At 40.4% G+C, this 144,179-nt stretch overlaps 2 protein-coding genes and 1 long non-coding RNA gene across 10 annotated transcripts; 1 reads left to right on the top strand and 2 right to left on the bottom strand.

Annotated features, from left to right (window-relative positions):
* Positions 1-7,243: 7,243 nt before the first annotated feature.
* Positions 7,244-23,490, bottom strand: LOC120722778. The gene is made up of 6 exons (XR_005693590.1): positions 22,714-23,490; positions 18,863-19,138; positions 18,101-18,726; positions 12,966-13,122; positions 10,138-10,274; positions 7,244-10,023 (listed from the first exon to the last, which is right to left on the bottom strand). It is a non-coding gene; the product is annotated as an uncharacterized LOC120722778 (long non-coding RNA).
* A 33,813-nt stretch (positions 23,491-57,303) lies between these two features.
* On the top strand, positions 57,304-102,437 carry LOC120722659 (solute carrier family 41 member 3-like). Of its 5 annotated transcripts, none has more exons than XM_040013726.1 (11): positions 57,304-57,492; positions 59,846-60,171; positions 77,486-77,593; positions 84,872-84,943; positions 85,260-85,404; positions 86,666-86,812; positions 88,672-88,816; positions 90,358-90,437; positions 94,990-95,124; positions 95,721-95,869; positions 97,873-102,437. In XM_040013726.1, the coding sequence occupies exons 2-11, from the start codon at positions 59,860-59,862 to the stop codon at positions 98,044-98,046; spliced, it is 1,467 nt and encodes a 488-aa protein (XP_039869660.1). In that variant the 5' UTR covers positions 57,304-57,492; positions 59,846-59,859; the 3' UTR covers positions 98,047-102,437. The 5 variants fall into 5 exon arrangements, with proteins under 5 accessions (XP_039869660.1, XP_039869658.1, XP_039869659.1 ...); XM_040013724.1 differs by having other exon boundaries at positions 57,306-57,492; positions 59,816-60,171; XM_040013725.1 differs by lacking the exon at positions 57,304-57,492 and adding an exon at positions 58,182-58,335.
* A 248-nt stretch (positions 102,438-102,685) lies between these two features.
* On the bottom strand, positions 102,686-120,914 carry LOC120722660 (carbohydrate sulfotransferase 11-like). 4 transcript variants are annotated; one of them, XM_040013728.1, is made up of 4 exons: positions 120,339-120,914; positions 106,207-106,286; positions 105,652-105,816; positions 102,686-105,530 (listed from the first exon to the last, which is right to left on the bottom strand). In XM_040013728.1, the coding sequence occupies exons 1-4, from the start codon at positions 120,430-120,432 to the stop codon at positions 104,850-104,852; spliced, it is 1,020 nt and encodes a 339-aa protein (XP_039869662.1). In that variant the 5' UTR covers positions 120,433-120,914; the 3' UTR covers positions 102,686-104,849. The 4 variants fall into 4 exon arrangements, with proteins under 4 accessions (XP_039869662.1, XP_039869664.1, XP_039869663.1 ...); XM_040013730.1 differs by having other exon boundaries at positions 105,652-105,813; positions 120,339-120,912; XM_040013729.1 differs by having other exon boundaries at positions 106,207-106,283; positions 120,339-120,911.
* Positions 120,915-144,179: the final 23,265 nt, after the last annotated feature.

Genomic DNA, 144,179 nt, shown 5'->3' with positions numbered 1-144,179 from the left:
TTTACAAATTAAATATCTTTGAAGACAGAGAATAACGAAGGCCTGAACTTTACTTGGTAAGTGACAAAGCAAAGCTCTCTTCTTTGATGATGAAGCCCAGAGTAAGGTAACTGCTGTTTGGTAAGGATGAGATCCAATGACTTGGCCAATCTAAGCTGAAAATTATTCATTATTTTTAATATAACATTTTTTTTCATTTATTCTTCTTTATTTTTTAAACAAGTTTACATACTTTTTTAAAAAGCAAAGTTAACTTATCACATTTTACAGTGTACTGTTTGCACTGGCTGCGTTCCTGAAAGGGAAAGATTGCCAGACCACAGATTCTACCTAGGTACATTGAGTACCATTTGCAAAATGCAATGTAAATACACCCAGTTCTATTCAGAGACTTGCTGTAGTATAAATAAGTTGGCAGAACATTTGGTATATGCACATATTAAGAAATAAAATTAAAGAATCTCAAAGCAGCTTCGGCCTAGACTAATCACTGGCTAAATCTGGCAAAATGATGAGCCGAGGGATTTCAGTGTATGTTGTTTTTATCTTGAAGCCCAAGATTCCTTTCTCTTACTAGGTGTGAACTTGTAAGCTGCACAGGCTCAACAATACCATATGGCTGCTGAAATCATTTTACTGTCATCAAGAGTGTTTCTGTGAAGCAGATAATCTGTGGATGTGAACTGAGACGTGAAGAAACCCATTCCTGCATTATCTTAAATTACATATGACTGATGAAAAATGAATGCATCTCAAAACGGAGTGTTTTATGCAATTCGGTGACTACATTAGTGTCAATATGTGTTAAAACTAGAGATGGACCGATCCGATATTACGTATCGGTATCGGTCCGATACTGACCTAAATTACTGGATCGGATATCGGAGAAAAATAAAAAATGTAATCCGATCCATTAAATATCACGAAAGCACCTCACAAAACTTGCAACACGCCGTAACTCACCTCAGAACGTTAGCACGTCGAGCAGTATGCATCACGTGATAGAGCGGCTGTGGCATGCAGGACCTGTCGGTGGTCTGGATAGCATTTGGAGCTTCGCTAGCAACCCGGCATTTCATCTCCGACAAAGTTATCCCGAGAGAAGTAAAGCAAGTGTGTAAGTCCATCTCTGAATGTTTGTAAAGCATTCCTGCGTTAAGCTTAACAAACGACTGCCTCTTCTTGCTGCTACTTCAATCCTGAAACTGCTTAACGATCAGCTGATTGGCTTTTCTGTCGCGAGTCCGTGTCTCTAGTTTGCTTTTGGCCCACTTTGCACCAGAAAGAGGAAACCAGCGGCTGAACAACAGCAGCACGTTTAAGCTTGATCAGCTGTTGTTAGAATGTATTTAATATTACTTTCTACTGGAGGATCTTTTTCTACGCAGCTGACGCTGGTAACTGTGCAGGGGCGGATCTAGCAAAGTTTAGCCAGGGGGGCCGATAGGGCATTAACAGGGAAAAGGGGGCACAAAGACATACTTTTCTTTCTTATTCTCATTTAAAATGTCTAGCTTTTAATAAATAATTATCTGACACCCAAAGTTTTAATTTGATGTAAAATGAATAGAAGTCCATTACTGTATATAGTAACTATTAAGTCTAATATACCCTAGTAAGCTATAGTACTTTTTCCTTTGGGAAGGTACTATCTGTGCAGTCTGCAATTTTGTTGAAGAAAGATGTTGAATCTATTTAATATTTCTTGAAAAATAATTGATTTCTGTGCATTTTTTTTTCACACTGCATCAAATTAAGGTTGATTACGTCGATTAAGCATCATGAGGTGGAGCGTGAGGGGTGGTTCCCTATTTTTTATTTATTTATTTTTGTTGCTGGGAGTTGGAACCCTATTAGTTAGGTTGCTTAATATTTATGCTAAGTACTCTTTAAAATACCAGAATAGGGAGGATGGTGTAGGTTTAAGTTTATTAGATTGATCAGTATTGCTGAACTATGAAATATTTTTTTTTGTATACAGGTATAACAGAATAGCTTTAGTGTAGTTGTTGTTTTAAACTTGAGTATGAACTTATACAAAATGCAGCAAGATATTTAAAAAACAGTTTTGTTGATTAAAAAACACTATATCGGATTCATATCGGTATCGGCAGATATCCAAATTTATGATATCGGTATCGGTATCGGACATAAAAAAGTGGTATCGTGCCATCTCTAGTTAAAACATGTTAACAAATTGTTTAGTTTAGCACATTCCAACAACTTCTCTAGTAAAATGTGTAGTGTTTTATAAGCAATGTGAATAATCCAACAGACTAACTGCGTGAGATTAACTTGGCAGCTGTTTTGGATGACAGTGTGGGGTGAAATCAACAAGTCACGACTCACACAGACCTACTGACCAGTCAGTAACATCTTGGAAACCTCTTGGCAACCACCTGTTGCTAGGGACATAAGGTATGTGTGATTCTCTACCAGCTGGCAAAAAATCTCCTTATGATTACTTTAGCTATTGTTGTGATTGTAGTTTGAATGACGTGTTTAGTGACATGTCTACAACAACACTGTGTAGCTATTCTCCGAACTTTAGCAAAACTGTGACAGAAACCAGAAATGGAGACCATTTGCCTTCAAAGTAAAACTTGCTGAGGTACAACGCAAACTTTAAACATGAACTGTTTCCATTTTCAGTTTGCATCGCAGTTTATCAAGTTGTACTATTGCTCGGCTAATAGTTAGTATTTGCAGACGAACATGAAAAACAACAGGCAACCATGGCAATCTGTTAACAACTAAAAGCAGTCACTCGGAAGTTTGGTGCAGCACTTTCTCTGCAACCAATTTGAACAAGCAAGAACTAGCAGCTTCCAGGAACTACTCCCAACTATTTGGGAATACATGTTTCCCTAGCAATCGGTGGTTGTATCTCTGTGGAATGTATGGTGGCTAGTTTATACATTTATGCATTTACAATATGGTGGCTACAGTATGTGTTTGTGTGAGTGTGTGTTTGTGACTGGCAGGCTCAGCTGTGTTTCCACCGGGTTAGCGACACTGTAATTCAGCCAGGAACAGAGCAGTACTCGTGCCATTCGAGGACAGATAGAGCCAATTACTGAAGAAACAAAGAACACACTTTCACATTTCCACATGATAGGCTGCCAACATACACAGTGGCCATATTAATCATATTTAATGTGCTACAGGAAATTTCCCATCACGCGAATGTGTGTGATCTTTCATCAGTTTGCACCCCACAACCCTACTTGTCCCAGCTAATTTTAACCAACCTCACTGGTTGCCCCAGAAAGTCGCTGTGAGAAGTTTGTCTTTAAAAAGCTGTCTTTTACTTTATTACTTTACTTTGCCTTTTCCCACAATGCCTTTTGCATTGGCCTGTTTTCTTTTCTTTTAGGTCACACACTGATGCAGTTGTGAAGTTGACCACTACGGTTTTGCTCCACAAGTACTTGTGGTGGATGTCTGGGATATTGCATCTCATCTGATGTGAGTTTGTTCTGTCCTACATGTGGCACCGCTTCACAGCGTTGTTTCAGAAACACAGAGTTTTATTTTGAAATCTTGGAATAATTTTCTTCCTTCCTGCAATCCTCATCTGCTTCATGGAGCTTGACGGGTTTTCCATTAAATATAGAAATAATGGTTATTTTAAGCAAGACTGAGTGGAGAGATGCTACTGGGACACTTTGTGAGTGTGATCAATAGAGGTGAATGGAGCAAACCAAATATCAATATTATTGATGCCAACACTGACAGTTTCAGATCGATACGAGCCAATAGGATCGATATTTGATTCCTCTCCTCCAAGTTCAGTATGTAGCTTAATGAATTGTGTTTAATAACTTGTTTTGTGATTGTTTTTTTGAAAACCCCACTATGAAAAATGTCTGAACCTTTTTGTTTTGACTGTTACGACTAGTTTATTTATAGCCTATAGCACTGACACAAATGTGCTTTAAAGACAAACACATTTACATTCCAGGTCTCCAAGAAACACAGTTTCAAAACACGCTCAGAAAGATGTGCTTTTGATGTATTAACTAATTATTGTGGAAGGTAAAATCACTGTGATTTATTGGTCAATAAAATTTGCAAATGAATAACAATTCATCTCATAAATCATGACACGCTGCTCTCTACATAACCCTCCCTTTATAGATTAAAAGTATCTGTATCATTAATACTGGCCCTGTATTTACTTGTTATGTGTAATGTAAATGTAATGGTTAACATTGTACTTACATGGAAATTTACATGCACACTTTAACAAATATCTAGTCAAATTACTTAAAGTCAGCATTTTGTGCATAAATACTTTTTTGAGTGTGTGGCCATCACTTTAATGTAGCCACTGGTAATCAAAACAAGTCATCCAAATCTATATGGAGTTTCTCATTTGTTCACATGAAAAGATTAGTCTATTCATCATTAAGTCGATGCATTCACAAAGAAAACTTTTGTTTGCTTCAAAGCCTTCTATCTCATTGCAAAAATGCCATCTTTAGCTCATTTTTTGGCAATTATTATATTGATCAAAGATTTAATCTACTGATCAATATATCAATCAGTGTTCAAAACAGTCAGAACGGAACAGAAGTTATTCAAATATGTGCAGAGCAAACGTTTTACTATAAATTGTAACGTAGATGTTAGCTGAGTAAATGCTCTATAACTAAACTCAAAAACAACAACAGGCGAATACCACAGCAGAATAACTACTGTGCACATACCTGCAAGTCAGTGCATTCAAGCACACACAAGTGCTTCCTTCCACTGGTCATATACTGACTCATAGCACATGATGGTAATAAAAATTAATGTGAGACATGAAAATGTAAAATTAAAGAGATAACTAAAGTAATAACATAAAATGAAGCAGATGAATGATGAATGAATTGCTTTGTGAAAAACCAAAAGCCATGCTCACTCTTTCAATCAAACTGCTCTACTGGCAAAAGACCTCCCAAAAGCTCACATACTCTACCGGATTTGGAAACATTTCCTGTGTTCAAGTTTGTGGAAACAGTTCTCCTCGGGGATAATTGAGCTATTATTGTTGGCCTCTCTGAATTTTGGATACATACAGTGGGTCCAAAGTCAGAGACCACTAATGATGATATGTCTATTTTGCATATGTTTTGAATTTCACATACATTTTTTCATTACAAATGATAATATCGGCTTAGCAATTTTGAGAAACAAGAAAAATGCAGATAAGCAGATATTTTTGGAAAGTATTTGATTGTTTCTTTTAGCTTTAATGACAGCTTGCACTCAAGCTGTGTGAACAAAACTGTACAAAACCTGAGCAAGCTTTGATGTCTAAATGATGATGGAGTGACTGAGAGAAGAATGTGCTTAGACTGCATCTTCCTGTTGTAGTCCTGCAAAGTTGAGATCTGTTTGGGCTTATTGTTTTGCTTTACCACCGAGATACAGACCACTGGGTGAAGTATATCTCTGAAGGACAGAGCCTTATCACTCTTTGGTCAAGGAGAAGAGATTACTTCAGGGTAATCAAAACACTCCTATCTTTGATCTCGTTGTCTCATTACATGATTTTCACACATGAACTTTGTGAATGTTCACATTTTTGGGAGAATCCGGATGTTGTCTTGTCTCTCACAGCAGGAAACAGGAACCACTGGAAATAATGTGGTGTTAGGTGAGGGAGCTGTCTCACTAAGAGGTCAGTGCACTGGAACATTAGCAGCACTCCTTTCTGGCATCTGTTTGCATCAGAGCTCTTCTAAGGCAATGACAAAAAAGGTGGTAGAAGTATAGGTTCCTGCAGAAATTGCCTAGTGGAGAACTGGGGAATATTATACACACTGCTTGGCTCCATGACCCACTCTGTAGGAACCTACATAGGAAATAAAAAGACTGAAATTATTTTTATTTTTTTAGACTGGCACCTAAGAATGTTATCTGGATCTGTGCACACTAAAAAATGTCAATTTTATAACCTAATTTGGGCAATTCTCTCTCTCTCTATGACTGGTGGTTCTATAGATGAGGTACTTTCATTACAATGATCATTAAAACTTGTTAACTTAGGTCGACCCCTGAGGTGATAATGAGACAGCTGCCAAAGAAGGACTTTGGTACAAAGCTTTAGTCTAACCATGGATTTGACACAGACAAAGTCCCTTTTGTTTACACTGACTTCTGAAAATGTATCCATATTGGGCCCAGGCATGAGTATCATTCAAATCCTGCTTCAGTGGAAGGAAATATAAGCTTTTGTACAAAGAATTAGGTTGGTTAATGCCACAAATGATTCTTAACACTGACTGCTGACATAGAATTAGTGCCAAGTGTATACTGTTTCAAAATCCTCAAACTGTGTGATTATTTCGAGGTTTACAAGAAAATATAACAGACATCGTATTTGGCCTCATAATTGTGGATACGTGCAGCCATATTTCCACTGCAGGACATCAGGGCAACCACGAAGTGGCACGAATGTTTACAGGAAGGGCTCTAATTCTGGTGAATCTGTTGAATCACCTCTCAGTGTGGATTCGGGAGACAGACACCCTTAAGATTAGGCTTAAAACTTTCCTTTTTTATTAACCATATATGGTTAATAAAAAAGGAAATCAGAGCTGGATGAGGCGACCCTGAATCCTCCCTTATTTAAACTGTAAGGGGCCTAAGCTTCTGCGAACCCCCCATGATGCACTTAGCATCTCTTCTTCACTCACCTTCTTTCACTCTGTTTGTTTATCACTCTGCTTTTAATCATTAGTTATTATTAATCCCTTCCACGGTGTGGCTTTGGTTCTGTGTTCTTCTTCTCTCCTCCAGTATCTGCCAGAGGTTTCCTCCTGTTAAAAGGGAATTTTTCCTTCCCACTGTCACTAATTGTTTGCTCATAAATAGGTCATCTGATTGATGGGGCGCTCTCTGTATTACTGAAGGGTTTTTACAATAAACTGGAGGCAACTATTGTTGTGATTTGGTGCTATATAATTAAAACTGAATTGAACAGTTCTATATTTCTATGTTCCCCTATGTTCTTATGTACTTCATTCAGTGTTTCAAATACATTTCTATTTGTCTCTAACAGAAAGATAAACATTGTTTACTGAGACAATGGGGCATGTACTATTGTGTACACAGCATGCAGCTGAGGACAATTTGGCTTAGTATGAGATCCCTTTTAAACACAGTGTAACTGTTGCAGAGCAGATTAAGATGAATGACACAGTAAACATCCAGAGACACCGAAGAACAGTTTGCACACGAAGTTTGCGGCTTTGGTTCTGTTATCAAAGATTTTATTACAGCTGGAGACTGCAGGCTTTACTGTAAAACTTTGAAGCATGCTAAACAAAATAGCGGTTAGTTTTATATACTATGTACTTTGCAGCTCACATGTGCTCAGAGTAACGCTATGCATAAACGTGCCCCAAGAAAAGGAGGAAGAAAGTGGTGGAACCATGCCAGCAAAATATTTATTGGCACCACAATTAGCTTCAGTGTGGTGTTCTTATTTGGCTGCATACTGTACTTACACACCTACACACTGTACACAACATTACTAATATTATCAAACCCAAATGCTTACAACAAACAAGCTCATTGTGTGAAAACAAAGCAGTATAGCTTGGATTTGTAGCAATATGACAATCTGTGTGTGTGTGTGTGTGTGTGTGTGTGTGTGTCTGTGCATGTGAAGGTCCAGTTCTCATTGAGTGTGTCGCCAATATCGCCGTGCCCTATAAATCCCAAACAGAATTTGCTCACTCGTCTGTTCTTCGGGTTAATAGATGACTTCGTGGGTTTACAGCACATGGCCTCCCAGGTTGATTTTCATAGACTGAATTTGATTCAGTTGGTCAAACATTTCCACCGTGCAGTTAAAAGGGCTGAAGGTGGCTGAATGATGATGGGAAGTTTATAGGTGATGTGCCAGTATTGGGAGTAATCACATTACATTTTTTCAGTAATGCAGTAATGTGTTACTGCTCTACATTCAGTACTTACAAGTACAATTATGTCATCAACTGTGTTACAAATGTTCTTTAGTTATCTGTATGCTAGACACAAAGAAAAAAAACATCAAAAAAATAAAACACTTGCGCTACAGTCAGTTGATTTTAGCTCAAATGCGGGAGAAGGAAAATGTTGGAACGGTCCGCTTTGATATAAGTTCATCATATAACCTAAGAAAATAATGTGTGGTTAATTAGATAGCTTTAACTTTGCTATGATGGTTTAATTTAATGAAGTACTTCCAAATTGGATAGCTAATTTACTAGATCATCTCCAGAAGTTTGAAAGAATTTGATGTGTTCATTGACTTGCAGCATTGGGCCTGTAAAATAGCTTGCAATATGTCTGGTTTAGCAGGAAAGCTAGTATTAGCTAAGATTAGTCAGAAGAATAAACAGCGTCATCTCATATTTCATCCACACAACCAAACAATACCTCTATGAATCAAATTCTCACCTTATGTTGAATATGAGCTTGATCATATTTTTATTTGGTCATTCTGGCTTAGTCAGTGAAAACTGGCTTTCTTTTGGCTAATTTTGGCTTACCTACTAATGCAGACAAATTCCTTGAGAACAATCTCGACATGTTTTGTCCTACAATGAAGCCCTGAGATAAGCACTTACCATCACAATGTGGTCTTTTTAAATCAGATGTAACAAGGATAAAACTTGTCAATAACAAGTCATCAATAAGCACATCCTCGATAATCCTCCTTTCTGACATTTAAAATGATCAAAACTTCCAAAATGGACTTAATGTTTTATTCAAAAATTTTAAAAAGGGACTGAGATTAAACTCATTAAGAAACTGTTTACTAATATCATTTTCCCAAAGACATCTATAGGACCACGAGTCTTTTTGCAAACACAGCTATTAAAAAGAACACAAAGAACACAACACGTCTGCCTTTTGTACTAGCTATGCTTGACTCCCAGTGTAGCAGATAGCAGATAGCTAGATAAAGTTAGCTTCCTTGCTTGTTAATGTAATCCTTAATGTTGTTCTATTTTTGGAGGGGGGTTGTAATGGATTCAAGAAGCTGTGTGAAGCCAAGTACTTAGCTGGGGTTTAAAATGCTAGCGTTAGCAAGCATTGGCTGTTGCTCATTGTTGATATTGGTAGCTAAAGACAGAAACAGGCAAGACACTCGGAAGCATCCATATTAGTGGCAACGGAAAGGGTCGGGCAAAGTTTCAGTTTTTTAGTCACATTACAATGCATTCACATATTTGCAATAAAGAAAAAAACCATAATGCATAAAAAGTGGCATTGACTGCATTTAGCTTCATCACCTCTATGAACATTCATCTCTCTAAAGCAGCCAATAAAGCAAAATTTACATCCTTAAGAACAGTTGTCAACAACTTTGTAGTTTCATTAAATGTTTTTATCATTTTGGATTTGGATCTTGAACTAAATCACTGCACGAAACAACAAACATAAAAATGTAACTTAAATCAAAGTGCTGACTGAGACTGATTAGAAAGCTATCACCTCCTTGTTCTAAACACAGTATGAGCTCAGTTGCAACAGCACAGAAACCCAGCAATTCCAGTAATTAAAAAGAAAGAAGCAGTAAATTACATCCTGAAATGCTGCCATGATGGCAACACATTTTTTTCCTCCTTTTTCATACAGAGATCCTGCCATTATTATACAATATATGTTCAGCATCTGGTTTCCATTTGCATCGTGTGGAGAAGATGGTGATTGCAGTTCTTGTCAGCGAAACTTTTTCCTGCCTTTGTTTCTCTATGGTTTCTATTCAGTCCTGTACAGCAGGATAAAGTTTGTGTGCTTGTGTGAGCCTATGAACAATACTGTACTGCCTGATTCCTCTGTTGGCATCCACCGCAGAGAAAAAGAAGCCACAGCAGAGAAGAAGGAAACTGTGGATAGTTAATTCAGCAGAGAACAAAAGATGCTTTCATCATTCGATTTCTCAGCTTTTCTGTCTCCATCTGCTGATCTGTGCTGCATCTGTCATATAAACGCACGCTTGGATGCACGTTTATTTATGCAATCGTTTTTCACAGCCTGAAGACAAATGATGGAAAACAAATTAAAAAAAAAAAAAACAGAATTAGAAAAGAAAGGGGAATCAAAGACAAACTAAATGTAGAGTAAAATACCTGTGTACAGTTATTTTACCTGGGTTCTAGACAAAGTGGGAAAAGGAGATCACAGCCCAACAGATGATCCCTTCTGCAGAGCCCTGGATTATGTGGGCAGCCGATTTCAGCAGTCACCAGTATCTGTTACAGCTTAGCAGATGTGCTTTGTGGTTACTGTATAATACAAACACACACCACATACACATAGCTTAGATGCATGAGCAAAAATGCAGAAGTGTACTACTTCAGCGCTGAAGCTACTCCTGCATTTATGGGTTATGGATTATTGTCATTTAGGAGCCATCTTTGAGCATTTATATTTATATGTGATCAGAACTGATATGGTGCCAAGAAGAACTGCAGTATTGTATAAATCAGGAGTAGCAGAGGAGCATGTTAGCATGGTGCAAGACATGTATAAAGACCAGTGTTGGTCAAGTTACTTGAAAAAAGTAATCAGTAACTAATTACTGATTACTTCCCCAAAAAAGTAATCCCGTTACTTTACTGATTACTTATTTTCAAAAGTAATTAATTACTTAGTTACTTTTTAAAAACACGATTTACAACCTGAAGAGGTGATAAAGCGATAGATCTTTCAGCCCAATTCTACTTTTTCTGCATAATCCATCATACAAAATGTAATCAAATGGAAAAGTCTCTTTTTCTAACTTGTTTTATCAGTTTTAATCTTTTAACTTTATGCATCAAGCAAAAATTTAATTACATGCAACATTCTCTGACTTGAATAAATTAGTTTAACATTTAAACCTATTTTCTGCACATTCCAGCACATAAAATAAAATATTTTTTGTGTTTACACTCAGTCTTTCTTTCAAATAGATGCAAGTAAAACACAGCAGAAAATAAATAAAGTCAAAGACTCAGCGGTCCTGTTGCTCTATTTTCACCTGTAAAGCAGGACTGCGGTAGGCGGAGGGTTACCCTGGTGCAGGTGTGCCGTGGTCAGTTGAAGAATCCGCGAGTTTCTCTGTGAATTTCCCATTACGTCGTAGCGCACTCGGTGCTTGCTCGGAAGTTTAGGGGTTTTTTTCGCTGTAAAAAGTTTTCTTCCCACGCACAACGGACGCTAATGTTTTTGTCACTTTTTATGGAATCAAACTCAAAATAAGGTCAGTACTTCCACGCTTTAAGCGCTGCACGCTCATACTCTCTCCCACAATCGATATATGATCCATTGTTGATCTGCACACAGCTGTTGTCACCAACGGCGCACTCGCTTACGTCACTGTCATGAGACATTCTCGCAAAAAAATCACGGTTTTAGTAATGCAGTAACGCAGCGTTCCTACGGGAAAGTAACGGTAATCTAATTACCGATTTTGCAATAGTAATCCCTTACTTTACTCGTTACTTGAAAAAAAGTAATCGGATTACAGTAACGCGTTACAAGTAACGCGTTACTGCCCATCTCTGATAAAGACAGCATGTATGAGGTGTGCAGTCTGAGTGACTGACTGCTTCAAGGTGGGGGTGGGATTGGATCAGAGATCTGGTCTGACCCCCTTCTTGTTTGCTGTGGTGATGGACAGGCTGACAGATGAGGTCAGGCAGTAGTCTCTGTGGACTATGATGTTCCAAGACGACATTGTAATCTATGTAGAGTAGGGAGCAGGTGGAGGTATTCTTGAAAAAGGAGGTATGGAAATCAGTAGAGGCTAGCACTTTGAATCACCTTGTTGTTGAATTGTGCTATACAAATAAACTTGCCTTGCCTTGGCTTGCCTAGACAGATTACATGTGTGTGAAAGGGAGCTGGGGCCTGAAAGCTGAAGGATCCACAAGTAGGCCAGCAGTGTCTGCGACCAAAGTACTCTATTGGGGTGATACTTTTTTTAGTTCCAGTACTGTCCCTTTTAGGGCATTGTAACAGTAATGAAGTGCAATAGTCCAGCCTAGAAGGAATAAGTACTTGAAAGAGTTTTTCAGCTACACACTAAGACGGGATTTTTCTCATTTTAGAGATATTGCAAGAAATCAGTCCTACTTATTTAATATCCATGTTGAGGGACATATTCCAATCAGAAATGACTCCAAGATTCCTCAGAGTGTTACAGGAGGCCAAGGTAATGCTATCCAGAGGAAGTTTCTAGTTAGACATTAGATTTTTACAGCCAAGTATAGTTTCCTCAGTTTTAAGAAATCAAACATCTAAAAGAAGAACATTCACATACAGTTCCCAAAATGTACCAGTGCAAAATAAGTTTTTATAGACTGAAAACTCTGATACCATTTTGTTTCTAGAGAAGCTTAGTAGGATTTCCCCTTTTTTATGCAAAACAATTGTTGCTTAGATGTCATGCACATGCAACATTCTTCTTTTAATAAATGAAGTGCCACATTTGTGAAATGAATTAGGCTGTAAAAAGCACTCAAATGTCACACCAGAGCCTAATGTTTTGGTTCATAATGAGCTTAGGACTTTTCCAGTCTTACTAATAACTCAAAGTGCTTTAAACTACCATTTTAACCACACGTGCATACAGCACCTTCTTCTAAACACTTAAAGCTCTTTATCCACCACCAGTTTAGAATGAACTGTTCTCCTAACATGTCTTTGGACTGTGGTCTGTGGGAGGAAGCCCGAGTACTCAGATGAAACCCGTGCACACAAGGAGAACATGCAAAACAAACACAGGAAAGGCCCCAGTTGGGCTTCGAACTACAAACCTTCTTGGTGTGAAGTGACAGCGCTAACCACTGTCTCTCTGTCCCACATGAGGTATAAAAAAAAGAACGTTTGTTATGTAGTAAGATTGCAATCATTTTTAATTTAACCAGAAACTATGGTCAAGTCAGCAGGCTTGAGTGAAAAGCTCTGACTATGATGCTTTCTGTCTTTACCGCTCTCATTATGTTCAGTGTTTGGAAGCTTTTACTGCTCGTATGGCAACATAGCGTGTTCTCGCCAACTCCATTAATGTTACTACACTTCATCTCTCTCTGTCAGCACCACCCCACACACAGCCAAGTTTATGTGTGAGGACTTCTTTCTTCAGCTCTGTGGAAAGACAGAAAAGAGAGAAAGAAATGAGATGTTAGTGTGGCTGTAAATAACAATATTACGACTCGCACTCAGCTGAAATGAGACGAGTGCAGAAGATGAACATGAAAACATTTTATTCCTTATTATTCATTTACATCCTGTTGTCATTATTGTGTTAAACACCATTCAGGAAATTGATTCTTCCCAGTAGGGGCTAAGCAAGCAGGGGGGGTAACCATCATTATCTGTGGTGTTTATTCTCTATATTTGATACCTGCATTCAACAAAGGAGTAGCAGTTGGAACTGGAACACCAGATTATGTGTCTGACTGGCAGACTTAAGAATCACATCTGCTGAACAGACAACATCTTTCTTTCGTGCACATTATCCACACTTACGCCACACAATCTCTCTTTTTAAGAACTAAAACTTTGTATCTAAGCTAAACTTTGTAACTCAGTAACTGAAACCAAGAGATATGTTTGTGGCACATATTCTTTGTAGCATTTAACAAAACCCAAGAAGTGAACCCATGGGTCCAACCCAACAATTTTATATGCACTGTCACCAAAGCAATCAAGGCAGCAACTATGCATCTTACAATTTTTCTCAAATGCTAAAACACATTTCACAAACGTTTCTACCATGTTCCCCAATGTCTAAACACAACACCCTTTTCTAAAACTACATAAACACAACCACACCTTCCCACTGCAAAACTCAAACTGTCACACCAAAAGAGCAGCTCGAAGCTTTCGAAAATGTAAACACTATACACATCATTACACACTACAGCAAAACAATTGAAAACACAATGCTCAATTTGTGAAAATCCTTTGTTTCATAACTGCCAATGCATATTTTTAGAAACTATACATTAACGGATCATCGTAGATCTCAGCAGAAGATTAGGCATTTAGATTTGTGAGTTTCAGATGAAGAGTATAAATCTATAGAAAATCCTGCATGTACGTACACTACTGTAACACAACTCAATGCAAAAACAGAATCTATTGGACACAACAGTACTCTTGAAAACATGATCAGGGTGTGAAGTTTTTTTATTTACGTTATTCATACCACACACTCACCAGAAGATGGCGCGGCCACGTCCAGACGCCTTCCTGACCGCTCCGCTCCGACTATCCACTTTTCTTGTTTTTTTACATATTTTTTGCTCTGGTTTACATCCCAAAATCCTCTAGTCTTATAGTATACGACAGCAGATCACTTGTAAACATCGGTGCCAAGGTTGCACATCTAATCTTGGACACTTTTAAACCTGACCCTTCCTGGCCGCCAGAGATTCTACGCGGTGCGGAGAACAACAAAGGACGGGCCGCTCATCCGAGGCGCAGAACAAAGAAGCGCCGGGGAAAACGCGCTGGTATTAGGAACAGACTGAGACAGCAGGCGCATCGCGCACCACTGCCCAGTATCCTACTGGCCAATGTACAATCCATGGAGAACAAGCTCGATGATCTAAGAGCAAGGGTCACCTTCCAACGTGACATGAGGGACTGCAACATTCTGTGCTTCACGGAGACATGGCTGACCCCCACCGTGCCGGACCAGGCCGTAACTCCGTCGGATTCATTCTTTGTGCTCCGCGCAGACAGAACGGCAGAGTCGAACAAAACCAAAGGTGGAGGAGTGTGTTTCATGGTAAACAGAAAGTGGTGTGATGCCAGGAGCATTTCTACTCTCTCCAGCGGCTGCTCGCCACATCTGGAGTTCCTGAGCATTAAGTGCCGCCCTTTCTATCTGCCCCGTGAGTTCACCTCAGTCATCGCCACGGTGGTCTACATCCCACCCCAAGCGGACACAGGTATGGCTTTGTCCGAATTACATGATGTGCTGAGCTCGCTTCAAAACAAGGACCCGGGCGCAGCCCTCATTGTAGCAGGAGAGGTTCACTTTAACAAAGCGAACCTCAGAAAAGTCATGCCAAACTTTTACCAGCATGTCTCGTGTCCAACGAGAGGGGATCGGATTTTGGATCACTGCTACACGCCATACAAGCAGGGCTACAAAGCTGTCTCACACCCGGCTTTTGGGAAGTCTGACCACAACGCCATCTTCCTCATTCCCCAGTATAAACAAAGCATACGGAGGGAAGAAGTAACCATGAGGGAGGTAAAACGGTGGACTGCCCAATCAGAAGCTACGCTACAGGACGCACTCAACGACGTAGACTGGGACATGTTCAGAGCATGCGCAGTCGACATCAACGAGTTTACGGAAGTAGCAGTATGCTTCGTCAACATGCTAGCGGAGGAGATTATCCCCACTGCGAGAGTCACCACATTCCCAAACCAGAAACCGTGGATGGACAGATCGATCCGCACTGCAGTAAACGCCAGGACCGCCTCCTACAACGCGGGTCTCGCCACTGGCGATATGAGCGCCTACAAAGCGGCCTCATACGGCGTGCGGCACGCGGTGAGAGATGCCAAACGCCGGTACTGGGAACGTGTGGAGTCCCGCTTCCACCAGGGCGACACACGGAGTATGTGGCACGGACTATGCACCATTACGGACTACAAAGCCAGGGACACTGCGCCGATCAACGCCGACTCTGCATTCACCAACGAGCTGAATCGGTTCTACGCCCGTTTCGAGGTTAGCCAGGCGGCTAATGCTATCTACCGCCTGACTACCGAGGACAGTGACGTCATCAGCGAGAGACCGGTGACCAGCATCGCGGAGCATGACGTCCGAGCGGCACTGAGGAGAGTGAACACAAGGAAAGCGGCGGGGCCAGACGGCATCACCGGCCGTCTGCTGCGCTGCTGTGCTGACCAGCTAGCAGGTGTGTTCACTTACATCTTCAACGAGTCCCTGGCGAAGTCTGTGGTCCCCACATGCTTCAAAAGATCCACCATCATCCCTGTGCCCAAGAACAGCAAACCCTCATCCCTGAACGACTACCGGCCAGTTGCACTGACCTCAGTAGTAATGAAGGTGTTTGAGAGGCTGCTGAAGAACATCATCTCCTCCTCCATCCCAGACACCACAGATCCACTGCAGTTCGCCTACAGATCCAACAGATCCACAGAGGATGCCATCGCCCACGTCCTACACACCACTCTCAGCCATGCGGACAAGAAACAGGGTAACTATGTGCGAATGCTGTTTGTTGATTACAGTTCAGCGTTTAACACAATAGTGCCCTGCAGACTGTTCACAAAGCTGAGGGAACTGGGACTTAACAGCCGTCTGTGTGCATGGGTGTTGGACTTCCTCACTGGCAGAACTCAGGTGGTGAGGGTGGGCAGGTGCTTCTCCAACAGCATCACCATCAACACAGGAGCACCTCAGGGATGTGTCCTCTCGCCACTGCTCTACTCCCTCTACACTTCAGACTGTGTGGCCACCCACGGCTCCAACACCATTGTGAAGTTTGCTGACGACACAGTGGTGTTGGGTGCCATCTCCAACAACGATGAGGCGGCCTACATGGATGAAGTGAAGAATCTGGCATCGTGGTGCCAGGACAACCACCTCCAGCTGAACGTCAGCAAGACCAAGGAGCTGGTGGTGGACTTCAGAAGGGGTCAGCACAGAGACTACAAGCCCATTATCATCAATGGAGCTCCAGTGGAGAGGGTGCAGTCCTTCAAGTATCTTGGTGTCCACATCTCCTCAGACCTGACATGGGCTGCCCACATTCAGGTCCAGACCAAAAAGGCTAGGCAGCGCCTGTATCACCTACGACAACTGAGGAAGTTCAGGGTCTCTCCAAAGATCCTCAGGATTTTCTATACAGGCGCTGTGGAGAGCATCCTCACACAGAACATGACATCGTGGTTTGGGAACAGCTGTGTGAAGGACCAAAAAGCTCTCCAGAGAGTGATCCGTACAGCAGAACGCTGCTGCAGGATTGCTCTCCCCCCGCTTCAGGACACCTACACCAGGAGATGCCGGACTAGAGCAGCGCAGATACTGAAGGACCCGTCCCATCCTGGCAACAAACTGTTCCAACTTCTGCAATCTGGTAGAAGGTTCCGCATCTTCCGGGCAAGGACAGAGAGACTCAAGAGGAGCTTCTATCCCCAAGCCATCCGTGCCCTAAACACACACACCCGCCCTCTCACATCATCTATAATTGACTGAGACAGGACTCTTCCAGACACTAAACCAAGGCACAATGTACATTTCAAATTCCTTTAATTTTAAATATGTTTATATTGTCTATCCTGTAAAATAGTCAGATGTCATATATATATATATATATATATATATATATATATATATATATATATAACCAAGTCATAACCAAGTGGCCGGCATAGTGTACAGGAACATCTGTGCCGAGTATAACCTGGAAGTCCCGAGGTCAAAATGGGAGATGCCCCCAAGGGTGGTGGAGAATGACCGAGCTAAGATCCTGTGGGACTTCCAGATACAGACAGACAAAAGGGTGGTGGCTAACCAACCGGACATAGTGGTGGTAGACAAACAGAAGAAGACGGCCGTAGTGATCGATGTAGCGGTTCCGAATGACAGCAATATCAGGAAGAAGGAACACGAGAAGCTGGAGAAATACCAAGGGCTCAGAGAAGAGCTCGAGAGGATGTGGAGGGTGAAGGTAATGGTGGTCCCCGTGGTAATCGGAGCACTAGGTGCGGTGACTCCCAAGCTAGGCGAGTGGCTCCAGCAGATCCCGGGAATAACATCGGAGATCTCTGTCCAGAAGAGCGCAGTCCTGGGAACAGCTAAGATACTGCGCAGGACCCTCAAGCTCCCAGGCCTCTGGTAGAGGACCCAAGCTTGAAGGATAAACCGCCCGCAGGGGCGTGCTGGGTGTTATATATAATGTTCTTCCTCTACACCCCCCCCCAATTTTTGCACATGTCGAGGAGCGTGTCAGGCTACATTTCACTGTGTGTTATACTTGTATAACTATGCATGTGACAAATAAAGAACCTTGAACACACACCACAATCACTGTGCGGCATCATGTCGCTGAGCTGCATCGGGCCACATCACCTCATCCACATCGCAGGTTATAATGTCTCTTGCCAGGCACCGTGGGAAAAACGCCCTGGAATGGCGGATCCATCCTTGGAAGGCCTCCGCTGGGATGTCAACACAGGCCAGCTCCATTGCCCTTAGGAGGTTCTCTCTTGTGTATGGTTGTCTGTCATAAACCTTCCATCTCCACGATGAGAAGAACTCCTCTTATAGGGTTCAGGAAAGGGGAGTAGAGTGGCAGACAGACGTTTAAAAAGTGGTCACTGTTGCTGGTGAACCACTCTCTGATTTGGTTTGTTCTGTGGAAGTGGACATTGTCCCAAATGATCACATAAATGTGATGTGCGGGCCCAGGATGGTGTTGTTGGCGGTCCAGGAGGATGTCTTTTAGCCCCTCTAGGAAGGTGAGGAGACGTTGGGTGTTGTAAAACCCAAGGACAGCATGCTGGTGGACAAGCCCCTCCGAACCCATGGCCGCACAAAGGGGTAATATTACCCCCCCATTGGCCAGGGACCTCAGTGATGGCTCTTTGGCCAATGATGTTACGGCCTCTTTGCCTTCGTTTCTGCAGGTTGAAGCCAGCCTCATCCAGGAAGAGGTACTCATGAGGTCTGATCATCGCGTCCAACTGTAATATCCTCTGTGAAAATGTGAAAGTGCACAGGTGTTCAGAACAACAGTCAATCAGGTAGCACAGTATTGTCCAGAAGTAATGTAGGCCACTGAGCAACACAGTATGTCCACTAACCGTACTGTGAACATGGATGTATACTTACTTGCACATACTCGTAACGTAGGTCTTTGTGTCGCGCAGAGTTGTGCTCAAAGGGAACCCTATAGACCTGTCTCATCCACGTCGCCAGAGAACTCTGTCTATTGTGGCCAAGCTGACATCGTCAATGCTCTCCAAGTTGACATTATCGGCAATGACTTTGTCTCTGATCTCCCGGAGTCTGATGAGGTTGTTCCCACGAACCATATCCACAATGAGGGTTTCTTTTGTCGCTGTAAATATGGCAACCCTCCCACCTCTATGTGGTGTTCATTCAACTCTAAAGAAACATATGTTGTCAATTGACATATGTTACAATACAGTCACCACTAGGGATGGGTATCGAAAACCGGTTCTTGTTGAGAACCGGTTCCCACTGTTTCAATTCCTTGGAATTGTTTGCCATTTTTGCAAACAATTCCCTTATTGATTCCAGTCGCCCCGAATGACGTCACCACGTTGCGGAGCGTCATTTACCCGGCAGGAAACACGGCGCCTAAGCGGCTCAAACGCTCAAAAGTTTGATTATACTTTACGAGAACGGATGACAACAGGGCAACTTGCAATACTTGTAAAGTAGATATTTCATTTAAGGGAGGAAACACTACGAATATGCAAAAGCATTTGCTCACAAAACACGCAATGACCTTAAATGAATGTCGTGTTTTTAATTCCGCTCCGGACTCGTGAATCTCAACCCAGCAGCAGCGGTAACGTTTGCACGTCCTCTCCCGTTAATGCGGCAGGTAAATAATCAACTAACAGTGCATATTGTGTTAGCGCGATCTGCCTTATTACAAAACCTGCCATTACTGTGCATTTAGGGGACCATGATGAGAGAGACAGCCAGAGTCTGGCTGGCTCAGATGCTGGCAGTTCTCGCTGCAGTCTACCGGTAGAGTCTCCTTTCAGGCCAGGATAGACGAATGTCACCGAGCAGTGACTAAGTTTGTGGTAAAAGGCTGCCACAGCAGATGCCCCCGATTTTCGGTAAGTGAATGTGTTTAATTGTAGGCAGGGACATTACTGGATATTCTTGTGTAATTGCCATAGAACAATTCAATTTTATTTATTTATATAGCGCCAAATCACAACATAAGTCGCCTCAAGGCGCTTCATAGATACAGAGAAAAACCCAACAATCATATGACCCCCTATGAGCAAGCACTTTGGCAACAGTGGGAAGGAAAAACTCCCTTTTAACAGGAAGAAACCTCCGGCAGAACCAGGCTCAGGGAGGGGCAGCCATCTGCTGCGACCGGTTGGGGTGAGAGAAGGAAGACAGGATAAAAGACATGCTGTGGAAGAGAGACAGAGGTTAATAACAGATATGATTCAATGCAGAGAGGTCTGTTAATACAGTGGGGCAAAAAAGTATTTAGTCAGCCACCGATTGTGCAAGTTCCCCCACTTAAAATGATGACAGAGGTCAGTAATTTGCACCAGAGGTACACTTCAACTGTGAGAGACAGAATGTGAAAAAAAAAAAAAAATCCATGAATCCACATGGTAGGATTTGTAAAGAATTTATTCGTAAATCAGGGTGGAAAATAAGTATTTGGTCAATAACAAAAATACAACTCAATACTTTGTAACATAACCTTTGTTGGCAATAACAGAGGTCAAACGTTTACTATAGGTCTTTACCAGGTTTGCACACACAGTAGCTGGTATTTTGGCCCATTCCTCCATGCAGATCTTCTCGAGAGCAGTGATGTTTTGGGGCTGTCGCCGAGCAACACGGACTTTCAACTCCCGCCACAGATTTTCTATGGGGTTGAGGTCTGGAGACTGGCTAGGCCACTCCAGGACTTTCAAATGCTTCTTACGGAGCCACTCCTTTGTTGCCCGGGCGGTGTGTTTTGGATCATTGTCATGTTGGAAGACCCAGCCTCGTTTCATCTTCAAAGTTCTCACTGATGGAAGGAGGTTTTGGCTCAAAATCTCACGATACATGGCCCCATTCATTCTGTCCTTAACACGGATCAGTCGTCCTGTCCCCTTGGCAGAAAAACAGCCCCATAGCATGATGTTTCCACCCCCATGCTTCACAGTAGTTATGGTGTTCTTGGGATGCAACTCAGTATTCTTCTTCCTCCAAACACGACGAGTTGAGTTTATACCAAAAAGTTCTACTTTGGTTTCATCTGACCACATGACATTCTCCCAATCCTCTGCTGTATCATCCATGTGCTCTCTGGCAAACTTCAGACGGGCCTGGACATGCACTGGCTTCAGCAGCGGAACACGTCTGGCACTGCGGGATTTGATTCCCTGCCGTTGTAGTGTGTTACTGATGGTGACCTTTGTTACTTTGGTCCCAGCTCTCTGCAGGTCATTCACCAGGTCCCCCTGTGTGGTTCTGGGATCTTTGCTCACCGTTCTCATGATCATTTTGACCCCACGGGATGAGATCTTGCGTGGAGCCCCAGATCGAGGGAGATTATCAGTGGTCTTGTATGTCTTCCATTTTCTGATGATTGCTCCCACAGTTGATTTTTTCACACCAAGCTGCTTGCCTATTGTAGATTCACTCTTCCCAGTCTGGTGCAGGTCTACAATACTTTTCCTGGTGTCCTTCGAAAGCTCTTTGGTCTTGTCCATGGCGGCGTTTGGAGTCTGACTGTTTGAGGCTGTGGACAGGTGTCTTTTATACAGATGATGAGTTCAAACAGGTGCCATTCATACAGGTAACGAGTGGGGGACAGAAAAGCTTCTTACAGAAGACGTTACAGGTCTGTGAGAGCCAGAGATTTTCCTTGTTTGAGGTGACCAAATACTTATTTTCCACCCTAATTTACGAATAAATTCTTTACAAATCCTACCATGTGGATTCATGGATTTTTTTTTCACATTCTGTCTCTCACAGTTGAAGTGTACCTCTGGTGCAAATTACTGACCTCTGTCATCATTTTAGGTGGGGGAACTTGCACAATCGGTGGCTGACTAAATACTTTTTTGCCCCACTGTACATAGTGAGTGAGAAAGGTGACTGGAAAGGAAAAACTCAATGTATCATGGGAATCCCCCGGCAGCCTATGTCTATTGCAGCATAACTAAGGGAGGATTCAGGGTCACCTGGTCCAGCCCTAACTATATGCTTTAGCAAAAAGGAAAGTTTTAAGCCTAATCTTAAAAGTAGTGTCTGTCTCCCGAATCCAAACTGGAAGCTGGTTCCACAGAAGAGGGGCCTGAAAACTGAAGGCTCTCCCTCCCATTCTACTTTTAAATACTCTAGGAACAACAAGTAGGCCTGCAGAGCAAGAGCGAAGTGCTCTAATAGGGTGATATGGTACTACAAGGTCATTAAGATAAGATGGGGCCTGATTATTTAAGACCTTGTATGTGAGGAGCAGGATTTTGAATTCAATTCTGGATTTAACAGGAAGCCAATGAAGGGAAGCCAAAACAGGAGAAATATGCTCTCTCTTTCTAGTCAATTTATGTTATACTTTGTTATTGCTACAGAAGAATATTTATTTTATTATTTTACATTTACAATTTTTTTTCCTGGGGACCCTGTGACACCCCATTGAAGAGCCGTAGGCTGGATCTCTTAAGATCTCACTGTTGGGTTTGTAAGGCCACGTTACTCCTAAATTTCTACCTTGTTCAAAGAGAAGATATAAAACAAAGTTCTCAGCTAATCGACCTTAGTGTTCTCCTTTTTTAAAAAAAAGAATCGATAAGAGAATCGATAAAGAATCGAATCGTTAAACAGAATCGAAAATGGAATCGGAATCATGAAAATCTTATCAATACCCATCCCTAGTCACCACTGATTTGAAACCAATAGACTGCTTTCACAGGTTTGTAAAACTGTATTGTGACAAAGAAAGCAATCGAGTACAATACCTGTTGTGTTGTCTGAATGCCCTGATAATGGTGGCCACGGTGAACCTACTCAGGTTTGGACGGACTCCTAGTCCTGCCATGGACAATGACATGGTCAATGACTGTTGTTCGCATCTCGTCCGTAATGATGGTGCGAGGTTGTCTTGCTCTCCCTCCTGGACCTTCTCCTCTCCCATGTTGGCCTCCTCCTCTTCCTCGTTGGCCTGCTCCTCTTCCTCGCTGGCCTGCTCCTCTTCCTCCTCTTATTTGGACTCCTCTTCCTCATTGGCCTGCTTCTCTTCTTCCAGGGCCAGCTCTTCGCTCTTCGCTCTTCTCCCTCCTCTGTATCGACTTCCTCTTCCCCCGACTCTGCCTTCATCCATTGTGTGTGTTTGGACTCTTCAGCATACTGTGCACTCTGAACTTGCTTTTATACATGTGGTCACAGCATTAGCAACAGGTGTCTTCAATTTTGAGTCGTTGTGTGTACTGATGATGCCAGGTGTGTTCATTGTGTTCAAATATTGCTGACTGTGGCAAGCATGTTGCATCACATGAGCTTTCATTTGAGAATATGAGCAGAGTTCTTTTGCAACTTGTGTTTTAGCAAGGAAAGATGTGATTAGATTTATGACAACGGAGGATTGTGTTCTGTGAATTGTGTCTTCATGTGACATGTGTTTATGATATTGGTAAATGATGGCTAGATTTAGTAAATGTGTTTAGACAACTGGTCATTTGGTTTAGAGGATTGGCTTTTGTGTTTTAGCATTTGAGAAAAACTGTAATCGCAGTAAATGCAACATGTCAATGTGGAAATGTGTGAAACTGGTTCTGCCTTTTGTTGCTTTTCCTCAACAAATGAGATTGTTTCTGCCATCTATTTACATAACTGAAGCCTCAATCTGTGTCCAGTTATTCATATCAACATATCAACACTTGTTTGTCGAGATACAGTCTACCCAGAATGCTCCATGTTTCAAAAAGCAGTCCGTTGGTTACTTTCCTTTTGTTTTCTCATTTTTGTGCCCACGAGAATGTGAGTTTATGTTTCACTAGCTGGGCTTTCATCAATCATTCATCAGCTCTGTGTTTTGTTACTGACAACATAACTGCAACATCATGGCAGAGAGAAGACGAGAGAACAGAGAGGCAGAGAGAAAAAGAGTATTTTTTTCCCCTTTTCTTTTTTTCCTTTGCAGCCACCATATCATTTGTACTGGAATCTGAAAATTGGACCTCTGAACATCCTCAACTCCCCTGGAGAGTCAACGGGCTTGTATTGTGGCTGGGGAGGAATGACTTGAGGAACGAGGAGGCTAAACAAACACAGAAAAAAACGGCACAGAAAAAAAACAACATCCTCAGACTGAATGCTTATAAAGAAGAGCTTTGATAAAACTGCTGATGAAAGGCTTTCATAATACTAGCTATTGCTTCTTTTTTCTTCTGTGTTTTGCTGCATCTTTCTCATTCTTCTTGTTTAAATTTCAGATGGAAACATCCTGGACAATGATTGTATCTGCAGAATGTCCTGCAGATTGCAAGGAGGAGGAATTCAATAAGAAATTAAACTGAAGATTATCAGTATTTTTCTGCAGGCTATTCAGTACAATTGCATCTATAACGCAACATAAACCATGCATAATGAAGAGTTTTTTTATATATTTTTATATTAGGACACACAATCACAAACAACAACTTAACTTCTTGAAATTAAAGGCATCATTGGTGACACCCTTACCCCCTTCTCCAAATCCAAATCCAAATCCACCCATCCTCTTCCAGTCAGATATCCTTCTCCTCAGCCACTTTCCAGCTTATCTGGGGGAAGACCAAGCCATTCCCCCAGGCCAGCCAAGAGATCTAATCTTTCCAGCAAGTCCTGATCATTTCCCTGAACCACCTCAACTGACTCCTTTTAATGTGGAGGAGCAACAGCTTTACTCTGAGCCTCTCTCAAATGACTGAACTCATGCTCTCTCTAAAAGAAGAGGCCAACCACCCTTTAAAAAAGGCTAATTTCCACTGCTTGTAGCCACAATCGCATTCATAATGTAATGGTTGTTTTAAACAAAACAGTTTTAGGTATAAACAGACTCTTACAACCTCAAGTATTGACAGCGTTTCCGCTTTCAACGCTGTCCCAATAATTCTTTTTTACTGTTAATTATTATTGCCATCATTTACAAAAGCATGTTGTAAACAATCATGTTGTATGTAAAAAGACTTAAAATTTGCTTTTGTGGGCATAAACTCATCAGGAAAGTGTTTGCTGTGGTCATACATTTCAGTGAGAGGTAGGGAGGTTGTACAGAAGCATGAAAAAAAAGTTTTCACACCATGTAACTGTTTCTAGACTAATTAAGAGGCTAAGTAGCAGCCAGATAATGCTAATCAAATGTACTTGATCAGCTAATCAGAGGGTGTCTGTACAAAAGCAGAGGTTTTGCCATTTTTCTGGTCTGGAGCATTAAGCTGTGTTTCAGAGATGGTCAGAGAATGCAAAAAAACCCTAGACTGTGTTGGCCCCAGTTAGCACGTTACATGTTAAAGCTCGTGTTAACTAAAACATTAAAACACCATCTTCATCTCAGTCCAAAGTTTTCATATTTTGCGTTCAGTTTTATTACAAAGTTGAAACTTGCCACTACTGTTGGTGTGTCAGGGAAAAATAAATAAATGATAAATAAATAAATTTTTATTTATATAGCACCTTTCAAGACAGAATCACAAAGTGCTGCACATAAGATTACAAGTCATAAAAAGATTTAAAAAGAGAAAATAAAACAGGCAGAAAATTAACCAAAAGCAGTTTTAAAAAGGTGAGTTTTGAGTTGTTTTTTAAAAACAGCTACTGAGTCCACAGTTCTTAATGCTTGGGGGAGAGAGTTCCACAGTCTAGGGGCCACAGTGGCAAAAGCTCTATCACCCTTAGTCCTCCTCTTAGTATTTTTTATAGCAAGTAAGCCCTGATCAGATGACCTCAAAGACCTGCTAGGGACATAGGGCTGTAGCAGATCAAAGTCAGGACAGCTTTCTTTTATACAGTTGATGCTCCTGCTATTAATCTACTTTTAAAAATAGTATCTAATAAATGCATGGTTTTCACACTTGTTGAAAAAAAAAAGAACACATACAGTATAATGACCAAATAAAATGAATGTTTTCAGCAAGTAACAAGCTTGGAATTGAGACCAACAGATATTGAGGGACAGGCTGACACAATGGTCAATAAAGTTAAAATCAAAATGATATTGTACATGATTCAAGGTAAATTCAGAAACATGAAGTATAATTTAAATCAGTTTTGTCACAGTGATGTATTATTGTAGGAACAGCTGTAAGCATTTTTTGTTGTTGTTTCAGGGTTTGATAGAAAGCCCTGAGGTTTGCTACTTGTTTGCTTTACTTGTTTAGTTTATTGTAAAATACAACATTTGTCAAATGCCCTGCAGTGTCTGTTTCCTCAGTTTTGCAAGAAACAGTACATAAATTGCTCACTTGTATCACTATGATATTTTGTGTCAGTGGGATGCCCTGCTGTGCATTTCAGATTTTGTTTCAGCAGAACCTTCTCTCGGGAACATTTTCAAACATATCTTATTGTACATTTCTGATTGCCTCCAATCTCTGAGGCTCGCTGTTGAAGGCACCCTGCAGGGCATGTCTGAGGGTGTCTGGGACCAAGTGGTTTACCACAGCTGAATCCTGCCAGGCCACTGTAATGTTAAAACAACCACTGCATTCCTTACCCTGCAGTACAAGCACTGAGCCAGGCTTGGAAAGTTACTAACCTGGGGCCTGTGATTTCCCAAAAGCTTCTTGGAGCTCAAATAACAGCAGTCTAGCTATGAAACAAATAGATAAAGATCATCTTTGAGTGAAGAGGACTTAGTGAACTTAAGGTTCAGAAAATGTTGCAGTATCATAACTTTGCCAGCCACAAGATTGAGATATAAAGCACAGCTCTGACAGATGAATGTGATTTTGTATTGGCTCATCATGTCATGTCAATATTTTGTCCAAAATCTTCACACATTCTACACGCACATCCAAAGGAGTCTTTTACCAGTGCTGAAAGTAAGAAGATATAGATGGCCAAGTCAAGTAATTATCACATTAGAGCCTTCTTCAACCCTATCTTTAGCCAGTCATTTATCCTAACTGTCCAAATTAGACTTTGCATCAATATTGAAACAAAATAGCAAATTAAATATTCCAATTAATTGAATATTCACAATCAGTGTCACATAGTAATAAATAATGAACAACCCCCCCCCCCCCCCCAGTAATAGCACATGTACTGATGTAAATATCAGAGCCAGATGCAAAAAATGGGTAGATTCATGATCACAACTTGTCTTTGTTGCCATATTGATAAATCTCAAGATTTCTGGATGCAAGTACAGTGGGGCAAAAAAGTATTTAGTCAGCCACCGATTGTGCAAGTTCCCCCACTTAAAATGATGACAGAGGTCAGTAATTTGCACCAGAGGTACACTTCAACTGTGAGAGACAGAATGTGAAAAAAAAATCCATGAATTCACATGGTAGGATTTGTAAAGAATTTATTCGTAAATTAGGGTGGAAAATAAGTATTTGGTCACCTCAAACAAGGAAAATCTCTGGCTCTCACAGACCTGTAACGTCTTCTGTAAGAAGCTTTTCTGTCCCCCACTCGTTACCTGTATGAATGGCACCTGTTTGAACTCATCATCTGTATAAAAGACACCTGTCCACAGCCTCAAACAGTCAGACTCCAAACGCCGCCATGGCCAAGACCAAAGAGCTTTCGAAGGACACCAGGAAAAGTATTGTAGACCTGCACCAGACTGGGAAGAGTGAATCTACAATAGGCAAGCAGCTTGGTGTGAAAAAATCAACTGTGGGAGCAATCATCAGAAAATGGAAGACATACAAGACCACTGATAATCTCCCTCGATCTGGGGCTCCACGCAAGATCTCATCCCGTGGGGTTAAAATGATCATGAGAACGGTGAGCAAAGATCCCAGAACCACACGGGGGACCTGGTGAATGACCTGCAGAGAGCTGGGACCAAAGTAACAAAGGTCACCATCAGTAACACACTACAACGGCAGGGAATCAAATCCCGCAGTGCCAGACGTGTTCCGCTGCTGAAGCCAGTGCATGTCCAGGCCCGTCTGAAGTTTGCCAGAGAGCACATGGATGATACAGCAGAGGATTGGGAGAATGTCATGTGGTCAGATGAAACCAAAGTAGAACTTTTTGGTATAAACTCAACTCGTCGTGTTTGGAGGAAGAAGAATACTGAGTTGCATCCCAAGAACACCATAACTACTATGAAGCATGGGGGTGGAAACATCATGCTATGGGGCTGTTTTTCTGCCAAGGGGACAGGACGACTGATCCGTGTTAAGGACAGAATGAATGGGGCCATGTATCGTGAGATTTTGAGCCAAAACCTCCTTCCATCAGTGAGAACTTTGAAGATGAAACGAGGCTGGGTCTTCCAACATGACAATGATCCAAAACACACCGCCCGGGCAACAAAGGAGTGGCTCCGTAAGAAGCATTTGAAAGTCCTGGAGTGGCCTAGCCAGTCTCCAGACCTCAACCCCATAGAAAATCTGTGGCGGGAGTTGAAAGTCCGTGTTGCTCGGCGACAGCCCCAAAACATCACTGCTCTCGAGAAGATCTGCATGGAGGAATGGGCCAAAATACCAGCTACTGTGTGTGCAAACCTGGTAAAGACCTATAGTAAACGTTTGACCTCTGTTATTGCCAACAAAGGTTATGTTACAAAGTATTGAGTTGTATTTTTGTTATTGACCAAATACTTATTTTCCACCCTGATTTACGAATAAATTCTTTACAAATCCTACCATGTGGATTCATGGATTTTTTTTTTTCACATTCTGTCTCTCACAGTTGAAGTGTACCTCTGGTGCAAATTACTGACCTCTGTCATCATTTTAAGTGGGGGAACTTGCACAATCGGTGGCTGACTAAATACTTTTTTGCCCCACTGTACCTGAGTCCTGGGAAAACCTGACACTGTGCCTCCTCAGCTGAACTGTTTTGACATACTCTTAAGTGAAGTGAAGTAACACAGCTTGGTAATGAAAGATTTAAACACCCACATTGTCAGTAAAACCCACATTCCAGCCTAAAGCACAGCATGACTGAGGAGGCCACTGACCCCACCAGGGCTGAGAGGCTGATGGAGTGTAACATCTATTGAGATAATTTTGGGTCATATCGACTGGTGCAAATCATGGAATGGGAAGGACCCCCTCCTAAACTCATTCATCAGCTTGCACAACTAGATTTAAAGCATGATCTCACTTGAAAATTGCAAAACAATTAGAAATGTGTTGAGGAGATTCTGCACTCACACTCGGTGGACATATGCAGACTATGCATATGTGGTTGGGATATTCATTACATTTGATTGGCTTTTGCAGTACTTTTGAATGTAAATGTAACATGTTTTTTCCTGCGTGTATTTGTGAAATTATAGTGTGTGAGTGCAGCACAACCTTATATTTTCCCTCTCTGTCCTGGTTTATTTCTTTTATGAATCAGCAGAGTGAAGCAACCAAATGTCCCTCCTGTCAAAGTTGGTTGCTCATCCAGTCCAGACTACTTATTACATTAAGCCGGTCAAAAATTGCCACTACAAATAGTCCGTTCTTACCACTTCCAAAAATAACTGATTAACCCTGGAAGGCTCTTAATGTAGTACTTTTCTCCTTACAGACATCGATTGTCCAACCAGTAAATGTGGTAAAAACAATAAAGCAGTCAGTATTCTCAATCCTGTGCTTCAAAACATACAAAGAAAGTCATCATTCTAGCTGACATGCATCAAAAACTATTTACATTTTTTCCAAAAAGGTTCCCTTTTCTCTCCAAAACATAGGTCTGTTCACTACAACCGTGGTGAACAGATGTGATTTAAATGGTAGTGTTAGACAGATTACAGAGACGTAGCTTTTGTTTTGTCTTTATGCTCCTCTTTTCCATCTTCTCTTTCCCCTTATGCCCCCCTCCAGTTTTGCCAGAGGTCTCTTCCACTGCTGCCAAATTATATTTCTATTACGAAAATACAATTTTACCTTGAAGAAAAGTTTATTTTTGCTTGTATATGCCATCAGTTACACTTAGAATGAAATGAGTATGCCATCAGTACATCTCTAACTAGCTCTACAGAATTTTAATTGGCTGCCTTGTCATAATTAAAAAACATTTCAAACAGAGAGAATGTCAAACTGTCGTATAAAGCCACAGACTATACCGAATCAGAGTTACAGATTTCTCTAACCCTTAAAAACTACAGTGTAAAGACACCTGGATTTTCAGCATAAATCATACAGTGTGGACATATGCATCAAAAACTTAGAATAATAATCATAAATGCACTTTTCACTTTCAAAATAAACTCAGGCTTTGAAATTTATTATGATTACTACACATGCAGTTGTGAGGAGATTATTTTTTTCTGCAGGATGTTTTTCAAGATGATTGGATCAGCACTGGAAAACATGTGTGACTGCTAATACTGTTTGCAATATGTGATATATAATATGCTTGCTATGCAAATTGTTTCTTTACAAAGGTGTGATGCAAAATTACTATTCAAACGAGGCCAAAATGTCCAAGCCAACAGGGAACTTTAAACGGAGCTCTTTATAAAAGCAGTATATGGCTTTCAGAGGGGCACCTATGCCGGTATGTTAAAAAAAACACAAATATAACACACTGACTGGCAAAGAAAAACATTTGGCTGGCTGAAAAACCTGTGTATGCGTGTGTGATCACCATCATACAAGTTACTCATTAACCTGAGATTTGAACCAGTGACCGCCCTGGTCAGTCACATTTCCAGCACATGTGCCAGCCCTTTCAGTTCAGCGCCCAGCTGACTAACAAACTCAAGTCGATTCATTATTAGCGCTGCTGGCAGCTGCTCTGAAACACACAGAACCTGGAAACTAAATATCTCAACCTGAAGCTGTTTTACGTATATAGGCGCATTTATAAGCCACCGGTGGAGCTTTTACTGTAGCTTTTCTATTCTGCTTTGAGTCATATGTTCTGTAGAAGGTCATTTATTTTCCTGTAGTGAAAAAGGTCTTTGTCAGGCCAGCGCTGAGTTTTTACTTAATATATTTCTGCTCATTTTTATCTTCATGCAGTGCTATACAAACACTTATAATTGCATGTATTTGATTTGCATACAGCATGATTTGCAAACACATGATCCGAACGAATTACCTTGGATTTTACATGAGGCCAGTCTTAGACTTGTAATTGGGCTTAACTTCCTGTATGTTGTCCAAATCAGATACTGCAAGTTTGGCATTACACACACAGTCAGAAACCTGGCAGACACATAGTGAAACTTTGTGTCGGCTGCAAGGCGGGCACAAATTCAGCTTCAGATGTCAGTTTAGGGCTTCTTCTCTTTCACACAAAGTATCTTTCAGGTTAAAAAAGAAGGGACCTTTTCGTATAAACCTTACACATAAACAGGGTCAGTCATCTTTTGCTTACTTTAACTCATCTTGCGTTTCCTGTCAACTGTGTATGCCCTATGTTAGCCAAGCCCTTTGGACTGAGCCCATTCAGCAGGTTAATCTTCTCTATTATGTAATTGCAGTAGCATGTGCTGCCAAGCATTTGTTTAAATTGGATGGTCTTTCAGTGATTTTACTAAAACAGATAAGCGATCTCATCACTTATCCTACTCACACACAGCCTGTCTCTTTGATAGAGAGGTCCGACTAACAACCCACTCAGACCTTACAGGCACAACAAGTCAGATAACCTGCGTCAGCCAGAGTGGTGGCCTCATAATCTACTTCTAAATGTTTGTCAAGCGTAGGTCCTCGTTAATATCTTTAAACACATCAAGCAAGAATATAAATACCTCGGGCATCGACTAATGCCATTGCAGCTAGCGTAGGTCATTTGTGCACAACATGTCCTTTGACGTCAGGGCCCTGATACACTGGGTCATGCCATTAGTCAGACAAGTGTGTCACTCCAAACTTTTTCCAGAGTTCCTGTTGTGAAGTGGCACATTTCAAACCAAACACCTGTGAACCCAGTAGTTCCAGCCATCCATGCATCCATTTTCTACTATTTATCCATGTTTAGGTCATGAGGGCGGCAGTCTGAGCAAAGAAGACCAGACTTTCCTCACCCTGGCTACCTCTTCCAGCTCGTCTGGACAGACGCCGAGTCAATCCCAAGGCAATTCCCAAAGGCCTATCCCAAGGCCTCGTCCAGATAGGACATGCCTGAAACACCTCATCTAGGATGCGTCCAGGACGATGAATGTGGAGGAGCAGTGACTTCATTCCCTCTCGTATAACTAAGCTCTTCACACTATCTTTATGGTAGAGCTCAGCCCCCTTTAAAGGAAATTACTTTCCGCAACATGTATCCACGACCTCATTACCATGATCATAGGTGAAGGTAGGGATGTAGACTGACAGGTAAATCAACGGCTCCATTTTTATATTCAGTTCTCTCTTCACCACAACTGATTCGTACAGCATCCACATCAATCATATATCACCTAAACCTAACCAATAGTTTCACCTGCATAAATCTACCCAGCTAGTGGCAGCAAAGAAAACACGAACATCCCAACAGGACATGATTCAGAGTATCCTGGCAAGGCCACCCCTCAACATCCTCCATGGACTTAAAGCTTCTTTTTGATCTAGGTCTCAGTCTTGTTAGCACCGAAAAAAGTGACCAGTTGTTGTTTTTTTGGGATATGGCTATTTAAAAGAGCAAGGAGCAACCATGCTCACTCTGCTGCCCTGCCTGCCACCATTAATACCAGTTTATTTAGGTGCTCCAAGCCACAGACAGACACTTATTTTACTTTACTGCTTGTCCATTTTTAAGAAAGGTGCACAGCAAAGGATCCAAAATTGTTTCTGAGCATGCATGAAAAATGCTTGGGCCATCACCAAAAAGCAGGCCTGGAGCACATCATGCATTCCAGGCAAGAGCAAAAAGGTTGTCAAGTGGCTGAAAGAGATGGTCACTCAGCCAGAAATCCTGGACTTAAGAGCCAGTGTCAGCAAATACCTCCTCTGCTGTCAATACATTTCATTAAATTTGTTTCAACTTTCTAACAACACATGTAGGAATTTTCTATGTTATAATGAAAGGACAACTGACACCATGAGTGCGTTCATGCATGATGGTGTGGTGCAATTGCATCACATGTGTTAGATGATGAAGATAATTACCTTGAATGATGGACCTTAAGTAAAGCAAGGTTACCATACGGATTCAGGCAAATATGAATTATTATGCTTTTTTATACCGGCGATCCGAGGTACTATTACAACCTGAAAAATATTTAGCCTCAAACTGTTAACTGCCATAATTCCCATATGATGTGGGCATGGCATTCATTAGGTAAAGTGTTTGACCTTCTTTACAGAAAATGTCAAATTCTCAGAGTAGAAACAAAAGTAATGAATGAGTTCTAGAACTCATATTGTGCACATGAGCTTAACCCTTTAAGACCTACCATAGAACCAAGTCCACCAGAGCTTACTTTATATTTTTACATGCTGTAGTACCATTTTGGGGAGCATTTCAAGTTGCTATATATCAATAAAACTATTATAGCCCAAATTTTAATAATATGCATGCATTAAGTCCATAGTGACTACATAAATTGCAAGAAAGTGCAATAAACTACAAAAAGATTTAAAATCGTTTTTGTTTTTCTAACATATATTTCTACTTAGAGAAATTCAAGAGGTTTATCCCTCAAAACTTTAAATACAAATAAGTTGCAAAAAATAGTTTACAACAACAGGAAATTTATTTTGAGTGTCTTCATAGTTTTATTTTTGAGATACACCAATTTTTATATACTGCAGAAAAAACAAAAATAAATCCTATAATGCCATTTTGCAAAGAAAACAGCATGTGCATCAAAATAAACTATTTAAAGCAGTGCAGTTTGAGTTCTAAGTATCCCAGAAACTATTCAGAAAAGCATGAAGTCAAACATGGCTTTTGAAAACACCAGTATAGGCTTATAAGGCCTATCAGTAAAAAACTACATTTTCCGCGAAAATGACGTCACTTCCAGTTTCGGGCAGGTAACGGCGGACATGCAATAGTTCGCGCTAACATCTATTTCAATGTAGGAAGTGTTATAAACAGCTGATCGGATTGGCAAAGCGTGTTTCTGGAGTATTATGTTTTTGCTGCTGCAAGTGCTTTTTATGCAATTTTTGCAAAGCTATATGTGGAAGGAAACCGTGACCTAGCACAAGCTGATGGCATAAGATGTAAGTAGAACTTCTCCGGTTTCATATGCAAAAAAAAATATTGCGCTAGCTTACGTGGTTGCAGTTCTACCGGGATTTAAAAATAGTTACGCAAAACGGAGCGTGCCTGCTCCGACCGGCTTTAAAGGCTTTTAATGTTACAAAGCAAATGCACAAAGTTTGATTCTGTTCATCTGGACGTAGCGTTTTCAGTGGGAGAAACATTTTGTCACTCATCCAAGTGACTTCCTCAGTCTTAGCTGACTGCAGGTTTCCCCAATCTATAAAAAGCAAATGCTTTAAAAGATAAGCTAGTTCTATTAAGACCAAACCTTTTTAATATTAACAGATCAAGTACCTGAATACCTCCGCCTGCCGTGCTACGACTTGTTGGTTTGGCTAACTGCACTTAGCAGCTAGCATCACACCTAGCATTGCAAATAGCACTCGTATCATTGGAACATTTAAACACTTATACCACGCTACAAGGAACACAACATAAGTAAAACAATACAACACATTTTCATAGCTCCCGATTGTTTTGGGGTTATATTTTCAAAGTTTCTGAGCTTAACTGGATAGTAAAATACATTCTCTAAACTTAACAGGAAGCTAAAGTACGTAACTCACCAGGATTTTCTAAAACAAATAACTTAACAGATGTTACTTTCTTTGTGGTCAAAGTTTGGGGCCTTATTAGTATTGATATTTAAAAGCAATTTGGTTTTATCAACTGGCTTGTAGCACTGCATACCATGATACTTTTGTCTTGCTCTGACACACACTCAACCATCATTAGCGGGAAAGATCTCACAGGAAGAGACAGACAGCACTTCCTGTGCATGGGATGTTAGGTTGTCTTTAAAAATAAGTTGCATTGTAGCTTAGCTATGTAGCTTACAAAGAAGACAAATACAAACACACACACACATGCACTGTTAGATGTACATAGAATTTTGTTGTTAAGAGTTTAGTTAAGTTTGTCTCATCTGTACATTCCTGTACACTTCTTTTTGCAACTAGAGGAGTTGCCCCCTTCTGGCTACTAAGCCACTCCCAGTTTGGTTTCACTTTTCAGATCCATAAGCACCAATACACTCAGTGTCCCTAAACAGGTAAAAGTTTCTTTTTAGAAACATTTGCTGCTGCAGATTAATTTTATATAAAGCCATTTCTAGAAGACAGAGCAGATTGCGCAATGACAATTCTGATCCTTTGAGTTTTCAGGATTACTTCAGCATTGTTGCAAAAGGCATAATTCACTATTGCTTAAAAAGATTTTCACCAAATGTTGCATGTAAGACGAGATTTAAAATCACCTCCGGACAGAGCAATCACTTGATGATGTTGGCAAACGCAGTACACGCAATAAGTGTCATATTAAAGAGGTCTGCAAAGCACTTGTTTATCATTCCAGAACATACTGAATTAAGAGTTTCAACCCTATCTACAAGCTCATTTACATGACTTTTTGGAAGCCACACAGAGGGGGTTTTATGTCTGGCTTTATATGGCTTTTTTACTGGGAGCGGCTGCTTTCAATAATGAAGCCTGGGATAGGTTCTGTTAGAAAACAGTACCTCTCCTGAGATATCTGCTTCCTCTTTTACATAACAATATACAGAAACTGCTTAAGACTTGAGGGTAGGTCATCAAAGACAAAAGAGAAAGGGAGAAACGCACACACACGCATGCACACACACACACACACACACACACATATGCCTGCACACAGAACTTTATGAGTGTGCCTAAGTTCTGTCTTCAAGACAGAGCTTTTAAACACTACCACATGCGAAAGAGACACTGTGTTTTTGTGTGTGCTTATGCAACCATATGCATCACAGTTGCCTCTGTTTTTGGCAACATGTGTGTTTTTGTATTTATGCTCACTTATCTGAGTGTGTCAGAGAGTAAGAGAAAGCGGGAGGGGACAGAGAGTTGACTGTTTTATTATTCACTCTTAATGCCTCACACCAATTATAAGAGTGATTAGACTGTACTTGGCAGAAAACCACCAGGCTCTGCCCCGCCTGTTTAAAGTCAATAAGGAGCCCAGCCAGAGGAGTTAGTGTTGATTAACTCAAGTCACTTACACATTCAGGATGACGCTTATTACAATGCACAATTGTTCTGCGGGACAATTATGTAACAAGATGCATGGCCAGTCAGAAAATGTGTTTTCCAGAAACTGTCATCATTGTCCAACATTTCCTGGTTAGCATTACAATTTCTCCTGCGGTCCGACTATTCCTTGCACTTTTGTGCGCATGTGTGCGTGCGTGCATATGTGTGTGTCCTGTAAATTTCTGTTATGTGAATGTCAGACTAGTCTTGGACATTTCCAAGAGAAACCATTCATTTAATAAACCGATCCCACATCACGCTCCAGAACCACAATGAGAAAATCACATCCAGCACATCTCGCAGGGCCGTTTTGTCCCGCAGTTTGATACAGAATCTTTTATGGGAATGAGGTTTCTATATGTTGGGGAGTGTGTGTTTGCATATTTATATGTGAGGGTTTTTTTTTTTTCTCTCAAGTGCTGAGTTTGACACTTAAACAAACTTCCATTAAAAACACGAGGGCTAATGTTGCAAGAAGGGCTCAGCATTATTGTAGAGCCAGTTTTGTGCCTGGAATGTATTTTTAAAACACTATCAATGGATAAGTGTCCAAAAGTATTACCAAGCAAAACTGACTTAGAGAAGAACCTTACACTGAATTAGTTTCTTTGCTCTGCACTTAATCACATAGGCTCGTGTTGGCATGTGATTCTAATCTGGTTATTTTTCCAACCGAGCTCATACTGTGCAGAAAACAGCTCATTCAAAATTAGCATGCATGGATTGGATTGCCCAACAAAAATAGTCCCCTGAGGAGGTATTTTTGACATCTGTCACTCGTACTTCCCAAAGAAGAGACGGATTTCCACTCTGTCAGCTGCTGCTGACTGAGACAATGGCCATAAATGGAGGTGAAAAACAGAGGGGAAGATTTGAATGCCTCTTTCCACTTCTTCTTGCAATTTCTTTAAATACTTATTCCCATTAACCCAACTCAGTTCGTGTCTAATGTGGTTACTGATAATCAGCAGTGTACAGTAATGATTTTCTTCACCCACTTCAAATTTTATCAGCCCATTTGAATAAGACTCACAACTCATTATGAGTCATTATCAAGACTGATATGTATGAATATCATCCACCCGTCCATCCATGCATTTCTTTAACTCATCCATTCAGAGTAGCAGCAAAGGCTGCAGCATATACCAGCTAGTCATGATTTAAAATCAGTTAATCTAACATCAGTTTGTTTATTTGTCATTACTTTGTATTTCTTTATTTCCTTATTCACACTGAGCTGATGCCAATCAATAAATACGAAAGATCTTATTGATCATTGAGTTTTGGGGTTTGAAGCTCAACACTCTGAGGTTTAAGTCATCACTGGTGCCTTACCCTATCATTTAGAGAAATATGAAGTTTTTGGAAAAATATGTAAATACTTTTTGATCTGTGTCAGTAAGAATGATTATTTTCTTTTCACTGTTCCCTGACAAGACTTGGAAGGACTGGACATGTTTGTGGACTCCATTGTGGACAGGGATAGCTGGAGACACTACAACCCAATTATCATTTCTGTTATGCTCTTTTGAAGTCCACCTCTTGGTGACGAAAAACAGATCAGTATGCGGACATCCACGTGGATCCTCACACTCACTATCTGATGATGAAATTTACATCACATGGGCCCAAGCGTACCTTGGTAGAGTCCCGGCCTTAGACCTCAGAGAGCTAACCCACTGCACCTCTGCCAGCATGCTACTGCACATCCAGCTAGTAGTTCTTTATTCTGACAGTTTCTAGCAGTGAAACCTCAAGGCTGTAAGCAGCTGCTAACCTTCGTAAATCTAGTTAGCTGAACTGAAAATTGAGCTTTTTAGTCCATGGTAGCAAGTGGTAAACCGACCGCAACACAAGGAGACATCCAGCTGTGGTGAAGAAGAACATATAAAAAATGTTAGCAACTGTAACTTTTAGCATGCCTTTAATGTTGGCATGGGTCCAAACCTAACCAAGCAGGCAAATTCAAAAGATGGGTCTTGAACTCATGAGTCAGAACTGAGGTGAATATGGACTGGAATATCCCACCTGACTCTACTATGTGAACTTGTTTCTGTTTCTATTCAGAGAAGAATGACCAGCATTGGATGAGGTGATGAAGTAGGTAAAGGATGCTATCTAACTGCAATAATTATAATTTTAGGCTGAAATCTAATCCGTTGTTGACCCAAAGAGACATAAATGTTCTAGGATAAAACTATGATATGATTAATTTTAATATGAATGTTCTAAGTAAAACTCCTTGGGAGCACCTCCTGCGTTTTAGCTGCAGTGGGGGCAAACGCTTTTTCACACAGGGCTTTGTAGGTTTGGGTTTTTCTAGTGGTACCCCCATCCCTTGACTCTGCACCAAGGATATTTTTCCAGAGGCAAACCTGATGACAAGTCATTTGAATAAAACTTGTTGCTCTGGTTCCCACGCCAAAAATAAGCAGTTTTAATAAAACCTTGATATGGGTGCATCTCTGATCTGAGCTACAGTTTTTTGCTAAAATTTTTAATCCACTGAACAGACCTGGTTCAGGTGAAATTGATGTTTTGGATTTATGCTGAGGAACAGCCTGAGGACCTGCTGGCTTTAGTCCCGAGAGGTTTCACTCTCACAAACACAAGAAAATGCTGCTCGAGAAACACAAGGTGGTTCAGTGGCATTCTTTTGCATCATTTTGTGTACTCACATGGAGTCAAACAAGCTGATTCCCAAACAGAAACAGCCGACATGGGCAGAAAACCCTCATCAAGGCCTGCGCTTTCACACCCAAAGCAAAGCCACGCACACACACAAAAAAGATACAGCTGTAAACACCACTTATTTCTCAGTGGTGAACCCTTTGACCCACATTATTTCCCGGTAGTCTGTGTATGTATGCATATTCGAGTACACTGGTGCAGCCCAGTGGCCGTACTCCTTAAGGACAATCAATCCTGTGCAACGAACTGGTTTTGAGTACAGTACACATTGTGCTCAGTCAACAGCTAGTAAACTGACATACTAGCTCGCTGTTTTTTCTAAGAAAGGGCATCATCACTTAAACTTGTAACCAAGATAAACATTTCTCACAGATTGCCTCAGATAAGTTTGATTTGAGTATGCGATTATGTAACATTGCATCAGCTGTTATTTTTAGAGGTCATTTAACTAAATATAAAAGACGTTTTACCCAATTTTCCAATTAGAATGATCAAATAAAGCAGCTTCTGAAAACATTTCTGCCTTAATCTTGTGTCGTGACTGGTTGGTTTCGGATGAAGATGTAGGAAGGAATCGATTTATGTCCCAGATTAGTCGTAGCCCGATGCAGGAGAGAAGAAAAACTTTATGGGCAGCTGATGTGGAAGTGATTTCAGATTGAACATGGAGAAAAGAACTACTACAAACGCATGCAGCAGTATTAGAGCACAGGAAGTATTGGTAATTAAATATGGTTATGACATTCCAGCAACAGAAAAACACTAAATGATGCGCAGGTGTTGTACTCTGTTATTTAGTTAAGCCGTGGTGACACCAGTCACGGAGGGCTGCTTGTTGTTTTTTTTGCCTCTGCCCTGTTTTACAGCCTTCCATGCTTTCTGGCCTGCTTCCCTTTGGCCTGCTTCCTTCACAGCAGGCCACTGGATCTGTTAGCAAAATCAAAGACTCTCATAACAGCACTGCTGCTTGTTATCAAGCTCTCTGACTTGTCACATGCCACTAAACCCACAACAAAAACAAGAGTAAAACTTGGATTAGATCTTCTCTAATATAACTGGTGGAATGCCAAATAGTTTTGCAATATTAAAATAATGTTTTATGAAATTTCAGTTTACTTTAATACAAAATACTGACTATTTAATAACTTTAAAAATGTCTCCAAAAATAGCAGCTAGATAGAAAAATAAAATCATGTTCACTTATTTTCCTCCCTTTGCTCAGCTGCATAGTTAGCTAAACCTCTGAAATTAGCTCTAACTTAATAAAATAAATATCAGTTTCATTAAATGAAATTACTACAAAACAAAAAAAGAGACACAACTTGGGGACACAGAGTTTGACACACACACTGACAGGTAGTGGCAGATGTTACACTGTTTTTGGATAAGTGTTTTTTGAATTGCTAACTAAACTAATGACTTGTTTCATGCTCTGACTAAAATGTATCCTTTTCAGTTTCAGTAATGTGTTTTATTCCTACAGAGAGCACCACAAAGTCACCTTAAATAGTAAAAGTATAGTATTAAAAAGAAAGCTGTATAGTAGGCTGCCAGCCATATCTTTAAATAAATTGCTCTGCCATGTTGTTCCCTTTGAACAGGTTTTGTACTTCCTAACATAATGATAATAATATATATAGTTTTTTTGGATTCCTTTATTTATCTGTATAAAGGCCAGGAATAATACCGTAGTCTTCACTTTGATTGTAGTAGTTAATCTGTGACCAGAGTCAATATTTTGACTGACGATGGAAAAGTTCAAAACAGCCCAGTGAGCAAAGTTGTGAACCCAAGATTCACTGAAGATCAGTAATGTTTAAAATACAAGGATTTACTGACACTACCTTTACTTATGTATACCTGTTTTACATGCCTGTCTCGTTAAATACGTAACACAGATAAGATATTTGCGAACAAGCAAAAGAAGCAAAACATAAACGTTTAAAATTAGAAATTGTGGAATTTGTAAAGGTGTCATTTATATTTGGCCCAAACCAAAGACATGATGTGACACTATCATATTCTGTTGTTTAACTGTTGTTTAACTGTTGTTGTTTATATTGGGTTTATCTTTTGAGTGAGGTGCCTTTTTTTTTTTTGCTTGAATGATGCAGAGGTCAATGTTAAGTGGCTTTACAAAAAAAAAAAAAAAAAACCAAAACGTTATTCTAAAAATGATCAGGACTGGAAATGAGTCAAAAGCAGCCGATGTCCAAATCATCCTTTGAAAGCCCAGCGAATGATTGCTCAACTCTGGCTTCTTGGAAGCAACACATGAAGAAATGAGCTCAAGACTTTTTGCCCAGCACTGTACTACAGTCCCAAGTGGCAGTCCTTAAGGGATGAAATATAAGCCAATGTAGAAATGTCACAAAACTGCAGTTCCTGAGATGTCCACTAGTGGCTGGCTATTACTCAGTCACAGCAGAAATTGACAAAATATGCACATAACCTGGTGCAAAAACAAAATATGACTCTGTGACTTAATCCTGCAGCTGTACTCAGAACAAATTTCGTTTTAAGCCTATGTTGTTTTGGCCTGCATTTGTATAGCACTTTACTAGTCCCTAAGGACCCCAAAGCGCTTTACACATTCAGTCATCCACACATTCACACACTGGTGATGGCAAGCTACATTGTAGCCACAGCCGCCCTGGGGCGCACTGACAGAGGCGAAGCTGCCGAACACTGGCGCCACCGGGCCCTCTGACCACCACCAGTAGGCAATGGGTGAAGTGTCTTGCCCAAGGACACAATGACCGAGACTGTCCGAGCCAGGGCTCGAACCGGCAACCTTCCGATTACAAGGCGAACTCCCAACTCTTGAGCCACGATCGCCCCACATCTCATCTCATTTAACAGAACATTGAACAATGCATGCATTATCTGTGCTTTAATGTGTCAAAAACCAACATGATGAGAATGAGGTGATGCACTTTGGAGCTTGTATGTTGCAAATCTCACGAACCTGTACCACATGAACAGTGAAGTCAGCTGTAGCCTCAAAATGTGGGTACAACTAAAAATGACTTCCAGGAATGAGACAGAATCTGGCAAATCTAGACTAAAACGCTTGTGGTTCAAACTGACGACACTTTCTCGAAAACCATAGCAAACATTAACGCCAACAGATAGAGCTGTGGGATAAGAGCAATAATGACTGCGGTAGAAGCATTGGTAATAGCTGGAGCAGGAATGATGGCGCCACAGGGTGACATGTGAGCAACATGAGCTGGTGTTTCTGCACCTGTGTCCTCATGGCACAGTTCAACAACTGGTGGAGCCACTAAGATTTAATGTGACAGCATGTGGAAATAAATCTGACACACACATCACGGCACATAATGATCTCACGAGAAACGAGGTTTGAATGCAATATGCTCTTTATTACAAGTAATGATACAATATAATTAGACAGTATTGTGAACCGACATTTAGAAAGGAGATGTAGACAGAAAAAAACTCCAATTTAATTATTTAATTCTTTTGAGACATTTTTACGCATTACTAAAATATAAAAGTCCAATGCGAGATTTATCGACCATTAATTTGTGCAAGAAGAGAAACAAGCAGCACCTCCTGCTCTCATGTTCAGAATAGGAAAGTGCTGGAAAAACTGAATAAGAGGTGTGGAAAGGTGCAGAAAGGAAGTACAGCAGAGCAGAGAGCCAGTACAAACAGACTGTGTGTACACAGTAAACTGATAATCTATGCTTTGATTATGACGCTCGGTTTATGAAACAGTGGGCCCCCAGGCACTGGCAAGAAAAAAGGCCCACCACTGTTCCATCTTTGTCGTTATTTTGCATCCTTTCTTCAGCATGTCGGGAATTCTCTGGAAACTTTTTGGTCATTTTTGCCTTGTTTTTGTATTTTCTTTCTTTCAAGTTTTTCCTTTCGAGTTTTTAGCATCAATTATTGTTTCAAGCATGCGTGTTTGTTCCTCTATCTGACAGATCTAACAGAATTGCTAAAAATGTGTTGAGTGAAATAAGAAATTCACAATCATTAAAATTTGCCTAAGATCCACCAAGGTCTTTAAGGTCAACCTAAAAATGTCAAATTTCTTCTAACCTTCAGACTCAATAGGTCAATATTGATCTGATGGTCAATGTAATAAAAAGGCTATGAAGAAGTATTTAAATTATTTAAAATGACAATGGGTTTTATAGTTGATTACTTTTATTATGACTTAATTATGGTACAGTAATGGATTATAACCATTTCAGTAAATAGGAACTAGAATACATGTACAATATTCCTGAATAAGTCTTTTTTAATAAGCATTTAAACCAATTTTACTAAACAATAAATTAAATCCTTCACATGTATTATATCTACATACATAAAATAATAATAATTCATAATTATTCTCATTATGTTGTCAAGTATATTAAAATTTGTTTTTACTGCACTACAAACTTCTCAAAATATGAAAAGAACAAAGAAAATAAAATTAATATATAAATATCTATAATACAATACTGTTCAATTAAAAGTAAATACTGCCCAAAGAATGCTTGCTGTCTGAAGCTGTTTTATGTCTCTATGAAATCTCGGTTTAGGGGGGTTTATTTATTATGACCCCCCTATGAGCAAGCACTGGTGACAGCGGGAAGGAAAAACTCCCTTTTAACAGGAAGAAACCTCCGGCAGAACCAGGCACAGGGCCATCTGCTGCGACCGGTTGGGGTGAGAGAAGGAAGGATAAAAGAGATGCTGTGGAACAGAGCCAGAGAGTAATGTCATTCTGCAGTTTACAAGTGTCTTCACAGCTGTAGCACTGAGCTTGTCTTTCTTCGCTGCCACAGCAGAAAGCCCCACTCCAGGTGGTGATGTCATCAACACCGCCATTCTGAAAAGGTCAAATATTTTGCATGGACCCTCTCACATGATCATTACACAGATTTTAAAACCACAGGAAAAAGAAATATAAAGAACCTTCTTTTGTAATTTTTCAGGTAAATTTTGGTTGAATTTGTTCCAACTTTATTTTGTTTTCCTTTTTGCAGTCAGTCATTTGACTTTGAAGCAAAGAATTACAGCAAACCCTTTGACCCCTTGGGTTTGCGCTCAGCAGGATCATATAGTAACCCTCATGCCACTTCACTACTTCCTGTCAGGCTAGACCTGTAGACTGACCCCACTCACATAACCATAGCTAACCCCAACATTTTGTGCACAAAAGTCTTTGATCCCAGTGCTTGAACCCGACAACTTCCACATACATGTAAGTTTAAACTCTTTGCTCTTGGAGGGAGTAGATTAGTAAATGAGAGTTGTCAACTGACAGTTGCAAAGGTTGGGCCATGTCTGTTTAAATAACATATAGTTGTGTGAAAAACTAGAATCACTGCATTATAAGAAACATTCTTTTATTTATTTGTTATTTCTTTACTTTAGATATAGTGGATATAGGTATCACTCAATAAAAATAATTTTTGGTATGTTTTTATTTTTTTTTTTTTTTATATTTTTTGTAGTTGTCTGACCTGTTTATGACATCATAAACATGCTGAAATTTGATCATAGCTTGTAACTATGTAACTAACAAATACCTTTTTGTTTAAAAAAAAAAAGAATTTATTGTTATTCACTGTATGAAAAAGTTCTGCAGGGAAATAAAAATTTGGTGTTGCGTAAATAGGCTGTCATTTTGCAATAAGCAATGTACACTTCAGCAGGATTATGCAAAAAGCCGCACTGTAGACACTCGACAACAACATGATGCACATGCCTACTGCACAAGCATATACATACAGAAGATACCCCTAGGCATACAGGGTGGGACTATACAGTATGTCTGCTATATCCTGCCAATGATTACCACGTGAGCCATGTGGCAACTGTATCTGAAGAAGAATGTGGAAGCAAGAATGATTCATTACAGTACCTCAGTGACAACAGTTTTATTTTCATATATATATCCAATCCACACATGAAAAGAAATTAAACTGTGCAATAATGACAAATGACAGTATTTAATAAGTAAATAGTATTGATTACATGAAGGAAGGGATGCATAAAAAGGCACAGAAAGTCATGACACCAGCTGAAATCTATCAGTAATTAGAAAACAATCCTCCAACTTAGTGCAAATTAATATCAGCTGGTTCAGTCCCAACTGATTGCCTGTAAAAAGGTGCTTCGTTACAAAGGTGTCGCCCTAGAAACATCCCATGATGGGTGAAGCAGTGAGCTCTCTCAAGACCTTCACAATCTTATTGTTGTAAACGTACTGATGGCAGTGGTTACAGAAGGATTTCGAAACTACTGAAGCACAGTGAGCACTGCTGGGGTCATAATGCAAAAGTGGAAAGAACATAATTTCACCATAAACCAACCACGACCAAGATTTCATACATAGGACGGAAAAGAATGATCAGAAGAGTTGTCCAAGAGCTACAGAAAGACCTGGAATCTGCAGGTACAATAGTTTCAAAGAAAACAACAACTAATGGACTCACTCACAATGGCCTGTTTGCACGCTCACCACTCAAGAGTCCATTGCTGAAGAAAAATCATGCTGAAGTTTGCTGATCGACATTTAGAAAAGCCTGTGAAATACTGGGAGATTATAGTCTGATCAGATGAGACCAAAACTGAACTCTTTGGATAACATAACACACACCATGTTTTGAGGTCGAAGGGACGTGCATATCAGTCCAAAAGCATCATACCAACAGTGAAGTCTGGAGGTGGGTACATCATGGTGTGGGGCTGGCACACTTCATATCATTGAAAGAAGAAAGAATAGAAAAATGTGCTGAGACATTCTTGATAAAAAATCTGCTGCCATCTACCAGGATGATGAAGATGAAATGAGGCAGGAGGTTTTTTAACAAAACAATGATCCCAAACACACAGCCAAGGAAACTCTCAGCTGTTTACAGAGAAAGAAAGAAAAAGCTAGAATGGCCCAGCCAATCAGCTGACCAGAATCCAGGATTTGAGTGGTAGAATGGGACAAAATCACAACGCATGTGACTAGTTTTTTTTTATTATTCAGAAGGCATAATACTTGCCTTTATGCCAAGTATTAAATACATTTCTGTAAGCGTGTTTAATACTTTTTCCTGTGTCAATGATCATTGTTACACCTAACTTTATGGTTTTTAAGTTTATGGACACATATGGTTTGGTTTCTTTGTATGTGTGGACTGGATGCACTGTTACTAAGATTTGATGAGAATATCAAGCCAATAGCACTTTGAGAAAAATATTTAATTAGAAAATTGGTGACACATTTAACACCAAGAGAGAGAGAGAAAGAGACTATTCGTTAGGCAAAATTAAGGATAACGTAAACAAACATTAGCTCATTAGACAAGAATAGGACAGTAGTGAGTTAGGTAACAGCCTTTTTAAAGTTTTTGCTTCTTCTGCTGTCTGATGCTGCAGATTCATGATCAGCTCGCATTAACTCACCTATCCAAGGACATTCAAAGCTCTTCCATGGAGGCTGGCTGTCTTTTGTTACATTCTGTACTGGTAGACAAGAAAATTGAAATGCAGGGAGGGGGGGAAAGATGCTGAAAGTGTGTGTGTGTGTGTGTGTGTGTGTGTGTGTGTGTGTGTGTGTGTGTGTGTGTGTGTGTGTGTGTGTGTGTGTGAAATATTTATTTCGGTCAACAACAGCAACAACAGATTATCATTTTACATAAAAGTACTCAATCAAACAGTAACCGAAAAAGGAATAGGCTGAAGCCTTGTGGCTTATAATTATCCTATCCTTTACTCCCATAGGAATAATCAAATCCTTAACCAAGAAAATAAATAGCATTTATAAATAAGTTATATAACAGTTTGAAGAGAAATCAATGATAAATCAAGAAATTAAATCAACACAAAGTTATCCATCAAACCAAATTTCTATAACCTTGTATGATACAAATTTTTAAATTCTTCCTGAAAAATGACAAAGAAAAACAGATCTTCAGTTCATCATTAAGTCCATTCCATAATTTCACTCCCAAAACTGACACACCTATACTTAACATTGGTTCTCACTTTAGGTATTTCAAACACATAAGACCCCTTCAAATCATATTTTCCATCTCTTAGTTTAAACATACTTAAAATACAAATTGAAACATTATTTTTCATCACTCAACATATCATTTCTAAAGTTTTAGAATATATAATGTCCATGGATTTTAACATAGATGATCCTACAAAAAACTGAATGGTGGACTCCCTATATCCAACTTTATTTATTATTCTAATAGCTCTTTTTTGCAATTTAAAAATTGAATCCAAATATGTTTTGTATGTGTTCCCCCAGTATACAATAAATAAAAGCAGTTCTTATTCAAAGAATCTCTTGTTTTATAAAGAATAGAAATAGACTTGGATAATTTCTGTTTCGCATGTTCTATATGGGGCTTCCAACAAAGTTTATCATCAATAATTACTCCTAAAAATTTTGTCTCATATACTCTTTCAATTTCAACATTATTTAAATTCAATTTTACTTTAATATTACTTTTACTACCTCCAAATAACATAAATTTAGTTTTACTTTCATTCAATGATAGTTTATTAAATACAAACCATCTATTTAACTTCATGAGTTCTGTTTCCACTGTTTTCAGTAATTTCTTTATGTCATTTCCAGAGAAAAATGAGTTTGTATCATCAGCAAACATCACATATTTTAAAGTATCACTGGCTGTACAAATATCATTTATATAAAGTAAAAATAACTTACGTCCCAAAACAGATCCTTGTGGAACTCCACAAGTTACTTTTCTAAGTTTAGATTTCATGTTATTAATACTCACATATTGGAACCTATTATTCAAGTAACTATTTAACCAAAATTGTACAACACCTCTTAAACCATACCTTTCACATTTCTGTAAAAGTAAAGAATGATCTATTGTATCAAAGGCTTTACGTAAATCAATGAACACACCTATTCCAAACTGTTTTTCATCCACAGCCGTTGCAATATTTTCAATAAATTCCCATCACAGTTAGAGATGTTGAACGATTTCTTCTGAACCCATACTGATGATCATTTAATAAATCATATTTATCAATAAAATAATCTAGTTCGTTTGCAAATTTTTCAAAAATCTTCAAAAATTGAGGCAGTAAAGATACCGGTCTATAATTTGACACAATCTGTTTATCACCGGTTTTATATAATGGGATCACTTTGGCAATTTTCATTTTGTCTGGAAAAATTCCAGTTTGAAATGATTTGTTACAAATATATACAAGTATAAAGAATAAATTGTTGGAAGTCCAGAAAGCACTAGAAGAGGAGAGCTTTGAAGCGATTGGAAGCAAAAAAGAAGCAAAAACACGATGCTAAAAAAAAGAAAAAACCTAAAAGAGATGAGGAGGGCAAAAAAGCAAGATAAGAAAGCTAAGAACAAAGAGCAGCTTTGTGTCCCAGCAACACAAAGTTTGAGGTTCATCTCTACTTTTTCTTCTTCTCTATCATTCACCAACTTTTAACCGTTTCTGCTTTCTCCCTCCTTTCATCCTCCCATTTCCATCTCTGCCCCATCCCTGCACTCCTTCACTCCTAAGTTATAGTAGATGTGAAAACTTCCTTACTTCATTTTCCCTTCTGATGCAGCTGAGACAAAACTTTCTGCAGAGAAGACAAAGAGTATACTAAAAAAAGGTGCTGGTTTAGCTCAGTGCGTTGAGCAGGTGGCCACATGCCATACGGCTGAGCACAGCCGGCCTGGGCTCAAGTCTGACCCATGGCCCTTTGCCGTATGTCAGGGGTGTCAAACTGAAATACACAGTGGGCTAAAATTCAAAACTGGATCAAAGTCGCGGGCTAACGTTAATATTCATTGAAAAAAAATCTTCCTCCAAATATAACAAGGAATCTTTTCCTATGGACTCAAACAAGTTTTGCTGAAAAACTGAGTATGGAACAAGCAAAGCTTAATACTAAACAATATATTTAACTTATATAAACAGATATATAGCTTAATATTGCACACATGCAAAATCGAAATTCCAATTAAATAACACATCAGTGGAATTAATTTCTTAAATAAAAATTGTATTTGCCACCTTCTGAATTAAATTTTATCATTTTATCATTTATCAGATTTTCATCATATTCTCCCACCTGTCCAGAAAGCTCCCGTTTTCTGCCTTTCTTTTTGCCATTTTGGGATAGGTAGCATGGCAGTATTTGCATGGTTGCTATGACTATGGTCAACAGAGGAGAGGGTGCTAATGGGTCCTGTCGTGACTGACGCGCCAAAACACCAACAGAGCATTCTGGGAATTGTAGTATTAGCAGTACATGAACTGTATAACACCAGCAGGCCAGCTCTAATAGTAATTTTGTATGGCTTCGCGGCCAGATTTTGACACCTATGCCGTATGTCTTCCCTCTGCTTTTCTGTCGTTTCTTCACTGTTCACAACAAAAACAGAGAGAAGAAACATCTGCAGAGAGCGTCAGCACCACATTGTGGAATTTCCATACATGGAAGATGACTCACAAAGAAATGTTTTCTTGTATGGTCAAGAGTGCGAACATCCAGCGAACCTTTATGTAATGCCTGAATACAAGTATTAGAAAATAAGCAAATACATTTATCACATCCTAGTGGGTCTACATGTTGCCATTATTGCATTATTTGACAACACAGTGATGAGTACAAACACCTCAAGTCTGAGATTCTCTGGTATCTCAGTCTCTATTATTGACATGAAAGACTCATTTTTGTAGCTTTTTCCAACTAAACACAGACCCTTGATAATAGGTTATATTGGCTACAGTATCTATATATATGTATCCAAAATGTCTGAGAGTTGTTTTCCACGTTTGGGCTGAATCATCAACTTGTTTGACTTTAGTTAAGATAGACAGCATAAACCTAGAGTTCATCGTCTCTGGGTTCAAATTCAGAACTGGTGAGGTCATGATCAGAAACCCTAGCTCATGGAGTTTTACACAGTGTCCAAATACAAACTAAAAACATACACGCACACACACAAACACACACAAACACACACACACACACACACACACACACACACACAAATAAGACAAAAAAGACAAAAGTCCTCTTAGAAACAAATCTCACCACTCAGCAGCCATCTCAAAACACCTTAAGGCACTTATTTGGGAGCTATTGTGCAAAAATTGTAAATTATCACCAATGTAAGGTCATAAAAGATAGATAGAAGAAGAAATAATCAAACACTATTATTGACAGAGAACAGAGCAAAAGCAGCCATCATTCAAAGAAGAGCTTTGAATCTCCTTGAACAAGTCTGGAGAACGATTGCTGAAGACTACTTAAATTAGAAAGAGTTCAGGCTGTGTTAAAGAATAAAGGTGGTCATACCAAATATTCACTTTCAAGCTTCTTAGAATTGTACAAGTATATACCTTATATTTCAAAAATCACTGCACCATTTTCCAATTTGTCTAGCAAAATATTAAAAAAAAAGAGGGGTGGCACTGAGACTTTTGCACAGTGCTGTATGTTCCTAAAATCTTTTCAGTAATATAACAGACTGACTGTGGGATAAAAATGGGACATGGTACAACTTTATTGATACCAGTATCATCATTAATTCTGCTCATTAATCCTGTTGAATAAAAAAAAGCCTACGCAGTACTTTACTACTGCTAATGCTAATCTAATACTAATAATTACAGAAAATTACTTATTTTCTCAAGATTATTTTATCTTTTCCTTCCTTTCCACAGAGAACACTCACACAGATTTAGGTTAGAAATATTAGTTGACACAAGAGCACAGTAATGTGCGTGAGTGTGAATAGAGATGGTGATAGAGTGTATGGAGTGGGAGTTTCACAAGGCCAACAGCTGCCCGTGTGACCAGCGACAGGTGCTCCAAGATACATCAGAGGTGCACCAGAGAATATAAGTCAGTCAAAACGAGATGTCTTTTGTGACAGTTTCACCTACACTGACTGCCTGCTTTAGATATAGTCTTACTCTCCAGCTGCAGCTAATATCTTCATCTTCCATTATAGTTAAAGGATATTAGGCATTAGCATTAAAAACCATTTAGCCCAACTTAAGCCAGATAGACAGCTGAAAAACAAGTATCCCAACAAGAAAGGCAGGACAGAACACAGTCTGCTGACTGACTAAAGGACTGATAGCGTGGCTGGCAACAGAGGATAGGGTCATTTATTTATAGCAACATTACGAATTTCCATGATAGTTTCCACCACGCAGTCCAGGGACCCTGGAAGCACATAGCTATCTATCAACCACTGTGCATATCGTCGCGCGAGTACCAAAGCACTTCTGTCGGCAGCAGCTTATAAAACACTGCATGAATCTGAATCACACATTAGTCATTCCTTTTAGTTTTCCTTGTAGATGATATCACTAGTGCAGTCAAGAGGGTTTGCATACGTATATATGGGGTACAACACTCATTATCCGCTCATGTTACAATGTCAGCATGCTTCTGGGGAATGTAACAATGTATATAATTATCATGGTGAAATCAGCTGCTCTCTCACCAACACACTAATGGCAAATGCTGAACTATCATTCACTTGGTACAAAAATCAGATGTAGCATAGAGTATGGTATGTAAAAAGCTGCTTTGAAACACTGCAGTCTATGATGTGGTGCTGGCATGTTTGAACTGCTTTGTAATGCTTCCACCTTTGGCAAGAATATTGTGGTTTTAGTCTGTAATATTAGCCAAACTACAAAAACTAACATTTCTATAATCAGTAGGGGTGTTGCTATATAATGGTAGCAATGGTGTAGAATCATTAATTTTTGGGGGACAGGCACAATAATTGGGTAGCAAACTCGCAATCATAAGGCAAAACGTCAAAAGGCATTCTTAGCAAAGATTTAGTATTAAAATTTTAATTATTTATCCACTTTCTCTTTTAAATAACTCTTTATATTTTCCATGATACTACTTTGATCATAAGTCAAAGAAAAATTCAACACCAAACATTTCTAATATTTAGCGATGCTAAAACACATTTAGCTAGGCTGGCTAAAAGCCTAGCTAGCCAGAGTAGCAAGAGCAATCTTAATCTAATGTCAGTCACGTCTGTGACTCTGGTTAAATGGCTTTTTCTTATTGATTGTTTGTTTGGTATTGTGTATTAAGCTAATAAAGTAATCAACTGAAGAAATATTTGATAAATATGTGCATTTATTTACAGTCCTGTGAAAAACTAAGCACACCCTTAATGGAGGTTTTGGCAGTTGGCTGGTCTGTGACACAATGCCATAATCTCCCAAACAAATTCCCCCCAAGGTCAGACTGTGCAATGCTCAGCTAAACTGCAAAAAAAAAGAAGCAAAAGCTTCATCTCAGACTCTACAGACCTCAGTTAGCACGTCACATTTCTATGACAGTACAGTTAGAAAAAAGCTGAAAAACTACTGATGCTTATTTGTCCTAAAAGAGCACAGCACAGCTTAGATTTGCAATGTCACATCTGAACAAACCAGATGATTTCTGAAACAATTTCCTTTTTATAGACCAAATGTGGAAATGTTTGGCTATAAACAAACCCCCAAACAAAACAAAAAGCATATCAGCAAAAATGTTTCATACCAACTGTCATGCAAAGTGGTGATGGCTTTTACAGTCACAAGACACGTGCACCTTACAGCCATTCTGATGACACAATTCCTCCTTACATCAACATATTATACACTTAGAAATTAGCCCATCTGTGTGACAGTTAGACGTTGGCCTAAAGTGAGTCTCTGAACTGGACAATGATCCCAAACACACCACACATCAATAGCATTGTGGCTGAAAAAGAAAATAAGCAAGGTACTGCAGTGGCTCAATCATAGCCCAGACCTCAACCTGATTGAAATGCTGAGGATGGACCTTAAGAGAGCTGGATCTAAATGAATGCCCGCAAACTACAATGAACTGAAGAAATGTGAAAGACCGATAAAGTCATAATAATTACTTTAACTCACTGAAGTACATACTGTATACCTCCTGAGCTAACTCTGCGTCCTCATCAAAGGCCAAAACACAGATGCCTTTCCAAGAAGTACAAAGGTATATGACCATTTTCGGTGTGCATTATAGATTTTCTCTAGTTTCATCCCACATTGAGTGGCTGTAGGTTTTCTAGACTCAGATGGTAGAGTGGGTCATCTAACAATCAGAAGGGCAGGGGATAAATTCTCAATCGTCCAGTCTGCATGATGAAGTGTCTTTGGGCAAGATACTGAACCCAGAGTTTCCCCCTGTGCATCCATCAGACTGCAAGTGTGTGTGTAAATGTTATGAAAAGTGCTTAAGCATAGATAAAAACACAGTGTGATTGCATGCGAATGGATGAATGAGACTTGCAGTAAAAAGTGGTCTCAGTTTAAAAAAGGTACACCATTTACTGTAGTTCTGACACTTGTATGTTAGGATAATGTGAGATTCAAAGTTGGCTCTAGCCTCAGATTTTGGATAGATAAAGCTGTCTGAGTGGTAAGCAAGTCTAGACAAGTGCTAAACTAATCCCAATGAATGAATACCAATACAACACCTCAAGATCTCTAGCGATTCATTTTATTGACATTACTTTAAAGTGAAAACAGTCACCAGTTTTTAAAAGTGCTCTCTGCAAAGGGTACCCTCTAAAGGGTTAAACTGCATTACTCCAGCGACAATCCATTGTATCCCTGAAGGTACAGTAAATATTATTTCTGAAAGAGTTTAATAAATGCATCTTTGTATGTGACTGTACTGTACGTGCATGAAGGTGTTAATGAGGTGCTGAAAATGCCAGGGCTCACACAGCCCTGATGATCTGAAGCCAAAGAACACCACAAACCATGTGCTGTACACATTAAAAGAGCACAAAAGGCAGAAAATATAGGAATGCACGTGCACGGCGAATCTCGGCCATTTCTGGTTTCGATTATAGTTAATATGAGTTGAAAATAAACACTGAGCAACTGGAAACCATATTTCTATAACCTCCAGGGGCTTTCCACCTCTGAAAAGGGACATAAAGGAATCCATAACTACAACATGGATCATATTACTATAAACTTAAATAAGACCTGGACTTAAAGGCTGTTAGAGACAGATCATACTAACAGACCACCATGTATTTGATACCACCAAAATCCACTGCACCTGAATGCTTTTTTTTCTTTCTTTTTTTTCTCAGCATTTTGGAAAATTACTCTTCGTTCTTGTCAACTTTAATAAGTGGAACATTTTTACGAGCCTGCTTTGTTTTGATTGCATCATTTGAGCAGGCCTAAAGAGAACAGAGTTTTTATAGAAACAAAGTCTCTCTGCTGGGGTCGGGTTTTAGGTTCAGCATAATTTTGCAAGTGGGTGAGAAATCTGCAAGGTAGCTGCCTATTTTAGAAAGTTCTAAAAGTTCTAATGATGTGAACAAAACCTTTTGCTGTTTTGTTTCTCATTAATCCATGCTGCCACCTAGTGGTTATATTGAGGACTCCAACTTAAACTAAATAGTATAAGTTCCTTTAAAAAAAAAAAACATGAAAAACTGTTTACTGTATACTAAGGATGGTGTGTTCGGTTCTTTGGGTGTCAGTCCATCTATAGCCAATGTTTTATTATGTATAATGTCAGAAGGAAGATCTGGTAATGGAGTTAACTACGTAACTGAACTTTCACCACATGGTCACATATTTAATACTTTGTCGAGTACTCCCTCAGACCTTTCCTGCAGACATCTTCAGCTCTTGGGTATTGTAAAGTCCGTCTGCTTTTAATCTGCACTGAATTATGAAATGTCATCCAGTGAGATTTTATGCCTCAGGCTGAAAACACAGACAGAAACCTCCTGTACACTTCTGAATTCGGTCTGCTACTTCGTTCAGCAGCGAAATCATCAATAACTGCCAGTTCCATTGGTAGCCACTTTGACAAATGAGGTCATGAGCTGTTTCTTTTTCTTTTTTTCATCCACACTTTCTTTTTTTCCATCTCTTGATTGAGGCTGATTTTTGTTTCGCCAGTCCATAGAAATTTGTTTCAAAACTGGTTTCTTCTTTCAAGTTTTTGTGAATCTTTGCCTGGTTTTCTTCCCCATAAGACATAAGAGATTGGATCTTGAAGGCAATCAAGATCAAGATGACAGACAATTCTTCCGAATATTGAGTTATCCTTAAAATGTCTAAAACCTCAACTGTGGCAAGTATAGACAAAGAATTTCCATAATGTAAAGCTCAGGGCAAAAGTATTGCACTATGTTGCATTTAATCATTAGTTATTGTTAATGTCTGGTTCTCTTCCATAGTGTGTCTTTTGTCCTGTCCTGTTTCCCCCTCACCCCAACCCCCATGAACCGAGTGGCCACTGTGACAAAACTGCAACAGTCTTCTACAGATATAGTAGAGCCTGCCAGAAAGAGTCAGCGGCGCTTCATCAGTGAGGCCTGTATGGGACTAGACAGAAGAAGAATCTAAAGGAACAATGCTGCCCACTTAGAGTTTGCCAGGCAGCACTGAAAGAACTATGAGATCATGTGGAGACAAAAAAGTATACCCATGTCTTAAGAATGAAAATGCAAGCATTATGTCTGACAAACACCAGACATTGCTATCCACCCAGCTAATGTGCAACCTGAGACTGGGTGGATGACAGTGAACCAAAGAGAGCAGCCAGTACAACGTTGGAATGCTTTCAGAAGAGGTCTCTGGCTGTCCTTAACTGTTCCAGCCAAAAAGAACTGAAGATGGCAGTTTTTGGATGGCTGACGTCCAACCTGACCGAAATGGATCTGCCAATAATAATGGCCAGGTGTGCAAAGCTTATATTTTATCCAAGAAGACTCAAAGCTGTAATTGTTGTGAAGGGACTTGTTCTGAATTATAGCTATTTGAAAATGGCAAGTCTCAGATTTATTGTTGTATTAATTAAAGCAAACCAGTTACAGATTTATCAACAACATATTAAAGTGGAAAAAAGCAAAGTCACAGTAATGTAGTGTACTTTAAACAGAATGTACCCAGTCTAATACATTCACCGATCAGGCATAGCATTATGACCACTCACAGGTGAATAACACTGATCATCTTTTCATCATGGCACCTGTTAGCAGGTGGGATATATTATGGAGCAAGTGAGCATGTTGTCCTCAAAGTTGATGAGTTAGAAGCAGGAAAAATGAGCAAGAGTGAGATTGACAAGGGACAAATTGTGATGGCTAGATGACTGGGTCAGAACATCCCCAAAGCAAAAGCAGCTCTTGTGAGATGACCTGCACTGGTCAGTATCTATCAAAAGTGGTCCAAGGAAGGAACAGTGGTGAATCAGTGACAGGGTCATATGCAGCCAGGGCTCACTGATGCATGCAGTGAGTGAAGGCTGGCTCATACGGTCTGACCCAACAGATGAGCTGCTGTAGCTCAAATTGTCAAAAAAAATTACTGCTGTTCCTGATAGACATGTGTCAGAATACACAGGGCATCACAGATTGTTGTGTATGGGGCTGCATAGCTGCAGACCGAACAGGGTGTGCATCCTGACCCCTGTCCAATGGCCAAAGCACCAACAATGGACACGTGAGCATCAGAATTGGACCAGGAGCAATGGAAGAAGGTGGGCTAGTCTGATGAATCACATTTCTTTCACATCAGCGTGGATGAATCTTTGGCTGTGATGTCTATTTTATTTATAACCTATAGCACATTTAAACAACAGAAGAGCTCAAAGTGCTAGGGATAGGGATAGGCACATTTACATTTCAGGTCTCCAAGAAGAAGTTTCAAAATGCATGAAAAGCTAAAAGGTGCGTTTTGTTGTGATAACTAATCATTATTACTGTTGAAAGTAAAAATCACAATGATCGAGTGGTCATTAAATTATGTTCACAATTTGCAAATCACGGATGATTCGTCTCATACTGTAAGCCATGACACACTGCTATACCCTACATAAGTTGTCTTTATCTGGTATCAGATCGATTCCAAAAACACAGGACTATTAGACACTGACCCCTAAGGCATTACCCAGCATGCCATCACATAACCATAAAAAACTGCTGCATGCCCATGACATGGTGTCATATTGCAAGCAACAGTAAAGAAATAATCAGGCTGTTCAGTTTAAAACATAAATTAGTGAAGAGGGGACGACCTAATAGTATTAAATAGTGTCTTTTAAACATGTATGATGCTTGATTGTAATGAATGGTTATAGTTCCTACACAAGCTCATAAAAACCTCAGTGAGGTGTGTGTGTGTGTGTGTGCGTGTGTGTGTGTGTGTGTGTGTGTGTGTGTGTGTGTGTGTGTGTGTGTGTGTGTGTGTGTGTGCGGGCACCACCCCACAAATCCCTTATGAGGGCTTCCCTAACTGTGACGTTGCAAACTTTATTCTTTCTGTGAATGGAAAAGAGAAAATGCTGTATAGATGCCAGCCAGCCGGACAGAGATGGAAAGAGACAGGAGGAGGGGGGGTGAGGGGGGGTCATCCTTATCTGCTAATGCCATGAAATTCAAGACGGTGCCCCCCAGCTCGTACCCTGCACAAACACGCACGCGCAGAGCTCAGCGCACAGACACACATAGAAAAAAGCAAATGCACGAGAAAGGAACATACACATATCCTAATTTAGACAGGCATTTCCATTCAAGCACATACACACAGCATAGCAAGGGCACACACGGTTATTCTCGGGAGCTTATTGCTTTCCCCGCAAACCTTCACGAGTACTGGCTGGAGACAAAGGTAAGGACGATAAATCAAATCTAATATGGAAACTAACATACACTAGGCTTAATGTGGCTCTGTGGCCTTAGAGAGCACGCTGTCCAAGCAGAACTTTATGAATTTATGTTCAATGAGAGTGTGTCGTGATCAGTACAGACTCTAGAAATGGTAACACGTATTGGTTTGCTCTGTGCATTGCTATAATTAAATGTCTCGCTGGTGATTCCACTGGTGTTTCCCCCCATGCCTTCAAAGATTTTCATATTGTCGTCTATAAACTACCAGGGAGTTTGAGACAGAGAGGTTTTCTGACTTTGACATTAATCTGATGTCAGACACATATCAACTTATTAAATCATAAGTTAAGTCACAGCCGGGATGATCTGGAGGTCTAAGCGCCAGGCAAACCGCCACATAAACTGATATAAAACATTTTTCTCTGGTCTTTGAAATTAAGAAACTAAAAATAAATCTTTTCCTCAGCCCAAACGCTTTTCAAAAATAGTTTCTACAGCTGTATCATTATATATTATAATATTTAAACATCCTCACAGTCATAAAACTGTGAATATCATTATTACAAACAGCAGCTGTTCGCACTCTACACGCGAGGGGGCGGGGCTACACTCTTACGCAGTATTTTTTTCTCGCTTTTACTCTTTAGTTTATCCAATCAGAAAGCACCTGGTTGTGTAACCGTGGTTACCGGTACAGATGTATTATGGGATATGCACATGGCAGCGTCCAAGTGCGGGAATGCATGTCAACAGAAGGATTCTGCGCTGTATGTTCGGCGTGGTTTCGGGACCTGCAGATGAATTCAGGCGTTTTGGGAGGTTTCCGGGACTCCGTGTCGAGCATGTTTGTATTACTAATGTTTGAGTTTTGCTTTTTTAAAAGAAGACAAACGTTTCCCTTTCTGTGCAGTCTTGTACGTTTACTCATGATAGCACTTTGTGATTTGAGACCACGTATCACACACCAGCTACTCGTCGGTCCCGAGTTTGAACTGATGATTTTAAAAACTCTCAATTAGTAATTAGTGTCATAATGAAATTTCCTGAATAAAACAGTTGAGTGAAGAGTTAAAAGAAACGATGACAGCTATTCACTCTTAAGTTTGATACTCCAAGTAAAACTAATTTATGAAATTATTGTAAACCACAGTATGATGAGAAATGAGAAACAGTGCCAACTTATCAACATAAAGGTTTTTATTAAAGCTGGTATATTAGCAGTGCATTACTGACTACCCTAGTGGTTGCTACAGATTGTTTAATACAGCTGTCAGCTCAGTTATTTGTTTAAAAGATATAAATAATAAAAATAAAAGATATTCATGGATTAAGAAAAGAAGGGGCTGTTTAGTATAAAGTAACTGTATAGTATTTACAGTTCTCTGTTGTGCCCTTGTGTTTAATATGTTGATTAGCTTTCCTGAAAACAGAGCATCAGTCTATCAGAAAAAGTTGAAGCTTTAACCTATTGTCTATATAGTGTCAATTCACTGCAACAGTTGCCTCTGTGAGCTGTATATTGCAAGATAATGACTCTACAATATTAGAAAGCGCCCAAAATCAGAGGCTCCCTTATACGCAGCACTTTGCGATGGCGGGAAGGAAGAATTCCATTTTAACAGGAAGTGACCTCTCGCTGAACCAGGCTCAGCCTTATGTTACGCTCAGTTGAAAGCTGAGGGGAAACAGAAGGCAAATAAAAGGAAGAGCAGAGTTTAGCTGTGATATAACCACGGCAGGCCGGCAACATGTTTCTGCTTTTCAGCATTAACTTTATTTACACAATCGGTCGCTGTTTACAAACACACACGGCTGAAACTTTCCAGCTGCCAGCTGAACACTAACAACAAAACTGGAATCCAGGACCCAGCACACTTTTAACCTGACGAGGCGTGACTACGGATGCCCTGCAGGTGCGTTTGCCTCCCCTGCAGCGGCACCGCCGACCACACCTCGCCACATTAGTTTAACAGTGGTGGAAATGTGTAGAGTTTACATTTCTTGCTGTTCTATGCACTTTATCCAAACTATATGGTGCTTTTCTCCCTTTGTGCAACTATATATGTTACTTCAGCATGCTTTCCGAATAGAGCTAGATATAACAAAGTGAAGGATCACCAATAGAAACTGTTGTCTCCTTCCATGGCAAAATATGAGAGCTAATCCTCTGTTCAGCTGATGGAAAGCATATTTGATTTGATTGGCACATCATCCTGGTGGAGTGGATGGATTCAAAAGATTGGACGCAGTTATCTCTACATTTTTAGATGGTAAAGCTGTGCCAAACTAGACCCTTACTGTCCCTATCTATTCTGTGTTCCCAGATTAAACTAACACAACCCTACTTGTCACAGCCACTGCTGTCATCATGCCTGGGGAGGATAAACCACCACAACAGGCCCGCCAGAGAAAAAAGACCAAGAAGTCCCGCTCCAAGGGGAAGAGTCCCACTGGGAGTCCTAGTGCCAGCTTGGCAAGCACTTTAGACGGGCAAGATGAGTTCATCTTCCCCCCAGTCGTGCAACCTCCTCCTAAAAAATCTACGGAGGAGAGGAAGAAAGTGCCTGTTGCCAAAGTAGAGGAAGAGACATCCATAGCCATCTGTCTTCAGGTGGTTTTTCCCTACCTGCTAGCTGGAATGGGCATGGTGATGGCTGGCATGGTGCTGGACATTGTACAGGTAAGGTCCTTAGGGTAGCTTGGAGAGTGATATCACATATTGAGAGTGGAAAAGCATGAAGTATGTTAACATAATAGTGGATATTGGGGCCTACTAGCTGACAGGTAAACCTTCAGGCTGCTCATTTGAATCCCTCATCAGATGCTGGCATCACCGCTCTCCAAGATGATTTTTTCGGGGATGGTGTACAAAAACTATGATTAGATTTACCCCAGTGTAAATGTAGCAGCTATGTCAAAGGATACAATTATTAGACCCTCTTTAAACCCCCAGAATAAAACCTGACCATTTTTTTTTTCTTAGTGCCTAAAACACAGGTATAGTGGTGTCAAAAAGTGTTTGCCTCCTTCCTGATTTCCTAGTGTTCTGTATATTTGTCACACTTGAATGTTTCAGATCATCAAACACATTTTAATGTTAGACCACAATAACTCGAGTAAATACAAAATGCAGTTTTTTTTAATGCTGATTTCACTGATTAAGGGAGAAAAGTTACCCAAAACTACCTGGTCCTGTTAAAATGGCCCCTTTTGTTAAATCATAAATTAACTGTGATTAACCACATTTTTTGGAAAGCTGAGTTCAGTTTCACTAAACACACTTGGGCTCGATTACTGGACGTTAGTGGTGCAACGGATCACGGTTGATCCGTAATCCGAACCGATCCCACTCCACGGTTCAGCACGCACGTGATCCGAAGATTCGAAAAAAAAGAAAAAAAAAAAGCGATAGTTATGGTCAGCGCTAGCGGTCCAAGTGGCGGAGCAGAGGAGTTTGCGGTACTTAAGCAGCCCTTTGCTGCCCAATCCGACCGGGCTAAAGCTATTACAAAAGCTATTGGGGTGTTTAGCTGCAGACAGGAGGCCGTATTCCATTGTGCAAAACAAGGGGTTTAAACTATGATGAACGTGCTTGAGCCACGCTATGATATCCCGTTGCGCGTCCACTTTAGTGGAAAAATCGTTCCAAGCATGTATGAGCAGGAAGAGATTTAAGTTGTGGCTGAACTGTCCCAGGCATCTTCTGTTGCCCTAACTACTACAAATGGGTGTAGCAACGGAAAGCTACGTGACCGTGACTGCTCATTATATCACAGCGGAGTGCGATATAATGAGCAGTATGTATTATTGTACGGCCTACCTTACAATATAAAGCACCTTGAGGCAACTGTTTTTGTGATTTGGCGCTTTATAAATAAAATTGAATTGAATTGAGTGGTAGATACAAAGCCTTGTACTGTCCTATATTGAACCATAAATTTTTTTAAATAATTGCATGGAATGAGTCTTGAGTTGAATGTTTTTAACAGGCAAAAAATACTTCAATAAGTGAATAAGTAAATGTTAAATTTTTGTCTTTTTCTTTTTTTGCTGATCTGAAAATTGATCCGATCCGTGACTGAAAACCGTGATCCGATCCGAACCTTGAGATTTTTGATCCGTTGCACCACTACTGGACGTCCTGTTGAATCAAAAAATGACTTAAATAGAAACAGTCTGACAAAGTGAAGCAGGTTAAAAGACCTTAAAAAGGAACACATAGCACATTTCTAGGGTTTTGGGACTCCAGTGAACCACGGCGAGAGCCATTATACATAAATGGTGAAAACATGGAACAGTGGTGAAGCTTCCCAGGAGTGACTGGCTGACCAAAATGAGATAAGAGCACATCGCCGACTCATCCTGGGTGTTACAAAAGGATCCAGAAGAACATTAAAGAACTGCAGGCTTCACAGATCTAAGTTAACCGAGTATTAAACTTTTAAGTGTGACAAAATAGGAAATCGTGAAGGGGGAAAACTTGTCTCCCTTCATTTTACATATAAAGTACTTCATAAGTAAGTGTTTATTGTACAGGGAAGTTATTTTCACGTTGTCTGACATGTAATGTACAACAGAATATTAAGGCGTCTCTTAGCAGACAGTAAATCTATGCACACAGTGGCAGGCTCTTTTCCGGTAAGGAAAGATCTCTGACAGATTTAAGAGCTAGGAGACCAGAGGCACAGCAAAATACGTCAGTAATGACCCAGATGGTTACTCTCTCTCGTTAAACGTGTTAACGTAAGGAGAGAGAGCGTCACAATAATGAAAAACTGGACAGTACACAGAGACTTTATGGTATTGAATAAATAACAACATGAGCAACATAGTGACTCATCTGCACCGGTTAGAACAGGTTGTTCGTCTAAGTGTGTATTTTTGTTTGTTTTTGTTACAGGAGGTGGGACTGTGTGTATGCTTGTGTGTACTTGTTACCTTGAAATAGTCTTCTGGCTCAGAGCAATAAAGCCATCTTCTTCTGACTTAAGTATCGTATCTCTGATCATGTTAACATGGTGTACACTGGGCCAGTAATGTCAGAAGTTATAAACTGACTGGATGGGCAAAATAGCCTTTTGAGTGAGTTGAATGCACCCCAGGGCATAGCTGCTGCTGTCCCTGGTGAATATGTTGATACTATTACATCTTCAGTAGCATGTAACAGTGTAGATCAATAGTTAAGAGATAGCAGCCGGTGTGTGGGCTAATATTATTACATTTTGTATGTGCATCAAACATAATGTCCTACCCAAATTTATGAGATCCACGTTGCACAATGTGATTTGCAGTGAACTTAGAAGACTACTATAACTTAATAGTACCCCTCTTTATAGTTAGTGTATAAAATCTTTCTGTGCTAGATGTCAGTGTATTGCAGTTCTGTTTTCTTACCTCTCCCAATTCAAGTGCATAATCCTTGCTACATTGGCTCCTGTAGGACAAACATGTTTTAGTTAGCTAAGAGAGATCAAAACATTCCACTATGTTCAAAAACCTAACATCATGTTTTAGGATACATTATATCATAACTGCCACGACTACACAACAGCTTATGCCTATAATCGAGATTTTTCCTTTCTGTGGAAGGCAATCAGACCTCTGTTTATCTCAGCTGTCAATGCTGGGTGAGAAGCATCCATGTGTAGCTGTAAAACTGTAAAAGGAGTTCAATACAGGCGAGTCAGTCAGTAAAGCTCACCTCTGACTGATGACAGCCATACTAAGGTGAGCTGTTGAAGATATCCTGATAGATAGTTTTAGTTTGTGCTAGTGAATCTAATGTGGATTTAACATTGTTGGACTCGTACAGTTAGGGAATAAACGTTCGTAGAATGTGAGAATGTAATCAAAATGTTTATCAGAGGAAAAGTGTGATTTTTATGACACTCGAGTCTAACATTAGCTGGCATAATGTTACCTTAAAATTAGCTGTTGTTGTTCACCCGGCTCGTTGTCAACTCTCCAGAGACAGGAAAGTCACATGTCTGATCTACTGGCAATATGTCACTGCAACAGTATTGGGAATAAATAAGCATGTTTATGCAAGTTTTCATGTCTTAGAGTGCGAGTTCTGTTTAGGAGATTAATCTTGAGGTGAGGAGGAAGAGGATGAAGATTTATTTAGTTGCAAGTGGTGTTATCTCTTTGATGAAGGGGGTCCATTCTCAGATGATAAAACAAGTTCTCTTCTAGTCCCCATTTGGCATACTACATACATGGCCTGTCTCTACCATTTATGTAAAACACCATTAGTTGGAAGAAAATGATGACTTCCAGAAACTGCAAACTCACTCCTATATATTATTAATAGATTCATTACATGTTTATGAGAATGCAGTTTATTTGAAAATGTAGTTACACACTGCTGTACATGTACATAGACTATAGGATACTTTTTTTTTATATTAAATGACCTCAAAAATTTGTGACTATACCTTTAACCTTCCCATCAGTTCTTAATTAAATGTCAGTAATATCCTTGGTCACAATACCTCAAGAATATAACTGATTGATGGCGGTGTTTTCTACACAATGGTATAGAATCATACTGTAGGATACAGTATAGGAATATAAGGTGGGAATAGTGAGATAGTACATTTAATAATGAGTTTGAGCTAGTCGTGTCTGTCCTGTGCCAGGTGTCCCTGGCTTTTAGTCTGCAGCCATCTGAGCTGAGGGAAATCAGACACACTGCTGTCTGCTCTATGATGAGCTGGTCTCTCTCTTCCCCTCCGTCCTCCACTGATAAGCATACGTCCGTCCTCATATGGCTACTTCCCTTTACTCCATCTGTAGCTCATCAGTATTTCTTCCCACTCTGCAGTCTACAGTATCAGTTTCCCTCCTGCATCAGATGGAAGATTAGTCATGAGCTTGGCTGGGAGCTGTGTCTCAAAGCACAGCGGACGCACAAGGACGTGGAGAGTAGCCGATCTAAAATGTCAATAAAGACGGCAACACTACACTATCAGCAAAAACGATTGTTACTGTGGCCTGTGATGGTAGCTATTGTCTAAACAACCACATCCTGTTGGCCTGTCTTTCAATTACATCCAACATGCAATTTGTTGGGGTCTTGTTCACAAGTGACAGGAGAGGGGAATGGGTGACTGACAGATGGATTGGTGCTGCGCCTGCAGTGATGTCTGTCGCTGTAAAGAGAGAATGAGGCGTAAAAGCGAAGCTCCCGATTGTCTGGCTGATCTGCGTCCCCACTCTCACCTACAATGGGGCAAAAAAGTATTTAGTCAGCCACCGATTGTGCAAGTTCCCCCACTTAAAATGATGACAGAGGTCAGTAATTTGCACCAGAGGTACACTTCAACTGTGAGAGACAGAATGTGAAAAAAAAATCCATGAATTCACATGGTAGGATTTGTAAAGAATTTATTCGTAAATCAGGGTGGAAAATAAGTATTTGGTCACCTCAAACAAGGAAAATCTCTGGCTCTCACAGACCTGTAACGTCCTCTGTAAGAAGCTTTTCTGTCCCCCACTCGTTACCTGTATGAATGGCACCTGTTTGAACTCATCATCTGTATAAAAGACACCTGTCCACAGCCTCAAACAGTCAGACTCCAAACTCCGCCATGGCCAAGACCAAAGAGCTTTTGGAGGGCACCAGGAAAAGTATTGTAGACCTGCACCAGACTGGGAAGAGTGAATCTACAATAGGCAAGCAGCTTGGTGTGAAAAAATCAACTGTGGGAGCAATCATCAGAAAATGGAAGACATACAAGACCACTGATAATCTCCCTCGATCTGGGGCTCCACGCAAGATCTCATCCCGTGGGGTTAAAATGATCATGAGAACGGTGAGCAAAGATCCCAGAACCACACGGGGGACCTGGTGAATGACCTGCAGAGAGCTGGGACCAAAGTAACAAAGGTCACCATCAGTAACACACTACAACGGCAGGGAATCAAATCCCGCAGTGCCAGACGTGTTCCGCTGCTGAAGCCAGTGCATGTCCAGGCCCGTCTGAAGTTTGCCAGAGAGCACATGGATGATACAGCAGAGGATTGGGAGAATGTCATGTGGTCAGATGAAACCAAAGTAGAACTTTTTGGTATAAACTCAACTCGTCGTGTTTGGAGGAAGAAGAATACTGAGTTGCATCCCAAGAACACCATACCTACTGTGAAGCATGGGGGTGGAAACATCATGCTATGGGGCTGTTTCTCTGCCAAGGGGACAGGACGACTGATCCGTGTTAAGGACAGAATGAATGGGGCCATGTATCGTGAGATTTTGAGCCAAAACCTCCTTCCATCAGTGAGAACTTTGAAGATGAAACGAGGCTGGGTCTTCCAACATGACAATGATCCAAAACACACCGCCCGGGCAACAAAGGAGTGGCTCCGTAAGAAGCATTTGAAAGTCCTGGAGTGGCCTAGCCAGTCTCCAGACCTCAACCCCATAGAAAATCTGTGGCGGGAGTTGAAAGTCCGTGTTGCTCGGCGACAGCCCCAAAACATCACTGCTCTCAAGAAGATCTGCATGGAGGAATGGGCCAAAATACCAGCTACTGTGTGTGCACACCTGGTAAAGACCTATAGTAAACGTTTGACCTCTGTTATTGCCAACAAAGGTTATGTTACAAAGTATTGAGTTGTATTTTTGTTATTGACCAAATACTTATTTTCCACCCTGATTTACGAATAAATTCTTTACAAATGCTACCATGTGGATTCATGGATTTTTTTTTTTTCACATTCTGTCTCTCACAGTTGAAGTGTACCTCTGGTGCAAATTACTGACCTCTGTCATCATTTTAGGTGGGGGAACTTGCACAATCGGTGGCTGACTAAATACTTTTTTGCCCCACTGTATGAGGGGACAAGCAGTGGAAATGAGCGTTCTCCAAAGGGTGGCTGGCCTCTCTCTTAGAGATGGGGTGAGGAGTTCGGCCGTCCAAGAGGAGCTCAGAGTAGAGCCGCTGCAAATCCACATCGAAAGGAGCCAGTTGAGGTGGTTCGGGCTTCTACAAGGATGTGTCCTATATGCCTCCTTGGTAAGGTGTTCTGGCCTGGTCCCACTGGGAGGAGGCCCTAGGGCCAAGACACGTTGAAAAGATTATATCTCTTGGCTGGCGTAGGAATGCCTTGACGTTGCCCCAGATAACCTGGAGGAGGTGGTCAGGGAGAGGGAGGTCTACCGCCACGACCCGGCCCTGGATAAGCGGAAGAAGATGAATAGATGGATGGACAGACGGAGGCAGTGCCATTTGTGTCAGCTTCTCTTTGTTCTGTTGGTTGGCTTCCAAATTCGAGCTCTATAAAAGCTCGCTTCATAAAATGTGAAATTAGATCGTCCATACATTAGACTATTGCAAACATGCAATATTTGACTTCTTTAAATTACAGTTATGGTGGTTAAATGAGACTTAAATGTTAGTTGGACAGGCTCCCAGAAACTGATATAGTTATAAATTCTTTGAATACTTGAAGCAAACAAATGGGCCAGTGATGCATCAATCGTGTTGATATCTAGCAGCATTTAGGCTAAGAGTTTACCATTAGCAGTCATTACAAGTCTTACCCAGTGTCTTACCCCTGCTGTGTAAGTGCAAGTGTCTTTTATCTTCACTGAAACACTGAAACCCATCCCACTGCTGTTTTAGTTTTCACTGTAATTCAATCCAAATGTTCACATAAAGATATGCATAAAAAGAAGAACATATCTTGATAGATTTGTAATGAATACACATTACAAAAGTAACTGAGTATCCTTAGCATTTGTGTTTAAACACTCATTTTTATTTTTCAAGATATTTAAAAATTAGATCATAAAAAAATTCTGTATTTAATGCTAGTGTTTAAAATTCTAATTTTCACTGGGTCGTATTTTCTTTGATTTGGGGTTGTCTGAGTTTCTCATCAGCCAATCCATGACTATTTCTTATGAGACTTCAATGATGAGTGAATGAAGCAACTGAAGGGTCAGCATCTCTCAGGTCCTGTGCTCATTGTTCCTGTTCTTTAAGGACTTGATTTTCACATGTTGTTCATCTGCTGTAAATAAAATTTAGGTTTGCTACTTCTTTTTGTCCTCCAACTGACCAGTTTCCTCAAATTTCTTAAGTACACACTGCACACCATGCTGAGAGATTTCAGCTAATAGAACTTTGGAAAACACCTTGCTGTAATAAAAATATTTTGTTATATCTATCAGACTGCATTATCTGTGGGATTTTTCACAGATTTGGCTAAAGAAATGAGAACAGTTGATGAGTTTCTGTAAAAGGCTGCTAGGAACAAAGTGACTAAAGATACAATTTAAAATTGGTTCAGTCTCTAGGTTGTCTTATGTGTAGATACAACGCTGGTTTATTCATTGGTAAGCAGTTCAATAATAACAAATAACAAAAAAGTGCCTTGAAAATGGTCCTCTGAAAAAGGGCTGGACCGAAAATAAATGAAACAACAGCCAATGTCTGAAGGAAAACTTTGAAAGACCTTCACAAAGCCTGGAGAACTATTGCTTAAGACGACCTTAAAAAATAAATGTTTGGCTCCTTGGAAGCAAAATATAAAGAAATGGGGTCAAGACTTTTGCAAAGTAATGTACATCCTGTAAGAAGAATTATAAGCTTTTTACATTGTTGCTGCTAATCAGTTGCCTTGCTTGTCAAATCAACCTCAGCAGTTTCCAGAAGAAACACATCAGTGTTATTACACAATGTCGAAGTGATCTGAGACTATAGCGAGTTAGCGACTGCAATTTATTTAATTCTATTTAGCCCATCCAAAACCTTATTTCTTGTATTCAAATGATGTAATCTTATTGTTAATGTGGCACTTTATAGATTTTACATGTAAAGTTTTTTTTACATGTCATTAATTAATATATTGTGTATGAAAACATTTTCTTTTCTTTTTTTGTGAACAGTATGCATTGAGAGGAATGATTTTTAGTTTAAGACCTGAAAGATGCCTGGAAATCAGTAGTTGTACAGTATGTTTGTTTGCTCTTAAATACGGTGTTCCAAAATGATTATAGCAGCTAGAACAGAGGTAAAAGTGGAAGGAAAAGATGGAGGGAAAGAATGAGTCACGATACAGAGATATGGAAACGACTGAAAGAGGGATGTGAAATGCAGCAAGACTGTTCGACGTAGAACGATGGATGCCATACGCGGGAGGGAGGGAGGATAAGAGGCAGACACGCAGCAAAAAATAGCTTAGAGGGAGAGTGCGTGGCAGAAAGCCGGTCGTTTCTCTCGTGAGTTTGCACAGGGCAGACAGCCCTGCCTCTTTCTGTGCTACGTCACAGCAGAGCTGAGTGAGCAGGACTACCCTGATGCTGAAAGGAGGAGAGGAACACTTTAGTCTGCTCAAGTGGTACTGTGTGCTGCATCTCATCTGTGGATCTCCTATTGACATCACAGAGCTCACCTCGCCAAATAAGAGATTAGGCTCGTATATCAAAGATATAAAGTCTTCCTCCTGCTTCTAAACTCTCAAGACCTTTTGGACTGTTCTTCATCTTTTTGCTCCTGTCACTCATTCAGCTGTCACTCCGAGCTCTGGGTTCACAAGATACAGCTGTGCCTTTTACACTGGAGGTCAAGTAGATTTAAAGCTGGATCTTATCAACTGAGGACTCCAACAAACAAGAAACTCAACCAGAGGATTTATTTGATTCTAGAGTTGTTCAGGACAACTGGAGGACCACTGAGCTATTCAGCATTAATTTACTGGCATAAACCAGTCTTATTTTTAATGTTAGTTTTTGCAGGTTGCCGGGTAAACTTAAGACTTTGACTGCAGATGTGGATCATCTGTGCTTGTGGAACATTTTGACTGATGAATCAGAAATCGTGTTAATGATTGTTTTCCCCAGAGGTGCCGGCAAATGGATACCTCATCACTGCTGACTCACCATTGGTCCAAAGATGCCATGCTCCAGCTCCCTCAAGTTGGAGTTAAAGCTTTTAAACGTGATTCTGCCTGGGAAAACATCATTGATTGGAAGGAATGAAAACATGACGAATGTCTCGCTTGCTTGAATAGATATCGGATCTCCAGTTTGGTTCAAAGGGATGCTGAATGTTTATCTTGTGTACTGCCAAGAATGATGCAAGAAGTAGCTGTCATCTTTGGGTCATCCCTTGAGAGCAGAACATATATATGCTCCCAAATGCTGCCTCTCATTTCTTCAGGAAGAGCCTTAGGAACTGCTTGAAACATTTCCCCTGTTTTAAACAAAGGACAAACTCATTGATTATTTTCATCTTTGGTATTTCACTTCCTTACTTTATTTTGACCCCTCAGACCTTTTTTATTTTTAATCAGAGTTTTTTTTTCCTTTGGAATGAAGTTACACTTAACATGGGATAACTAAACATCAAACTAAGTGCTTTGATTAATCTCCTGTACAACATGGTTGTGACTCGTCTGGAGTTGGAGCTACGCTACCAAGGCAAGAAGTTACGTGGCGTGACCTGGAAGCTGACTCGATCAGAACATGGTTTCCTACCAGAGAGCTCTTGGCTCATTGGGGCGCAGGTTATCGTACCATACCTCATATCAGGACTTGGAATGGTCTCCGCGGGTATCGTTATGGACCTTATACAAGTAATTATCCAAGAATAATGTGAATAGATGTGTAGAGTTGGGTACCATCGGAAGTATTTTGATTATCGTGTCATGATTGTTGCTCAAGGGCACCACCTTCACGTCATACTTCCCTCTTTCTATAAAGAGGTGATCTTTCGTAGGTTAACCCGAAAGTGGTGTTGTATTGGAGTAGGTGGAATAACTTTTGAATATCAAAGAGATCAAAGAATATTTGAGCAAGCTCCCTACTTCACTAATTTTGATTCCCAGTGCTGAAAAACAAGCAGTGAAATTTGAGACCCAGTCCTGTTAATGGATGTTTGGGAGAAATGGACTGACCTCACTTATAGATTCTGATTGTGGGATGTTGTGGAAAGGTGGGTGGGTATTTGCATACCGAGTACAGACACGTATTGACAGCTGTTGCTATGAAGAATAGATAAACGGTCTAGTCGGAGAAAAAGACCTTTTTGTTTTCCTGCCCCTCAGGTATTCACAAGCTTGAATTAGTTCAGACTAATGCTGGCCTTAGTTAAATATAAGATATTTGTCTCAGCTACCTTTTTTGTGACTTGACCTGCTTTCTGAACTCAGTCCGTGTTGTTGAGAGCCTTAAAAGAAAAACCCTGAACTGGTTAAACAAGAAATGCGTGTGTTGTGATTGCACATGCGTGCACAGCTCTGCTGGTTCACCGTTGACAGTGCTTTTTTCTGATTAACAGATGGAGTCTTGTGTTACTTCCACCTTTCTGAGCTTTCTAAATCAGATTTAGACCAGAGAGAGAGACGAGAGCCTTGGGATTGCATTGAACAGTTAATTCAATAAGTGGTTTGGAGATGAGAGAGAGAAAAAGAAGGCCAGAGAGGGAGATGACTTTGTATATACACTGCATCTCCCTTGAAATTGTCACCAAGTTCTTTACTTAAAAAGGTAAAAACAAAAGTAAAGGGCTTATGTCATCCAGGTCATAGTAATTTAATGATGAGAGGTGAAACATCTTCAAGAAACTTAAAGAAGGCCAGTCACTTTTCTTTCCAAGCTCCTTAAAAGTAAAAAACCTTGTCACAGTTGAAGTGTTCCTCATGCATTGCTTTGAAGCTGATGGGTAGTAGTTCTGGTTACCTAGGTAACCCTCCAGTGTATTCACTGCCCTGTCATATGTCCATCCCTGGTATTCTGTACTGTTATGGGAATTCGCCTCAGTCATTCTATGTTCAGACTTGGAACGTACCAACTTTGCATCACCAGCATTTTGCAGCATAAATAAAGAATGGTTCAGGGTCACCTGATCCAGACACATAACTGGTATGGCAGTCCATTCTCCCTGCAGCACGGACTACACTGCCCATGAGGCTACATTCTTTAGGGCGATGCCTGTAACACTCTGCCTATTGCCTTCATATTAAATATTTTTTTAAATATTCCTTCACGTCATTATGCGGGCTGCAAGTAGGGGTGACATGGGCCATGAGATTGACACACAGGCATTAGAACCTCTTAATTGGTGTTTTGTTTGGGTTTCCACCGGCGTGGAATTACCAAAAATAGAAAGAGCATAGTCTAACATATGAAACAAGAAAAGACCGCCGTGTAATCCATTCATTTCAACAAATAATAATAATAATAATAATAATAATACATTTTATTTGAGGGCGCCTTTCAAAAACCCAAGGTCACCTTACAAAAGAACAACATTAATATAAGAAGCAATAGTCATAAAATAAGTTAAAATTGCAAAGCAGAACTTGACAACAGGTAAAATCAGCATCAAAGCGAATAAGCCAGTTTGAACAGATGTGTTCTGAGCTGTGACTTAAATGCGGGAAGAGAGTCCATATTTCTTATGGCTGGAGGAAGAGAGTTCCAGAGCCGAGGAGCAGAGCGACTGAAGGCTCTGTTCCCCATAGTGGTAAGACGTGCGGATGGAACAGTAAGATGAATAGCAGATGAGGATCGGAGAGGGCGGGAAACACTGGTGATATGGAGCAGGTCACACAAATAGGAAGGAGCAGATTTATGGATATACTTGTACGTGAGAAGTACGATTTTAAAGTTTATCCTGGCTTCTATGGGCAACCAGTGAAGCTGCTGAAGAACTGGGGTAATATGAGCTCTTGACGGAGTACGAGTTATGACACGAGCTGCGGAATTTTGAAGAAGTTGGAGTTTGTGAAGGGACCTTTTAGGGAGACCAAATAAGAGGGAATTGCAGTAATCAATGCGGGACGTAATAAGACTATGGACAAGGATGGCAGCAGCATGGGAAGTAAGGAAGGGGCGGAGTCGGTTAATATTACGTAAGTGGAAGTATGAAGACCGGGTTATGTAATTAATGTGGGACTGGAATGAGAGAGTATTATCAAGTATGACACCCAAACTCTGAGGGAAGGGAAGGGTGGGGGAACGTTCAATGTTAATGGAAAAACTTGGGATTTGGTTAAGATAGAGGCTGTGCCAATGAGTAAAACTTCAGTTTTATTACTGTTTAGTTTAAGAAAATTGGAGGAGAACCAGGATCTAATCTCAATAAGACAGTTTGAGAGGGAGGGAGGTGGGAGGGATGAATTGGGGTTAGAAGAAATGTAGAGCTGGGTGTCATCGGCATAACAGTGAAAATGTATGTTATATTTTCGGAATATATGACCAAGATGGAGCATGTAAATAATGAATAAAAGGGGCCCTAATACTGAACCCTGGGGCACACCACCAGAAACAGGATGGAGACTTGAAGAATGGGATTTAAATTGGATAAACTGAGTGCGGTCTGAGAGATAGGAGGTGAACCAGGCAAGGGGGGTATGACTAATGCCAATGCTAACCGGTTCAGGAGAATATTGTGAGAAATGGTAGCACTAAGATCAAGAAGGATGAGGATGGATAGGAGACCAGAATCAGCTGCCATCAGAAGGTCATTAGTAATCCTTAACAAAGCTGTTTCTGTGAAATGATTGGGGCGTAAACCAGATTGAAATTGTTCATAGAGATTATGGTTATTGAGGTGTAAGTGAAGCTGAGAGGCGACAACTTTTTCAAGAATTTTTGAAATAAAGAGGAGATTTGATATAGGGCGAAGATTATCAAAGTTATTGGGGTCTGCACCAGGCTTTTTGAGAGTTGGAATAACAGAAGCCTTTTTCAGTGATTCAGGAACGATTCCAGTGTTCAGGGAGGAATGGATAATACTGGTTATGAGAGGAGCTAACGAGGGAAGACAGGCTTTAACTAACACAGTGGGAAGAGGGTCAAGGTGACTGGTGGATGATTTAGATTTTATAATAAGATTAGATACATCAGATTACAAAGTAACTGTAATCTGAATACCACCTTTTTAAACAGTAACTGTAATGGAATACAGTTACTCATATTTTGTATTTTAAATACGTAACGCCGGTACATGTATTCTGTTACTCCCCAACACTGCAGATAGTTCATAATAATACCCCCAGAAATACATGTGCAACAGAATCGGTCACAAAAAAACACACCTGAGCTTCCTCCTTTTTGTCACTGCGGGCTCTTTAAAAATACAGACTGTACTTTTTAAAATGTCACTATTGTTTTTAAAGACTATAACCCAGTTTGTCATTAATGGTCACAGTGGTGAGGGGACCAGAAAAACTATAGAGTACAACATTAATAACAAAACATGAGCAACCAGACTTTTAATGTAATGACGCAAACTTAACACATTACAAATCCCCAGCAAATATTTGGCTTGAGACCTGGCTTGTAATTGGCTAAAAGAAGTGTATTTGTTACACAGAGATACTGTTAGTAAAGGAAAAACCTGTTATTATAGACCGAGCATAAAATACTGAATTCTTCTTGAGTGTAAAATTTTCTGAAAATATCATTTTTGTGTGTCTGAAGTACCTGAATCAGTCAGCGACAGCACCAACATTAGAAAGTCCCTGGAAGTCTACAGTAGCACTGAGCTGGCTTATGTTGGCTTTTGTCCCATCACACTCGCACTCACAGTCAAGCAGCAGTAGCAGCAGTATTATAGCAGAAGTGGGACATGTCCCAAGATAGCCTCTGTGTATGACAGACGTCAGCCAGATTTAGCAATCCAGAACCTGAGAGGAATTGGTATGAATAGAGATGCACTCACACCAGCACACACACTCCTCTACCATTGACAAGCCTGACAGTCAGTTCTCTTATTCCCTTGTTTGGATCCATTCACCTTCATCACCTGTTCACTGTTGTTTAAATAGGTCAGGAGGCAGAAATGATCCAATTGGTTGCAAACACTAGAGAGTGCAGAATATTTAACAGAGCAATAGTTAGCACGTTCATAATGGTTAAAAAACATTTAAAAATGTGTTCGGGTCGTTCTTGTATGTGACAAACCACTGGCTCTGGTTAACTAAGCTAGCTAACTGGCACACAGTAATCAGTAACTGATGGGTTAATTAATATTTGTGTTCCAGGAGTTGGAAACAGGAGAGATAATGAATTACTGCTCATCAATATGTAGCTCCATTTGTAGGGTTCAGAACATCATGGAAATGATTCATAACCTTTAAGAATGGAAAGGGCATGATATTTAGATTGACCTGTACCGAAATGACAAAGTGTGAAGAAGGCATGTCATAAACATACTTCATCACTTATGAAACAAGTCAGAGGCAGTGATGGACATGCATAACTTCCAGTGGAAGTGGGTTTCTGACATTTGATGTGACAGCCAGAGAATTCAGAGGAATATAAAAAAAAAGCTCTGCTAGAACAGGGTCAGTCGAATAAAGGTTAAATTCATTCAATTCAATTCAATTCAATTCAATCTTTATTGGCAGACTTCATGTCCATAAAAACAAGACAAAAAACACACACACAACACCGCCCCCCCCCCAACACAAGGTATAAACCATTAAATATATATATGTATATAAATAAGTATCTAAAGCATTTGTAAAAATATAAAACCATAATATACATAAAACACAATTACTTAAAATAAATCAATAAATACACAAACACTTTAACCAGTGCTTTCTCAGACTGGATGAGTAACGGGAACCACTCACTGTTGGATCTGTAAGTGCTAAAAGTACATCATCTATGCTAAAGAGCGGGTTCACCCGAAACTGAACCAGATGGACCTGGTTCATTCTTATATTAAGTCTTGTCACTGCGCTTTCTTTGTAAATACTGACATCACATATCAAAATCCTGCAATAATAAATCTAATAGGCACTAGGTTATTAGAATCAGAATGGGGTTTATTGCCAGATGTTGAGGTTTACAACATTAGGAAATTGCTGCGGTGCTTCAGTGCAAACAATAAGAATTAAAGTGCTATGTAGAAAGAAAGATATGTGCATGAGATATACATGAGATATATACATGAGAATAAGACTTATGAGTGCTACGTAGAAAGATATATACATGAGTGCAGGTGGTGATCGGTGCCAAACATGAAATGATGCAGTGACACAGCGTAGGGTCATGTGTTAGTGGCGGGGACAGTCATGTGGTTATTGTTCATGTGTCCAACAGCAGAGGGGAAGAAACTGTTCTTATGGCGAGAGGTTCTGGTGCGAATGGACCGGAGCCTCCTGCCTGAGGGGAGCAGGTCAAACAGACTGTGTCCAGGGTGAGAAGGGTCAGCTGAGATCCGAGCTGCACGCCGCAGTGTCCTGGAGGTGTACAGGTCCTGCAGAGATGGGAGTCTGCAGCCAATCACCTTCTCAGCAGAGCGCACAACACGCTGCAGTCTCTGTTTGTCCCTGATAGTGGCTCCAGCGTACCACACAGTGATGGAGGAGGTGAGGATGGACTCGATGATTGCAGTGTAGAATTGCATCATCGTCCGTGTTGGCAGGTTGAATTTCTTCAGCTGCCTCAGGAAGTACATCCTCTGCTGGGCTTTCTTGATGACGGAGGTGATGGTGGGCTCCCACTTCAGGAGCTACCACTATTACTCACAAATCCCGAAACCCCAACATTCAGACGACCCCTTTGATCAAGTACGTGGCAACAGCAGGAAAGAAAAACTCCCTTTTAACAGAAAGAAAACTCTGGCAGAACCAGGCTCAGGGAGGGGCAGACCTCTGCTGTTACCTGTTGGGAGTGAGGAGAAAGAGAAGAGGATAAAGGAAAGAATAGAAAGATATAAGCTATATAAGCATTTTCTAAAAGGAAGGTTTGAAGCCTAATCTTAAAAGTAGAGTAGGTATCTGTCTCCTGAATCCAAACGAGGAGCTAGTTCCACAGAATCGAGGCCTGAAAGCTGAAATCTCTACTCTCAGACTGCAGGTTTACTTTTGGTTCTCAGAGTTTCTAAAAGTAGAATTGGAGGAAAAGTGCTGTATTAGAATATTGTGGTACTATAAGTTATTTAAGATGTGATGGGGACCGATTGGTTTGGATTTTGCGTCTGAGAAGAAAGAATTAAAATAAATTTCTGGATATTTTTTGTGCTTATTGTGCTCTGTCCTTTGAACGCAGTCCTCTGTAAAAGCCTCGTACCACAGAGAGACAACCATTCAAGCTTAATTCTACTCCTTGCTGCCAATTTAGAATCTGTTGGCTCCATGTAACTCTGAATTCAAGTTGACTTTAGGTTTTGCAAGGTTTATTATAGGAATGCGATCCCCACTATATATATAAGAGCTAAAGATTTATAGTTTCATGGTCCCCACACTGTGGCTCCGAGTACATCTGAAGTTTAAAAGCAAGAGAGAGAAATTCTATAACTTCTCTGTTTTCTTCAACATGCTATCCAGGATCAGCTGAGTCAGCTAGTTAAGAAGCTCATGTAGGTGGTTGTACACCTGCATAGGTTATTTCTCCCCTCTGACGGGAGCTATATTTGTTGCAGAAATTAATCTTTTGAAGTTCACACAAGGATGTATTTGCTATAAAACAATAGAGTCTTCACTGAGCACAAGCTGTTTTTTTTAAACATGCTAGCAATAAATAATATATTATGTCTAGCTCCTGTTATATTATATTTTATAATTGACTACGTCACCTATTTAACAAAACGTCTTATCAAACTTTTACTGACCTACTTTGTCAGTCCCCTCCACTCTTCCTTCCTTCCCTCCCTACGTGGCTGTCACATCTTCACATCATTCTGCTCTTTGTAGCTGTGTTCTTGTATAATCTCATTTATTTAAAGATCTAAACCATCATGAGGCGGACTCTGTGAACTGCACGTGTTCTAAACCCAGTGAAGCTGCACGGTATGGCGTGGCGGCGAATGCTCAAAGGAGTGGAAACAGAAAGTAGGCTACTGGGTTAGTCTAGAATATCTGATTGTCTTTCGTAATTCCATAAAGAAGTTTAATCAGGTGCAGTTGTTTTTATAATAGGAATATGTCAGGCATAATTAGTAGGAATGTTTGCTTTGGTTTTGTATTTTTTGCACTGCTCTGTAATTGTTTATTCAGTATCTCATTACACAATGTGTGTGTTCCAGCACTGGGAGGTGTTTAAGGTGATCACAGAAGTTTTCATCCTGGTTCCAGCTCTGGTTGGACTCAAAGGAAACCTGGAGATGACCTTGGCTGCTCGCCTCTCTACCGCTGTAAGAAAGTCTAAGGGTTATGTTATAAATTATCTTATGTTATCTGTGGTATGAGCATAAATCGAATTGAACATTTAACCTCATAATCCCCTCATCCTCTAGCTCAGAGTAGCTCCTCAGAAATACAATGCCTCTATAACATCTACAGTGGCTTGCAAAAGTATTCGGCCCCTTTGAACTTTCCCACATTTTGTCACATCACAGCCACAAACATGAATCAGTTTTATTGGAATTCCACGTGAAAGACCAATACAAACTGGTGTACATGTGAGAAGTGGAATGAAAATCATACATGATTCCAAACATTTTTTACAAATAAATAACTGCAAAGTAGGGTGTGCGTAATTATTCAGCCCCCTGAGTCAATACTTTGTAGAACCACCTTTTGCTGCAATTACAGCTGCCAGTCTTTTAGGGTATGTCTCTACCAGCTTTGCACATCTAGAGACTGAAATTCTTGCCCATTCTTCTTTGCAAAACAGCTCCAGCTCAGTCAGATTAGATGGACAGCGTTTGTGAACAGCAGTTTTCAGATCTTGCCACAGATTCTCGATTGGATTTAGATCTGGACTTTGACTGGGCCGTTCTAACACATGGATATGTTTTGTTTTAAACCATTCGAATGTTGCCCTGGCTTTATGTTTAGGGTCGTTGTCCTGCTGGAAGGTGAACCTCCACCCCAGTCTCAAGTCTTTTGGAGACTCCAAGAGGTTTTCTTCCAAGATTGCCCTGTATTTGGCTCCATCCATCTTCCCATCAACTCTGACCAGCTTCCCTGTCCCTGCTGAAGAGAAGCCCCCCCCAGAGCATGATGCTGCCACCACCATATTTGACAGTGGGGATGGTGTGTTCAGAGTGATGTGCAGTGTTAGTTTTCTGCCACACAGCGTTTTGCATTTTGGCCAAAAAGTTCCATTTTGGTCTCATCTGACCAGAGCACCTTCTTCCACATGTTTGCTGTGTGCCCCACATGGCTTGTGGCAAACTGCAAACGGGACTTCTTATGGTTTGCTGTTAACAATGGCTTTCTTCTTGCCACTCTTCCATAAAGGCCAACTTTGTGCAGTGCACGACTAATAGTTGTCCTATGGACAGATTCCCCCACCTGAGCTGTAGATCTCTGCAGCTCGTCCAGAGTCACCATGGGCCTCTTGGCTGCATGTCTGATCAGCGCTCTCCTTGTTCGGCCTGTGAGTTTAGGTGGACGGCCTTGTCTTGGTAGGTTTACAGTTGTGCCATACTCCTTCTTTTTCTGAATGTGCTCCGTGGGATGTTCAAGGCTTGGGAAATCTTGTAGCCTAAGCCTGCTTTAAATTTCTCAATAACTTTATCCCTGACCTGTCTGGTGTCTAAATCCAATCGAGAATCTGTGGCAAGATCTGACAACTGCTGTTCACAAATGCTGTCCATCTAATCTGACTGAGCTGGAGCTGTTTTGCAAAGAAGAATGGGCAAGGATTTCAGTCTCTAGATGTGCAAAGCTGGTAGAGACATACCCTAAAAGACTGGCAGCTGTAATTGCAGCAAAAGGTGGTTCTACAAAGTATTGACTCAGGGGGCTGAATAATTACGCACACCCCGCTTTGCAGTTATTTATTTGTAAAAAATGTTTGGAATCAAGTATGATTTTCGTTCCACTTCTCACGTGTACACCACTTTGTATTGGTCTTTCACATGGAATTCCAATAAAATTGATTCATGTTTGTGGCTGTAATGTGACAAAATGTGGAAAAGTTCAAGGGGGCCGAATACTTTTGCAAGCCACTGTATATGATTCACCTCAGTATCATAATAAATTAGCATTTCTGAGATTTAGGTAGTGGTGTAAGCTTCAAAAGATGGGCAGAACATTTATTATCAAAATATGTTGTGAATGGTGCCTAAACTTCTGTGCCAACAAATGGTACTAATAAAGTGAAGCATAGAAATGTTAGTGCAGTGTGAATGCTGACAGTTGAGTGATTTGAGGTGAATTTTTATGATTGCTGAATCTTTGGTGAAAAAACTGTTGAATGAGCGGAAATACACATAATCATTCACCCGAAAGCCAAAGTGCAGAACTGCTGAAAGCTGTTCACACAGAAGAAGTTTCAAGGTTGGAAAGTAGCTGAATAGCTTTTAAATGTACATTAGAAAGAGAGGTTGAAAAAATCTGAATGGATATTGAAAGCTCATATTCTTTAAATCCCTTGAAAAAAAAAAGACTCATTTTAAATGTCTCAACCGAAGAACCGCAAATGAAAAACTAGAATATTTGCAGAATATCTGCTGTGTGTGTATGTGTGTGTGTGTGTGTGTGTGTGGTAATGATGTTGAATTGTGTTTAAAGAAAGATTCGGATCTCAGTACTGTGAATGCTTAATCAGCAGTCACACTAATGAGCTGACCACAGGAGGAAGTAAATGCCAAATCCAAACAAAGAATCCTTATAACTTATAGATGTTTCCACCCAAAGTCCAGCGCCCTAAGGCTTTACGAACAACGATAAAAGAGAGAGTCAGAGCCATAATCCAGAACATGTTAGATGAGCTGCTACAAGAAAGCTTCAGGCAGCTAAAGACAGAAGTTGGTGAGGTAAAGGAGGAGGAACCATCATGAATGACCCTGCCTAGGATGCACCATGGCTAACATTAAAAAGTCCTATCAATGGCTAGAAAAGGCTATCTTAAAGGACAGCACAGAACAAGTCCTAAGGACCAGATCCATTGAGGCAGGAGTCACACACACAGCTGGACCCAAGTTCCAGATTGTGCAATGTGGACCCAGAGACATCCAACACACAATAGAAGGTTGTAGCCAATTGTAGTGTAGTGATTGGGACAGTGTACAGAAATAATTGTACCGTAAATGAAATAAAAGTCCCCAACTCCTGATGGGAGACACCACCAAAGGTGGTTGAGAACAATATGAGTAAGGTCATGTTGGACTTTTGAGTTCTGGATGGACCAGCAGCTCCTGGCGAACGAGATGGATATAGTGATGCTTGACAAGCAGCAGAAGACGGCAGTTGTGATAGATGTGGCAATCCCAGCACACAGCAACAATAGAGGAGTAGAGGGGCTGAAGGAGTTACTGGGGCAGACGTAGAGGGTAAAGTCGAAAGTGGTCCCAGTGGTAATAGGAGCATTAGGAGCTGTAACCCCCCAAACTGGAAGAGTGCTTCCATCAGATTCTTTGCACAACATCAGAGGTTTCTGTCTAGAAGAGTGCAGTCCTAGGAACAACGAGACACTGCACAGGACCCTCAAACTCCCAGGCCTCTGGTGGAGAGGCTTTACAACTGGGGTGTCCAACTCCAGGCCTCAACAGCCGGTGTCCTGCAGGTTTTAGATGTGTCTTTGACCCAACACAGCTGATTTAAATGGCTAAATTACCTCCTCAACATGTCTTGAAGTTCACGAGAGGCCTGGTAATGAACTAATCATTTGATTCAGGTGTGTTCACTCGGGGTGAGATCTAAAACCTGCAGGACACCGGCTCTTGAGGCCTGGAGTTGGACACCCCTGCTTTAGAAACACACACTTACCACTAGGGCTACGATGGATACATTGGATGATGATATTAAAACATCTACCTTTTCATATTATACTCTATCATTTATGTCATGCTGTTGCAAAACACACTGTTTACTGCAAGATATTTTTCATTGCCTATGAAATTATGCCGCAAATTGGTCTCTGCCAGTCACCAAAAACTACAAGCCTCTTCTGCCATCAACGCAAGTATCATGTGAAAGAGTATGGAGAGAGTTCATGAATAAGAAGCAAAAAGCTGTCAGGTGCTAACAATAAACCACAAACCCAAACGTTAGAACAGGCTGCCATATATATATATATTAGGGGTGCAACGATACACAAAATTCACGGTTCGGTTCGGTTCGATACTTTGGTGTCACGGTTCGATATTTTTTCGATACAAAAAAAATGTTCATGCCTTTTTAATTTGTCATTTATTAAAATTATAAATATATATTTTAACTCAAAAGTACAGTTTTTAAATTTAATGTTGCTGAAACAAAAGTAATTTAAAAAAATAAATATATCTCAGGGCTCTCAAAATTTCAAAATCCCTGGTAGCCCTTCGGGCAGGGACTCTTCAGTTTTTGGTAGCCCAAAATAAATGTAAGTAGCCCGAATAAAAAAGAGAGCAATTTTTTGATTAATGTTTTGTTTCCTTTACAATATTATACTTTAATGTATAATATTGTAAAGGAAACAAAACATTAATCAAAAAATTGTTGAAAAACAAATTACAACATTGTATAAAAATTACAATCATCAACTCAAATACTTGGTTCTAATTGAACAGAAATTTCTATGAACTTGTAAGAACTGTGTAGGACATGAATCAGTCTGTGTCAGATCCTGAATTTGAAATTTCCGCTGAAGTCACGGGTAAGAGACAAGTGGAACCAAGATCTAGGCCATTTGCTTTTTGAAGTTTGCAAAGACTGCTAAATTTTGCCAGTGGTAGTTCACTCTTTGCAACATAGTACGCTGTTCTAAACAGATTTTTCAGGTTTATTTTTAGTATGTTATTTGCAATTGGTGTTTGTTCTGGGAAAGATATTGCAGACTGAGCAATAATGCATTTCTTGCATTTCTCATGGCCTTTCTTAAAATGACTGGTCCCAGTAACAAAGGCGCTTGTCGACTCAGAAATCGAGAGAAAACCAACAACACACCCGGCAGAACATTATGTTATTTACACGGGTGCACATAAGTGGTCCGCATGTGCGCATTCGCTGTCAAAATAAAAGACGCGCACCAGATAAGAAGTTGCAACGCGCGTTTGCGTCCATATAAAAAGCACTGTTTTTGTCCGCTAGAGTGGGATTTTCACGGCACATTCTGCACCACATCTCTGTGCGTTCATCATTTGTTTGAAGCCAGCTCACCTCCTGCAACCACTTTTCCGAGAATACGTGCTTCTTTTGTGGTTCGGACTCCTTCTGACATTTCTTTGGAGGTAGAGGAACACCAAAGTAATTGCTTAAAGGAGCTTCTTTGACATCTTTAAGAGTTTTAAACAAATGTCTGTCCTCCTCCAGAAAATCTTATGTATGCAAACACGCGTTGCAACTTCATATCTTGTGCGCGTTTTTTTGTTTTTTTTTTGACAGCGAATGCGCACCTGCGGACCACTTATGTGCAGCCCCGGTTATATAGCTCGTCATATTGCAGCCACAGAAATTCTTTTGTCCATGAAACCATAAAGCTGCACTTTCTTTTTGCCTTATAGTCTGATTTGTCATAACTTTTCCGTTTTGTGGTAAGCTTTTCTTTGGCTGTCACTTCTTCACCCTGACCTGTCTTATTTGGCTCAGCAGAACTAAAATATATATCCTGCTGCTTTTACACACACACACACATAACGGTCAGCGATTCTCTGCGCGATCAACCTCTCATATGTTTAAGCTTGCTGCGGGAGATTTCACTTGTCATGTTTGCATAGTGAGCTAACGATTGATAAGACGATGTCAGAGGAATTGGTGCTCAAATTATCATCACTCACCAATCAGTGCTGTCGCTCTCTAGCGATTTTGCAAGCCCTGTATCTGATTGAGGAATCACTCATCTTTGGAAAAGAGAGTTTATTACAGAGAAATGGCTCTTTCCAAAATAAAAGCTATACGATACGCTTCTTCTGGGCTATATTCTCAGCAGCATATTGTAGCGGGTCAGGGCTGTTCGGGGTTCTGTTTGTACAGTTATGTTTTGTTTATGTTGCCATAGTGACGGGTGACGCCCTCTCGCTGCGACAGTGTGTCCTTCCGGGGTCAGAGGGCGCCTTGTGTGTTGTTGTTGTTGTTGCTGTGCGGTTGCCGCGCTGAGCAGTTAGCTAGCGGCAGTGTTCTTCTGCAGATGTCAATAAACGGCTGTGCTCCCTGGCTAGCTCACGGGAAGCAAGACCAAACGACACCTCCGTCTCCTCGTTGTCTGAGCTCGCCACATTGGTGTCAGAAGTGGGATGATGGTGGCACCCCATGTTCTGACCCGAGTGACCCCGGCCGGTGCGCCAAAAGAAGGCACCTGGACATTTGCAGGACTTTGTGTGGGGTAATGGGGTCGTCGGGGACGACTGACCCCTTAGGTGGGGGCTATGTAGCGGGTCAGGGCTGTTCGGGGTTCTGTTTGTACAGTTATGTTTTGTTTATGTTGCCATAGTGACGGGTGACGCCTTCTCGCTGAGACGGTGTGTCCTTCCGGGGTCAGAGGGCGCTCTGTGTGTTGTTGTTGCTGTGCGGTTGCCGCGCTGAGCAGTTAGCTAGCGGCAGTGTTCTTCTGCAGATGTCAATAAACGGCTGTGCTCCCTGGCTAGCTCATGGGAAGCAAGACCAAACGATACCTCCGTCTCCTCCTTGTCTGAGCTCGCCACAATATTAAACATATCAGGTCCCCATAAGGAGAATCATGTGCTAACGGCTGTCTAAATGACTCGGGTAAAGTTTGTAGCATGCATGCTTGTTGTTTTTGTCTGCTTCCACTTGTCTTTGCACTAGGATGATGTCGGCGTAAATGTGCAGTCATATTCGTTGTGTTCCCACTAGTGCTGTCAGCGTTAATCTCGTTGAAATGACGTTAACGCCACAACACGGCAAATCTCCGTTAACGAGCTACCCCTGCGTGGGGCTAGACGCCAACACGTTAACGAGCTAACTGCGCTAACACACTAGTTCCCACCCATGTAATTGAGCATTGCGTGGCACATCCAACATACTGTTTTACTTTAGTCCATGACGCGCTTACCTTCAGGATCATACGTCACATGAAAACCAAAATAATTCCAAACGCCAGATCTGAATGAGGGTGGGGGAGGTTCAATTTGCCATGTTGCAAGGAGAGCTTAACTTCTGTCTGGCTAGCTTGCCCTGCGCTCTTCCTTCTGACGATGCTGTCTGTGTTGAACGCTCAGTGGATCTGCGCTCGACAGTGCAGCCTAGGCGGAGTAGTCGAACGCAGATTCACTGAGCGCTCAACACAGACAGCATCGTCAGAAGGAAAGTTGATAAAATAAATGACAAATTTTGTATTGTTCATACATATGCGTACCGAACTGAAAGCACTGTATCGAACGGTTCAATATCGATACGAGTATCGTTGCACCCCTAAAATATATATATATATATATATATATATATATATATATATGTATATAAAATAAAGACTAACAAAGACCCATTTATCTGTCTTAACAAAAAACTTTCTTCTTTCAGACCTGTGTTATTTGAGTAAGAGCCTTTGCCTCAACATATGAATCATGACTCTATGTTTGCAGGCTAACACAGGCCAAATGGATGACCCTGATAAACAATGGACCATGGTGTGCAGCAATCTGGCACTTATTCAGGTAAGGTATGCCGGGGAGAAATTTACACCCAAAATATGAAAAGAGTAAATAATGGGCTGGACTGTCACTGTTCAACAGTTCAGGACTCCTGTCTTCAGTTTGCTCTCTGCATTGTGTTTAAGTACAAACTCACTCCACTTCAGTTTTTTAGGCTAAATGATTCCTGAAGCCGTTTTTCTGAGAAAAATGTGCCAAAAAATATTCACTCATAAAAATTGCTGCTTCCTACATCTGTCCGCCAGTGTTCTGAATGTTAAATTCACTATTCTACTGTAGACGGGGCCTGACGCTGCTGTGCTCTGTCCTGTTTCGGCAGGTCCAGGCCACAGTGGTAGGATTCCTCGCCGCAGTGGCAGCAATTTGTTTAGGGGCGATTTCCAGAGGAGGCATTGAACTGGAACAAGCAGCTGTCCTGTGCGCCAGCAGTATCACCACCGCCTTTGTAGCTGCTCTGTCTTTAGGTAAGTAAGCTGCGGGGATGTTCTTTATTTGGAAATTCGAATAACAGTCAGTTATTCTAGCATATAGTCGCCCAAGCATACAGTTTCGTTTAGGGGTCAGGGGTCAAATCGGAAGCTGTAACTATAGAAGAACCAGATGAAGCATTCACTCCAGAGTACCAGCTGTACTCACATTCTTCATGATGTTATGATAGTCAAACTAGACACATAAAAAAGGCACCATCAGTACCTCCTGACAGAGGAACTTTCTGATTGGATATAAGATACATAGTTCTAAATAGCTCTATATAGCTTTATTATCACTTTGACCTTCAGATCAATCTGTTGAACTTGAGGTCAGAGGTCAAATGTGTCATGATATTTTAATCTTTATACAGGACTTTCTATATGTGGGCAATACACACCACACGTGTAATAATCATAGTTTCTATGTTATAAGGCTTTTTGCCAATTTTCAGCCAATAAATAAAGTTGACTTTGAAGACCTCGGTGGATTTAATAGGTTGTTAACATGACCCCACTCCACACTCCCACAAGGTTTTCTCAGAATTCACAAAAAACTTTTCAAGCTGTCATGTTGACAGACAGAACGACACACACCCATGCAGATGCTACCGTTTTTAAGGTCTTAATTTAAGCTGCTAGGTGTGAATGTGATTCGTTGTAACTATAACAAACAATACGTAACAGTTTGACAGTTATACAAGCTAATGTTATTATTCTGACAGTGTTTTAGGGAGGCTTCTCAATGTTGTGAAACAAATTTCAATCAAACAGTTTTCATCTGTGCGCCTGTCCTTATATTACCCGTCTCAGCATGCACTCCCCGAATAATCCATAATTCCTGCTCACCTTAAGTGTTCTGGTGTTAAGCAGGACTGATGCGTGAAGGAACAAAACTGTCCTTGTTTCATTTTCTGCTCTGCAGGGGAATCCTCGTCGCTGTCTCTCTTTACACTGTCATTTCAGTTTCTCTGTAATTCGTTTTTTTTACTCATACCCTTTTGTTTTTCTTTTCTCTTTCCAGGCCAGCTATCACTCTGTGAGACAGGTTGGCGTGTAGACAGTTGTCTTTGTTGATATAGAAAAACAAACAAATTCCAGCTAAAAGCTTCCGTCAGCATTCTGTTGTCTCACAAACATGATGAAAGAAGCTGAATTGGCTCTTTCTTTCTACAGTTGTGTTTTCCCCGTATGTTGATTGAAAGTGTAAGCGTCTCACGTCTTTTGTGTTTCTGTCCCTTCACACTCTGTTGTGCAGGCCTGGTGATGATTGGAGTGATCATCGGCTCGAGGAAAGTGGGAATCAACCCTGACAATGTGGCCACTCCCATTGCTGCGAGTCTGGGGGATTTGATCACCCTGTCCCTGCTGGCTGGGGTCAGCAGCGCGCTCTATGAGTATAAAGGTGAGGAAAAAGCCGAGATGTCAGTAGCAACTATATGATCGCAAGCTCACTGGGTTTCACTAAAGTTCCTGGCTTTTTTTTTACTTTTACCTGTGCATAAGAGTTCACATAATTAGTTCAGTTCTATTTTTCCTTATATTCACAAACCTATGGCTGGATTATAAATTTCATTTTTCACACAGCTTAGAATTGACCTTTGGAGTATGTCCAGATCAGCATCCAGAATTTACAAAAAAATTAAATAATAATAATAAAATTTTATTATAAGTAGTTTCTAATATTACAGATCACTAGCACTGCTATTGTTAATGTCTGTGTGTGTTTGTTTGGATGTGATGTCCTAGGTGTCGCCCTCTGGTGATCTGTGAAGTATTTGGTTTGTGGCTGTTCGCCTCCTTAGCTCTACCCACTTGTTCTCCTTCATGACCCAGCCTTTGTGCTTGATCTGTTTTGGTTGCATGTTTTCTTTTTTTTGTTTTTTTGTTAATAAATGACATCTCTCAGAAAGTAAATGGGTGTTGTGTTACAAGCCACGGCCTTAACACAGTTTATTGTTTGAGATAACGGTTGTGGCCCCGGAGCTGCGTAGCACGGTGCTTCAAACGAGGCAACACAGGCTTTTTAAATTCATCCCATTGGTGCTGCTACTAAAAATCTTAGATGAGGTGAAATCTTGGACAAGGTCAGAGGTCAGTTTTTCTGATAGTCTTGTGAGTGTAATAACTGAAGAAAGAAATCGCCTAGGTTTTCAAATTTATACCATAGATGCCCTCTGCTGGGAGGCTGAGGGGTAGCACTGGTGGCTGCCAGTGACAACCAATAACAACCCTTAAATGTGAAAAACAAGTGATACAGGGTATTTTGGTGCCCTTGGAATTTGGAAGGAAAGATTTAACTGACTTTTTTCTGCCAGAAGATGGCAGCAAAAGGCAGATTTTTCCACACACACTGAGAATGCACTGTGTATACACAACACACACTGTAGTGTGTGTGCACTGTGTATCAAAATGACACCCTGAGACATTTTGATACACAAAAAAAGGGTGATTATAGATGTGTTCCTCTGCATCTAGTTATTTGGCATATGTGATGTAAATGTATATATGTGTGAAAACCCCGGAGCAACCCTCCCGAGGGTTTAATAAAGTTTTATTTAATCTATTCTAATCTAATAACTTTAATCTCAGCCAAACCGATTTACTCAGGAACAAATAAAAACACTGAAATAAGTCAAACAATAACATTTTTAGGTTATCTAAGCGAGTTATATATCATGTTTAACCTGAGTAGCGAAAGACCGTGGGGGTTTGAAAACGATGTGCTGGGAGTTCGCTGTTCTCGTCGGTTCAGATATTTAAAGTTTACACAGCTACATTCTCGCCTGAAAATATGGCGAGAATGTAGCTGTTTATATTGTGACCCAGAAAGTTTTAAATATTACTCTTATTACTCTAAGTAGCTGCCGCCATTGTTGGAAACTGGAATTGGCTGGGCCGCGCTATGAATTCTGGGATATGGTTTTTCAATTCTGTTGTCCGGGTGGAAAATCAGGAGAAATTCGAGAGAGTGGTGGCTCAAGGAGATTTTCAGGAGGAGCATTGAAATTCGGGATTCTCCCGGAAAAATTGAGAGGGTTGGCATGTATGTGTACAGGGGGAATAAAATGCCAGTATCATTTACAATACAGACTTACTGTATATGTAGGATAAAACTGTAAAGCCTTTAATGTTGTGTTGAATAACATTTTTCATACCCATGCAGACATGCCCATAACTGACTGGATTTGTCTCCTTTTTTTCTTTCTTTCTTTGGAGACCTTCAGTATAATGTCTTTGTCTCTCTGTCTCTCTTTCTTTTAGACATATGGTACCTGTCACCTATGGTGTGTCTGGTCTTTCTCTGTCTCATCCCGGTCTGGGTGTTGGTGGCCCGACAAAGCCCTCAGATCAGAGAGGTTCTCCGTTCAGGATGGCAGCCCGTAATAGTGGCCATGTCCATTAGCAGGTAGACACTCAAACACTTAATCTAGAATAATAATAAACAGCACTTGAATAGATTTGTTTTTTGTGTGTTTATGGCTCTTGCACATATACAGGCCTATTAAAAAGTATTTTTTCACGGGACGTATGAAGTCTACTCTTACTTCTCCTATAAGAATTAACAGGCTAAGCAGCAGCCAGGGGCTGCTAATCAAATGTACTTGATTGATTAATAATCAGCAAGTGTGAGCAACTCTATAGAGATCTGGATCATTCATGTGTCAAAGTGGAAAGACATTAACAATCATCTGAGAGGAGCTATTGTTGCTGCCCATCAATCTGGGAAATACTATAAGGTCATTTCCACAGCAATTTGGCAGTTAAATGATGGACATCAATCTTCCCAGAAGTGGAGTGAAGAAGCTGCAAGACCTCAACGAGCAACACATCTTGTCCTGATCTAAAGAAACAGCTGAGCAACAAAATCAATGACATATATCCAGTGGCAGTCTGGAAAGGGTTACAAAGCCATTTCTAAGACTTTGGGACTTTGACAGAATGAAGGTGACTGTGAGAGCCATTGTCCACAAATGGAGGACACTTGGACCAGTGGTGAACTTTCACAGGAGTGGCTGACCTACCAAAGCTAGTGCAATAGATCAACGTCTCATCCCGGAGATCACAAAATAACCCGGAACAATATCTAAAGAACCGCTGGTCTCAGTTTAGGTCAGAATTCATGACTCAACAATAAAAAAGACGCTTGACAAAAAGTTCCAGGGAGAAAACCACTGCTGACAAACATGAGCACAAAGGCTCATCTCACATTTGCCATAAACCATCTTGATGATCGCTGAGACTTTTGGAAAAATATACTTTTTGGAAAGTTTGAGTCCCATTACGATTGGCATAAAACTAACAAAGCATTTAATTAAAAAGAACTGTATACCAAGTGTAGTGTGACGGTCTGGGATTGCTTTGCTGCTTCAGGATTTGGATGACTGATGGAAATGATGGAACCATGAATTCTGCTCTCTACCAGAAAATCCCGAAGAAGAATGTCTGGCCATCAGTTTGTTCCCTGAAGCTCAAGGGCACTCAAATTATACAGCAGGACAATGATCTAAAACACACCAGCAACTCCACTTTGGAATGGCTTAAAAGGACAAAATAAAGGTTTTGGAGTGGCCTAGTGACACAAATCCTAAAAGCAAAAGAAGAGAGAGCCAAAATTCCTCCACAACGATGGGAACGAGTCACTGCCAGTTATCACAAATGCTTCATTGTAGTTCTCACCGCCAATGGTGGCACAGCTGCTTATTAGAATTAGTGGCTGTTACTTTTGTCTGTAGGGCAGGTAGGTTTGGAGAGCTTTTCATTTAAAAACAGCATCTGGGTTGACTGGGGTTACGTTGGTCTAATAACATTGGTTTGATGATGTGAACTCTGTAAGTGTGACAAATATGGACCAAAACTAAGAAATCATGCATCACGCTGTATGAACAGCATATGAGTACATAGGTTGTATTGCTGTGTTGTGATTGCCTTTGTGTTTGTGCTGTCCAGCTTTGGAGGCCTTATACTGGACAAGACAGTGAGTGATCCCAACTTCGAGGGTATGGCTATCTTCACTCCTGTCATTAATGGTAAGCAGGTCTCTAAAATGAAACGGTGCCACATGTAATTACTTGAACATGTCTGTACAAATGCCTGTGCGGTAGTTGATGACAGTGAGTTTCTGTGTGTCAGCCAGCTCAAAGTTGTAGGAAGTTGAGATCTGTGTCACATGGGTATAGTAATAAAATTTGAAAAAGTGCTGCAGTTAAATCAAATGAGCTTAAAATTTAATGTCAAACTCTCATTTGATTTAGAAATAGTGATAGCTGCTCATGTTCGGGTTTGTTGTGCATGAGCACCACAGTAAGCACAGATTTAACAGCACAGTCCACCTCTCGGGGCACGGCTGAAATATTTCATTTTACCAGGATTTGAGTGCATCTAAAATCCCCATCCAAATACTTTGACTTGATCAAAGGATTTTTCTTTATTGGTTTCCTTCCAAGAAAACTGGAAACGCTACTATTTTGTGTGTTTAACAGCTCTGACGTCTGACATTAAAAAGCTGTAAACACAGAAGAAAAATATAAATGTGGTCGGTGGATAACCCATCCAGACTGGCTGGATATCAGTGTTCAGTGTTTTTCTACATAATCCTATTTAATTTGAAAACTGAAGCCATATTTCTCATAATATTAAAATCTTGTCTAAACACAGGAAGCAGGACAAGAACTTTGCTGAAGTAAAATTTTGATTTTGGCAACAATTTTGTTTATATTCATCGCCAAAGCACTAAGAACATATTATGTAATACCAATTGGGGGCATTCAGAACAGTCTAAATTACCATGCATGATGACCTCTCCTCAAGTACTTGAGCCTTTTTTTTCCAAGTGGATGTTAATTGCCATTGTGAAATGAACTGAAACCAGCTGCTAGTGGGAAACCAGTCTAAAATCATATGTGATGCTTCGGAAAATGTTCAGCCCTAATGTTAAAGTACACATGATTTGAAGTTAATGGGCTAAAACCTGAAGAACTGCCAAAATGTCCTGTAAATGAAGCCTTAAAACCACTGGAACATTTGAGAAGAACCAACTTTTTCCTTATGCACCAGAGCCATGATGTAAGGGCATCAAACTGCTTTCATGCATCTTTTGGAAACTCAATTTCTATGTTGTATTTTGCTTAATCAGAGTTCTTCTTTTACCAAAATATAATCACTTGTACCTAAAATGCAATATTTTGTGATTTTAAAAATGGAAAAGAGTGAAGAATAAATCTAGTTTCTCACCTATTTGACCAACTATTGAAAGCGAAGCAGCCAAACAGGGATATGGTTCTAAATTATAGACTGCAGATAAAAGATGGACCTAGCCAGCATGACATCAACTACTGGTTTGTGGACGACTGTTTTAAAGTTTGAAGTTTGGTTTCTTGACTCTAGCTTTTTTTTTATATTTGGAAAAGGGCTTAGCATGTAGGGCTGTGCAATATGAACAAAATCTCATATCCCAATATAAGAATTCTATCGTCCGATAACGATATGAATCACAAAAATGTAACATTTTCTGTAAATTCTGTGAATCTCGGGCAGCTCGACTTGCGGGAAGTGTTTCCAGCTGCGCGTCATGTAGCTGGAATCGAGTGTTTTAACAGATGCATGAAACTATACAATTTTAGACATAAGTTGTAACAGCCGCCGTTTTCTTTGTGAGTATTTATTACATGGCGTGCTGCGGGGAAAAGCCTGTTCTAACGTTTGAGTCTAAGGTTTATTTTTTAGCACCTGGCGGCTCTTTTTTACTTCTCATCCGTAAATAATCTGCTCTTTCACGTGATTCAGCTTATTTTGAAAAGTCTCAACAGGATCTTGAGCTTTATTGTGAAAGGTTTATGTGGAACATAAACAAGCAGACACGCGATGGTGTTACCGTTGTTGTTGCTAACCACAACGCATAAAAACAGGCGCTTGTCTGTCCGTAGTGTGGTTATATTAAATATAAGAGAAAAAGAGAACTTTAAGAAATTAATATAGCCACTACAGTGACCATCAAAACGATTAAAAAATATTACTGTAAACAGTTTATTTTGCGACACCACGAAACAAACGATAGCGTAAAATGAAACGATAGACGTTTTTATATCGTCACCCGATATATATCGTTATATCAACAGCCCTACTAGCATGCTAGGTCATCAGCTAACCATTTGGGAAGACCTAGCAGGCACTTAGTACCGTATAACTGCCTACAGTATAAATATTGTTTGTTTTATTTCGTTTTTTTATACCTGGCTATAAACATATTATTTCTGCTTGAAAATCAGCCATTTTAACATCAGTGTTGGAGCTTGCCATAACTGGACAGGAACTACAGTTTCTTCATTCCCATATTGTTTGACTTAATACTATTATCTTACAATAAAATAGAATAAATGCTCTTTTGATGGGACTACTAGCTTCTACTTAGGTCGTTTACTTTTGAGGATGCTGACTTTATCTACATCACCTTTGCTGTTGTGTCAAATAAGAAGAGAATAAGAAGAACCAACTGTCAGAGTAGCTACAATCACAAACAAAACAGCCACAGACAAAATTTGAAAAGGTCGAGCGTTGCAACAGCAGCTGAGTAGACTTGGCAAACTATTTGTGGTTGATTCGATTGTGCCATCATAATGATGCAAATACATGAGTAATAAGATGCAGCAAGTCAAGCTACTCTTTTAGAGGCAAGCATAAAAAACAAACAAAAATTTAAAAATGAAGCTAAAAATTGCAGTTCATCTAGTGGCCACTTGGTGTTGGTTCCCAAAGCCAATCGGTTCCCATAGTACCCATGTGTCCAACTTACCAGCGTTAAAAAGCATCCCAAAAATCATTAGAAAATCTCCTCAGATCAATAAAAAAACAGGATTTACAGTACAGGAATGTCCAGCTTCTGAAATGTATGTTTCTTTAAGATGTTAATACTTGGTTGGGAGCTCCATCACCACAAATTACTGCATAAATGTAGCGTGGCACGGAGGCAGTCAGCTTGTGGAACTGCTGAGGTGTTATTTTGACAGCAGTCTTCAGCTCTGCCTGCGTGTTTTTCATCTTCCTCTTCACAATACCTTCAAGATTCTTTATGGAGTTTAGGTGAGGTGAGTTGGCAGGACAGTAATAACATGGTCAGTGAACCATTTGGTAGCAGTTTTAACACTGTTCATCCTCTCCTGGAGGATGTGAATGATCGTCATCCGGGTAACCATTAAATCAGCAGTTTGCCAAATGATTGCGGCTGTATGTGCTAAACAAGGGTAAGAGATGTAAGGTGTTTATGCTGTTTGAATAGTAATTTATTGACATACTTAAATCTGAGATACTGGATTCCTGCTTTTTATGAGCTATTAAAAGAAAAAGGTGAAATATTTCTGTTTATGTGCACTGAATCTGTAAAATATACATTTTTTGAGACGCAGTAGTACAGTGTGTACCACAAACCTGTCAAATAAACATAAGGACGAGCAGAGAGATCGTCACACTGTGCTTATAGAGACCTGATCGTCATCTTTAATGTGTGTCAAACTTATGACATAGAGAAGAGGAAGCAAAAAAGAAGCAGCCCTAAGGCCGAGTGGTTTGGCTGTGAGGTGATGCGTGCAGAGAGCCGATGAGTATAGGAGAGAAGTCAATGTAAACCACTAATGATGCACAGCCAGTGTGCTGGCACAGCTCATAGGGCCTTGAATAACCACAGATCCTCCCTGTCACTGTTTCTCATTTTGATTCTGCCCATCCTCTGGCTGTTTCATAATTCGTACGCTCTTTGCGCCACGCTTATAATTTCTAAATTTCCCACCTGGTTTAAATTTCCTATTCTGGCTTGCAAAATATAACCAGCATTATGTTTTCCTCACAAAACACCCCTCTCCCTATCCTAATGGCAACTGTGCCTCTCTTTTTTTTTTTTTTTTTTTGTTTGGTTTTGTTTTTTGTGGGGCTAAGTACTTGGAAGGGTGCTTGATATAACCGAGTTAGTCACAGATATCACTGTCAACACCAGACGAAAATGGACTGTGAAAAGCAGCAGGATCTGCAAAAGCTGTCCTTGATTGTGTCAAAATGCGACTTTGAAGAGGCGAACAAATTCATTTCACCCAGAATCTTATCTTCCAGTTTGATTGTGTAACCCACCTGGAGCACATTAGAAATCAGAAAATGGCTCATCAAACAGTTCATGCTCAACCAGTATTGACACAATATTTATGCCAGAATTTGTCCCATTCTGATTTTTACAGACAGTTTTATTTGTGTGGCGTTCCACGTGCATGTGCGACTAGTCTTCACACTTTGCAGTGCTCTTTTGTACTCATCTCTCTTATGTTTCAGTTACTGTGACTCGAGTGGTCAGGCTTTAGCGTTGCTCTGGCTCGCGTCTCTCTGCAGACCCTGTCCGGATCACAGCTGTGCCAAGAGTGTGTCATTATTTGGCCTAATTTGTGTGCCGGCAGCAATAAATGAGATTAAGCGTCACTAAAGCTGTGTTTACTGTTCTTTGTGGGAGAGAACTTTGATAACCACCCTGTAGTTTCTCTTGCTTTGTTTACATCATCTTTGACTCAGCTCGTTCATTCTCTTGCCTTCTCTTCCCATGCATAGGAGTGGGTGGCAACTTGGTAGCCATCCAGGCCAGCAGGATCTCTACCTATCTGCACTTTTGGAGCATCCCAGGGGTGCTACCCTACAAGATGAGGCAGCACTGGCCCAATCCCTGCATCACCTTCTTCTCCTCAGGTAATGCTGCCATGCGGTGGAAGCTCTCTGAACCAGAAATTTAAACGATTTAAGGAAACTGACTTTAAATGTCCTAACAGGCGTTGGTAAAAAAACAAATTCTACTAATGAGGGGCTGGAATCAAGCATTCTAGACATACAATCAGCCCACCCCAACCTGTCTGGACCCCAGGAAGAGCCAGCCTCTTCACGAAATCTAAACCCAAGAGCTACAGCCCCAGGGCCACCCAACAGGCCCCACCACACCATAGTTTTAAACTCACTGTCTCACCACCATCATCGTCATTTTCAGCCAGAGACAAACGGCCAGCTCGTGTGAATGTGGGACTTGATCTATTAGCTGACTGCAAATAAGACTTCCAAATATGCTGATGTCAATCAGAGTCTGCAGAATGTGTAAAAAGTCAGCTGTTGATGTCAGATTAACTATAAGTGGTGACAATATTGACAATGTGGAGCTTGTAAAATAACTCAGATTATGTTACATCATACAATCACAGTAAAATTTAGACTAGAAGTTGGAGTCAAAAGATTGGTGATACAGATCAGTGGTTGATAACAAAAGGCACTATTTTCTTACATTTTCTGTCTCCCAGGGGTCAACTCAAAGTCAGCACGGGTGCTGTTGATGCTCGTTATACCCGGTCACCTGGTCTTCCTTTACGCCATCTCTCTGCTACAAGGAGAGGAGGCACCTATCACCATAGCCTTCGCTGTCTGCTACCTGTGTGCTGCTCTGATACAGGTACACTGATTCAGCCCCATGCCACATACACTGTAAGAAATCATTTGGGTTTTCCTGTTGATGGTAGCCAACACTGAGTGGTTTCTCATGAACTCGTTGGCTCTCAGCTGACCCTCAAGTTTCCAATGACAGTCTGACAGAGACTGTGAAAACCAGTCATCAGAAGGTACATTATAGACTTAGACTTTGTACAGTCTGATCAAAATGGCCACAACCACCTGTTACCAAAGTGTGAAATGACCTGTACCAGGTGTGTGTTTGAGCAGCTCACTGGGATAAAGAGTTGCTCCAGGATAGAGCAGAAAGTCCACCGCAATCCCCAGCATAACATCATCTATCATGTGTTTGGAAAGTCTGTGTTACTGAACAGAATTCTGTGTTTTGTCCTTTGATACCAAGTCAATAATAGTTTGGCACTCTCGGTAATCTCCTAGAGGTTCCAGATGTCAGATTTCCTAACAGCCCAAGCCCAGAAAAGTTGATTCCATTTCTAGGAAGCTTCATAGGACACTGCCACGGATCACAGATTTTTCAGCTGATAATCAAATACTTAAAACAATCAATATAGACCATGTAACCATTTAACCATCACTTTTAGATATACACTCTAATCATCTGCTCCAACTATTCATCCACTAGGTTTTATTTTTTCCTCTCCAACAGCTGTTTGTTCTTTCTTTCTTTATTATAAACAACTGTTAGAAAGCTGTTTACTTTTAGTTGTTTTAAACCACTTATCTTATCTTATCTTATTTAAAGTCAGCTCTACTTCTACCACTTTAGGCATTAATCACACCGGCCTAGAGACCAGTTGAAAACCCCGTCGCTCCCTCAGGTCGGTTTCAGGGGAAAATGCACGTTCTCCCACCGACTGGTGCGTGATCACCCGAGGTTGCTGGTTCAAATCTGTCTCAGAGAGTGTGGTGCACCAAAAATGTCCTGTTGCTTACTTTGTTCACTGCGGTCGCCCAGTGTGCACGCTTGTAAATGCCGCACGTGTTTAGATGCCAGACAGTTGGTAACTAATCACAGAATGATACTGAAACAAACTGCCACAAACTGGAAACAGAGAGCATTCACTATAAAAGTTAGAGCTGCGTCTTAAGCTGCATCTGAACTAGAAGCAAAGCGCCAAACAGAGACCACAGACGGAGAATGACATTGGGCAACTAAAAGGAACTACGCATGACATAAGCATTAGTGATGGGAAGTGATCAGGACCTGAGATACACTTTTCACAAGTTCCAGGGAAGCACTGATTGGCATATAACTTGATAGTAAATGGTTTAGAGGACCACCTAGGCAACTGGATCACTAACTGATTATTCAGTTACTTTCTGTTCCAGCAGTTGATGATGTGCAGTTAAAAATCTCATTTAATTACCTCAAACCATTTTTTTTTGTCCAACAGCTTGAGCTAACATTTAATACTTGAACCATTGTTTATTCTCTTAATCTTAATAATGTTACAGTTACTATTTAAATCATTTGCTTTACTATTCGCTGACATTTCCTGATTTCAACCATTGTTTTAGGGACAGATTTAACCATACTTTAACTATTAGCCATTTTTACAACTTACCCATAACCTTTAGAAAAGTCTAAGAGCTTGGAAAGAAAAGCCACAGGACTTCTTTAAATTCTTCAAGAAGCTTTTCTTTCCAAGCTCCTTAGACTGACCTGGATGACTGAGAACCTTCACAGACAACCTTTAGAAAACTATTCAAATTCCCCATCATTTTATTTTCAGTTGCTAAATATTACTATACTGTTACAACAGGTCTTTCAGTTTCGACAGTTGGGCCATTACATTCACCAACTTCATTCCTTTAGCCATACTTTCAACCGCCCATCTTTTCCTTTTAGCTGTTTAAATCATGTATATCATTAGATTATTTGTCCTTTACTGGCAGCTAATAGTTAGAAAAGAAGCTAACTTTACAAGTACTCTAACGTTTGATGCTAATTTTGACACTCACACCCCAGTTGTCTTCTCTCTTCAGGTGGCTATCCTCCTTTATGTTGCTGACCTAATTGTCCGTTTGATGTGGAGACGGAGTCTGGACCCTGACAACTTCTCCATCCCGTACCTGACTGCCCTGGGAGACCTGCTCGGCACTGGTTTCCTGGCTCTCTGTTTCCGCTGCGTGTCAGTGGTTCAAAGCCTGGGTCTATAAACTGATTTTTTTTCCATTAAGAACTGAACTCTTAGCCTGCCACCATCGTATTGAACCCGATTTTGTTGCATTAACAAAAATGCTTTTGATTGGACAATAAAGCATTTTTGGATCTTTCCCACTGCGCCTGAGAAATCCGTATTTGTCACAAATTCAAACCTTTACACTGATGGGAGGTACAGCACTGGTGACATCCACCCATTTACATCCATCCATCTGGATAGGTTATTCTGCTTGGACACATCCACTTTAAGCCTAGCAACCAATCAGTCTTTTTTTTTTTTTGCCCAGCCAAAATGATGTCCTTCATTTTGAATTAATGTTGACTATGATTCCTCTGTTTCTTGGTCCTTTATGTGGTTACCCTGCGTGGAATATGTAGCAACGTATCATAGTGGCATGACAGCAAGATTTTGTTTTGTCTTTTTAAATCTAAGGGATAGAACAGACTTAAAGCAGCCCGTCTTTGGGTGCACTGCACTATGCATTTATTTTGGAGGATGGAGAGGATGATATATGTCACCGTATAAATGACATATGTCATACACGAACTCAGCAGTCCCCAACCCCCGGGCCACCGACTGGAATCGCTCGGTACGGGCCACGTGAGTTGAGGCTCAGGTGTGAAATGTATCGTTAACTCAGTGTCCCTGGGTCTTTTCCCACGTTTTAATTGTGAGACTTATTTTCAAAGAAATATTTATGTGTTACCATAGCGACCAGAGAGCATTAAGGGGCAGAGAGGAGGATGTTACTCTCAATGTTGTTGGCCCATTTCAGGATGCTGCTGCTAATAAAGTTAAAGAGTTACATAGTGAATTTGCGTTTATTACAAAATACCACGGTTTTTATCTTGGTCATATTATTTTATTTTGTTGTATTTATCCGCGACACCTTAAAGGCCGTGAAAACATTGTCTGACACTAAACGGGTCCGTGGCACCAAAAAGGTTGGGGACTGCTGCACTAACTGGAATATAAAATAATGGGGAATGTTCTCATGATAATCTTCTTATCTCTATCATAATCCACAGAATGTACTTTATAAGGATTCTAACAACCAAAATAGACACCAGTCTTTGTGCAGATTTATAATGTTGAGATACTGAGACAGATGGACGGACAGAAATAATAACTGTTAAATGTTTGACATCTGTAAATCTTTTTTTTTTCTCTTGTCCACAATGCACAGCGCTCTCCTGAATATGTAATGTTCAGATTATGTAGAGCTTCTTGTTGGACATTCACTAGATAAATGTACCGTATCGTTAGCGTGCACATTAGGTCAACAAGCTAATGATTACGAGAAAGGAGATTGTTGTTCAGATTTCACATCATACTAGAAATTGTTAAAAATGTGTTTCTAAACACTGAAGTGTGAAAATGTGTGTGCACCTCTCACCTTGTGCGTCACGATCTCAATGTTCAGAAAGCGTTCTGCAATATTTTGATAGTTGTGAACTTTGTGCTGCCACTTGATGATTTTAAAAAACCAGACAGCTGCCTCTGGAATTCTCTCACTACTTGATATTACATCCCTTTAATGGAGGGTCAACAAAGCCTTACTATTCATAGTGATTTTTTTCAGAACCAGAAGACCTCATCATTACAGCAGTGAGTGCATACTTATTTTGTCTGTTATGGAAAGTCTTTGCACATATTGGACTTTAAGGTTTTAGCTCAGCTCTTGACCAAATCCAAAACTTACCTTTAACCCCAGTTCTTGGTCATAGTCTGTCTTGATATCCTTGATTTTCTTTGTCTTGTCTTAAAACCCCAAAATAGTAGAGTTCAGAAATATCCCACTCTTGTGGACACGTTTAATCCAGGCTGGTATAATTCGCATCTGGTGTCACATTCTGGCTGTGTTCACTGTGCCCTTTTTTAATTCACGTAACAGTTAAAGTCATGTTTATGCTGTTTTATATTCAGACTTTGCACATTCAAATGTTCAATAAAACACAAAAGATAGAATCGGTAAAAGTTCATGACAGCATTTGGGTGACTAAATCCGACTGGCCCAAACTATGTCCTTGTCTTTCTGTTTGAATTTACATGATGTTTCAAAATAACACTGAAACACGAATGTGTGTGTAGATGCACTCATTAAACACAAGGAGAGTTTCTCATTTTTCACGTGCATGCACTTTTCGAGTAAACCTCAGACATAAATGCGTTTCTGTCAACAACCTGTCTTCTCAGTGAACATTTATGTGAGGTACTGCAGTGTTAATAGGTCTTTGCTAAAAGCTTTTATTGTAACACTGTTAAGCACTAGATGCACAAGAACAATAGACGTGTACTACTTGAATTCCAGGTTAGTCATCTGAGATTAGTGTATTAACTGTGATACTGTGAGATTTAGACCGCAGCTAAGATTGTGTTGTACCAGCACACAAGTGAGTCGTAACCAGTGCGGGTGAAGGGGCTGGATGATACAATTTAAAATTTGTCATTCGCATAACGATTTAAGGTTAATATGACCGTTTTAGGAAATTAGTTATTTAGACTATTATGATTGTTTGACTGGGGATTGTCTGCTGTTTGAATTTTTGACAGTGATCCAAATTAGACGCACATTTAATTTAAAACTGTTAAAAGGAAAGGTTTGGTGTTTTAATAAATTATTATTTTCAACTGCCATTTCTAAAAATGCAAGTAACTAAATTACTCTGAGTAAAATATTTGGATAAGAAGGATGGATGTTGCTGGTAAAGCCAGAGTTGTTGTAGTAGTCCCCCCGCTTCATTCATGTTCACATGGAAGACATATAAAATGATGTTCTTGTAGTCTACCGTAGGTGGCGTGATGTCTGCCAAGTTATAACCAATTAGAGGGTATTTGCATTGGGGTCACCCTGTAACTACAAAATGTTCTGATCCAAAGTGGAGTCTCGCATACATGCTGACCACTACACCAAATGGTTAAAAGAGAACAATCACAGATAAAAACATGGGAACATTACTTGAGCATTTAATTTGGTAATTTTATAAACATGGACCCAAGTTCTAGTGATGGCGATAACTTGTTCACAGTGCTGCCTTTTATCCCAGTTAAATGCTTAAACTGTAAAATGGAAAAAACTATTTATCTATGTCAAAGGCAATCACTGTAATATGAACTTTAAATAGTGAAACACTCTGTACCTTAAAACTAGCATAACTTTATGCTAGTATAGCTCCCTATTGAGCTATACTTATATGTATAGCTCAATAGAGCTATATGTGTATGGTATAGAATAAGTTTAATTGGCTTAGGTAAGCTAGCACCTGCTAATTACAGCTAAACCTTTAAAGTGAAGCAATGGTAGCAGTTTAGCTAATTGTTAAAGATAGCTAAATACTTGTTTGCTTTAAACTTTAGAGTGATAACTATTTATCTTAGCACTAACATAACCTAAGGACCTAGTCACACAGTCTGCAACCATCTGGCAACAACCAAACGTGTATTCTCTGATCAGTTGTGAATTGCTGTGAGAAGTCACTGTGAGGTTGCTTGCTCAGCTCATTTCATACGGGCCTAGAGACCAGGGCAGTGTGCATTCGACTGGCAACTGGTTTCTCTGTATTGTGTGCAGTCACTAGCATGGAAATGATTGCAGAAAGATATATGGTACTGCACCAAAAACCTCCTTGAAATTGCTTTAGTCACTAGCAGATTGCTGCGGTCTTCAGCAAATTGTCCAGAAGATGCTGACTTTTAAAAACTATTCGACAGGTGGTAGTGAAACTGGGAAGACAGAGTTGTCCACTAGTCTCTAGGCTTGTGTGAGTGAGGCCTAAAAATCTACAAGTTATAAACAATGAAAACGAACATTAACTGCTAATATAATATACCTGCTAGCTATTAGCTCAACTTAGCTCACTGTAAATGGCTTTTAATTGAGAGTGGTCAGTCTTTGCATCTAGCTTTTTGCAAGAAAGCAAACCTCTATTTTATTTATTTCTTTTTTAGTGTATCATCCAGCCCTATTGGAGTGCAACTGGAACAAAAACATCTGACTGCAAACTTGCACTGTGTTTTATTAGTAGTCTGAAGTTGCCTTGAAAGCAAAAATGTCAACCATGTTGTAACTAAAATCTCGTCTACAAGCATCTCAATGTTAAAAAAAACAAAACAATCTGTATTTAAATGTTGCAACAGTTCTTTGTCTTTTCCTTTACCTTTGTCAGAGCTTGTACTGTACTTCAGTGTTGACACTGCCACATTATGACGTTAGGGCCTTTTTAAAGCGTCTTTATTTTCTAAGTTTGCTGTGTTCAGTTCTTTAAGCTTCCATACCTACACTGTGCTGTCTTACGTGTCTGGAGATTAAAGCAAAATTGTTGGTGAGTGTTAATGTGACTTTGTGGCTATGAACAGTTCTATTTTAATAAAAAACTAACAGACTAATTTCCGATTGTCTGTGGCATTATCATACAAATAAGAAAAAAAAAGTCCCGCTACTCCAGCATGTGTATGGTTTTTAAAGTTTGGGGCAGTTTTACTATTCCTACTGCTGAAAGTGTAAAGAATGCACGAACAGTGATTTTTGCACGAGTTGCAAAAAAAAACACACAAAATACAGTTTCTGCACAGCTGTGTTCAAATGGCATTCAACTATGGGACAACTGTCATAATAATAAAGCAGACACACACAGTGCTGTCATTGTGGGTTTATATTTTTTTTAAAACTTCAAGGTAACCAGTCATTCACTATCACATCAGCAAGTGCACTTCAGTTATCAGATTCACAGCTTGGTGTCACAAGTGCATGAGAGATTCTTTCAGATTGTGCTCTGTTTGCCGTTTCACAATGACTCACCATGACAAAGATCTGACTCAAAGAACATTTCTACAGAAAATGGTTTCTTTGGCTAGCTGTGTCCCACACAGCAGCGTCAGGGCATCTGAGATGAAAACTTAGCAGATTCTAAATTAAAAGGTGAAACATACATTTTGTGCAGTAGATCATAAAACAGAAGAAAAAAATAAAGTGTGTAATCAGGTTTTGCCAAGTTGCAGCTTCTTACAAATTACGACTTAAATTACAAACTGCTATGCAGGAAAGCATTGGAAAGGAACACCCTGTAATCCATGGCTGGAATAGAAAAATAAAATATGGCACAAAATTAAGGCTTGAATAAAGACACAACTTTTAACACGTACTAATATTGCACTTTTCAAAGCGTAATTACAGGAAAATAATAAGAAAGGTTGGCACGTGTCTGACTAAATTAAACATACTTTATAAACGAAACAGAAGGATGTGCAGATAAGAATAAACAGCCAAAGCTTCAGTGTACACTGAGCAAACCGTGGGTGTGTTTTTTATGGAAACGTTCCCATCTGTTGTTTTGAGATCATGTCTCAAATATCTACAAAGACTAAGTAATCCCAGCTCTTAATCTTGATAAACTGTGTAGCACTGAGATATTCAGATTATTGTAAGGAATCAAAGCACTGTTTGGTTTGATTTCAGTTTATTCGGCTAAGAGAGATCCAAATCCCTTATCTTGTGCCCAATTATTGTTGGTTAAAGGCACCTTGAAATGCCTTTGGGAGTTATTTTTAAAGCATAATCTAATCTTCCTATAATTTAAGTGGACGCTAGGATATAAAAAGATATGTATGATACAAACTGTCTCTCACTTATAGTGCTTGCAAGGAAATATCTGAGGTAATATGAATTTTAAACAAGTTATTTTTATCTTTGGCAAATATTTCAAGTCCATCTTAAATGCATATTTTGTCTTCAAAGAGTTAATGAAGGTCAAACAGTGTATTGATCACATTTACTGAACGAGGCCTGTTCGGTGACCGTAGTTGGATTAAACCTTGGTGTGCTTGCCTACAGCCCAACAAGGGGAGCTCTGACCAGGGCTAGTCCTGGGCTGGACGCAGCCCTGACCACAGCTATGTGGTTGTTTGTTCAGCCTACCTGCTCAGAGCTAAATACAGGCACACGATAGATGAGGGACGGCAACACACTTTTACTGGAATGAGGGAGCGTCTACGACTGGAAATCACTCTGGGATCTGTGGGAGCCGGTGTGAACGAGAGCTGCGAGATTTGTGCAGTTTTAAAGCAGGAGGCTGATGTGGTACGCTCTGACGGTTTTCTGTTATAGCATCGGTTAATGTGCAAAAGCTGACACGGCAAAAAGATATTGACTCTGAAAGCGAAAAGCTTTTTGTTCTTTAAGAAAAGAAAATCATTTCCTCTGGGAAAAAAAAATGAGCCCGACATCCTTGCTTTCCAAAACAATAAATACTGACATAAATAAAGGCCTTCCTAAGAGACGGCAACACTGTGCTCAGTTTCACAGTCAGCACATTTACCTGTGAGAAGAGAACCTGCTCCTCTCAAGTTTCATTTCTGGCTCACTACCTCTCAGAAGATGCAAAAACAAAGAAAATAAATCTGTAGCGAGAGCTGCAGAAAAATGCTGATGAGGCACATTTCACCAGCTCTCAAACTCAAACTAAAGTCAAAGCAAGGCTTGCTAAATTTGATGAAGCAAAACTTTGGCAAGAAATTGCAACAAACACAAAAAGGATCTGTTTGTAAAGAGATGATGTGTCACCTGCAGTCTGCTGTGCTAAAGACAAACTCCATCCTCACTCAGTAGATCACAGCACACACACCATCTGTCTTCTTCTTAGGCAGTTTTTAGTTTCACTTACTGAAACCAGAAAATCCAGTCACTCTCCACAGCCGTTAACTGTTTTCCTCGGAGAGTCCCAGTGTCAAGTGTCTGCTTGTGGTGGACCACTCCGAGGCAGGGAGCGACACAAAAGTGCCTGAAAGGACAAGTGATGCTCATCAAGTCCTGAGATACTCTGGTGTGGAGTAGTTGAAGAGCATGAAGTCCATGCGATACAGGTTGAACAGTTTTTTCTGATAGAAAGGACTGATGTGCTTAAAGTAACGGCCCGCCATGTGGCCGTCTGTCCTGGTCGTCTTGCCGGACGTTGGAAATTGAAGCATCCCCTCCACTCCGGCCAATCTGAGCACGGCCTGAGCATCGGGCTCCAGAGTCTCGTATTTCCCCACCACGTCGTAGTGGATCAGGCAGGGGTGGCAGAGGGAGTGCACCCGCTCCCAGTGCTCGTTGAAAGGTTCCTCCCGTTGCGTTCGAGGGTCCACAAGATACTGGACAAACTCAGGGAAAGTCACATCATCTCCTTTCTCGAGGGCTTCCGGCTTGGCGTTGGGCCTGTGCCGGCGGATGATTTTAGTTCCGTAGCGTTTGTGGAAGGCAGTGTTGTACCTGCGCGTGAATTTGTTTCTGTAGGCTGACACCAGCCGCTCAAAGGGCTCCCGCACAAAGATGAACTTGAGGTAGCTGCGAAGGCGCTGGTTGATCTCCGCGACCGAGAACTCCGAAAGCGTGCGGAGGTTACCTGCGACGTGGGCCTCATTAGCGGGGATGGCGAGGGGGTCGGTGTAGCGGCCGTCGCTGGTGAGGACCATGAGGACACGCTTCCAGTTAGTGCAGGCTACCTGCAAGTCAGAAAAGGAAACACCTGTGAAATAAAAACATGCACCTGTCTCCCTCTATCATCATCCAATCCGCTCACATTCTCTCAAACCTCTTTCATTTCATCTGTACGTGCTTACCAACCTTGGGTACATAGCAGTAAATAAGGCCGTGCATGTCGTCAACAATGAGGTGTTTGAGATCCTCGGGCGAGAGCACGCGGCGCTTCCTCGTGTGGCTCAGACATGCCTGCTCCAGCAGCTCCCTGCGGCCTTGGAGGGACTTGTGAGCTGCCAACAGCTCCAGCTGCTTGTGATGAGGACGATGCAGAGAGAGAAAGAGAGGCACAAATAACTTTCAACAAAAGCCTTTTAAAAACTGCTGAAGGCCAGCTGTCAGTACAGAGTTTAACTCCTTCAAGGATTTTTGAATGTTTGAATGTTAATAAGCAGCTTGATACAAATTTAAAGTGATTTAACTAAATGCAGCATCTCGTCAGAGACTGAAAGCCTGAGCCTAAGTGTTCATTTTGCATTATGCTTAATACTACAGTGTGTTAAGTACTGAGCTTTAGATGTTGCAGTTGGTACAGTCTGTACAGTGAAAGTGAAACTTGCTACCTACTAGCTGTAGCCCTCAAGTCACACTATGTGTGTGCGATTGTGTGTGTGGTGGGACAATATGTGCCATTGTTCTCACCTGGTCTCCATTATAAAGTGTCTGCAGTGGACTTGTCCTGCTTTTCCCTGGTCTGGTGACAGCCTTCAAACCAGCTTCTGCTTTTAAACAACAAACGTGTTTTACTAAAATGGACACTGAAACCTCTGAGACGTGAAGTGGACAAAACTGATCATCTCGCTGATCACATACTCCACAGAGTGTCTCTGCTCCCAGGTCTGAAAAGTGACAGTAATTCAGTGGTGCCTTAAACCTGCACTAAATAATATTCAGCATTGGGGAAACTCATTTGGGTGCAAAACAAAGAATGACTGTGTAGAAGTGTATGTGGAAACAACCTGTGAAAGCTCTCTTTTGGGTGATCTGAGTAAAGTATTTCCTGACTGAATTTTAATGGAGGACGTTCATTTCTGCCTCTGCAGAGTCACAAAGGAGGACAAAGCAGTGAGCGCTTCAAAGCATTAACGGCTATGAGTACTGAAAAGTGCATTAATGTTGCTTAACACTCCCCAAGGCTGTGGTCTCCCCTAGCTCCACCACGCAACAAAAATTGTCCAAATAAGCAATGAAGCCTAGAAAAAATGCCAAAGCCTTTGATTATAAACTCCAAACTCACCATACACCGCTCTGAAAAATGCACTGGAACAAACCCAATCCATGAAGGTCCTGCCCCATAACCCACAGGACCCGCTCTGCACCACAGGACACCTCCAGAGGTCCTGCATTCATTCTGATGGATCAGAGTTGTTCTGCAGCAAGTCTGCTGCATGGTGTGTCATATATCCATAACCACTGATTTAAGTGTAACCACTTCACTGTTATTTTTTCAAAATTCAGTCTGCATGTAGGTGACTAATGAGAAACAGCGTCTCATATATTTGCACAAGTTTAAATTTCACTGTAAAGATGTCCAAATGGAGTTACGGACAGAGCCAACTTTCCACCCATCTGCTGGTCCCGTTCAGTCATGACGTGATCTCCCACCATTCATTTATACTGTAGATTCTATAAAACTCCAACACCTACATTATTAACACATCTCTTTTAGCCTCTCTTTGCTTTAAGAAGACCTTTACCTGCTCACAAACACACACAACAGTTAGCTGTGGACGCGAATGATGTTAGGCTGAACTGGACGATCTGCAAGAGTCTAGATACTTGTGGCCTTCCTCCTTCTTCAGCCTCTGTAAACACATCTGTCTTCTTCTTCCATTCCTCTATGCCACCCTCCACACCCCCTCCCTGCAAACACAGTGTTAGTGTTTAGGTCTGCAGCTAATGGCACTAAAGTGAGAACAGAAATTTGTTTTGCACATGTGGCTAAATGATGCAGAGGGCTGCTTTATATCAGGCACAACGCCAGAGTAAGACAGAGGTAAGTAGATGTGGCAAGTGTGCTTTATGCAGTTTAGCATTTTGGGGGGAGGGGTGTCTCCATACCATCTTATGGAAAGAATATTAACCAGCAAGGTGAATGGCTATGCTGTAAGTATGGAATCCAGATGGAGACGGAGGCCATTTCCCTCCTACTGTGTCTCTTCTTTTCTGCTGAACTACATCAAACAAATAAAATTGAACCCCTGCTGTTCTGAAATGTTTAAAAACCCATCAGCTGTGCATTCTGGTCTGACAAAAACACTGTCACATGTTCCAGATTGACACAAAGCTGTAAATCATAACTGCTTCCTTCCATTTTGAGGAAGAAGCAAACACAAAAAGGAGAACAAATGGTGACAGAGCAAATGTGTAATGTGCACTCACACAACAAGAAGACGGCGTATCTCAGCTCAAGGCAGGCAGAGGCTGTGGAGACACAACCTCTGCCTGGGCCACAGCCTCTCTGCGTGAGCTCACATGAACCATCAAAATCCTCCACTTCCTCTGGGTAATCTGTGCCACATCATCAGCAACACGCACAGATAGACATCAAGTCTTCCTGGACTCACTGGATACATAACGAAAATCCACACCAGGCCAAAAGAAAGAACATGTCATTTCTGATATGATTTTGTCTAAACCAGTAAAGATGTTTTTTGTCAGCACTCAGGCTAAAAGTCACACTAACTGCAAAGTGGCATCCTGTAGATGTGAAACACTAAGGCTTTAAAATAAGACGGCAACTTCGAGAGATTTCTAATTAAAATACATAAGGCATGTGAGCCCTCAGTCTACAGCACAGGTCCACAATTATTAAGCAGATAAGCCTTTAGCAAACCCAGGACACTTCCTCAGGAAGCTGGAAAGTAGGTCAAGAGACACTTGTGGAGGGTTTGTTAATAGTTTACTGTCTGTTTTGAGCATAAACGCTACATGGACATGAAATGTTTGGGTTTTCTATCCATGCCAAAGTCACGAGGAAAGCTCAGGAAATGGCAAATATAGGCCACAATCCAATGTCAACAACTGGATCATCAGCTCCACTCAATACATGACACAAGTGTCTGAGGAGATGCACTCAGTGAGACTGAAAGCAGGGAAAGGGGAAACTAGCATGGCCATAAATGGCAATAGTATGCAATAGGCACTCTCAAGCCTACACTCTGTTGCTGACACAGACACAGTCACTGTCTGATGATGAAATTTATGTCACACAAGCCCAAGTGGACTCGTGGATGTGGAAACTAAAAACCCACTTCACACTGTGCTGAAGTGAGACAACAGCAAATAACTCAGTTAAATAATGTTAATATGTGTTTTATTATTTTAATAAAACACACATAACCTTTTATATCACTTTTTTTAGATCACCTTTTTATAATAATTTTGTATTTATTTAAAAATGTTAGGCAATCAACATTCAGTGGACTCTGACGCTGCCTTACACACACCTGAATGATTACTGGTCTCAGAGCAAGGAGCATAGCTATTATAGTTTAACACTAGTATTAGATCACTGCTCACATATCTACTCAGAAAAACACACTTAGCAGATATCCACAGTCAAGGTATCACTATCATGGCAGAACTGGAAATGTCAGATATTTGAATATCAAATTATAAAACTTTTAGCTGGGCTACAGGCTGTGAGTCAGTCAGTCAGTGTGTAATGTTTAAAGAGCTACTCGATGGATAATCGTGACATGTTGTATAAATCATTGTGGATCCCAGAAATCTATTCACCAGCCTGTCAAACACAGGACTCGGGCTGTTATTTATTTCCTCTTTGTGCCAAGGACGCATTTGTTTCTTTCTTCTTTTTCTATTATTAAGACAGACTCTTAATATTCACTGACTGCCAAATTGATGTGAACAGATAAACCCCCGGTCACTGCTATCTCTGCAGCCAAAAAATATCATTTCCCTCAATACATTAGTTTGTTTTTGTGGTTTGCAGCTGATAAGCACAGTTGCAATATCTAAGTCAAGTTTGTAGTCAACATGACACACACTTTACTTGCATAACTTCTAAATATGGGTGTATACGGTCCACTGGTGTGTATTACCAATACAAATGGCTCTAAATTGTTCAATCACGAATTCCTCTATCAGGCCAACTTTTCTGATATTTTATAATACATCACATGACCACGAATACATCTGTGGTTACTATGCTCTGATCATTGTGAAGCTTAGTTTCTTTTTTTCTTTTTTTATGTGTATGTGTGTGTAGAGTGTTCTATCACACTCCACCAGTAAACCACCACTTCCTCTCATATCAGGAAGTGACAACATACCCATAGCTGAAGAGGAGCAGAAGAGGCCCCAGTCTCATTACATGCAAAAAGCCCTTGTGGGACTTGGAATAATGGCTGTTTTGTCCCCACTCTACAAAGGCAAATCACAACCCTGCTTTACTGGCAAAGAAGCTGCTTCCTCTTTTGGAAACCTCTTCACCTCTATGATCATAATGCATACAAGGCACAGAAAATTATGCTGCATCACTTGTACTGCATGGGTGTATAATTCAGCTTAATTGCACTTCAAAAGAAGGCCTATCTTTATTAGTTTCCATGAGCTGTAAGAAAGAGGAAATGTAATGTATTTTATGTGAAGTAAATAAAAGTCTGGCTCACCAGCACCTGACAAAGGCAGGGAAGACTACAGCATTATCAAGACTAACGTGTCACCAGGCAGAGCCCGATTCACGGTGTCACAACATTCATGTGCTACAGACTGCAGATGTTGGTGATTACACAAACTAGATCTGGTAGTTTTACAATAAGTGACACTAGCGAGCTGGCAGCCGCTTTCCATTTTACTCTTATTCTTCTTACTTTTACTTGCACACCTCTTACAAACATTCAGCAGATGCACTGACTAACCAGTTCCTGTAAGTCATCACATCCTTTTTCACCTGAAAAACCTGAAAAATCTGATGTCAGACTTGAGGTTCGCTTGAAATTTATCTTCTCTGAAACAACATGTAGCATGTAATGAACTGATCTATCTGAGACATCACTGCAGCTAACAGTCTGTCGATGCATCTGCCTTTATTGTTTCTACACCTCTGCCCATCTGTGTTTCAGCACGGTTCATTCAAAAGTCTTTTTTACGTTCCAGTAATTTCAGTGAAACCTCACATCGTTCGACATCCAACTCCAGCAACCGTCAGCTCGGCTTTGTCAGTATTCTTACACAAGAAGAAGCTGAACACGTCTGATTCATAATTACAGAGCAGCACAGTTGTGTAAAACATGTCAGATAAAGTGAGGCATACTTCAGTACAGCTCCAGTTTGAACTAATTTTCTGTCTCCTGATGCAACTGTTGAGAAAATGTTCAGACGCTAAGATGACATTGTGTTTTTTATGAACTCGAACAGTTCATAAAAAACACAATTTAAGGTTTGGGTACACGCACTGCTGCCACAAACAGAATCCAATCCTGTGTGAACCTCTGCAATATGACCAGTGCACTCCGGTCTCTTACACAGATCTAAATGTTACAAACACATCAGCGCTAAAAAGCTAAAAACATGGCACCAATGCAGTTTAAGCTGACTATAAATAACTTCATCTTTATGTACTTAAGACACTAGCCTTATTAACCATATTAACACCTTTTACATTACAATAATAACACAGCACAAACTGCCAACAGGTGTAGCACATGGTGTGATGTGCTCTCTAATGAGCTGTTGGCTATTTTGGAGACCTTAAAGACATCACTTGTTGCGTCACAGCAGCTGCACTGTTATCAGTGTCAGTGGCTAGTGATAAGTGGCGGTGTGCACACATGCAAATGAAGAGTGTACTTAGTTTATTGGATTAAGCTACATGTATGAATAGATATGCAAAGATTGTGTCTGTATATGTGTTTAGTGACAAAGGTTTACAGTGGTTGTCTACAATAAGTTTAGGTGAAAAACAATCCCCACAGTCTGTGCATGGGTGAGATGACAGAGTGGGCCCTGATGATGCTGTTTAGAGCTTTGATGTGGAATCCATCACTGTCACAAGACCGAGAGAGGATTCGGCCTGTGTGGAGCATCAATGATGGCTGTCAAAACAGCCTTCAAAACTCTGTCATTCATGGCTGACAGTTTGCTTTTTCACATTCGGTGAATTCAGTTTCCTGTGTGTGGTGGCAGCTATAACAGTCCACTCCAGACTTAAAACGTAAATCAGAACAGCTCATATTGTTCAGATGCCACGGGCACATCACTGTTGAGCAGACAGTTTGCTATTGTTTCCCATAGCTAGGGAACACAGACACAGAGGCTTTACCACCCTACAGCAGGCAAAGTTGCATACAGCTGTCCAGCAAATGAAGTGGAATAAAACTGGCGAGGGTGAACACAGAGCAAACAGCACCGTGAACGGAGAAAATATTCATGTTCAGAAATGATGATTCTAGCAAATCCCATGACAAAAATCAAAACCCTATATTAACTATGGCAGGACGACTGACTTGGCCACACAAAATGATGCTTTGCATCTTTTAATTGGACCAAACTGTAAATTTTACGCTGATGAAAGAAAATGGTTTCCTGTGTCAAACTGAAAGAGCACAAAACCTTTTAAATTAGTGCATCCACAGAAGCAGTTAAAAGCACTTTTAAAGGTGACACATGTGCTCCTGGTTTGACAACACACACGTTTAGATGCTCAAAGGACACTCGCATAGTGATACTGAGGCAGCTCAGCTGGGTCAGAGCAGCCACATGAAAGAAGAACGAGTGGCAAAAGACTCAAATCTATTTTTGTACAAACAGTGATGTGTTTGATCAAAAAGACCGGGTGGAAACAGGTTATGTCAGGGAAATTTCAACAGTGTCACAAATCTTTTTGTTTGACTTTTGGGGGAGAGCTAACAGTAAAATGTAAGTGGGAATGGTAATGTTGCTTCTGGAACCAATCAAACCAATTTACTGTTCACACTTTAAAGTGGAATGATGAATATAGACTTCCTCTGCCTAACAGATCTTGGTGAGATTGCTCACTGAGTGATATTCCAGACCGTGTATGTTAGCACAAGTATTTCAAATTCAATTCTGGATTCAACAGGGAGTCAATGAAGAGAAGAAATATGAGATATATGATCTCTTTCTACTCCCTGTCTGTACTCTCACTGCTCCATTCTGGATCAACTGAAGGCTTTTTCAGAAACTTTTAGACCAACCTGATAACAATAGCAAAGTAATGAATGTAGGAACAAGCATCACTCTGAGAGAGGATGTTTCTAAAAGTGACCCCAAGGTTCCTAACAGTTTTACTAGAGGCCAACCCAATGCAATCTAGAGTAAGTATCTTAAATATTGCTTATTTTCTTTAAAAATTATATCATATTAAATTTTGTGTCCCTTCACATTAATCACCTGGTTGTCCAAGCATCCCCCTGCAGTGGTTGCATGGACACTGTATGTTGTCAATCTAAACTGCCTGACCATAGTTCACTGCTGATCAAGAATTAGACACACAATATATTCATTGATGTCAAAGGGTCAGTCATAACATCAACACTAAGCCTCTTGTAATATACATCACAATCTCATTTCAGTCAAATTCCTAACTAAGTGAGCATTTAATGGCATAACACATGACATGGCTTGGGTAAATGAGTTCATAAGACCACTCTGGACAGGACTTTGTGTTACTTTCTTAAACTCCAAACCGAGGGTGTTGTTTTAGGAAGTCAGACAATAGAACCACAACAATTATATGCACCATGCTTCCTGTCGCTGCTGGGACTACTGTACTGTACTTTCTTGAGTCATGTGGTTGGAACAGAGTTGGAAATAAGTCTTTGGGTTGACAAACACAAGACAGAGCACTGGAGGAGCAGTCGGCAGCAGCACACGTGCTAATGTTTGGGCTGCTGCATACTGGTTCATCAGGAGTGTGAGCGAGACAAAAGACAAAATAACAACCGAAAATGTGAACGAAAACTCTAGCCATAGTGTTATCGAACATTACACCCAGGCATTACAGCGGGCTCAAAAGGAACCTGATGAGGACTTTGAGTGTTTAGATAATGTACAAGTCACACAACTGACCCATGCATGAGTGGGTCAGTGGGCCACTTCACTGAGACTATACTGCCTTTCATGAGCCCTCAGTAGATTCTCCCATGGAGAATTCAGCAAATATGTCACTTTGGTTTATGTTCACCTTATGGAAATTGTCCTGAGGATACTGCAGAAAATTATCAATGTTTTTTAATTTGTGGGATTATTTCCCAACAATTTAAAACAGTTTGACAGCAGTTCACAGGCAGTTTTTGTAATAATTTAAGTTTTTGCCAGAATTTGCCAAAATTTAGATTTTAGTTCATTATACGTACCCATGGTATTTATTTACATTTTCTTGTCCAGTGTTATAGTACATTTATCATGTTCAGCTTCTGATAGAAAATATTTAAACCAAGATTCACCTTATATTTTCCTAATCCCACTTAGGAGTCAAAAATGAAGCTTCAGGTTTGTCAGATGTAGTGGTTTTAGTGATTCAATCTTCATCATGATACAAATGTATAGTACTGACTGAAATGACAAAAAAAAAAAGATGACTTTTATCCATATCGCTCAGACCTGCCAATAATCTTGTATGCAGCTGTAGAGATCAAGTATTATTTTTGTACTGGGATGGCAAAGTGTTACAGAATTCAAAAGGCTGTGAATGTGACGAAAACACCACAGTGAAGTAACACCAACCACACACAACTGTCCACACTGTTTGACACTGATTACCCAATCCTTCACCAACAGTCACACTCTATTATTGGAAATGATTTCCACTGCAGCTAAGACCTGGTTACTCCCACAAGGAAGTCTGTCACTTGTAAGTCTTGGTTTTATTAGGGCACCATCCAGATCCAGCTTTGGTTTGATATGATAACCTTGGCTTAAGGTAACAAATGTATCTGCCTTTTGCTATGATAAATGAATCAGTCTTTTGTGTGTAAGGCAGCATCAGACTCGACTTAAAAATTAATTTCCTAACTTAATAAAACTAGAAAAGCAAATAAATCCGACAGCATCAATTTCTGGAACTTGAATTTATTAATAAGATAATAAATGACAAAAGGACAACAACAAATATATTACAAATAGTCTTTTTGCAACTCTGTTAGACTGGCTGCCTTTTACTTTCATTTTCTTTTTTCATCTTGTTTTTTTCCTTTGTTCTGAGTACACCTCATTTCACCTCTCCTCTCACACATGCCACATGTGGAGGGGACCTCACAGAGACAGATGTAGTGAAACAATGTTAGTTAAGTTGGTGGCAACAGGTTATGTAAGCAAACTAAAAACCTGCAAACAAACAACATAAGAATAGTGAGACCATCAAGATCAAGCATCATTATCAGAATTCATTTGATCTCAGTTTTTGGTTAAATTAAACACTTCAGCAAACAGAACCTGGTGATCAAGTCAGAGAGAAATTCCTCCAAAATGAAACTTTGCTGTTAGCTTCCTACAGGCTAAGACAACTCCCCAGCTAATTTAGGCACGCCGCTGCTGATGGGTGCCGCTGTGCTCCATCCGATCATCTTGTCACTAGCCGATGGGGCTGGGCCATATCATACCGTTCACGGTAATACCGGTGAATAATGTTGGGCAACAATAAGAAAATTAAATATTGCGATAGAATATGGGTAAAACGTGCATGCGCAGTACCTTTGTTTTCATACGCACACGGCGGAAAAAGCATGGCGGCGACAGAGGATGAGAAGAGCGAAAGTGGATCGTTGAATGAAACAGATGAACCAGAATTGGTTTGTAAAAATGCTGCAACTTCAGTGGTGTGGAACTGGTTTAGCTTTCGTCCATCAGATACACAACAAAGCACTATTTTTGGTAGAGCATGCTAGCGGGCCGTCGTTATTACCGTGTTTTTTGGAAAATACGGCACACTTAAAATCAATTCTTTGATTTTTCTGAAAATCGACAGTGCCCCTTATAATCCGATTTTATGTGGTACACGGCGCTCGAAATCTGTCAAATGTTTTAGTACGACTTTGCTAAGCTACGAAGCCGCACCGCTTGATGGATTGTTGGAGCATTACGGCTATCGCAGGCAGGAGCCTCGCGGAGTGATACGTACTGTGCTTCAACATAATATTACCGTATTGTGTGTGTATAACCTCTTTTTAAGTTTTGTGGATATTATACATGGTTATGCTGATGATATGTCGGCCAATTTCCACTGGAAATGCCTTTTGGTTAAACTGTCAGCAAGGAATTTGCATTTGCACTGTTAAATTTTTATATAACTTTAATGCACATAAAAAACAGCTGCTTGTTTAAGTGAAATACATTGATGGGGGTTTTTTTTGTACTAATAAAGTTGTGGATTGTAAAGTATTTTGTCTAGTGTCAATTATATCGTCAGTTATATCGTTATCGCAAATTTTCAAATGTATATCGTGATAAATATTTTTGGTGATATCGCCCTGCTCTACTAGCCGATCACATTGTTGTCACTGATATCACAATCAGATGGGGACATCCAGATGTCAAATACAAGAAAGACTATCTAAGACTAAGTATCTCGTCAAAATGTGTGTTAAATGCTCCTGGTGTGTAAATGCATTTCCTGTGGCTATGGTCCAGAATTTTGTTTAGAACCAGCTGAAAACAAGTTGAAAGTCTATAATCATATACCATTATCGTTATCATATACCATTACAACTAAAAACTATAATCTATATAATAATCGATGGCATATTGTCTCATGTTAAAACGCATGCCTGCAAGTGTTTTCAGAGCTGTGCTGTTATCAGCTGCTCCAAAAACGAAGGGAAAACGCAAAAATAGTGAGGCTAAATACAGAAGCTCCTTGTTGGTTGTGTGGTTTGTTTCCTGACTGACATCCCACTTTTGCTCTATTATTGGTGATTTATTGATTTATTTCTGCAAAAGAATTCATTCCAAGGTATCACACAGCAGCTACCATTTCAGAATGTAACATGTCAAACAGCCAGACAAACTGCATCTTTTCAGGAACTTTCAAAAATCAAACAAATAAAACCTGGACAAAGAAAAGCACCTGCATTGTATTTTACACAGCTGTAGCAAATATCCCAAATACTTTAATAAAAGTGACCCCAAGGTTCCTCACAGCCGCTCCTGCGCTGACACAGGAGCGGTGAGTCCGGCGACCAGGCTGTTTCGTCTTTGCCGAAAGCACAGCATTGCAAATAAGAGCAGAACTTAAAGAATCAATCTCACCAGGCTAGTAACGATCCGATACCGATGACGACTTGGTGTCTATAAAAATCGATATTTGGATCGATCCGCCTACCACTAGTGTAAAATGTATTAACACATCTAAATAGGTTTTTTGACTGGAGAAGAAGAGCATTATAGACAAGTTACAAATGAACCTTTGATTAATTATGGAATTAGCAATGTTAAAACGAAGAAGCTTAAAAAAAATAAAATAAAACATAGCGCATACTGTAAAAGGCTGAACCGCTCACTACCTGCATTTTAAAATTGACGTCATAGCTGGCTACAACAAAATAATAAATAAATTCAAAGAAATTATTGTAAAAACAGAAGAGTTAAAGTTTATCATTTTGTCCACATCCAGCGTTCACACTGCTCAACCTCAGTTTTCAGCTCTTTACATCCTCAGCTCTGCTCTTCAAACCTGAAACCATCAGATTCTACTGCTCTATTCTCAATTTCACTCTTTATTTGCTCGGATTAGTTCTCCACACTCAGAACTCTATTGCTCCCAAACAGCCAAGTGGCTGGCCAGTATATCTGCCACTGCTCAATATCCTATCTGCGACTCACACACTGCTAGCCCCTACTTTAATGATAACAGATGGCTAATGTGGCTAACAGGTAATTGCTAATAAACTGCTAATGTTAACGTGTGGCTAGGTTAAGCTTGCTTAACCTGCTAAAATGGAAGCTTTACCTCTCTAAATTCCCCCTGCAGTACATGAACGTTAATTACTTCAGCTGTTAATGAAAAAAGAAGCCATGTGCAAGTCTGCCTGCTGTGTTTGCAATTTAATATCGTAATTGAATATTCATTTTAGTATCAAATTACTATTAATACATGAGTACTGATTCTTATAAACCCTAGTACTGGGTGTATGTTACTTTGTGCTTGTGCTTCAGTACAGATAAACTCAGTTAGCTTTCTGTTAGCTGTTTACAATTGTTTGTGTTTCTTCTGCTGTCTTACCTCAATTATCCAACATTTTCACACAGTTGAACTCCCAATAAATCTGTTCTTCGATACATATTATTAAGTCACAAAACAGAACAACTTTGAAACAATGCAAATTAACTACGGGGCAAAGCTGCTAACATATATAAGCTGTTTCCCAACCCGCTGCTACACATCTGAAGTCCAGATTTTTGTAACCATGACGTTGTCAAAAAAACTCTACATTCACAAGTAGAGAAACTTAAAAAGAAGAAGTACGATGATAACCTAACGCAGACTAAACACTTACACAACTGAGGACAGTAAGGCACAGGTAAACTTATTCAAGGCAACAAGGTGGGGGGGGGGGAACTAAGGAAAGAAGGGTTGGCTGAGGTCAGCTTAACTCGACGCGACTCAACTTTTAAGCATTTTCCATGAGCTGGTAGTACCTGGTACCAGGCACTTTGTTAGTAGTGCTCAACTGGGGATCCAAGTGATCTGAGCAGATATGAAAATGTGACGTCAACAGAATGCGTGCCACTGATTAGCTAGTCTCAATCAATGATTAAAGTCAGTGATGATGAGGGCATGTCCTTCACAAAAATCAAAGTCTGACAAAAAGCCACCAATGAGCAGCAGGTACCTTCACCTGGACGTCCTCCATTGTTTTGGCATTCGTGTCACATACAAATGACATCACTGGTATTTTGACCATGTTGCTATAACAACAACACACACACACATTAGGTGGTACTTGATAGTAATGGAAAATGTTGAGTTGAGCTGCTTTATGTCAAGCCGAGAAGGTACCAGTGGAAAATCCCTATAGGGAACTAACCTTCATTTTTAACAGGGATACGCTGTACACTGAAAGGGAGACCAAGCACATACTGAAACAAAAAAACAACTATACACAGACAAGGAACTGAAATGGAAACCAGCACAAAGATAAAACTATTAACTGATCTGTCAGAAATCACGGGGATGATCCAGGACACCATGACATACGACTTTATGGTCAGTGTAACTGCACCAAAGCCACAATGGAAATCCTATTAACTGTCTGCAACATTTGTGTTAATCATCACGTTTTCAGGTCTTAAATCCATTTTTTTCTCTACTTAAGCATCTGCAGGAAAAACAGTTCTTTAAGGTTACTCATCACAAAATCCTTCGTGACACCAGGGCTTATGGAACGAGTTCTGGATAGAACCACAGATCTGAACTATGGAAAAATGCAATACCTTATGAATATCTAAAGGGAGTAGGCTGAAAAGTATCTAAAGATGCTAAAGATTGTGCCCTGTTTCATTTCAGAAAAAGGTAAATTAAACAACGCTTGGATCTCGGTTTTTAAATTCACGCTCAGTAGATGTTCTGCTGACATCCAGTTAATTAGTCTTCTTTATTGTGGCTCTAACCTGCTTTTCATGTGGTTTTCATTTGCTACTAGCGGGTTCTAATGCAGCCAAGCCTCAATGGGTCAACCAGTAAGGGTATATAATCTGTAGATGGAAGGGGGAGGTCAATGAAAGTGCTTTAGTGTGCTGCTTGTGGAGTTGGCAACATGTGGTCTGTGTGTCTGCTACTGAAAGCCATAAAATGTGATTTCAAGCTTTTTTGTTTTTTGTTTCAGGTGTGTGTTTTTTGATATTCAGGGGGGTGCACATGTGATTATTTTTTTTGCCATTTCCTTAATACCTGCAGTGTTACCCTGGATACTGTTCAACAAAAACAAAAAACAAAAAATCCCCACACCGACTGATGGAAAATCCTCTTGCACAAAAATATCGCTTACAGCTGATTTGTCTGGTTTCTGTGCTCTGCTGCTTTTTCTCTCCTTGACAAACCAATTTAAATATTTGTTCTTCCTCTTCTCTAAGCGCGTGTGCTGCTTCACTTCAGTATGCATGGCAAGGCACAAATCCATCATCTGGACATCTCTTTCACCCCCCTACTCCTCACCCTGGATGTCTGCAGTCCTTTTTCTCTGTGCTGCCCAGCAAACAAAGGCAGGGGAGAGTAGAGGTAAAAGGAGGAGAGGAGAGTCACGGTGGAGGAATATGTGTGTGTATGTATGTATGTATGTGTGTGTAGGGGGGGGTCTGTCTCTCCAAAGGCAGGGGGCTTTCAAACCCTTACACCTTTTCCATGTGAGCTTATTCACGTTTCATTATGCCACCGTTAAAACTTCACAGTTTTGCAAAATTGCCTGCCAAGGATGCAGACTCTAGCAAGACCACAAGACCAAAAAGCACGAAGAGCTTTATAACTTGTATTTTCCTCGCTATTAATTAGTCATTCACTTGCCCTAAAACCTTAAATCCAGTGTGTGTGCCTAATTATCTGTAGTTTCTTTCACTCGTTACACCAGCGTGTATTTTCCACGACAGCGAATGAGAAGAAGAGCTAGCTTAGCTAACGTCAATAAAGTGCGGACCCTCTGCTTTCTCCTTCCTTGTGATAACCACACAATATATCGAACACAGTTTTATTTGCCGTATTTAAATACATTTTTAAAAAATGTTCGTTAAATAGTACCCCAATAGCGTGAGTGTAGCACTGTTTCCCCAGTGAGTGGAATATATATGCGTGGGCTTACCTGGTTTAGTGATGCTCTGAAAGTACAGCACGAGAACGAACAGCGAGCCGAGGCACGTCGCCAGAAACAGGCGTCCTCCCCGAGGCATCTTCATCCTGAAGCCCGGCTCTGCTGACGGAGCCTCCGACCCCCCCTCTTCGCTGCCTCTACGCAGTTCATGCGAGACCGCCCGATGGCAGATACGAGACACTTGAAAGCGATATGGACCTATTCATTAATTACGGGAAGCAAACGCCCAACCAGAGAGAAACAACAGCGCAGTAATAAAGCCGTTAATTGTAACGTCAAGGATATAAATCCACTTCGCTCTGGTCGCTACTTTAAAAAAAAAAAAAAAACCCAACAAGAACAACAATATTAATTATAATGGCACTTTAGATAACATTGGAAATAATGTCATGTTGATATTACAGTCCCCCCAAAAGTTATTAACAGTCCTGTTTCTTCTTAGCTCTATTTGCTACCCCCGCCTGTGGTGTGTAGAGTTTGTCGAAGCTACACAAACTTCTCCTCCGCCAAACTGGAGACCGGGCACCCTTGCCATGACGTCACACCCCCCTTCTCCTCACGCGTACTCTCCCACATCAATGCTGCATTCAGGGACAACAGGACAATTTGGTCATGATGAGGTTTTTTGAGTCAATGTAATGTAGTTATACTTGTCCCAGTATTGTGTATTGTATGAAAAGGAAGAAGTGTCATCCCACTGTTGTAAAAAAAAAAAAAAAAAGGCAGGCAGAAAAAAGTACAGTCGCATTAAACACATACTTTTTTAATTAGCAGAATGTTTCTATTCGGCTTACGACCAGCATTTGAAGGCAACATCGCACTACAGCCATGGCATGTCCTGTCTTTGACTACAACTAGTGTATAAATGGCAACAGTTCAATGAAGTATTTGGATAAAACAAGTAAAGCTTCAATGGCTTTTTTTAGCAAAATAAAAAATCACTAAACTTACATAAATAAAAGAATACGTAAATGCTCAGATTTAATAAACATACAAAACACATAGTGAAGAGGCTGAGTTGTATTTTGCCATCACTTCACCAGGAATAACAACTCATGTATTAAAAATACATGGAATACATGAATGCGTTATTAACTTCCTTGTAATTATTTCTTTTTTTTAATCCTCTTCTTGAACCTCAAGATTTGAATATCTAGAGTTCCATAAATTGCAATTTTTGCACCAGGTTTTTTTTTTTCACACTCTAGTTAAACTTCCCTTCTGAACATACACATACTTTTTAACTGTCAGGCCTCGGGGAAGTTACTGAGTTCTAGTACTGCTTCAAATGTCATGTACAGTGTGTTGAGTGTTACATGTTTTACAGTGGATATATTTTAAGTTAGTTACCTAGAGAATGGAGATAAAATCATCAAAAGAGAAAATAGAAACTGGGCTTGAGTCCACTAAACGAAACAGATTTTTATCAAAAGCATCCCTAAAGAACGCTCATTTTCATTCCTGAACAAGATAAAAGGCCGATGTACACAAAAAAAGAGCACAGCAGTGTACCTTAGTAGTCCAAACAGCACACATCTATGGCAGGACCCAGCCCGAACAAAGGCTAAAGACGTGGCAGACACTGAGACAGTGAGGAGGTGCCAGGTCGGTGTGTGAGCAGTATAACCACTCGTGCTGCCACATTTGAGAATGCTGTAATTACCCACATGCCCATCATTAGGCCTACAATGTGCAGCGCCTCTTGGGTTTCTTGGAAACACTTGAGAGAGATCTGAGACTTGAGAATGAGAGAGGCATAGTTAAGAATGGTTTGGCAGATTATGTGGTTGTTTGGGGTCAATGTTAGCTTTTACCACTCAACTCTCCCCGATTCATGGTTTGCTGACCACCCACGAGGCTTGGAGTAGAGTTTCATCACCAGCCCACTAACTAGTACTGTGGTAAATGTCTGCTGCTTACAGCCAGAGCTTTTTTAGTTAGCCTGAGGAACACGTCTAGAACACCTTTATCATTCTCTAATTTAATCTTTAAAACTTCAATCTATTGTTTGTGGTCATGTATGGAGAAATTTGTTTTCCTGCAAGTGTTACCACACAGCGTAGAGTCTCTCACATATTTGCTACTAATAACCGCAGTGGCAATATTTCTTTACTTTTCTTCAGAAAGCAGAGACCCATCGTTTGACTGTATTCAGGATAGAGAAAAGACGTGCTCATGCCTCTATTCTTCTGGCTCTATTACCTGACTTGAGTTCAGTTCAGTTCAGCTGACACACCACTTATAATCGCTATAGACACATATCTGCACACCTGCAGATTTGCATAGCAGATATCCGTCAATCAAACATTTCAGGCAACTTATTGTCATAAACAGTGTGTAACTACACTAAATGCTTTTGTTTATGTTTTTGCAAATAAAGCCGTAGTAAGCCAACTTCAAGTAATGAGCATGAAAACAGGTGAAACAACTAATTACCAATTTTTAAGAGGATACAGAGTTTTAATTTCGAACATATTAATGATTTTTTTTTTTTTTTAAATACACAAAAGCATGTTGGTTTAAGTTCTGAATAAAGGCTATTGCACTGCATGTTAGCTAGCTTTATAGCCTGCAGATGCTATGAAGATGTGTCCATCTGCTTATTTTGGTATTTGCACTGATGCTGTGAAGGCCACAGCTATGATCAGGAGGACAAAAATGAATTTAGAGTCTGATGTAATGTAATTTGCAGGCCAGGTTTAAATGTATTAAAATACTGAATTTGCCTTGCAGGTCTTTATTTTATTTGTTGTACATGTGATTAAGCTCTAAATCTAACTAATCTTTATTTACAGTATGGGAGTTATGTCAGTGTATTCATTTAACTATTGAAAACCAAATTAGCTTAGGTTCCAAAACTTTTCCTTTATGAAGAGCAAAAAATTACTTTCACTGGAGATATTTTGACTTGTCAAACACAGGTTTGACTAATGATATGTAATTTCACACTGCATTTATTGCTGGAATTGATTCCAAAAAGAGCAGTCAAAGCTGTCATCATGATATTTAAAGCAATATTTACCAAACCTTGTGTTCATGTAAAATTTTGTTTTGACATTTGACACCAGCAAAAATACCCTAATGCAATTTGTAAACCTGAAATTTGATTACTTGTCCTAAAGTGATTCAAATTACACACACACACACACACACACACACACACACACACACACACACACACACACACACACACACACACACACACACAACCATGTATGCTGTTCTAGAGATACTACAATCCATAGTTTTCACATGAAGTCAGAGTTCGTGGGACACGCCCAGCTGGAGGGCAAAAACAGTAGCAGGGTCCTTTGCCCTCCAGCCATACTTTGCATGTCTTTGAGTTTAAATTTAGCAATAATGCCAGATAGTTGCTGACCTCTCAGATGCACTAACCAACTTATGTTCATTTATTGCTGCCAGATGGGAGTAGAGTATCGCACCAACATCTGTTCTGGGAGAGAAGTTGGCACTTTTAGGAATTTAAATAAAGCTGCTGGGGTAGAATTTAGATCCCAAAGCCACAAAATTCCCAGTTTCTCTTCATATCTTCATTTTTCCTCCATGGACAAATTATCCAAATACTCTTGGCTCCAGACAGGCGAAAGAAACAACACTTTTGTTCTGCAGTCCTGCCCACTATCTACTATTTGCTGTTATGAAGGAGTAAGTGTTTTGCCTGCAAGGGCAGCAAGTTGGTCACTTAACTGAAAACTATAAATTAATGCTATTCTCGGTCAAATTTAACCCAAATCTGTTCAGATCCATTTCTCACGCTGTGTAACCCCTTGCACTGAGACAGGCAAGAGATCTGTAATAGGATGACATGGTAGTGGGGTAGTTAGCATGCACAGAGCAAGAAGATTCCTGGAGTGGGTTTCTCTAGGTACTCTGGAGTGCACCAGTTAAGAAACAAACAGGAAGTGGCTGAAGAAGAATCAATATGAGGTTTATTTAAGGGTGAACTACCTTGGATTGGTTAGATGGATGGAGGAAGTCTTTTGACAGAAGCCGCTGGACACTATGTGTGAGGTCCTGAGGACTGAGACTGAGGTGGAGTATAAGATTTATTCAGAGGACAGCCAGATTATTGAAAACTATCCCACCATATAAGCCTGAACTCTGTCTATAACAGTGGACCTGGACGACGTGCAGAACAGAAAACATGATTTACTGTCAGAACTAAAGATGAACGTGAGCTAATGAAGATACTGTTACAGAGTCACTGGCATCAATCGCTCTGGGGTTTTTTTATGGTCTGCATGAGATTGGAGATACTTATTAAAGTCAAATGTTATATTTCGAGAATCAAACACAAATCAAACAGTGTAGGTTTGCACATTTACAGGACAAGTGAAAGATTCCCGGGTTGATACCCGGTTGGAAGTTGACACAAATCCTTTGGGGATTGCAGGAAGGGCGTCTGGTGTAAAAGTCAGCCAAATCAAAACATGCGGAGCTACCAGCTGTGTCGAGCCCTTGTAAATAAGGGAGCAGCTGAATGGTTCTTGTGTATGTGCGCACTCAGCATGAGGAGTCACTGAGTCAAAGATTTGGCGCTGCACTCTCAGCTTTTCTGTGCTTTATTTGTGTGTTAAATTTAACATTAAATTGCAAGCTTCAAATCTTTATGTGATTCGTTTAAATATTCTCCCCCAAAATCTGGTGCCATGAAGGGGAAACAAACAAACACACATGCAGTCAAACCTGTTCCCACCACTTTCTGTAGAAAAACTGATGCTGCGCCCCTTCTTGAAACCCCAAACGTAGGTCTTTAAAGCCAGGATGGGGTCAGTAAATCTGGCGCATGGACGCTTATTTTTGCAGCTGTACTCATTAGACATACAATTGCAGGAGTTTTCTTTTCAGATCGTCAAAGGATAGCAACAATGCAAAAACCAAAGTGAGACGATGGATTTGCAGTATTCATTTTTAATCAGAAATCGATCCATAATGAACACAAGTGCAGGCATACAGCTCTGCAACTGCGCAAATCTCTTGAATGTGTTTCTTTCTTTCTTCTCTCTGATCTGTAATATATAATCTGTTTGCAATAATCTAATGGGACTCACGATCAGGTGACACGATTACTGTGTAACTTCAGAACTGTGATTTGTCAGGATCTGATGATAAACAGTTTTTCGTTCTTCTGTAAATCCTGCACTCCATCTGAGAAGCCAAATATATAACTTTTACATACGTTAGCCAAAACTGAAATAAGGGAGAGAGATAACATGGAAATTAAATAGAAAAAGAGAGGGAGAGGGGCAACTGTCCCACAGGAAAGAATGAAAACGTGACAGAAGACACATCCAGGGAGGAGACAGTTATAGTATCATAACATGTGAGCACTGATGGTCAGAAAGATGTTCTCCAATCCTGTCTACACTCAGAAACAACAACATAAACCTGCATGTGCATGTGTGCATCGCCCACAAGCTACACATATCTAAACAAATAGCAATTATATTTTCAACATGCAACAAAACTGATGAATAGAAGGGCTGACTGTGTTAATATGTACAGTCTGTGTCGAGGAAAGCCTTCCATTCTCCCCTCTTATCATATAATTCTCTGTGAACACATTTGGCTTTGTGAATGTCTCAATAACAAGCAGGCTGAAATGAAAGTCTGGATTTTTGGTGATTTTGTGTTTGGGGTGCACTGATTGCAGGTAAATGAATGCAGGCTGGAAGGAATCTCAGTCCTAAAATAAATTGATTTAATTAGTGACTGATGGGACTTGAGGAAAGTAAACGTTTGCAGTTGTCCTTCTAACATGCCCTTAGCATCATTACCATTGCTTTGATCTCCGTGTGGTTTTCTGTTTGCGGTGCAGGGATGGGCTGGGATGATTCGGCCTAGTGTAGAGCCATGCACTCTAAAACTGAAAGACAATAACAGGGCGCTGCACAACATGAAGGCACATTTTCCACTACATGATTTTGAGTGAGTGTTTCAAACTGAGCCTGTAATATACCAAATACATATTATCAGCTTGTTTCATAGCAGCAGATATACTGCAGCAAACCACATTAGTGAGAAAGGCAAAGAGAGCATTTTGTAGAGCTGCCATACAGCACTACATACTGTCTGCTGTCCATGCATCTCTGGTAAAATGTTAGTTGATACTTAGTCCAAATGAGATTGTTGTTTCTACTACTTTATTTTCCTTCTATACTGTTTTGTTTCAGAAATACTTTGTAATGGGAGCTTAAAAAAAGAGGTCCAAGAAAGGGATTTCCAGTAAATATGGCAGAAACATTGATGGTGTGGGTGACCGTGGTTCAGGGGGTTGGGAAGCTCATCTTGTAACCGGAAGGTTCAATCCCCAGCTCTGTTTGTCTTGGTCATTGTGTCCTTGGGCAAGACACTTCACCTACTGCCTACCGGATGATGGCCAGAGGGGCTGATGGCACAATATGGCAGCCTCGCATCAGTCTGCCCCAGGGCAGCTGTGGCTACAACTGTACCTTGCCTCCACCAGTGTGTGAATGTGAGAGTGAGTAAATAATGGAATTGTAAAGCACTTTAAGGGTCTCGAAAAGTGCTATATAAATGCAAACCATTATTATTATGTTATCTCCTCAGTCAAAATCGGTCATGGTAGAGAGGCAAAACATGCACCGGGCACAGTATCCATGTAGAAGGTCCAGTCCAGAAATCACTCTGTCATTGTGATATTTATGGACATCTACATGTAAATCCCCTGTCCCCACTGCAGGAGTGTGATCCTTTACTGTGTTGACTAGTTAGCTCAGTAAGGTGGTCATTATCCAATCCATCTATATCAAATCTACTGCCTTGAAGTAAAAAACAAAACAAAAAGCAAAACAAAAAACCCAAACCCCAAAACACTTGGCAAGTTTAAAGCAGAATAATGTGTTAGCAGTAGTACAGCAATCAGAAACTACAGTCACATGGATGGTCCTGGTGGATCAGTATTATCAAAATTATTTATATATGTAAAGTTTTATAATTCTATGAGGATAAATGAACAGTCTAAATAAAGTATTACCTAGTTCAGTCTGAACCACTATAATAAAAATTTGTCTTTATTTTACATCTGCAGTCATTTGTATTTGGAGGCTTTGTTCTGCCCTTCCACACATGTATATGGTCAAAGTTAAGTTACTGTGTCGTGTTGTGTTGTATGTAGTGCCGACGTGGGACAGTTTTCCATTTTCATTGTACCATTGTACTATGAATGACTGTGCAATGACATTAAAGAGTTATCCATCTATTATCTATCTGTCTATTGGATGGATTCTTATATAGTGCTTTTCTACTCTACTGGAGCACTTAAAGCACAGGCCTCTTTAACCCATTCACTCCCAGTCATACACATTCAGTGCTTTCTGTCTAACATTCTTCATGCTCTGATGAACACACTGGAGAGCAACTTGGGGTTCAGTTCAAGGATACGTTGGCGAGCAGATTGAAGCAGCCAATTAGTGGATGGCATGCTGTACCTCCTGATCCACCCCACCCATGAAATATGAGGTGGAAAGAGCAGCTGCAAGATCCCAGTACAGAACATAGCAGGGATCAATGGCAAAAAATATAATTAGTCCAATTTGGTTATCTTCATTGTTAAAGAAGGAGTTCAAGTGGAGGTGGGTTCCAAAGCAGCTTGCAGATGTGCAGCTAATGTGGGTAGGCTAAAACTCCTTAAACTGGATTCCCTGCATGACATGGTTCCTTTGGATGCATGGAAGGATGTAGGATCTGAGAATCAGCTGATACTGGCTGGCAGCAGGAACTTCTGATCTGCCTGTATTGCATCAGTGCTTGACTTCATGGTGTGTGTGGACTAATGCTACTTCGCGCGGCACTGGCGGCACGGAGCACCGCCTTTGCCTCCGCGAACACATCGGACTACAAACACGCACATTACCAACTCCGGAAGATGATCAAAGCAGCCAAACGTGAGTACAGGGACAGGGTGGAGCAACAGTTTGACAACCCTCGGAGTATGTGGCAGGGACTAAACACGATCACAGACTTTAGAGGGAAAACCAGCACACCGCAGACCACGGCCTCTCTGTGTGAGGATCTAAACGTATTCTACGCTAGATTCGACACAGCGAACACCATGAGACCGGACAGTGTGCGCACCGCGGATGACGTCAGTGTGCACACTGTGTCTGAGGAGGATGTGCGGAGGTGCTTCAGGAAGGTGAACGCACGCAAAGCTACTGGTCCGGACGGGATTCCCGGCCGCGTCCTCAAGTCATGCGCGGCTCAGCTGGCTGGAGTGTTCACGCACATCTTCAACCTTTCCCTCTCTCTGTCTGTAGTCCCAGCCTGCTTCAAAATGGCCACCATCGTCCCTGTACCCAAATCCTCCACCATCTCCTCATTGAACGACTGGCGACCTGTAGCCCTGACCCCCATCGTAAGCAAATGCTTCGAGAAGCTGGTCAGGGACTTCATCTGCTCTGCACTACCCGACTCACTGGACCCTCTACAGTTCGCATACCGCCACAACAGGTCCACTGATGATGCCATAGCCCTGACACTACACTACTGCCCTGTCACACCTGGAGAAGAGAGACACGTATGTGAGAATGCTGTTTGTAGATTACAGCTCAGCATTCAATACCATCGTTCCCTCGAAGCTGGACAGGAAACTGCAGGATCTAGGACTGAGCAGCTCCCTCTGCAGCTGGATCCTTAGCTTCCTGTCTGACAGACGCCAAGTGGTCAGACTGGGCAGCATCACCTCATCCCCCGTCACACTGAACACTGGTGCTCCACAGGGGTGTGTACTGAGCCCTCTCCTATACTCACTCTACACCTACGACTGCACAGCCACTAACAACTCCAACATCATTGTGAAGTTTGCGGACGACACTACAGTGGTGGGTCTTATCACCAACAGTGATGAGACGGCTTACAGGGAGGAGGTCAGCGCCCTGACCCACTGGTGTCAAGACAACCATCTCACCCTCAACGTCGCAAAGACAAAGGAGTTGATAGTGGACTTCCGGAGGTGCAGAGAAGTACACACCCCCATCACCATCAACGGCGCTGCTGTGGAGAGAGTGAGCAGCTTCTGGTTCCTTGGTGTACATCTGGCTGAGGATCTTACGTGGTCAGTACACACAAACAAAACAGTGAAGAAGGCGCAGCAGCGCCTCTTCTTTCTCAGGAGACTGAAAAGATTCGGCATGAGCCCCCGCATCCTCAGGACCTTCTATCACTGTGCCATTGAGAGCATCCTCACTGGATGCATCACCACCTGGTATGGCAACAGCACCGCCTACAACTGCAAAGCTCTCCAGCGAGTAGTGCGGTGCTCTGAACGGATAATTGGAGGTGAGCTTCCCTCCCTCCAAGACATCTACAGGAAGCGCTGCCTGAGGAAAGCGGGGAGGATCATCAAGGACTCCAGTCACCCCAGCCATAAACTGTTCAGACTACTTCCATCAGGAAGGAGGTTCTGCAGCATCCGGTCCCGTACCAGCAGACTGAGAGACAGCTTCTTCCATCAGGCCATCAGACTGCTGAACACTTCATAGACACCTCAGCTTCACTACTGGAACTTTAACATTATGCACTCCATACTGTACAGTAATGCCACTGTTTTGCACATGTCTCACTCTGTATATTTTATTTTATATATTTTATTTATTGTTTACTCTATTTAATTTGTAAAATATGTGTACACACACACACACACACACACACACACACACACACACACACACACGTAGAAAAATATTTAGTATACACATCCAGAAATGCATATACTATTATATATTGTACATATATTTATTAGTTTCAGATGTAGCCATTCTTGTATTTTGCTTGTTTACATTATTGTATTTTGCACAACTCTGTTGCTTGTGAAGCTCGCACACAAGAATTTCACTCACATGTGCTGTACCAATGTACCTGCACATGTGATGTGACAATAAAAGTGATTTGATTTGATTTGATTTTGATTTGTATGCTTTTGCAGTTTACATATGTATAGTTGTAACATTTTTTCTTCTTTTTGCTTTGGTTAAAGTTCCATTTTGGGGGTGATGGGGGATGTTAACAACATGTGAAGTGAATACTTTTGAGCTGTTAATAATGCAGCATCAAATTTTTTAATTATGAAGCTGTTTCTTGCAAAATTCCAAACTGCTGATGATAAAAGTAAGTTTTAAAATAGAGTAATGCAGGTTCAGTCTGCACCAATGAAATTTAATTAAAGTACATCTTTTTTATTTTTGTTTTTTAAAGTCAGTGGAGTTGGTGTGAAGTCCCTCCCAACCCCCAAATTTAGAACCCCCGCCCTGGTTGTTGTGACACTGGGTGTCTTGTTTCTCACTCTGTTTCGTCTGATGAGAGTGTTTTGTAACCCTATAGGAGAATATTAGACTGCTCAAACACTTTAACTGAACCATTACATGCACCATGGAAATCATGATTCATTGTGGATGTGTGCCCACTCATTTCCTTATAGATATTATGTGTGTAATGGTACATGCTGTACACAGACGCAGAGGAAAGTAAGCAAACAACTCCCCTGGATACTTTTGGTAAGAATTATTAGGTGCCTTTTCTCAAAGTTTTCTGAAAAACATGTTTAAAATTGCAGAAATTCAGCAAAAAAAAAAGAAAAAAAGAACCATCATTAAAGATCTTAATAGAGTGTGGTACTGGCAAAAGATGCCAAAACACTTTCTGAAACTCAGCTGGAGAGGTGCAAAGCATCCATCACAAACCAAGACATCATGTGACGTTTCTTGAGGAAGATGGAAAATAACGGCTTATACACCGCACACCAGACTCTCTCTGAAGCGCCAAGCCGCGTCAGTCTTTTTTGGTCATCAAACAATTTGATGAAGCTGCCCGCTGGGCACGTTAGTGGGCAAGAGTCAGCTCACATCAAGCCATAGCACCTACTGAGTATGCATGCGAGAATGTCTGTTGGTCAGTAGTTTGTTATGGATAGTTTCTTTGGTGAGTTAAACCTGACAGTCTGACTGCATATGTAATGTGATTGTGTTACGGAAGAAGATGTCAGTGGAAGAAAGGGGCCTTCAGAAATTTCAGTGGGGTAATTACGTAAGTAAAGATAATTCTCTTCTGTTCCTTTTTATTTCCCAGTGTCAGCTGACAAGTTTGATTCAATGGCACTTTGTGAGATCCAAGGCAAAACATTTCTTTTCCTTGACTGTGGTGAAGAGGCACTTTATTGGCTTTTTTTCTGTAGTTATTTACATTTGAATAAAGCTCTTTCTTTTTTTGAATTCCCTTTGCGGTTTTAAATGCAAGCAATTTTCAATTAGGCGCCCAGGGAGCGGTGTGTAGGGACAGTACCTTGCTCAGGGGTACCTAAGGGTAGCCATTCAAGTGGATTTGAACCCCCGACCTTCCGATCAAGGAACCACCACTCTACCTACTGACCCATCTACCTACTGAGGATAACCTGGATGGAGATCTTCTCATCCTCAGATGGCTGTCCCTCCATGGGCCTGCTTATGCAGAAGGTTTCTTCTTGTCGAAAAAGGGAGTTTTTAAGTCCAACTGTATTGTACATAATCAATAAAAACATTTTTCTTTCTGAGTTCTGCTTAGCTAAATAGCCCGTGAATGTGAGCCCAGCATGCAGCAGAGGCAGGTACAATAAGCCAGTTTTGAGATGTAAGGAAATAAGTTTAGAAGGCCTGTCTGAAACACATGAAAATACCTTTCCTGTAACACGTCACAACACGTCACATGCTTTAAACATCCACTCTTTTTCACAATCTGAACATTTTGTATTCTTAGACGCCTGTTTTCTGTGAGGTTTTTTGACAAAAATTATTTCAAGTCAGACTTTGTTTACCACTCATCAACATTGCTGATGCCACTATAAGGAACTTACAAGCCCACGAGATCTGCTCCATTTGCGATCAAAGAGCCAAAGGTCAGACTTTTCCTACATAATGAGTGTCTACTCTGACTTCAGCTTTTTAAGCTGAACCACAGCTTAAAATTTACATTGTAGGTCCTGCCTTGATGACTAGTTTGACTCATGCGGTCTGGCCTGGACAACTGCTCTGGATAACAAAGCACTATGGATAAGGACTTTCTAAGCTGTAGGACGGAAACTGTGAGACTTGGTTATTACATCTCCCCAGGCTTCACTTTGAGCACAGGAGCACCACAAGGCTGTGTGCTTAGCCCCATCTTCTACGCCCTCTACACTTACGACTTCAGAGCCCAGAGGGTCATTGAGGACAGCACTCACCCATTTTATCATCTGTTTGACTTGCTGCCCTCAGAAAGGAACTACAGGGCTTTAAAATGCTGCACCGCTCTGCTAAGGAAAAGCTTTTATAATACAGTCATGTGCATACTGAAAAGCTCCCCTTGAGCCCCCTCTCCCCTTACTGTACAACTGGATGTATGAATAATCTACTGCTTTTACACTTGATATCTTTTATGATTGTAATGACTGTACATGCAATTTTATTCTTTCTTGTAATGGTATTTGTTTTGTTTTTTAGTTTAAGGGTTTTATTGAACTTTTAAAAGAACCTAAACCTGCATGTGTGGATGGCACAGCAAAATGTATTCACAGACAGATGAGGGTAAGTGTTGCAGAGGCATGACAGAATCACGCCTGTTTGTACTGCAGTGCTGTCTGAGAGCCCAAAGATCATCAGTTCCCAGAATTTATTTTCAGCTTTGCGCACAGAGATTTCTCCATATATATACAGTGGCTTGCAAAAGTATTCGGCCCCCTTGAACTTTTCCACAATTCCAGAATCTGTGGCAAGATCTGAAAACTGCTGTTCACAAACGCTGTCCATCTAATCTGACTGAGCTGGAGCTGTTTTGCAAAGAAGAATGGGATAATTACGATAATTAAGAATAATTACGCACACCCCACTTTTCAGTTATTTATTTGTAAAAAATGTTTGGAATCATGTATGATTTTCATTCCACTTCTCACGTGTGCACCACTTTGTGTTGGTCTTTCACGTGGAATTCCAATAAAATTGATTCATGTTTGTGGCTGTAATGTGACAAAATGTGGGAAAGTTCAATGGGGCCGAATACTTTTACAAGCCGCTGTATATTATCTGCTATCTGGATGATTGGCGTTGTGCAGGAGGAAAATTTCACCCGTAATGAAAGGATAGGTTTGACACGTTTTACAGTGTTTCTTTTAAAAGCTACGAATAGCATTTGCTTGTGAAATTTTTATTTCCCTTTGGCAATACTTGTGGAAAAATGCTTTATAGACGCTAGATACACAAGGTAGATGAAACTAAAAATAAGAGTACAGGGTAATTTGGAGGCTGCAAGTACACAAACCATTGCACTCATGTATTTTACGATTAAATCAACAGATCCTCTGCATCTGCTCCACCTCACTTCAAAAAACATTACCGCACAAAATAAATGCAATTACACTGACTGGCCAAACATGTGACTTTTAACAGTTGCTCTCCGACTGGGGAACTTGTATGTGCCAAATGTGAGCTCAACATTTTACAAGCCATGTGCGCCTTCAGAAGGGATGGTGATGCTAGATGAAACTATTAAACAAACACTTCTTCAGAGATATTGCTCACATTAATGAAACAAATGCACCCAAAGTGGGACCATTTGTACGGTAAGGAAGCAAACACAGAACACAACATTGTGCTAAAGTATTTGAAGACATTACTGGTCATGGACAACTTTGCCTTCTATGCCAGGACCAGTTGCAAGCATTAAACCTAAATGTAAGAGATTTTTCCTCACATGAGTTCAACGACAGTAATATTTACAAACTATATACTCTAAGGAGCTTGGAAAACAAAAGCGTCTGGACTTCTTTAAGTTTCTTAAAATGTTTCACCTCTTATCTGAGAAGCTTCTTCAGTTCTAAGAGTAATTGGTGGCAAGTCCTGGATTTAAGCCCTATGGGTGTGTCCCCAAGGTGGTCATAGACCCCTATTTATTCACATGAGTCCAAGTGTGAAAAGGAGTGTGGCTCAAGGATTAGGCAGAGCTTCTCGGATAGGAAGTGAAACGTCTTCAGGAAACTTAAAGATGTCCAGATGCTTTTCTTTCCTAGCTCCTTAGACTGCAATGGATGACTGAGAACCTTCACAGACATTGATTTATATAACATTATTCTTATGTAGCATCTATTATCTTGCAGTCCTAAATGGGAAAAAAAAAAAGGAAAAAGAAGAACAAGCAAACGTTCCTTAACCGTTTTATCTTTCCACTTATATTCACTAATTATCAGGCAATTATGTAAACAAGGCTCTTTCAAGGGTACTTTCTTTGTTTTCCAGCTGGGAGTGGAAAATAAATTCCCCAGCCTCGCTCTCTATTTTTCCCCGGCAATAGCGTGGTTCCATTTTATGTTATTGAGCCACATTGGGCAAAAAACATTGATTGTCAGAAACCTTACAGCCGGCTGATAACACCATATATCTGTGGATAACACTGTAAAATCTACTAATGCCAGTTCATACGCATGCAGACATTATAAGATTGAATCTAAACAGTGTGATGTGGGGTTTTTATAATGCCTGGGCACACACTGGGTTCGTATGTGGCATGCCCTGGATACTACATGGCCTGTGCACCATGCCGTACCCAAAGCAGCATTATAAACTGGTGCTATTGCTGATCTGTCACCTCAATAACAAAGTGTACAGCGACACCAAGACGCAGGTCACACAGAATGAATCTGTGCTGGTCTTTAGCTACAGCAGCACACACTTAGTTAAATGCATGAAGGACTACATAAGAGCCCAAATCCTGGCAGTCATGTCCCGAGTACTTTCTAAAGTACCACATCAAAAAAACACAGAGTTTGTAATTAAATTGATCCAACCAAATTTGCAGAAGTTGTAATATATTATTTCTTTGCACGTGGTCACTGCAGGAGAAGCTGAGCAGCGAGGCATGCCTGGTCCTTTATCGGCACAGACGCTGCAAATTATTGTAGAACTTGTATGTTTCCAAATATTTGGAGGAGCTCATGGCAGAGGAATGCTACTGAATTTCCTTTCCTAAAGCTTTGGCTTTCCTGCTTCAGTCTAGTTTAAAGGTAAAACCACAGAGAATTGATTGCAAATGGGTTGTCTAACCACAGGGAAACCACTTGAAATGTTCCAAGAGTATAAAAATCCACTCATGTGGCACTCAGGCCCAAACAGTCCACCTTTGCTGAGGTTGAGGCATTTAGGGCACCATGGTAGCTCAAATAAAACAGAGAAATGTGGATTTCTTTTTACATTCAAGGGGGAAAAAATGACCACAAAACTCAATCATTACAGACAGATGTTTTTTCTTGCCAAACTCTCATGGTGAGAAAAACTACCTCAGAAGGGTAGGCAGAAAAAAATGAAATAAGGATACAGAGCTGAGGTCATGATGCTGCTTCTGTTCCTGGGTTTACTTTCCATATCCTAAGACAAGAAACTGACAAATATTAAACCATGAACTGTGGGTAGAGAAAAAAAATAAAAATTCAAATGAGGCATGACAGGTACGCTACGTGGATCAGCTTGATTTGGCCAATTTCTGTCTTCAAAGTCTTCTTCCTCTTTGTAGTGCCCCAAACAGACTTTTGCTTTCTATTACAAAAGCAGAACTTTCTAGTTTGACTCTTGCTTTATCCAGTGAAAGTGTGTAAGTCTGACCACTGGTCAAAGAAGAAGTTTCACATTTGGGAAATGCATGAAATGCCTCTTTAATTACTAAAAAACAACAACAACCAAACAAAAAAAGCAGTTGCTTTCACATCCAGCATGCATAACAGCATTAGTATTAATCTGGAACGTTCTAATATTCTAAAGTCTAATATTCACTGTCTCGCTGAAGGCAACATGAAAGCATTGTTACTAAAAAATAATGCCAAAACCCACCTAACAGCAGGTCTGAATATTACTAACAAATATGAATTATTTTCTTGGTTTATTCCATTCAACAGCTCTTTCCAATCTTCTGTGGCACACCCAACCTTTTATTCACACAAATATATTATTACACATTTCCTTCCTATTTTCATTCATTCATTTTAATCTCATGCTTGTTGTTGAGCTCTTCCAACAGCACTTTTTTGCATTTTAAATTCTGTCCTGCTAACAATAAGATAAAAGGCAGTTGTCATGGGTGTGACAAAAAAACTCAAAAGCAGGACTTGCAGACAAAACAAAGTGAATAAGAACAAAGCTCTAACTAGGTCAAAAGTGGATGAACAGAAGATGCAAAATCCACAGTGGCACGTAAACAGCAAAAGCCAAAGGATAACAAACTGCAGCAAGGGACAAAAGGAAACTCGGGTTATTTATACACAAAGACACACTGAGTGCGCTCAACAGAAGTGGAAACTGGTGGGGAAAAGGATCAGCTGAGACTAATTAAAGTCAAAGTAAACACAAGAGACAACTAATTATCAAAATAAAAGAGGAAATGAATAAACAGAGAACCTTAATAAGGAGAGAAGGAGGACGCTATAGCATGAACTAATAACCCTTAACAAATAGTAACTACAATTAAGTCCAAAGGTACTTAATGGAAAAATGATAGAGAATTGTATTAATTACACCATGTTACTTTTATAAAGATTTTCTCTACGTAAGTCCTGTTTTCCAATAAAATAAAATGTTCTCAAAGTTTTTAAATCACATTTTCCTGTTTGTTAAATGAATTCTCATGGTCCACCGGGGTGCAGCAACCCACACTTTTGGCATTATGGCCATACAAAAAACTCCAGGATGGATTCAGGTCACCGGCTCCCAGTCTGTATAGAGAACTAAGGTACCTGCCTGCTGCTTACTAAATATCAAAAAGTTGATTCTGGGACGGAGACTGGAAAGTCACTTGGATGAGTGATGAAACGTTTCTCCCACTGAAAACATCGTGTCCAGATGAACAGAATCACCTTTTTGTGATTTCCTTACCTGATTGGGTGAGCATGCATCAAGACACTGCTTACTAAATATTTAACAGTCCTGGGGGACCTGGGAGTGAAACTAATTTTGTCTTCTAGGACAGCTATTTATACCCTATGGTGGTATCCAACAAAATAATATCGCAAATGCTGACATATGCTTGTTTCAAATTTTGTAACCTTCAGTGCTGGACGGTGTTGATTTTATTTCTATTGATATGATTACAGTTGAGGTGGTTTGGGCATCTGACCAGGATGCCTCTTGGGCTCCTTCTGGGTGAGGTGTTCTGGCCATGTCCCACTGGGAAGAGGCCCTGGGGCAGACCCCGGACAAGCTGAAGCAGGTGGCGAGCGAGTGAGAGGTCTGGGCTTCTCTGCTTAGGCTGCTGCCCCCAGATAAGCGGAAGAATATGGATGGATGGATTACAGTGTGGACTTGCATAGGATATGTCAGGACTCTCATCTGTGAAAGGAGTTCAGAGTCCTGTTGAAATTTTTGTATGTGAAGGTGTAAGTATTAGTTAGTAATGTAGTTATAAAATTTAGGTTAAAAAAAACATGCCATCATTCAAGTACTGGAGTTTGTGCATATGTGAAAAGACTGAAGAGTGGATCTGTGGTCAACAGGTTTACTACTCCCCAATGAACACTTCTGGAACTTGATAGTTTTACAAGTTGCAGTTTTTAACACAACACAAACCAACCACAGGAAATGCCTCACTGCAGCTTCTACTGCAACAACAACGTGCAGAGAACTCACACAAATGTGCTCCATTTTAAAACCTCTGCAAACCTGATGAGTCGTTCTCTGGTGTAACAGAAAGTGCTCGACACACTGCGCCACCCTGAGTCTAATTAATACTGCGAGACACTCCAAGCCAGACCAAGAGAACTAGATATAAACATTTAAATTAGCAAAAGACACAGAATCACCTTTGACAGCTGTCACTGTTGGCTCTTGAAATTAACATCAAACTGTAAAGTAAACTAAAAAAAAAAAGTAAAAGCGACTAACTGTTGAATCCCTCATGACAACTTATTTTTGCAGTCTTTTTAACACATTTGACAAAAGCTAGTTTAGTGCCTAAACCTAACCAACTGTGAAAGCTGTCTCGTGTTGCTTTTGCTTTTTTGAACGTTTGTATCGAGTTCTTTTGATTATGGTTGTTTAAAAAAAAAAAAAAAAAAAAAAGGTAAAGAAATTCTGCTAAGTCTGGAAAAACAATAATAGCACATCTACTTGTGGTTTCACAGAGCACCAGACTCAGATGTGGATGCTTTTCTGTGTTTCAGCCTTCTATCTCTCATCATCTTAGCTTTGCTGCTCAGCACTTCTACTACCACAGGAAGAGCTGCGCCCATCAATAACACGATGATATCAGGCACATCATGTGCATAGTGAGGCTCAGTGAAAAGATGAGGTCCTTTTACCAAATTTCAAATAATGATGTCAGCCTCTGTATGAGTGTCATGGTAAGTCTCACTGATCAAACTTCAGATCTAAACATTTTCTGAGATAGATTTTTGTACTCTTGGCTCTGTATGTTGACATTGAGATCAGGTGACCTCAGGCACAAAGCTGTGTTAGCTATATGCACAGACAGCCAATATTCGACAAATAAAGATTATTTTGAACTGTGAATCATGCAAATCTGCTGTAGTAGAGTCAAAGAAAAACATGGAGCTGGAAATGGGAGTAACAGGTTCCCTTTAAAAGTGGATGCAGGAATTGGATTGCCCCACCAGGAGGCACTGTTGCTCATCCTAAACACTCAATCCCGGTAGACTCTGTTACAGAGATGATGAGATTTAAGTAAGATTGCTTTCCAAACTGAATCTGCAGATAGTACTGTCCTATCATGTGCCAGCTGAGCATTACAGGCACCAGCCAATTTCCTGTTCCACACAGACACCATCAACTACTCAGCAAAAGCTCCAGTACTCATTAAACTAAACGCAGTTAGCCGGTAGCTTCCCTGATCACTGTCTGTCAGTATTACACAGTATTACACAGATACATGGCTGCACTTTAGCTGAGTAGCCAAAGTCAGAACACATTACAGACCACAACACAGACTCTATGTGGCCTCCAGAAAGCTGGTGATCAGTCATGAGGGATCTGTCCACACTTCAGTCCATCTCCTCACACTTCTAAATAGCTCTCCGGTTTGTGTTTCAACAGCCAAGAGCAGCAAAGAATCCACACATTTTGCTGCACATCAATTGGCTCTTAATACATTTTGATTTACTGTTTTCCCTGCCTGAATAGACAGCAGTGTCACTGAGCACATCTGTCCCACATTAAGAAGACTCTGCAGTCGCTTTTTAACGTGAGGCAGCACAGCTGTTATTGGGCCATGACTTCCACACCTCCTGGGCAGTGCACAGTTAAACATTGACATGTGATTTTCTGCATATGCAGCTTTGTCTGCACCATTTTGGCAACTGTCCTTCTGACAACGTGCATATTTTTAGATAAGTGAAAAAAATCACCTGCTGACATTTTTTTTTTGTTTTCATTTTGCATCTGATAAAACCTTCACCTTTAGTTTCTCTGGTGCAAAAAAGATGGTGTCACATATGGAAAAAGTGTTTGGCAACCAAAGGCATTGGCTCAAAATATGCAAGTGTCTCCATCTAATGTTACCTGCATGGTGCCATTTTAAATCAACTTACTTTGCTGAACAAATAGAAGAGAAGCAGACATTGGATCTGTTGCTGTGAGCATGTTTTTAATATTAAGAATATTTTGCCTTTAGTGGTTGAAAAGCTGTCATAAAAGTTTTAAGATGTGTTTTGACTGTAAAAGTACAGAGAAGTACATATATCATCACAGTAAATCTGATTTATAAGGCAGGAAACTTGAGCTTTCAACATTTTTTTTCCCCCAAAGGCACACATGGGCACATGTGCCATTTAACTGAGAAAACAGCTGGAAACCAAAAAAGAGAGCTAATAATGAGTTGGGAAAATCCGAAGGATACTGTATGGGGATTTATTTGGATTAACAGAATACAGAAAAATCTGAACCTGTTTACACTCACAGAAAATCCTTCAATTTATAGGACTGGTCTTAGATTAGTTTACAACAGCAGTCATAAATGTTGGTAAACTATGACCTCTGCTGATCATAAAGAAAACAGCCACCAGGGTTTTAAAGAAAAAAAAAGAAAAGAAAAGAAAAAAGAGACTCTTTTGGCCTAAATAAAACAGGAGGCAGAGTAGAGTATAGAGAGTATATATGTGTTTTAACATCACATTCTATGTCAGCCAGCAGATGGCACCAGTTGATTATATTGTTTCCATCAGAAATCAGTGAAAACGACCATGTACAGTTGGTATCCTGCAGTGCAATGTAAGGTGATGTTTTCTAGTCCAACCAACAATATAAAAACTGACAACAATGAAGTAAAACACATTCTCACAGCTGATGACGTGGGACCATGCAGTGCTTTAAAGCTTGAAACAGTTGGCAAATAACTTTGCAGGTCACCGGGCATCGCTTAATAATGTGAGGAACTGCAAAATGAAGTTGATTACTTAGCAAGTTGATATGCTTGATCAGGCTGTTCAAGACTGTAGAAAACATGGACCACCTCTCTCTCGCCCCCTGCTGTCTGTTTGAAGTATAGACCATTAACTCAGCTCTGTACATGTTAGCAGATGGGCTAGGGGTCAAAGTAAAACAAAAAGTTCACCTCACATAAATTCTTTCCTAAAGATCCTTTGTGCAATCATTTTTTAGGTTCAAGGGCGCAGCTTTTCTCATAAGTTTGATTTTATTCACTAACTTCCCATAAAACTGGCCCATAGTGTCTTGATTGATTGCAGATGGAGCAGGATGCTAAGAGGAGAGCAAGCATTTTCATAACCACTACAGTGTGCTGCAAACTGAAGAGCATTTTGCTCTGCAGTAAACTGGACTAACTAACTTAAGGGACCCGAGGGACTGACTTACTTTTTGGGCGGTTTAACGCAAGTTTAATGCATGTTTTGTAAAGTGATCAGTTAACTAACTTCATTAGCTAGGTAGGGAAGACAACAAGCTGTTAGCTGGGAAGTTTTCATTTTAAACAACTGTAAGACTACAGGCTTGACTTTTTCTCCAGGCCCTATGCAGAATTCAAATATTATTAAATATCTACAAACAGCAGTAATTTTAGGACAAATAGAAATGATCGTTTAAACAATAAATAGGTGTTAGCCCAAGGGACTGAATCTGTTAAACTACAGTCTCATTTAGACAGAATTGGTGCTGTTAACATTCTTTACTTTGTCAACATGGAGATGATGATATTCATTTGGCTAATGCCCAGGATGCTTACTAGTACTACCTCTGTGGTGCAGCAGCATGCACATGATGGTAAACAAAAGGATGGAAACTGCAGTTTACCCATTGTCCTCAGCAGTTCTAAAAAGTAATTTATTTACATTTAAACAATAAAACCCATAAAGCCATAAACCAGCCCAGGCCAGGAAAAAATTGATATATCAGAAACATGGAAAAACACACTCTAAGACTAGTTTTACAAAAGCCAAAACTGTTGAGCTCACGCCAGTGACTGAACCAAAAGTCTTAATATTCAAGGGCCTGACAGCCTCCTAAAACGATACTTTAAAAAAATGAATTAAAGTCCCCTTATTAGTCCAATAAAACGTTTTAGTGGACGGAAAGTGTCCCCCCTCATGAAGCTGCCTGTCTGAGAGAACTAGTGGCAGTGACTAGCCCAAGCCACTTCACTGTGGTCTGAGTAGTGATGGGAGCCTGTACTCACCAGGGTTGGGCAGAAGTCTGAAATCTTCACCACAAATGAAAACATGCGAAACATAAAAACACACACACTAATAAAAGTAAACCATAAAACACATAGAATAAATTATTAAAATTACTTCCACCCTGTGAATTATACACTGTTCATACTGTTTGAATTGCAATTTAATCAAATCCTAAATGGAATAGTCAAATAATGTGAAATTTTGAAAATGAAAATAAAAAAAGTCTTGAAATATATCACTTTTTCCACTATGTTCAATTGTTTTTTGACTTGCAGTAGTACGTTCCCAATTGGCTTGCTAAGTTAAGTCCTTAGTGAGCCAAATAGCTACACAGTGTTTTTTCCACTTCGGTTTGCATGTAGCTGCCATATTTTTGGTGGCATTTGTGTATGTTATTGAATTCTGATAAAAACCATGTAAGGGTGTAGAGTGGGTTCATGTTAACACTCCATTAAAATTTGAACATCTGATCTCTTCTTCAAGGTCAAACAAGGTCAACCCCACATGTTGCTGTAGAACCCACAGCTACAATGTATCGCTTTAGTGCCCATTTGCTACAGGCTGTCTACCCACAAAGTCCTCAGCTACACAGTGCAGTGAAAGCCCAGGAGAAGAAGTTTGCTCACAGCGCAGTGGCCGAGTCATCGCTACGCCCACCGTTCCACAGAAAGGGAAGTCCGCTCTTGTGGGTGTCTTTTACTGCAGAGTGTGGAAGAGTGAAGGAGCTCTAATAGGATGAACAAGAAAAAGTTCTCAGGGATTCAATTCAAGCTGCAGCAGAGAGAAAAACGGTTTGACAGGTGGGGGTTCTTAACCGCTGCATTGTTATGGTGTCATCCATTTACAGACAATAATGTGTCAAATCTCTGAAAAGTCACAAGAGAGAGAAATACCCAGGTGGCAAGATTCCTCCACTTCCCAGACTTAGGACTCGTTTCCACAAAAACTATTGGATTTCTTTTATTTTTTTGTATTCTCACAGTCTTTTTATGTGAATAGCTCCATATTGCAAGTGTATATTTCCTGGGCTCCTTGACAATCTGGATCTGTCCTATCTGTAATGGAAGCGTGTCCCTTCGCAGCAGAAAATAGAGACACTTGTCACTGGTGAAACTGCGCTCTGCACTCTATTAGCAACTTGCCAAAAACAATCTGTCATATTCCTCGCCGGAGTCACAACAATAGAAATAAGTTGAATTATTCTCCGGTAGCCGCCTGTCACAAACAACAAAACAGAGAAAATGAAATTTTAATATTTCCACGTTTAGCGTGATAGAATGTCACAGCTCTCCAGTTATGAGATGCCCCAAATCGTTTTTTCAGAGACTGTATTGACTTTTGTTATGTTGCATTTTATAAGAGTTAGATTACATCATTTGTAAGGATGGGTGTTTTTGTTGGACCCCGGTTGTTTCAAGACGCTCCATTTCTTCTGTCAGAGAGTGTGTAGTGGTCTGCACATACGGTTCAACCAATAATGACCCCCCCCCCCAAACAAAGGTATTTGCTTCTTCAGAATTCAAAGAGGGCACAGAAGAAAATAGAGAGGAAGCAAAACCAAAGACAGGGAAGTGAGTAGGAGTCATACTGGGTTGTTCACTATGCACAGTGAGTGACATGGCTGTCTGGCAGACCAGACGTTGATCTCAAGTTTTTCTTGACTTATATGATGTAACTGGGAGGAAGGCACCAAAACAACAACGATGCTTAACGAGAAGGCCAAAAAAAAAAAAAAAAAAGAATGACTGTGGATTTATTGATTGGTCGCAACAAGAGAACAGCATGGGTTGTCCATTTTGACATTTTTTAGGTTGATGGATGATGGCTCAGCTACGAGACGAGGGTGTGGCCGTGCTGGTCGTGTCCACTGTTCATGGCAAATACCAGGTGTTGAACTCGCCTGTATTTTGTGTACATTGATGATGTGAGCATCATCACAAAGTAAATGGTAAATGGACTGGTTCTTATATAGCGCTCATTCACGCAAGTACTTTTTACTATGCTTTTTCTATCTACCATTCACACCCATTCATACCCCAATGGATGCATGGGAGAGCAACTTGGTGCCTAAGGATATTTAGCATGTAGACTAGAGCAGTCAGGGATCGAACCAACCATCCTCCAGATTAGCAGATGACCCGCTCTACCTCCTGAGCTACAGGCAA

The sequence above is a fragment of the Simochromis diagramma genome, unplaced genomic scaffold (assembly GCF_900408965.1).
Source record: "Simochromis diagramma unplaced genomic scaffold, fSimDia1.1 OVJJ01000705.1, whole genome shotgun sequence".
In the NCBI taxonomy this organism is placed as follows: domain Eukaryota; kingdom Metazoa; phylum Chordata; class Actinopteri; order Cichliformes; family Cichlidae; genus Simochromis; species Simochromis diagramma.
Note: the sequence above shows the minus strand (reverse complement) of the source record. Positions and strands in the feature narration are given on the sequence as shown.

What these genes read in the sequence shown, in the direction of transcription:
- LOC120722660 (XM_040013728.1), bottom strand. Translation starts at nt 120,432, where the DNA reads ATGAAGATGCCTCGGGGAGGACGCCTGTTTCTGGCGACGTGCCTCGGC. An exon ending in CACTTTATAATGGAGACCAG is followed by an intron (nt 105,817 to 106,206) that starts GTGAGAACAATG and finishes CCTCATCACAAG; the next exon opens with CAGCTGGAGCTGTTGGCAGC. An exon ending in TTTACTGCTATGTACCCAAG is followed by an intron (nt 105,531 to 105,651) that starts GTTGGTAAGCAC and finishes TCTGACTTGCAG; the next exon opens with GTAGCCTGCACTAACTGGAA.
- LOC120722659 (XM_040013726.1), top strand. Translation starts at nt 59,860, where the DNA reads ATGCCTGGGGAGGATAAACCACCACAACAGGCCCGCCAGAGAAAAAAG. An exon ending in CTTCACTCCTGTCATTAATG is followed by an intron (nt 90,438 to 94,989) that starts GTAAGCAGGTCT and finishes TCCCATGCATAG; the next exon opens with GAGTGGGTGGCAACTTGGTA. An exon ending in TGTGTGCTGCTCTGATACAG is followed by an intron (nt 95,870 to 97,872) that starts GTACACTGATTC and finishes TTCTCTCTTCAG; the next exon opens with GTGGCTATCCTCCTTTATGT.